General features: G+C 31.1%; 5 protein-coding genes across 9 annotated transcripts; 2 read left to right on the forward strand and 3 right to left on the reverse strand.

Annotated features, from left to right (window-relative positions):
- Window positions 1-9,178: 9,178 nt before the first annotated feature.
- On the reverse strand, window positions 9,179-18,751 carry LOC139491055 (uncharacterized). 2 transcript variants are annotated; one of them, XM_071278331.1, is made up of 5 exons: window positions 18,618-18,751; window positions 14,948-15,630; window positions 13,031-13,175; window positions 10,108-10,392; window positions 9,179-9,682 (listed from the first exon to the last, which is right to left on the reverse strand). In XM_071278331.1, exons 1-4 carry the CDS (start codon window positions 18,695-18,697, stop codon window positions 10,236-10,238), a joined length of 1,065 nt encoding a protein of 354 aa, XP_071134432.1. In that variant the 5' UTR covers window positions 18,698-18,751; the 3' UTR covers window positions 9,179-9,682; window positions 10,108-10,235. The 2 variants fall into 2 exon arrangements, with proteins under 2 accessions (XP_071134432.1, XP_071134433.1); XM_071278332.1 differs by lacking the exon at window positions 9,179-9,682 and adding an exon at window positions 11,523-11,553 and having other exon boundaries at window positions 10,252-10,392.
- A 7-nt stretch (window positions 18,752-18,758) lies between these two features.
- Window positions 18,759-31,501, forward strand: LOC139491056 (nuclear migration protein nudC-like). Its single transcript, XM_071278333.1, has 10 exons — window positions 18,759-18,991; window positions 21,206-21,283; window positions 22,103-22,318; window positions 22,806-22,880; window positions 25,403-25,513; window positions 25,894-25,962; window positions 27,015-27,140; window positions 28,057-28,140; window positions 29,189-29,307; window positions 30,279-31,501. The coding sequence occupies exons 1-10, from the start codon at window positions 18,920-18,922 to the stop codon at window positions 30,328-30,330; spliced, it is 1,002 nt and encodes a 333-aa protein (XP_071134434.1). The 5' UTR covers window positions 18,759-18,919; the 3' UTR covers window positions 30,331-31,501.
- Window positions 31,487-42,681, reverse strand: LOC139491059 (1-deoxypentalenic acid 11-beta-hydroxylase-like). The gene is made up of 9 exons (XM_071278334.1): window positions 42,347-42,681; window positions 38,834-38,996; window positions 37,834-37,891; window positions 35,071-35,134; window positions 34,237-34,392; window positions 33,783-33,841; window positions 33,271-33,376; window positions 32,643-32,702; window positions 31,487-32,183 (listed from the first exon to the last, which is right to left on the reverse strand). The coding sequence occupies exons 1-9, from the start codon at window positions 42,475-42,477 to the stop codon at window positions 32,036-32,038; spliced, it is 945 nt and encodes a 314-aa protein (XP_071134435.1). The 5' UTR covers window positions 42,478-42,681; the 3' UTR covers window positions 31,487-32,035.
- A 4,596-nt stretch (window positions 42,682-47,277) lies between these two features.
- On the reverse strand, window positions 47,278-58,451 carry LOC139491061 (dehydrodolichyl diphosphate synthase complex subunit DHDDS-like). Its single transcript, XM_071278340.1, has 8 exons — window positions 58,333-58,451; window positions 55,276-55,465; window positions 53,997-54,139; window positions 52,577-52,693; window positions 51,827-51,928; window positions 51,056-51,170; window positions 50,512-50,619; window positions 47,278-49,162 (listed from the first exon to the last, which is right to left on the reverse strand). Exons 2-8 carry the CDS (start codon window positions 55,456-55,458, stop codon window positions 48,932-48,934), a joined length of 999 nt encoding a protein of 332 aa, XP_071134441.1. The 5' UTR covers window positions 55,459-55,465; window positions 58,333-58,451; the 3' UTR covers window positions 47,278-48,931.
- Window positions 58,452-58,616: 165 nt separating this feature from the next.
- Window positions 58,617-106,629, forward strand: LOC139491060 (PH-interacting protein-like). Of its 4 annotated transcripts, XM_071278335.1 has the most exons (36): window positions 58,628-58,769; window positions 58,861-58,919; window positions 58,997-59,026; window positions 59,210-59,269; window positions 60,702-60,852; window positions 64,539-64,634; window positions 65,262-65,422; window positions 66,016-66,237; window positions 67,348-67,448; window positions 68,481-68,652; window positions 69,599-69,735; window positions 70,278-70,422; window positions 70,857-70,991; window positions 71,481-71,609; window positions 73,298-73,523; window positions 74,299-74,589; window positions 75,603-75,759; window positions 76,122-76,209; window positions 77,636-77,773; window positions 78,232-78,278; window positions 79,192-79,456; window positions 82,928-83,167; window positions 83,339-83,463; window positions 84,243-84,325; window positions 85,740-85,851; window positions 87,214-87,275; window positions 87,933-87,953; window positions 93,095-93,368; window positions 94,591-94,716; window positions 95,311-95,437; window positions 95,941-96,096; window positions 96,480-96,632; window positions 97,992-98,116; window positions 99,686-99,918; window positions 101,820-101,939; window positions 103,039-106,629. In XM_071278335.1, exons 1-36 carry the CDS (start codon window positions 58,715-58,717, stop codon window positions 103,662-103,664), a joined length of 5,448 nt encoding a protein of 1,815 aa, XP_071134436.1. In that variant the 5' UTR covers window positions 58,628-58,714; the 3' UTR covers window positions 103,665-106,629. The 4 variants fall into 4 exon arrangements, with proteins under 4 accessions (XP_071134438.1, XP_071134440.1, XP_071134436.1 ...); XM_071278337.1 differs by lacking the exon at window positions 58,861-58,919 and having other exon boundaries at window positions 58,617-58,769; XM_071278336.1 differs by lacking the exon at window positions 87,933-87,953.
- Window positions 106,630-128,323: the final 21,694 nt, after the last annotated feature.

Here is a 128,323-nt window from a genome sequence, read left to right on the forward strand (position 1 = left end):
TCTCTAAGTGCAGGAACATGGACAGGCAGTTTGAGATTGATACTGCCATTTTAACATTAATACCCAAACATGTATACATATTTAGAATCCTATTTCTTAGCAGATTCCAAATCACTCAAAAAAAAGTTAAAACTAAATCAAATAAGTTCAGTATCCATGGAAACATACAGTGTTAGTTTTCTTCTTTATTCTTCAAAAATGACCGTGAGACACCCCCAAACAGGCTTAAAAATATGTTTGAACTAAAATTTCAATGAACATCAGACATACATTGTTTCAACACTGATATATAGCCTTCCCAAAAAATGGAAACAAAAGTGGGTGTCTTTCATCTCATTTTTCCGCAAATTACCTTTCAAAAGTTCGTGCTAATTTCCCAACGTTGCAAAACAGTCAACAAATGCTGATATAATTTTAGAGTCACTACTAGAATGGACATGAATATGAACCCGAAATTTACACTTTCTAAGAACTAAAAAGGGTTCAATCTCTTCTCTGGAATCATACCTTTCCATTAAAACCACTTTCATAGCAACAGTTTTCATTATTCTTAATTTTTATATACTTTTAACTTGGGTTTGTCTTTTATAAAAAAAAATCCAGAGGGGCCAAAATGCGAAACTAACAATCCTAACTGTGTATTGCTACCTTAAGGTAGTACAATACAACGATTTTTTCACTCCCAATCAGACAACTTTAAACTGATGTAATTCATTTCATCCTTCTTTATATATATTTTAATATGAGGCAGGCATAACCTGTGAATGGGGACGAAGTCTGTATGTATTATTTTTTTAATTCAATCATGTTGATAAAAGAAACCGAAATACCGTACGTAACGTTCCCAATTTTGATTCTGTTGTTAGGGAATTAGCTGTGACGTTGTTATGACGTCATATTCGATGTAAACAAAAGAAACGCTTTCATCAGGTAACGTTTTTTCATATCAAACAATTATTAAAATTGAATTTGTTTTGAGATCCAATCTTATATTTTACTAGAATGATAAATATAAATTTTTTCAAAGTCTCATGCAAACAAGACAGATATCTGCGCAAAAGCGGAGAAAACCGGAACAGGAAGTAGATCTGAAAAAAAAAGTTAACGATTTTGAGTTCATTAGTAGAATGAAAAATTCGGGAAATTTTCCCGATTTATTTATTTTTTTTTTTTTTATTGATTTTTCTACCGTAATTGGGGACTTCGTCCCCATATAAATGAGGTACCAAAAGAAAGAAGAAAGATTGATCTTTCAAATTGTGACAATTTCATTATGACATAATTATTACGTAATTAATTATTATGTAATTATTTGCTATATTGTGATGTCCACACTTGAATTAATTTAGCGTCTTTGTTCTTCATAGCATCCCAAAATATTTTATAGATTCTTGTACAACACAGCTTGACCTCCAAAACTGTGTCTCAGATTTCCAAAAAACATCAATAGAACAAATTTCATACCCAATTGAATTTAGTGGTCTCTTATGAATTGATGTTTCAAACTTCATTGAAGATTTATGAGAGAATGAAATACAATAGGAAAAATCTGAGACACGGTTTTGGAGGACAAACTGTGTTATGCAAGATTCTATAAAATATTTTGGGATGCTATGAATAAGAAAGAAGCTAAATTCATTCAAGTATGGACATCACAATATGGCAACTAATTACATAACAATTAATTATGTAATAATTATGTTATAATGAAATTATCACAATTTGAAAGATTAATCCTTCTTCTTTCTTTTGGTACCTCATTTATAAAATTTAAAGAAAGATGAGTGGAATTACAACTGTTTAAAGATTTAAAGATGTCTGATTGGGGATGAAAAATCTTTGTATTGTGCTACCTTAAGAAAGGATATAGTTACTATACTGTTGTGAGGTCATTAAAGATTGCATATTGTGGCTTTAATATGGATTCACTAATAGGGTCTTTGCATCGGAATTAATGCAAGATATGATGAAGATATAATCTTTCAGTTAAATTGAAGTCTGGAGCTGGCATGTCAGTATCTGCTAGTAGTCTGTTGTTATTTATGTATTATTGTCATTTTGTTCATTTTCTTTTGTTTCATATTCTGACATCGAACTTCTCTTAAACTGAGTTTAACTGTGCGTATGTTTTTATACATTGGCCAGAGGTATAGGCGGAGTGCTGAAATCTCAAAAACATGTTTAACCCCGCCGCAATTTTGCGCCTGTCCCAAGTCAGGAGCCTCTGGCCTTTGTTGGTCTTGTATGATTTTTAATTTTAGTTTCATGTGTATAATTCGGAGTTTAGTATGACGCCCATTACCACTGAACTAGTATACATATCTGTTAAGGGACCAGCTGAAGGACGCCTCCGGATTCTCGCTACATTGATGACCCATTGGTGGCCTTCGGCTGTTGTCTGCTCTATAGTCGGGTTGTTGTCGCTTTGACACTTTCCCCATTTCCATTCTCAATTTTAATAATATGACGGGTTCACTACAAGAACCCCTAATCTTAATATCATCAGACTATAAAATCGAATTTACGGACACAGACTCTCATCTTACAATCAACCAATACACCTAATATAGTGGTCCTTTTGCTTAAAGACCTGAGAAATAGATCAGACCACAAAATCTTGATATTGACCAATGAATCATAAAAATATTAAAGTCAATGTTATATGAACCATGCCAGACAGATATGAACACCTTACAATCATCAGTACACAAATTTATAGTCGACGTATTTTTTACAGTATCTAAGAAACTGACAGTCCTGTACACCTTACAATCGTTCCATGCACCAAATATAATTAACCTATTGTCTTTAGTATATTAGAAATATATCATACAAGCAACAACTAGACAGTGTCCATTTAACCATAGAAATAAGGCCAAGGTCAGATGAAACCCATCAGTCTAACATGAAAACCTTACAAGCATTTCATTCATTAGATATAGAACCCCTCTTGCTTATAGTTCCCGAGAACAAAACCCATGCATTGTCAAATGAACCATACAAATGATAGCCAGACAAATAAGACTTATGTAAGACTTTATATTATTCAATACCCCAACTTTGGTGGCCCTATGGTTTATATCATCTTAGACCGGGACAATACCAGAAAAAAACTCAACCAATTAACCAGAACATTGAGCTCAAGGTCAGAATAAATCTGAGAGTTGACATGTACACCTTACAATTATTCCATACACCGCTTATAGTTGACCTATTGTCAGTGTATCTGACATACAGACATGACCATGTAACTTTAACCTTGATCAATAATCTATGAAATGAGATTGATGTCATGTAAAAACTACATGACAGACATGTACACATTACAAGGAACCCAATTACCAAATACAGTTATCATGCTTCTCATAAGTGAGTATTTCACTTAAGGAAGTTCGCTCGACATGTTTTGGAATTTTTGTTAGATTTTCGGAATCCTATGGTTTTATTCATTTGAATGCCTTAAAAAAATGTCCATTGACCCCCATTTTGCTTTTTATAAATCTTTTACATGTATAAGAAGCCATCTATAAAAGTTTTTTATAAAATCTTAATTATTCCTTAATAGTTTTTGAGAACTGTAAACTTGTCAATGATAAAGCTATGAAAAGTCAACAGAGAATATTTTCCCGCCAAAAATTCAACAAGTACATTAACCTATATATTTTTTTTTGCTCTGTTGATTCCTTTATTAATCCCCTTTCACTATAAACTAGTGTTTTGAAAAGTTATTTTTTTTTAAACTGATAAGCAAACTTCCTTAATAAAAAAAAATAAAAAAATTCAAGCAATCACTGAACCATGAAAATGAGGTCATGGACTGAGGATATATGATAGACCATAACTTCAAAAAACAATTTACTAACATGCAAGGTATAATGTATCCAGGTCTTCTACATCCTAAAATATAAAACTTTATACAAATAGATTAAACTGTTTCTGTGGATCTATTGTAATCCCTATGTTTGCATTATGGGACTTCATTGCTGGAGAGTCAAACATCTCATATAGCTCTGTGTGCAATTACGGTGCAAGGTTCAAAGAACAATGAAGGACAATTTTTGCTATAAATTCCTTCCACACATGAGAAGCATAATAACAAAAAATAATCAAATCTGACCAAATTTAGGTTTTGCACATTACCAATCATTGTGAAAATTTTTAATTATGTTGATTGAAAGTTCTTTATGCTAAGCTTAACACAAATAAGGTTACTAAAATTTGTTTTGGACAGAAGAAATTGAATGAAGGAGGAAGTGGACCTGTTACTTGATCTTGATTGACCTATAGAGATGTTGGTAAAAAGTTCTTAAGAAACCAACACATCAAAGTAAATTCGAACAGATCAATCTAACTTTCCTTTGGACTTATCTCTAAATGAATAATTAGTTTTCAAAGGTACCAGGCTTATAATTTAATACAGCAGCACATTTTGTCTTCTTAAGACTCATCAGTGATGCTCAAATCAAAATGGTCAGAAAGCCAAACAAGTACAAAGTTGAAGAGCATTGATGATCCAAAATTCCAAAAAGTTTGGCAAAATACGGCTAAGTTTATCTATGCCTGGGATAAGAAATCCTTAGTAATTCATACTTTTGCAAACAGTAAATTTATAAAAAAAATTAACATAATTGATCTTCATGTCAACATCGAAGTGCTGACTACTGAAATGGTGATACCCTCTGGGACGAACGTCCACCAGTAGTGGCATCGACCCCATGGTGTAAATATTTATCAAAGGTATCAGGCTTATAATTTAATATGCCAGACTCGTGTTTCGTCACATAAAACAACAGGACTAGGTGTCAGAATTGTTATCAGAATTCACAGGATTTGTTTTAATATATTTATTTTTTTTAGAAATCCTTGACTAATTAACCTTCTTAATATACTTTATCTTTTAAGCAATGAACAATACGCTGTAATATGAAAAGCTCTGTCTGACATATTGAAATAATCATATTTAAGGGATACAAAAATTGTGTTAAAATAAATAATACTCAACATATCTATATACATGATAATACTGGTTATATATATTCACTAAATGTTATGAACCATTATTTCAACCAAAAACACCATAAACAATGCAATCTTCAAATAAATCCTTTTTAAATGAAACCACACATTAACCATAAGACCAAGTATACTAAACAAATGTATGTCAGTTAACAAATTATTTAGATACAACAGTACTCATTATGCCATAAGCAAATCAGATTTATTTTCATTTCTTTCGATATATCATCCTGTCAATTTCTAAATAACAATTAACCAGATGCTCCGCAGGGCGTAGCTTTATACGACCGCAGAGGTTGAACCCTGAACGGTTGGGGCAAGTATGGACACAACATTCAAGCTGGATTCAGCTCTAAATTTGGATTGTGATTAAATAGTTGACACAGCATAGGTTTCTGACACAGAATGAATGTGTTCTAATGAACTTAAAATTTTTGTTTTCTCTTAGAGCAATTCACTATGCTGTTGAATATCAATCCTCTCGTGAAATTGGGGTAAAACTCTAATTTGGCATTAAAATTAGAAAGATCATATCATAGGGGACATGTGTACTAAGTTTGAAGTCGATTGGACTTAAACTTCATCAAAAACTACCTTGACCAAAAACTTTAAGTTAACCTGAAGCGGGACAGACGGACGGACGAACGGACGGACGAACTAACGGACAGACGGACGGACGCACAGACCAGAAAACATAATGCCCCTCTACTATCGTAGGTGGGGCATAAAAATGTTTGAAGAAATTTTCTTTTTTATTTATGAAATTTCAAATGAGAAAAATTGAACCCAATTTTTTTAATCACATCCCCCTTTCCCTTATTCCAAAACTAATCTCAATTAAAATTTCTAATGGAGTTTGCAACAATAACTTCTCATTTAAATACATCATAAAATATTAAGATGTAAAAAAAACTGCTTGTTATCACTGAATGTTATTTATTATAATTTATCAGTTGGTAGTAAAAAGTGAATATACATTGTATATTGTATATAACAAAGATTTAAGTTGATTCTGGACAAAGAAAGATAACTCCAATTAAAAAAAAATCTTGCTATTGCACAATATTTTGCAATTAGATATTTCTTGCTTACTATTCTGGACAAAGAAAGATAACTCTAATTAAAAAAAAATTTGCTATTTCACAATATTGTGCAATTAGATATTTCTTGCCATTGCGCAATACTGTGCAATTGAAAAGACTTGCTATTGCACAATACTTAATATAATAATTTTAGATCCTGATTTGGACCAACTTGAAAACTGGGCCCATAATAAAAAATCTAAGTACATTTTTGGATTCAGCATATCAAAGAACCCCAAGATTTCAATTTTTGTTGAAATCAGACTAAGTTTAATTTTGGACCCTTTGGACTTTAGTGTAGACCAATTTGAAAACAGGACCAAAAATGAAGAATCTACATACACAGTTAGATTTGATATATCAAAGAACCCCATTTATTCAATTTTTGATGAAATGTTTAATTTTGGACCCCGATTTGGACCAACTTGAAAACTGGGCCAATAATCAAGAATCTAAGTACATTTTTTGATTCAGCATATCAAAGAACCTAACTGATTCATTTTTTGTGACCCTTTGGACCTTAATGTAGACCAATTTGAAAACGGGACCAAAAGTTAAGAATCTACATACACAGTCATGACAGTTAGATTCGGCATATCAAAGAACCCCAATTATTCAATTTTGATGAAATCAAACAAAGTTTAATTTTGGACCCTTTGGGCCCCTTATTCTGTTGGGACCAAAACTCCCAAAATCAATACCAACCTTCCTTTTATGGTCATAAACCTTGTGTTTAAATTTCATAGATTTCTATTTACTTACATGTATACTAACGTTATGGTGCGAAAACCAAGAAAAATGCTTATTTGGGTCCCTTTTTGGCCCCTAATTCCTAAACTGTTGGGACCTAAACTCCCAAAATCAATACCAACCTTCCTTTTGTAGTCATTAACATTGTGTTTAAATTTCATTGATTTCTATTTACTTAAACTAAAGTTATTGTGCGAAAACCAAGAATAATGCTTATTTGGGCCCTTTTTTGGCCCCTAATTCCTAAACTGTTGAAACCTAAACTCCCAAAATCAATCCCAACCATTCTTTTGTGGTCATAAACCTTGTGTCAAAATTTCATAGATTTCTATTAACTTAAACTAAAGTTATAGTGCGAAAACCAAGAAAATGCTTATTTGGGCCCTTTTTGGCCCCTAATTCCTAAAATGTTGGGACCAAAACTCCCAAAATCAATACCAACCTTCCTTTTGTGGTCATAAACCTTGTGTTAAAATTTCATAGATTTCCATTCACTTTTACTAAAGTTAGAGTGCGAAAACTAAAAGTATTCGGACGCCGGACGACGACGACGACGACGACGCCAACGTGATAGCAATATACGACGAAAATTTTTTCAAATTTTGCGGTCGTATAAAAATGAAAAATAATACATCTTCATGTTTTAAAAATTATAAATGTGTCAAACATTATTATTATTTTCTGTTGTTGACTTTCTATAAAAATATTTTGACAATTTTTTAATGTTGATAGGTTCAATGTTTCAGTTAAGTCACATTACCATAATTAATTAAACTCATACATACAAACTTCATACAAAACTTATTACCTGGAAGAATAAAAAGTCACATGTTATATAATCATTATATTTGAAATTTGCATTCGTAAAAACATGCATAAATTTCTAACATTTTATCTTTCAACTTTTTCAGTAAAGTTGCAGCTGTTTATAGCAGTGACACTTTGATCATTTATCATACATCATATTGCATGGCAAGAAATATTAAATGACTATCAATCAGCTTTAAATTTAATGACCATGTTCATGATAATTTTTAATGAAGTGCATATAAAACAATCAACAATCTCTTATCCCTGAAATACTAACATCAGATATTCTAATAACAATAAAATTGAGAATGGAAATGGGGATTGTGTCAAAGCGACAACAACTTGACCATAGAGCAGAAAACAGCCAAAGGCATCCAATGGGTCTTCAATGTAGCGAAAAACTCCCGCACCCTGATGTTTGCATTGTGTCTAATAAAAAACAAAGAAAATAATATTTTTTTACAAACCATCTTTTGGTTGTCTTTTGTCTTTGGGTTGATCTCGCTGATTAAAACCAAACTCTTGTTTTATTCATAAAAATTTAACTATCATCAATCCATCATGTATGCATAATAGAAATAGTTTTCATCCATATCTTCTAGTTGAATATGTACTTTATCTCCATGGATTTTTAACCATACTCTTAGCTTAACTTATACAAAGGGCAGAGAGAAGAAAATTTATAAATGTTACAGCACTTGCTCTAAAATTTGAATGGTGAATTAATTGCAGAAATAGTAATAAACTAGAGGTTCTCAAGAGCCTGTGTCGCTCACCTTGGTCTATGAGCATATTAAACAAATGACACAGATAAATTCATGAAAAAATTGTGTTTTGGTGATCATGATGTGTTTGTAGATCTTACTTTACTGGACATTCTTCTTGCTACAATTATCTCTATCTATAATGAACTTGGCCCAGTAATTACAGTGGAAAATATATACTAAAAATTTATGAAAATTGTTAAAAAATGACTATAAAGGGCAATAACTCCTTAAGGGATAAACTGACGATTTTGGTCATGTTGACTTATTTGTAGATCTTACTTTGCTGAACATTATTGCTGTTAATAGTTTATCTCTATCTATAATAATAATCAAGATAATAAGCAAAAACTGCAAAATTTCTTTAAAATTACTAATTCAGGGGCAGCAACCTAACAACGGGTTGTCCAATTCATCTGAAAATTTCAGCGCATATAGATCTTGACCTGATAAACAATTTTACCCCATGTCAGATTTGCTCTAAATGCTTTGGTTTTTGAGTCATAAGCCAAAAACTGCATTTTACCCCTATGTTCTTTTTTTAGCCATGGCGGCCATCTTGGTTGGTTGGCTGGGTCACTGGACACATTTTTTAAACTAGATACCCCAATGATGATTGTGGCTAAGTTTGGTTTATTTGGCCCAGTAGTTTCAGAGGAGAAGATTTTTGTAAAAGCTAATGACGGACGACGACGGACGCAAAGTGATGGGAAAAGCTCACTTGGCCCTGTGGGCCAGGTGAGCTAAAAAAGTGACTGCAAAGAATGAAAAGGTTTCTACTGAGAAATTCAAATGTTAGGGAGACCTGCTTTTTTAACATTGGAAGTACTCTTGTGAATATATATAGGTGTTACAGAATAACGAAAAATAGTAGTTAATCTTTTGGATAAAATAACTTATAAAATAAAATTATTAAAATAACTAATAAATACATGTTTCATTTGTTGAATTAATTTAAATGATTACAAATGTACATTTCATATTACTTATGGAATAATTTTCACTGCAAGTAAATATCATACAAAGGTAAATTGGATTTCTCTAAACATTAAACATGAGCTAAGTCAATTAAATTTTAAAAAAGACTTCAAAAGTCTGATCTACTTTCTGTATGTATCAGTGATCCCTCATTGGTTGAGTTTAATGGCAACCCTGTTTATCCAAACATGAACATGTAAGTCCCTTAAACTTCTGCTGACTTTACAATGAGAAATTTAACATCTTTTACTATGTAAGATCTTATTTTGCTGAACATTATTGCTGCTCACAGTTTATCTCTATCTATAATAATATTTAAACTAAAAACCAAAAACGGCAAAATTTCCTTAAAATTACCAATTCAGGGGCAGCAACCCATCAACCAGTGTCCGATTCATCTGAAAATTTCAGGGCAGATAGATCTTCACTTGATAAACATTATTACTCATGTAAGATTTGCTCTAAATGCTTTGGTTTCAGAGTTATAAGCCAAAATCTACATTTTACCCCTATGTTCCATTTTTAGCCATGGCGGCCATCTTGGTTTGCTGACCGGGTCATCGGACACATTTTTTAAACTAGATACCCCAATGATGATTATGGCAAAGTTTGGTTAAATTTGGCCCAGTAGTTTTAGAGGAGAAGATTTTTGTAAAAACTAACAGATGACTAAGGATGCCAAGTGATGAGAAAAGCTCACTTGGCACAGGGCCAGGTGAGCTAATAAAAGATTCAAAGAATGCAATTACAATATTGTGTTTTCTCTACATCAAATCTCTGTGTCACTATACTAACTGTCATATATTTTCTATAAAAACTAATTTAAAATCATTATTCATACACAAATAGCCTCATAAGACTTTCTACACTCTGCTGATGATCTGTTTAAATCTTCTTTGTATTGTAGTAACTTGTCAAAATGTTTTTCACTTTTTATCATTTCTGTGTTTTTATGAGATTCGTAATGGAAATCTGGTCCCGTTGACTCATACCTACAAATAAAGAAATTCATGCACTTAAAATCATTGTAGTGTAAACATGCCCAAAAAGCGACTAAATGAATGTTTCTTTTAACTCATTTCACAGCACCCTTGGTTTTAGATACATGTAGGATTAATTCCTATGAGGTTTTTTTACTTGTTGGTGTTATCATTGTTTTATATTTTTTGCCATGGTGCTGTTTTGTTATCTTTGACTAATGAGTTCTTAATGTCCCCAGGGATGGTATCTTCCATCTTTTTTTGTCATTGGAAATTCTGTTCATCAGATACCATGATTAGACAAGGAACCTTTTTCTTGGAGTAATTGTTGCTAAATCTTGAATTTGTGTGTATTTTTATGTAGACTGTTGTTTGTTAATCTTTTTTAACAACAATGTTGTCTGTTTTCTTCTACTTGTGTTTTTTATTTCCAACATGGTATCTCTCCCAATTTTTTGTGTGAATGTCAACTTCAATTTGATAAAATCATAAATTCAGATTAACTTCTATCTATAATGTAAATACCAATTACAAAAAAAGTATATTCAACTACATACAAGCATGCTGAAGGACGCCTCCGGGTGCGGGAATTTCTCGCTACATTGAAGACCTGTTGGTGACCCTCTGCTGTTGTTTTTTATTTGGGCGGGTTGTTGTCTCTTTGACACATTCCCCATTTTCATTCTCAATTTTATACATAATATATATAAAAGAAATAGCATGCTACTTTATTTAACTATAAAATTAAATTATGCTTATTACAGGCTATTATTTCAACTTTCAACTTGGAATTATTTTAACTATGGAATTTGCATAATTTCTTGTGCTTGAAATTTTATAATAAATTCAATGTTTATTCTGTCTGTATTATAATAATTTGAAATGTGTATAACACTTTTTAGGTGGACTGTTAGATATACAACGTATTTTGTATAGATAGTGTTGTGCACAGCACAATACATTCTATTGAAAATGTGCTATCTTCTTTGTAATAAAAAGTGTTGTGCGCTGCACAGAGCATTATGATGGAATTTATAAAAAAAAAATTAGGAACAAGAAATTGTGCAAATTTCATAATTAAAAATTCCAAATTAAAATAATAGCCTGTTTTATATTGTTTTATACAATAACATGCTTTTTACCAGAATCAGCATATTCATTTTGTGTCAATTTCTGAAATACAAATAAATCAAAAGAAGTTTTGTTTTAAAAATTCTTGTCTGGTTTATTCACACTAATTATTAAGAAGGTAAAAGTGATGCCTATGTAATTGTACTAAATCTATGTTGTTTTAAAATGTGGATCATAACACTACAGGGAGATAGCTCTGTAAAATCAGCTGAAAGTTTTTATGACATTCTACCGTAGATACTCGCTTATAAGTCGGAAGTTTGGGAGTAAAATTCAGAATCCAGAGAGGGGTACCGACTTATAAGCGAGATCCAGCGACCAGAGGAAAAATCCAAGCTCGAGAAAAGTGGTCAGGAGTGAATATCCTGGTCAAAACAACAGGAATAAATACATCTTTATTATTAAACAGCTATATAAATTATCATAATCAACATCAACTAAATTCAAACCAAACAAACATTTATGCAGAAAATGAATATAATTCCTGGATTTGCATTGGTTTTACCGGCGTTCAGTAACTGTCAGCTGCAAACAAAAATGTCCAAATTTTGTCCGACTTATACGAGGGTCAAGACTAAATCCTCAGAATTTGGAGCTGAAAAGGGCATCCGACTTATAGTCGGATCGACTTATAGGCGAGTATCTACGGTATTGTTAAGAAAATACTAAGCTTCTTAATGATCAAAAGTAGTGTTTTTCAAACTGCTATATATTCAATGATTTTTTTTTATAAAGTGTGTGGTTCAAGTATTTTGAAATGTTTATATTTTTGTCAAAGGGTTAAAGTTTCTCAGTTACAAAAAACTTATGAAAAAACATTGTCAAAATCTGATAAAAATTAAACAAGCCAAATTAAATTCAATCAACGTGTTTGGTTTCACAATAAAACAGTATAACGTATTTTTTTGATGAATATTTCAACTACCAATGTTTTGACATCACCAATTAATTAATTATATTATGTACAATAGTGATTATTATACCAATTTTTTCTTTTTGGATTTTTTTTAACTTTTTATGCAAGTAGGGGCAAATATATGAATTTTTCATCATTAATATCCTAAATTATCCATTTAAAGGAACTACATGTACAATGTAGTTGTTTTTAAAATTGGTACCCAACTGACAAACTATAAGACTATCACCTTGGATATCATATGTTTCTTATATTCATAAAAACACTGACATACATGTACAAATGAAGAATTTCTGAATAATGCCTTGAATATACAAAATGTATAACCCCTAAAAATCTTATCTTTGTAACTTGGTTAGGGATCAAGATAGTGAGTGTTCAATTCAGAAAAATGAAATCAAAGTGTACTTTATTGGGAGAAACCATTTTATACCATGGTACACAATGTATCACCTTATTTTGCTCTTTAAGTTTTTACAAATCTCATTTTTAATCTGTACATTGATTGACTTTGGTGGCCTTTGACTGTTTTCTGCTTTGGTAGGGTTAATGTCTCTTTGAAACATTTCCCATTTACCATTTTAATTTTATTTAATTGCTTACCATTTTTTATGTGGTCCCCTCAGTCTCTCCAGCTCTTGTAATCTTTTCAGTTCTAAGTATCTATCTTCCTCAATGCGTAGTCTCTCCATTCTAAGTGATGCCAAGTCAGATACAAATGGAGATGTGTATAATGGTGATGACTTGCCTACAACATACATTTTGTAGTCATATACATGTAAAGTTTAATATTTCTATAAGAATAATTCTGCACTGTTTTGTTATTAAAACAAAATGGGCTAAAATTGTCATTTATCAGGAAAAGAAAGAATTATTTCGTAAATAGCTTCTGTTCACGAATTGCAATTATTTTTTTTTCTAAAATATAAGTTCTCATTTTATGGAGTGCATTTGAAGTTAGTAGACTGACTGGGTGGCTATTTCTATTGAAACAAATTTGTTAATAATGTATACATTTACATCCAAAGTTAGATGTACATGTAGATAAGGCCACACCAATTTAATTTCTTGTTCTACCGATTTTTGGACTCCAAAATTTGGGGCGAGCGAGCGATTTGAAAATTTTAATAAAAAAATATTTAATTTGAAAATTTTTGAGGCGAAGCTTGAAAAGTAAAGGCGAGCAATTATAATTTTTTTTTGTAAACATAAAATAGTAGGTTTTGACAATATTAAAACTTGATTTATCACTTGTACTTTGACATATCTTTAATTTCTGAAGTATTTTTGCCCTGTTCACCAAGAAATAATTAAATCTGGTCTATGTATGTGTAACTGACAATGAGACAATTCTCAATCCAAGTCATAATCAGTTTTGGGGCAACCCCTTAATGTTATAAATATCCCTTTTACCGTACATGTTTTATGAGGGATCAATATATAAAAATATAATATATTTGTTTGTACAAAAGGGCTCATATTTTCTCAAAGAACTATATATCTATCTGGTATTAAATGGTCAAAACATGTCCAAGAATTTTTGTAATATTCCTGGACTTTAACCATGTTAACACATTTACTTTAACAGTTTAATATTATTCAAAATAAGTGGACCCCTCTTTTAGAAAAAGTTGTTTAACATATGATGTACTAACTTTCCTCTTTTTGAGTACAAAATTCTAAGTTTTCAAAGGTTTTGTATAGAAGAACTATACAAATCCTTGGTATTTCTATTTTCTTTTCTACATCAGTAAAATGACACTTTGTTCTCAACCTGATAATAACAAACACAGGTCAAAGTACGGCCTTTTACACAGGGCTTTGATACAGACCAAACAGCAAGCTAAAAGGGAGTCAAAAATTATTAGCGTACACAATTCAAAAAACCAACGATCTAATTTATATATCCGAACCGGAAAATACCAATGAACCACATCAACAAATGATAACTGCTGAACGACAGGCCCCTGAATCAATCAGGACAGGTTGCATAAACATGCAGCGGCTATGGATAGTTTGTTTCGCCAGCATACAATATAATTGCAGTTGAAGGCAAATCCTTCAGAAGTTCTTTGTACTTTATTCTAACAACGAACATATTTTGATAGGGAATATTAGTAAGGGGGAAAGAAACCATTTTTTTGTTCTTGAAAGGTATTCCCGCTGTTATAAATTTACATCGGAGCACTCTCACTTTTGATAAATAGGTTTCATGCTAAAACAAATATTCTCACAGATATTTACACAGTGTGGTGGGGTGCTTTTATGTTTAAAATCGTTATATACAGGTTAGACTGTTATTTTAAAAACAAATGTTGATATCTTTTTATAATATTTACAAAAAAAAACGGTGCGGGGAATGGACATGATTACATTTCCGGATGCGGGAAGCGGGAATATAAAAAAAAAAAAAAATATTCTGTTTTGAAAAAAATAGGTGCGGGCGGGTCCGTCGAACAAGGAATCAAATTGGTGTGGCCTAAAAACAGACTAAAAGAAAGAAAGAAGATTAATTCTTACGTGTTGCAGGAGCCTCTGAACCCAATAGGTACATAGAATTGACACTATTTGGCTCATAGCTAGTCTTTACATATGATTTTGCTGTTCTAGGTCGTGGCTTGTTTTCAAGTTCTTCCAACTTCCTGTCTAAATCACTAAGTTCATAGGAGGCCTGTAATGTCACAGGAAAAAACTTCAATCCGTTTGAATCCCTATATTTCAATGAATAATTTCTTTCATCATCATTAAGCTGTCTTGTATCTTGAAGGGCTAGAGCAGCACCTAACGTTCCACTATTCTTTTGAGGTGACCTTGACCTTGAAGATGCTCCATATCGTGGCGATAATGAATATTCCTGACGGCTTAAGTGAACAGGTTTTGTATACCACAATTCCTTACCATCATCAACAGGAAGACCTCCAAAAGATTCAGTAAACAGCTTCCTGTCTCTAATTCTGTCATATTCTTCTTCTAAAGGAGTTTTGTGACTCAAACTGTAAGGCGAGTGATGACCAGAAAATGTCACACTTCTTCGCAATGTACTGTCTACATTTTTGCTAGTATTTTCCAAACTTTTGGCAAGATCTCCTAGTGACTCTGCATATTTTCTGTCGCGGTAATTATCCTCCTGATCTAATATGTGTTGACTTAATCGTGATGTTGTGTTTGTAATTCGAGAGTTCCTCAATCCTAAAGGCTTTTCACTGAAAGGACATATAAAAGAGAAAACTTTAATTATCAGGTGGCAGTTACATGTAATATTAGAGTGTATACTTTTACGTATTTTAAAAGTGATCAATAATATGGCCATTGATTGTTGTACTTGTGTTTTATTTGGCACGAAATTATGTTACATTTTATTGTCAAGAGTCCAATATCTTGGACATACACATTTCATGCATGGTGCAGCTTGTAACTTTAGTCAATAATAACAGCATTGTTTGACTCTTTCTTCGGCTTAGTAATCATCGCTGTCTTAGTCAATACCACTGTCCTTAAAGGGACGTCAATATATCACGATAATGACCAGTTTTTCAATAACTATTATGTAATGAAATGTGTGTTTTGACAATTGTTCTTTTCCACATGCTTTCTAAAGCTTATTTTTGATACATGAAGGATTTTTATACATGTACTACAAATATTTTTCAGTTTGAGCCAAACTTTATTTTATTTTTATAAAAATTTGACTTAAAATGAAACCAATTTTTTCTGATGATGTAATTATGTTATGTTTAAATGTAAAACGGCTAAATATGACCACATGGTTAATCATGAACTAAGTATCATCGACTTCTACATACATCTTTATATATATGTTAATGAAAGCAATCCTATCACAGTAGAATACATGTAGGTCAGATCCAAAATTTTTAGGAGGGGTTTGGGGGAATTCCAGGAACCAGTATAAAAGACTTTGAAGGATTCCTTGCTTAATTACATGTAAGGCACCAACACTTCGGTGCCATGATTTTCCCAGGACATCAAGAAATAATTTCCTAAGGTCAAGAACCGATTGATTTGTCAGGAAAAACTTGATTTTACAAGGTGTTACATACTACCTACCATAAAATGGTCGGATTATTCATATCCGACTAAACGGATTAAGACATCCATAAAAATAAGTCTCTACTCGTACTGTATACTACTTAAAATAATATTAAAAGTTTTAAGATAGCTGTGTTTAATCAATCAAAGTGCATTTAACTTCAGGCAATCGATTACCATGTCTTGTGGACGTAATTTTTCAAAAGGTAGACAACCTAATTTGTATACATTTTGTACAAGATATAAAATCAATTTTCTAACTTGTAATTTTATTGAGTATAAACGACCATATAGTATGTACATGTATATAACACCATGTCAAATCAAGTTTTCAGGTGAAAACAATCAGTCCTTGGAAATTTGATTAGTTCTTGCTATCCTATGAAAATCATGGTACATGTACCCCTACCGCCGGTACCTCGAATGACCGAATAACACTGTTAATATCAGAATAACACTTGTAATTCCCGAATAACACTTGTGATTTCAATATTAGCACATATTGGTGACTTTTAAACATTGATTATTAATTAATAGTATATTATCGATGTATTTTATAACTTATAAATGATTTACAGAAAGCAGATAAGTTCATAAAAAACTTTTAAAATTTAGTGTGTACATCGAATATGGCGACCACAGAAATCACAATGGCCGCCATGTTCGATGTACACACTAAATTTAAAATTTTCTTTATGAACTTATCTGCTTTTTGTAAATCATTTTTAAGTTATAAAATACATCGATGATACATTACTATTTAATAATTAATGTTCAAAAGTCACAAATATGTGATAATAATATGAGGCAGGCATAACCTGAGAATGGAGACGAAGTCCGTATGATTTTTTTTTTATGAATGTTAAAAAGAGAAACGAAAATACCGTAACGTTTCCGATTTTGGTTCTGTTGTTAAGGATTTAGTTGTGATGTTATAATGTCATATTCAATGTAAACAAAGAACGTTATGTTTCTGATTTTGGTTCTGTTGTTAGGGATTTTAGTTGTGACGTTATTAAAGTTATGACGTCATATTCAATGTAAACAAAGAAAAGCTATCATCATGTAACGTTTTTTTTTTTTTTTTTTTTATAACAAACAATTTTTAAAAATGAATCCTTTCTTCGACTGATAAATATACATTTTACAAAGTCTCATGCAAACAAGACCGGAAACGGAAGTAGATTTCTGTGCAGAACCGGAAATTCAAAAATTCGACAAAAAAAAATTGAACGATTTTGAGTTCATTAGTACAATTTCCTGATTTTTTTTTTTTTTTTTTTTTTTTTTTATTGAATTTTCTACTGTTATTGGGGTTCTGTTGTTAGGGATTTAGTTGTGACGTTATTTAAATTATGACGTCATATGCAATGTAAACAAAGAAACGCTATCATCAGGTAACGTTTTTTCATAACAAGGAATTATTAAAAATGAAATTAGTATTGCGCGTTCCTTCCTATTTTATACTAGACTGATAAATATATATTTTACTCAAAGTTTCATACAAACGAGACCAGAAAAAGGAAGTACATTGTACATTTCTGCGCAGGTCCGGGATTTCAAAACACGACAAAAAAAATTGAACGATTTGAGTTCATTAGTACATAGCTGCGAAAACGTAGCTCTTAAGGTCCTTTTGATGATTTTTGATATTTGCGGATACTAGATTCAACTGTTGTCAATATATATCAATTAAATTAATTTGCATTGAAGTCTATGGAAAATCTAGAGGATTCTTAGCCGCATCACCTCTCAACATTGTTTACATAACACAAATGCTAATCATTGATTGGTCAGTTACATGTTGTGATGTCACTGCAGATCTGAGATATTCTCATGATAATGATGTTTTGTACAGATTTATGACCCAAAAGAATTGGACAAAGGCATAAATCAAACATTGTCAATGATTCGGAATGGTTTATTTGAAGTTATGTCTACTTGGGATGTAGAAGTATCAAACCAAACCAGTATGACAATAACAGTAAAAGTCCTGTCAAGACTGGTAGCGATTGTTTTGATACTTGAATGTTTTGAGTTATCTCCACTTGTCAGGTGCTTGTTAACCCTTAATTTATTATGCATTAAAGAATATTGTCTACTACTGCTGAGAACGTATATTCAGTTTAATTTTTAAAAAGACCTGTATGAAGCTCTCTGTCCATGTAAAACAAAATCTTCATCGGGGTTAAGGAATTGTTGGCTTCTTGTAAATTCCCGCATGCTGAAATTCTTTTGTTTACGGAAGTAGATAGTTGGATACGACGCATGCGAAGAGCAAAGCAGTGCATCTGAATCTCTGAACCGCTCTAAGAAATTGATTTTTGAACGAACATACAAGTTTCAAGCGCACCTTGATCTCCGGTGTGGACATGCACATTTCCGTTCAACGATTTTGAAAGCGAAAGAAGACCTACGAAACACACTTACCAGACAAATAAAACAATGGCAGACCCCCAAAGATTTGATGGCATGTTGCTTGCTATGGCTCAGCAGTGTGATGGTGGAATACAGGAGGTACTTTAATTCATTTCACACAAATATTGGGTAACATGAAGAAAGTTGTGCTTGGAAGTAGAGATCCCAAATGGTCTAGAATGTTCTGCCTGGCTATCTATCACCCCCTCCCCTTTTCTCTCTCTCTTTCTCTTTAAACGACGTACATATATATATAGCCCCACAGGACGCAATTACGACTGGACACAATTACGAACGATTTCCAATGTTTGCCCTCTTAGATCATATTTATTTATATTTATCAATAAATGTTTTTATAAATAAAAACCCTATTAAAATTCCCTTGTTTTAATGATAATACAATTTATGTGCACTCGGTGAATGTTGATGACGATGACAAAATCATTCTGAAAATATTATAAGAACGGCAATCTGGCCTGCAAGTTATATAAAAAAAAATAAAGGTAAGTGCATATTGCCTTTTATTGTTAATATATTGAAAGAAAAATATCTCCTGATTCCGTTCATATGCGTGATGCCTTTTATCTTGCCCTAATAACCCCACAATTGACGTTTTTTAGACTCTTGTGACCAATTTTATGGTCTGACAAAAGAAAATATGTTAATTTTATTGAAAAGTGCAGAGAACTCCGAAAGAAATGTTGACCTATATAAAAAAGATTCATAGATGAATGATAAGTACACCACCAAAATGGATAAACTTGAATTTAGTGCTCCTTTAAAGGAGGAACTTACATAAAAACAAAAAAAATCAGAAATCTTTCCTTTACACATGACCGAAATTTCGTCTGCAACCACTGCTGAAGTATTTGAAGTTAAAAAACAAACTTGTGCATCTTATTTTCCTATGAAAATGTGTTTGAGATAAAGATTAATGTATGCTTTATCTATGTAGACTCTTGTCATTGATTTCTTCTGCAAGATATATCAATATAGTGCTGTTCGGAATTGGGTCCATATGTGGCTCACTGACCCGTAAAACGAGGTCACGCAAATCTTGCTAAAGTATCCTAACGTGAATAAAAATTTATGTGGAATATGATGCAAAATGGAAAGCCTTCATACAAAATTCTATGGTATAAACAATTCAAGAAAAGTAGTCTACATAAAAAAATATTAATCACAGTTCAAAAATCGTTCGTAATTGTGTCCGGTAAGGCTATAGATATTTACACATGTCTCAAAACCAGGGTACGAATTCTGCTGAGAAAATAATGCCTACACAAAATTGCAGACCTAACATAAAATTTGTTGGGTAAAATGACTTAGTATCAGTATTAATATCGGTTTTTATGACGATTGGCTGTCTTTCGAGGTCACCTTGATGGTTAATTGGGATCTCCTGTAGTTGGTGATCGCAATACTGGTATACACAATTATGTAGCTGTGAATCCGTAGCTCTTAGGTGCCCATGTTATTTTTGGACTATTTGCAGACCTTAGAGCTTCTGATTTTTCCTATTTCAAAATGTTCGGAATTGCGACCCAGGTTCATGTCTCACCTCCGGTATAATGTATTTCCCAAAAATTTATTGTTTATAATCCATGCAAAGCTTGTCCCTATATATAGTTCGTTTTGTTGAATATTTTTTTTTAAGATATGACGTACCTATTTAAGTTTGAATATTCATTTCCTTAAAACTATTATCTAATTATTCCCATTTGTATACATTCTCTGCCTTTTTTGTTCAGCCACATTGAATCTTGTGATGTCACGTGCAAGAAAAACAAGAAAATATAATATGACTAATGATATCTATTTTATGATAAAACTTGTTTTGATTTGCGATTAGAATTATGTGGTTAATCTATTGAGGACTTCCAATAGTTTTTCAGTTGGATGCTACCATTGAATAAATCTCTTAAAGTCTAGTAAAGTGTGAGATTTTATCAATTTTATACTGTAAAGCCTATCAGATTTGTTTCTCTTTAGATATACTGCTCCCAGGTTTTAGTACAAAAAAAAATGTATGTTATAAATCAAATTTGAGAATTTGAGAAAAATTGGTTAACATGAATTCGACAGTTAATGTCCATATAATAATGAGAATAACTCATAATGCATATTCACCTACCAAAATTACAAATGTCAAACTATTCAAACCAGATTTAGCTCAAACATGCAGTTGTCATAGTTTTCCAAAAACTATTCATGAAACATTGACTGTTTGAACAATATTGTTAAGTGTGTAATATTGTTCATGTAGATATGTGTATATATAATTATTCATATTGATTTTCTCATATTTTGCAGTTGATAAGTGCCTTCTTTAGTTTCTTATTAAGAAAGACAGACTTTTACACAGGAGGATTGAGAGGAGATGGAGAAAAGGTAAGACTAGATTTTTCATATAAATTATTTTTTCTAATTATAGAAAGGAATTAATTATGAAATTCTTCCCATGTATTTTTGCTGAAAGTTTTATTTGGGATTGATAAACAACATGAAAAAAATAGACAATAAATGCCATAGGTATATTTTAAAAACTCATAAGTAGAAAAACAAATTGACAATGCCATGACAAAAGAAAGAAAAGGACACAAAGACAAACAAGAGTAAACACAGCAGAGAAAATTAAATACCATGGGCAATTCAAAGGTGATCAAATTCTCACGAAATAATTTAAATGTGGATATGACAGTTTTCTGCTTCAAAATGTCAATTTTTGTTACTGGGACTCATTTTGTGAGCTTTTTACTCCTTGAAAATTGCCAAAAAAATTGCCTCAGTGGATGTCCTACATTAAACCAAGGTTTGCCTTCAGATCATATTACAATATAGATCTGACATTAATTAGGACAGCTTGTTTTAGTTAACACAAATGCTACAGTGAGTAAGAGTAGTTATTTGGGAAAGATTTCCCTTTGAACCCCCTTCTGTTGATAGAATAGGCATATACATTGTATATATGCAGGAGAATTCAAAAGGAAGTCTTACCATAATTGTGTTAGTATAATTAAATTTATGTCTTAATATAAATAAACCATTATAGGTCAATGTATGGTTTTCAACAGGGAGCCTTGGCTCACGCCGTTCTTATACATGATACAGTATGTAGCATAAGTTGTTTTACACAATTCTTTTTCTTGAAATATTTTTCTTAAAATGGAATACACATGCTTTCAGATTTAAGTCTTGACTTTTTTTCAGATGATTATGAATGCATTTAAACGTTACCAAGATATGGCAGAACAAAAAATGGCAGAGATAAAGAAGGAAAAAGATGAAGAGGAACAAAAGAGGAAAGATAGAATTGCCAAGAAAAAACAAAAGGAAGAAGAAGAGAGAAAGAAAATGGAAGAAGAGCCCAAAATTAAAGAAATTACAGACGAAGAAGCTGAAAAAATACAACAAGAAATAGAACAGGTGCTTAGTGTGGTCTTTGATAATGGTTTATTAAAGGGCTCAATGATGGTTCTGAGGATTCAATCTGTTTTCTTTGGTACCAGTTTTTTGTGGATCTAGAAATATATTTACATATGATTTTGTGGCTTTCCCAAAGTCTGCAAACTAGATCTAGAGTATAGAAAAAAATGGTATTTTGTTGAATATTTAAATGACTCCTTTACCATGTTTACCCTTTACAAACAAAATCCACAAAAATTGGTATCCTAAAAATAATAATAAATCCACAGTATTACATGTATACTGAAATTTTAATGGATTTTTCACACTAGAATTCAATCTTATGATTTTAATCTCTAGTTCACTGTTTTTTTTTTTTAATTTTTACTTCGCTTTAATATTCTTTGGCATATTCTTAAGTAAATATTTTATCTAAGACCTAATATATTAAACTCTTCAGTAAGATTTATAGCAAGCTCTTAATTTTATTTTTTCAATTGTTTAACAGAAAAAAGATGATAAAAAAGAAGAAAAACCTGTTGAGGAAGATAAGAAAGAAGAAACAAAAGAGGAAGAGAAAAAGGTTAGATTAAGACTCCTGCCATCTATTTTCAGGCGTGTTCATTATAGTGCTATAAATTAGATCATGTATGCAAAAAAAAGTTACAATATGATGCTTAATTTATACCAAACATAAAAGATGATATGACACCAGTAATACTGATGAAAAATAGAGGGAAGGTATTTGCCAACATTTTTTGGGATACGATTGCTTTCAAGCAATTTGTAGACTTATACCGGTGGCTCAGAGCAATTTCCCTCACGTCAATCGTTTTATTCTAAACATTAAGGAACATCTCAGATTCTTATGATTGTCTTGCTTTAAAAGGTAAAAACAAACAAAGGGATTGAACTTGAACAACTTTCCTATAATGTTCTTTTCATAATCTTCATGTTTGATAATTCCCTCGACTTCGATGCGTGTTTTAAACAACACGGAAAATCAGAATTTATATTTAGTATTGTTATAAATTTAGAAACACGTCAGAGGGAATTCCCAGTTTTGATAAAATGCGAGAGTTCTCTGAATGCTGATAAATCTATTTCTGTCATATAAGAACTGAAGTGGAGTTTTTCTTATATGTTACCGTTATGAAACTGATATTTGAGATTGTACTCCCATAAAGAAATTGAGAACCATCTAGGTCGTTTAATAAGCATTTAATATATCTTGCCCCAGGGTTTGATTTGGAAATTATGCGCATGCGTATAGTTTTCTTGACTTTAAGGTTTTTTTTAGATTGAATGGTTGCTCTGGATTCCCCACTCAATTAATTAATTTATAACTCATGGGATCTTTTCTATGTATGTCTTCTATTGAGGGTTATTGTTGTTGCATAATTTTAAATCATAAGCATCTTTTACATTAAAATAAATATATTCCACATCGTAGAACACCCCCTTCAGGCGAAATGGAGTCTTCCATATTATCGTTTCGAGTTGTCTCCCTTCCGGCAGTAAATTCCGTGAATTCTGAATATAAATAAGACGTCGAGTATTAGCTCGTTCTGTCAATAAACGTCGTATTATATTAAAAACGAATGCAATTTAAACCGATAAATGTGTACGGAAAGGAGCCATGATGACTGACCCAAAGGAAATTAAATAATTAAAGAGTTAGGAATGGGGTTCCTCCTAGAATTAACGTAGGAAAAAAGGTGATAAGATACGAATTGAAATCTACATCTACATCTACATCATACAACGATCCATCAGCACATTGATGACTATACGTCGGCGCATTGCTAACAGACACTTAATAAAATATAATAACCAATGAGTGAAATAAAATACCTTCTCTGACATCTCTCACTCTGAGTCGGTCAGTGACTGCTGTGGAAAGTAAACTTGGTATTGATAGAACCGTATTGATAGTACAAAAATAAAACACAATAGACCTAATTACATTGTTCATACACTTTTATCCGGGTTTGGCTATTTTGTAACTGTTTTACATGTCTGTTTGTCATTTGAATTAGTTTTGAAAATAATATTATCTAGCTACATGCATACATGTGTCAATGAAACAATGGCAATCGTATCCCTCTGAGCAATCTGCTCTTTGATTTTTTTTATTATTTGATCAGCAAAAAGGAAATAGCCAATTCCCTTTCTGGAGTTGTATCTTGTAATACCTTTACCTATATTTGGGGTAAGCGGCCACTTGTTTGTGCTTTTTGTCTATATTCGGGGTAAGCGGCCACTTGTTTGTGCTTTTTGTCAGTCATATTTCAACATTAGCAGTTGATCAAAAAAGTATCAATGTCAGTGATATTGTTTGGCTCAAATTACAGCCGAAATTCAGCCTTTTCCCCTAGAGAAAATTCCCAATTACTAAAAAAAATGGCTTAAAATTACTCCCAAAAAGTTTTACATTTTCCCCAAACAGTGATGGCATTGGTAGCAATGCTTGAAAATATCGTATTCATGTTATTATTTTGATATTAGAAAGCACTTTTGAGATCCGGTTTTCTGATCAGAATCATCATGGTGTTTGTACAACATGTAGTTTTCAATGCATTAAGTACCATCATTGCTTCTGTTTCTTTCAGATTGAAAATGTCTGACAACAAAAATATACATAAAAAAACAGTGCAAAAAAGACAGCAAAGCCATAAAAAATCAGTGATGTGTTTAGAATAAAATATACAAATTTCCCAATTTCAATAAAAAAATATGCATTTTTCCCAATAAAAAACGGAAGAGGTAGTTTTGAAAAAAGACAACAATATCACTGAATGTATAATACATAACTCTGAAAATGAAAAAAAAACACCAGGCAGATATATACCTGATAAGATACTGGCACTTCCCAAAATAAATTTGCGGGCGCAGTCAAGCAAATCCTGCCTCATTTTTATAGGGTAAAGGTTTATATGCTCTGTATCATATCTTAGCCAGTTTGCTTATGAATAAAAGTAGATAATGGTAATATGCAAATAAAACAGCACCACATCAATACAAAAAAACAAAATATATCTAATGGGCCAAGCTCAAAGAGAATGACAATGACTAGATTTTTTTTATCTATTGAATGAATTTTAGGAAGATGAAGATGAGGAAGACGAGAAGGACAAAGGAAAGTTAAAACCCAATGCAGGAAATGGCGCTGACTTAGAAAATTACTCATGGAGGCAAACACTAGATGAAATTGAGGTAAAGGATATCAGAAGCAGGCCTAGGGTATAAGAAAAGAAAAACTGTATTCAAATGTTCCTATCAGATCTATAACTGCAAGTGATTATATTGTTAAGCCCATAGAATAACATAATTGTTTTAACAATTGAGAACTGATTTTAAACATTGTTAAAATTTCTTGAATTCCTTGAATCAGGGGATGTCCTTTAATTCCAATATACATTGGTATCTTTTCTAACTAATTACAGGTAAGAGAATAGATGTGAATTATATAGTGCTCTCAGCTGTAATTTTTTAACAAAGCTTTAACATCTGACATTTATTATGTAACTTTAAAATATTTATAAGTGTTATCCATGTATACACTTTCTAATTGGTTATTTTTGGTTTCCTTTTAGATCAAAATACCGTTTAAAGTATCTTTTCCAGTAAAGCCTAAAGATGTTGTAGTTGATATTCAGAAAAAGGTTAGTATCTATATCATTATTGTTTAATATCAAAAGGAGGAACATACCTTTAGTACCTATACATTTTGACCCTCATTCCGAAGGCCAACTCTTTTACAAGGTCTGTTTTATCTTTTCCCTAGGATGACAATTTTTTTTACAGGTTTGACTGTATTTGTCAATTGGTCATAACATCAGAAGCTTACTATGGGAACAAGTGTTAAAAATTGTTATCACATTCAATAACTGAAATCAAATAATAAACTGTTAATTGAACATATTGTAAAAAAATCATGTGGATGGCTTTCAAATTAAATTTATCCAGTCTATAGTAAATATTGACTTCCTACAAATGTGCAATTTTTCCAGAAAAAAAAATTTTTTCAGACATAAACATTAACTGAGGATCGAAGGTCACCTACATATATACAGGGTTGAAAATTTGTATGCCCCATTTATGGTCATTATGTTTTCTGGTCTGTGCATCTGTTTGTTCGTCTGTCCCGCTTCAGGTTAAAGGTTTTGGTCGAGGTAGTTTTTGATTACGTTGAAGTCCAATCAACTTGAAACTTAGTAAACATGTTCCCTATGGTATGATCTTTCTAATTTTATTGTCAAATTAAGAGATTTTATCCCATTTTCAGGGTCCACTGAACATAGAAAATGATAGTGTTGATGGGTCATCTGTGTACTTTCTATAGATTAACTTGATATCTTGAGAAATTCAAGGCAGGTTAAATTGGTCACCTATAAATATTACATACATGGCATAGGTGGCCCAGCTTTACTAAGTTGTAAACTACTGTTTCACTAGCCTGTCAGCACTAAGGTTGTGAGTTCCAAATGCACACTTGGCAGGTCCTTTCAACTCATATCTTATTTGACAATGATAGTCAGTTTTCAAAGGTGACATTTTTCAAAGTGCATTATTGCTTCCTCCACCAATAGAAACTGGCTGCCTAGAAATAGCCAATAATGCTGAAAGTGTTGTTTAATGCCATTAATCATCCAGACAAATATTAGATGTAAATGGCAGAACATCTTATCTATACTTTTATTCTTGTTCTTTTCAGAAATTAAAGGCAGGATTAAAAGGTCATCCACCTATAATTGATGGGGAAACATATAACAGTATAAAAATTGAAGAATCTACATGGATTATTGAAGATAGAAAAAGTTTAGTTCTTACCATACAGAAGGTCAGTAGTTTAGATATTAAGGATGTACTAAGGTGAAATTAAAATAATCAAGAATCTATAATTGATACTTAAAGTCAAAAGATCATTAGTTAAATAACAAAATAACCTAAAAATATTGATTGGTTACTGAGCTTATTTTCGAAAAATGTTTGAGTTTTAAAATATAGCTTAAAAAAAGACTGACTATTTGGAATATTTGGGTCTCAAATTGCCAGAAAAAAAATTTAGAATCTGCTTAAATTTTGGTAAATGACCATTTATGAGCTATTGAAGTCTTATACGAAAAGAAAAACAGGTGTTATGGAGCAAAATATTTTACTCTATATCATAGAAAAATCTAAGGAGTCTTTAATAAGACATTTCAAGAGTTTATTTGTGTTTAAAAGAAGGCTAACTCATTTAAAAATAAAATCAGAATAAAGTCAAAAAGACTGTGAAGAATTTGCATAAACATTCATTGTAATGATATTTTATTGTGCCTTAAATTTTCTTTTATTTCTCATTGGAATTTCACAGATTTAATTCTAAAGTTCAGATTTATTCTGTTCATAGTAAAGTTTCACTTGTCATTTAAATAAAAGACTATAATCTTAAAAACTTATCTTTTATGGCACTTTTGCCATTTTGTTTCTGGTGTTATTTGTGAAAATCAACATTTGAAAATAAAAAAATTAAATCCATGAACTCAAGTATACTGTTAAAATAACAAAAATTAATGATAGAAAATCAGATTTATTGTTTTAAATTCACGAATGCTCTTTATCAACAAACTTTTAAAAAATGTAAGGGAGATCATCATGTTATTTTTTATGAAATATACTGAAGACTTCATCCGAGTAAAAAAAAAACCAACTGAAACATGATTTTCAAGTTGACTATAACTGCAGTTTATTCTTATGTTTTGTGTTTCCTTTAGGTGAACCAAATGGAATGGTGGAGTAGAGTAGTCACTACAGAACCAGAAATTAATACCAAAAAAGTCAATCCAGAAAATTCTAAGGTACACATTCAAAACATATATATAGTCCATCTGACTTTTGTTAGGTTAAAGTTTGTGATTATTTCTGTTTAACTGAGGAGAACCACTTTTGATAAATAAAGGCAACAGTAGTATACTGCTGTTTGAAATTCATAAATCATTTGAGAAAAAAACCAAATCCGGGTTACAAACTAAAACTGAGGGAAACACATCAAATATAAGAGAATATAAATCAATAATAATTGGTATGCAGTTGAATAAGCATTGACACATCTCACTTTACCATGAAGATTAGTTAGTCTTTACCCTAAGTAAAGGTCGATTGACTTTGAAACTTTGCATATGTTAAAATTTGTGATTAGGTCAGATTAAGGTAAACCACTTATGATGAAGTCAATGATGTAAGTTTAGCAGTTGTATCATCATATTTTTTTCCAATTGAAATTATTTGCCACTGTACCTCCAGCCATGGTTCATAAACTGAATATTTTGCATAGTTAACATGTTAAAATATCATGAGAATTGTTATTCTTAATTTCAACATTTTCGTTTTACGATCAAATTAAATATAGGTGAGATATATCTCTGTGTCAACATTTTTTTTATAAAAATTGTTTAAAAGTTCTTATATTTGCTGTAATGTCTAGTTTAATTATCTCCCCCCTTAATTAAACAAATTTGGACAAAATTATCTTCTACGATTCAAGATTAATGAATAAAAATATAATCTCGTGTAATTCTTAATTATATTGAGAATAAGAAAAGACATTTTAAACCATATTTTTCTATTTCAGCTATGCAAAATGTAAAAACATGTTTTAACATATAAAAGGTGCTATTATTTCAACCACTACTCAGTAATTTGACTACTCATGCATGTTAAAAAATGACCGTGTGAGATTGTTAGGTTGTAATGGTCCGTAAACAGTTACACCTTGTTATATTACTTATTGTCCCACCTTGGTGATTTGGATGAGATCTTTCTGATTGAAGTGTATAGTAAACAAATACAACTTTAAACAAAACGTTTTGTCAATTCTGAATAAATTTTTTTTCTATCATATAATAGCTTGGAGATTTGGATGGAGAAACGAGAGGTGTGGTGGAGAAAATGATGTATGACCAAAGACAGAGAGAAATGGGATTACCTACATCAGAAGATCAAAAGAAACAAGATGTTTTAGGAAAGTAAGTACCACACAGTACTAGTTGTCTCCCTTGATTAATTCAAGGGAGATAAGAGAATTATTTGTCATTTTGGCAGAGTTCACTTGAAACTCTCGAGTTGACTTTACTAACTCAGGTTTTATAAATCTGAGCTTACTTGAAACTCTCAGGTTAACCCCTCTTACTCCAGGTCAAACACTCACTTAGCCAGGGTTAAACTCACGAAACCCTTGAATGACATCAAACCAATCATATTTTTTCCATTTCTTTTGCTTAGTCAGGGCCTTACCCTTGAGTTACTTAGAGTTGTTCTGAATAGCAACTAGAGTTTGTTCACTTGATACTCTTGAAGTGGACTCTAAAGTTCCAAGTGAACTCGGTCATATTGTAGCTGACAGTCTTGGATAAATCTCTATCTTCAAAACACTATAAAGGAAAGGAGAAACATAGATTCAAGAACCTCTGAGTAGATAATTTTTACTTCATCTGTTACATTCTGGAAATGACAAATACACCTATGTTTATGTTTTAATAAGGAGTGTATTAGGAAACTGCATTTGTTCTTCCTCACTAAAATATCTATCAATACACATAAATTGACATATAAAAAAAGAAAAGAAGATGTGGTATACCGGTAATTGACAATGGCACAACTTTCCACAAGAGACCAAAATGACACAGAAATTAACAACTATGGGTCACCGTATGGCCTTCAACAATGAGCAAAGCCCATATTGCATAGTCAGCTATAAAAGCCCCCAAAATTACAATGGAAAACAATTCAAACGAGAAAACTAACGGCCTTATTTATATAAAAAAAATGAATAGATTGTTACATCCATGGATTTAGTGTAGTGAGGTCTGAAAAAAGTTTGACCATGTACAATGCCAGATTATATGTAGATTGTTAAGATAGGATGTAGGACAATGAGTTTACATAACTGTATAGCAATAATCATTGATAATGTTTTGTTTATTTCCTTTATTTTCAGATTTATGAAACAGCATCCAGAGATGGACTTTTCAAAGTGTAAATTCAACTAAACCATTTCATCCATTGTTCATGACATTTTGTACAATCAATCCAATATATAATTAATGTAATTGAATTGTGTATGCAAATTTTGTAAGAGTGTGGCATCAGATTATGTTCTTTGGGTTCATTTCTGTTATTTATAATTATACAAAATTCTTTTCATGTCATTGAATAGAACTTTTTAAGTCTTAGATATGGATGTAAATTACGGTATTGTTAAAGGATAAATTCACATTAAATCTCAAATTTTTAAGAACAATATTTTGCATAGCAATGTCAAATAGATTGGCAGTGTGTGTAGGATTTGGGAAAAGATTTGCACATTTACTCATTATGCATGAAATAATTGCCACTGGACATTATACATTATACAAACGACATATATCAATAATTCTAACCCAAACTTGGTTTGTTAGAAACATAACTTGACATGACTGTTATCAGAGGGGGATCTTCATTGAGCTACATATAAGTTTACTGGGGTAATGCATAGACTTTCTACAAGTTCCATTCCTGGCATTACCTTTGTAGTTATTAGGACTTTATGATTTTGTAAATTTTATTGAAACAAGATTGTCATTCAATTAAGTGAAGATTTTTTTTTCAAAGATTGTAGGTAAAGCTGGCAAATAAATAGTGAACAAGTTTCTTTAGAAAGTAAATGGTAACACTGCATAGAGAATAATATCAGTTTGACCTTACCCTCATTCACAGAACACAGAAAAATCTCTGCTTTATACTAAAACTGTATGGCCAGTTACATATCATTCTCAATATAAATGTTACATGTTATTGCATCATTTGTCATAGAATTATTGGTGGTAAACAATGTAGTGAGAAATAAGATTATAACTGGGGCCACAGTTTGTCACCTGGAAATATTTTGTTTGAACCAAAACAGTGTAGTTTATGTAGAATTTGTAATTGTTATTTGACAAACATGTATGAACTTCATGTCTTTTTTTTTTATATTGAGTTCATTTGTTTCTGCTATATGTTATGTTGTTAAAGGATAATTTTATAATATATAATAATACAGGCAATATTCATGTGCATGTATATATATATAAAAAAACTCAAATGCAAAAGAATGGGGTTTGCACATTACAGTAAAAAGGATCTTTTTGATCCTTGATTGTAAGATGTAAAATAATACACATTAAAGATGATTATTTTGAATTTTATTCCTGTTGTTTATATTATAATCATATATCACACACAAGCACTAATTACATTGCAGTAAAAAAATCATGTAAATGCAATGATATGGGGTAAATATACATCTATAGCTCACAATATGAACATTAGCATGAGTATTATCTCTCACAAAATAGACATCATGGGATGCCCAATAATGTGGAGTGCAAAATATTTTATTAACAAGAAAACACCACATTTGGAAATTTTGTCTGAAAAGATAGTCCTATCCTAGAATATGTTCAATTACTTTGTTGTTGTAAACTTATTAAACCCATTCTTCTAAGTATACCATTTGAAAAGTACTTCAGTCTATCAAAACCTTGAGTAAAACATTTTGTCAAACTGTTTTAAAGTTAAGATTTAAGTTAAAATGTAAAATAGTCAATTTCTTATTAATTTTTTAAATCACTTTTTTTATATTATTTCTGCATTCATTTTTAAATCTTTTTTTTCATCTGAGTTCTGCATTTTTTTTTTAAATTGTTTCTTTTTTAATCTGATTTCTGCACTATTTTAAATGCCCCAGGTCTTCTTCAATTTTTCTATTGTCACTTCTTCTTCGTCACTTTTATTGTCTTTGAATTGTAGACCAAATTTGACTTTAGATCCAAAATTATCACCCATGTATCTTTCATCTGCTTTTTCACTCACTCTTTGCCATCTGAAAAAGACAAGTATAATGATTGATATTCATTGTCTTGAAAACATAGAATTGACAGACAAATATAAAATACATTTAATAAAACACATCTTAAACATTTCTAATTTCATCTTGTCATGCCAAAAATTGGTACTGCTTCATTTTATCTATAAAAATGCAATTATATAGCTAGTCTTACAGAGAACTAGCTGTGGAACCCTAGCTCTTGGGTCCTTATGTTATTTTTTTTACTATTTGCATATGGTTCCGCAGCTAACAGAGAACCTACTGTCAGATTTTGTTTACATGACTTATGAAGTTCATTTTATGATGCATGTATCAATTAATATGAATCTTTAACAGCCAATTGAAATATGTAATTTTATCTACAGAAGTGGTATTTATCCATTATAGCCATTACCATCCTTTTCCATTTTTCATCAAAATAAAAACAGCTAAATAACATTTAATTTATAATACCTTGTATCACAACTGATTCTGAGCAAGTCTGTTAAGTTAGCTGTTGACATGTGTGCTGTCCTGAAAAGAAAAAAAGCAACAAATATAAATTTCAGGTATTATATCCTTTCTTGTATATATACAGTACATGGACTATTTCTTTTAATTAATAGCTATATATAGATCATTAAAATAAAAAAAAAATACACCTGTGTAGCATAGTTATTTGCTGCAAATTGGCCAGCTCAAACATGTATCATGTGAGGCTATTTTATATAAGTATAATGTAGCAGAACTCAGGAAAATATTATTGCTATTTCCCAAGAAAATGATAATAATGACAAGATGTCTTAAGATTTTTTGGTGTAACTGTCTACCTGTCTCATTGACACATACCTGACATCACTTGTAAAATTTAGTAATATCCAATTACTTAAAAACAGTAAATTGTCAGTATTTGAGCCAGAATTTTGAAAATTAGAGTCCTAAATGGGCACAACTTAAAGAATAGGGAAGTCAAAGAGTAGAAAAGTGTACTCGTAAACAAAACAAATCAACCATAAGGGTGATAGGCAACATTAGGCTCTTCTTAAACCTTCCCCTGATAATGGTAGTGAGTGTCAGAAGTATGAATGTTTTAATGTTTTACCCCATGGTAAAAATTAACACATCTCCTGCTTTGAAGTCTGATGTTTTCCATTGTCCTCCAAATTTCTCTGTGATTTCCCATGGATCAGTAGTAAACCATCCAGTTCCTACATTTAAAAGTATAAAAAGATAATTGCTCAATATCTATCTTATTCTTATATTCAATTTAGTCATATCTTGCTCTTATATAATATTTTAAGTTTGGTGTGTAAAAAAATGTTTGCAACTGAAAGAAAGAACAAAAAGTTAAACATTCTTTTCCACTAAACCAGTTATTTGTTATTAATAAGTAGAAAAAGATTCATCAAAGATTTTATTTGCAGTCCTGAATATACATGAAATATCTTCTACTTCATGTTACGCAAGTTAAATCCTAGAAGCTCATTTTCCATTTCAAATAATCCTTTTTTTAATAAAATGTATTAGATATGTGAAAAAGTAATGTGTATATATCTATAAATGCATCATAAATTAAGTAACATTTACAAAGTTTAACTTAGTTTTAAAACACACCTTTCAGTTTTGCAGCTTCAACATCTAAATGTCCATATGTTTTCTGGAAGTATTGAAAACTGGAAAATAATGCAAAAACAGTTTAGTTAAAGAAGAAAAGTTCTGTGAAAGACAGTTATAGTTTATATTTCATGTGGTGTATATCTTTAAATGTTTAGTGCAAGAAGGGGCTGCAGTCTACATTTTGTCCAAACAAAAATTTCAAAAAAGAATTAATTTGTAAGTGATGAAATTGGAGCTTCAGAAGGCAATGAAAATCTATTATAATACTGTTTAAACTCCAGTTCATATCTGTATTTTTTTAACTACTCTATACCTTATTTTTGCTATCTTTTCTTTTTTCTTTATATTTTAACACATTATTATTCTCTATTCTTGTTTTCCCCATTATTTCTATTCTATTAAACCCCATCCAGACCCTCATACATTTACTTGTTCTTTAATTAATCATTACCTTTCTAGAGAATTAGATCCTTCACATACAGCTAAACATCCCATATCAAGTGTTACATCCCCAAATGGTGTCCACATTGTGTAAAGATTAGGTGTTCCTCTGTTCATGTAAACACGGTCTACATGCACACCAGTGAATGCCTCTCTGTATATACCTCTGTTAGAAATATACAAAATAAAAATCAATTTAAAAGAGGGATGTGATAAAAAAAAAACTTAACGACACACAGTGCACATATATCAAAGACACAACCAAAGAAAGCTGAATTTTAAATCTGCATGTAATTGTCATTTACAGTAACGACTTTTGTGTTGACATGCATTATCATTGATAAAGTCACTGTTACAAAACTTAGAATTGTATTTGGTAAACCTTCAGAATAGTTGGACCTCATGCTACATATCTAAAAATGAATTTTATTGCACAATAACTTGCAAAACTACACTACTAACTGTGTATTGCTACCTTTAACTTTGTTCTTTATTAGGGGTTTATATTTTTTTGTTTGGAGCGTAATTTTGCAATCTAATTAAAATATTGATCTCTGATACATGTACTACATATGAGCTCATATGTAGTATAACTTAATCAGAGATCAATATTTTAATTAGATTGGTAATTTTGTACACAAAACGTGGGTTTGGCATATACAATTGTAAGCCTGGTATTTTTTATGAGTTTTTTTTTTCTATACATTAAAAGGTCTTAAAACAACACATATTATGTATAAATTACACTTGAAGTTCAAATTCAAACAACAGCTTAAACTCTTAACTTAAAATTCACAACTGTATATAGATCATTGGTGATTCTTACAGAAAACTTACTTCATACCTTAACCATTTAAAATCAAAAGTTCTTGGTTCCTCTCCCAGAAATCTTCTGAAGAATTCCTTTGCTGTAATTAAAAAAAATGGAATGGTAAACTGGTAAAAAGAGATATAATAACAGGTTTAAATAGCTTGAACATCGTAATTCTATAATTTGAAATACATTTGTAGTTATAGATTTTCACATCCTCCCTACACTCAACTTTTGAAAGTCAACATAAATATACATTATTAATTTTATGTCTAGCTATTTTTTTTCATTGTGACAGTTTTCAGAAATGTTCGAACAATTTATTTTTGCCTTGACAATTCATATATTTTTTAAAGAAGTAAGTCTGTTCGATTTCCCTGCCAAATGTGGAATTCAAATCTAAAAGTTATAGATCTATATAATTGTGTATTACACTGGGGTATATATATATATATGTTACAGTGAATTTGTATAATCAGTGATTATGTAGAATCCCTGAAATTTTCAGGAATTATGTAGAATCACTGGCTAGTTCAGAGATAATATATAATCACGAAAATTTTCAGGGATTATGTATAATCACTAGAAAAAACGTTAGGGATTATACATAATAACTGAATTGAAGAAATAGTTTTAATTTATAAAAAAAAATGAATAAAAGTCAAATAATTTATTCTACAAAATCATATTAAAACATCATTATAAACATAAAATTGTAAAATGTTAATCACAATTACGGAGCCCCTTAAGGGCCAAAGATGAAATTAAAAATATTTGTGCGCGCGACTTTAAATCTTGTGCGCACAACTTTTAATCTTGAGCACACAACTTTTAAATTTATGCGCACAACTTTAAATCTTGTTGTGCGCACAATATTAAAAGTTGTGTGCACAAGATTAAAAGTTAAGCGCACAAGATTAAAAGTTGTGCGCACAAGTTTAAAAGTCCCACGCACAAATATTATACATTTCATCTTTGGCACTTAACGGGGCTCCGTACACAATTAATCAAAATGATAACCCCATTTTTAAAACTGTTAGGCACAATATTTTAAAATGTTCGGCACAATATTTTAAAACGTTAAACACTATATATTAAAATAATAGGCTGTTTCTATCACAATATCCACATTTTATAAAACTTTTTCTTTCACATAACGAATCAAATTTTTCGACACACCTAAGAAAAATAAAGTGTTCAGTAAAACCATCTCAAGGTATCCCGAAAACTAGAGGCTCTAAAGAGCCTGTGTCGCTCACCTTGGTTTATGTGAATATTAAAGGAAGCAGATGGATTCATGACAAAATTGTGTTTTAGTGATTGTGATGTGTTTGTACATCTTACTTAATTTACTGAACATTCTTGCTGCTTAAAATTATCTCTATCTATAATGAACTTGGCCCATTAGTTTCAGTGAAAATTGTTAGTAAAAATTTACAAATTTTATGAAAATTGTTAAAAATTGACTATAAAGAACAATAACTCCTAAGGGGGTCAATTGACCATTTCGGTCATGTTGACGTATTTGTAAATCTTACTATGCTGAACATTATTGTTGTTTACAGTTTATCTCTATCAATAATAATATTCAAGATAATGACCAAAAACAGCAAAATTTCCTTAAAACTAACAATTCAGGGTCTGAGCAACCCAACAACGGGTTGTCCGATTCATCTAAAAATTTCAGAGCAGATAAATGTTGACCTGAAAAACAATTTTACCCCATGTCAGATTTGCTCTAAATAATGCTTTGGGTTTTGAGTTATAAGCCAAAAACTGCATTTTACCCCTATGTTCTATTTTTAGCCATGGCAGCCATCTTGGATGGTTGGCCGGGTCACCGGACACATTTTTAAAACTAAATACCCCAATGATGATTGTGGCCAAGTTTGGTTTAATTTGGCCCAGTAGTTTCAGAGGAGAAGATTTTTGTAAAAGTTAACGACGACGACGGACGACGACGGACGCCAAGTGATGAGAAAAGCTCACTTGGCCTTTTAGGCCAGGTGAGCTAAAAAGGAAATAAGCAACCTCAAATCTGTTCGAGCAAAATACCATGTTTATCATGTTTATAAGTGGCCAGGCAATATTCTTTTTCAGAATTTTTGTGAACAATTGCCAAATGGCAATGATTATGTTTTTTTGGGTTTCCCTTTCCTTTTTTCCCTGCGGATTTGCTATGAGAATATTACACCAAATGTCAGCTTCCTCTAAAAAAAATCTATTTGTCAATCCTTAGTTCTGCCTCTTTTATCATCATGACATTTAGATGCGTAAGTTCTCTCGGTTTGAATTTTCTTGTTCATTTGACCAACACATTCTTTGCCACAAATAACAAGTTCTTTGGATTTACAAATGGAACATGAATATCCATTTAACGCTGGCTTTTAAGCAACAAGTTATCGCTATAAAGGGAATGATGATTATAATTAATTTTGAAGTCTTCAACTTTAATTCGAAATCTGTGTTGGTTATATCTGTATGATTATCCTCTGTGTGTTTAAAGCAAAATTATTTCATCTGGCAAGGAATATGAAAGAAAAAATTATAATTTGTCTATATTATTTATTTTTTAACAAACAAAGGTTCCTTAAATTATTGATAATCCCTGGAATCATATTAGGGAATATGTAGAATAATTATTAAAAAGTTCAGTGATTATGTAAAATCACTGGTCATTTTCAGGGATTATATATAATTACTAATGATTTCAGTGATTCTACATATTCCCTGAAAAATCAGGTATTCTACATAATCCCTGATTATACAAATTCACTGTAACATATATAAACTTACGTCTAGGACCTTCCAAAACTTTTTGAATATTTTCTGAATGCGTTATTTTTCTGTCTCCCTGAAACATTACACATAAACAGCTTATTTTAAATATGTTTAGAAATTTCAAACAATGCTGACCAATAGATAGATTGTTTCACTAGTTCCATTAAACAGACAACTATACAAATGCGTCATTTCTTTAATTTTATATTTTTGAATACTGCTTGAATATAATAAGTTTTACTATAAAACTTACTATATAATACAAATCCTTGCTTGAACAGTGGGTTAATATTTTCTCGGATCAGTCGGTTGGCTGTTGTTATACTGCACGTCAAATGTTTTTGATAATTGTCCTGGTATAATATTTATGTAGTAAGTACTCATTTCATGACTATGGGGACGAACTGTTTTTTGTGTAATTTTTATATGTACCTGTTGGTTTTCTCTAAAAAAAAAAAATAAGGACACGATTTATTGCTTAAAGAAATCCTTTAAAAAATTGTAATGCATCTGCCTTAAGTCAGGAACCTCGTAAACTGATGTCCATAGTCATATTTCATTTGTTTTCTTTTAACAAATTTATGTTGATGCAAATCTTCGGAAGTCTCTAATCCAGAATCGGGGTGATTTATAGCTATCTATATGTTATAGACACTTGTCTTTTACTATAGAAACCGTTTGATTACTTATAAATGTGTTGCTGTGTTGTTTTGAAACAGACGTGAACTCTACATCTTCACTTGCGCTTGTGGTAAATTGGTTGTTCTCGGTCAAATTTAACCGGTTTATTAAAGTGGCACTGATTCATAAGAATAAGGAAGGTTTACAATCAAGAGCAGACATCAGTTAAGTTTTAGATCGGACAATTTGCTAGACCGTAACGGATATAACACTGATTGTGAAACACATCAGCTCCTTCTCTACAAAGCATACAGTTGAAAATAAACCAACAATACCACGACACCCCACTATCGCCCTTTGGTACACATTTATCATAATATAACACTATACTTACCTCCATAAATGGTATACAACCTTGACCACATCTAGCCTCCAATACTCCCTCAGGCCAAGGGTCAACTAATTTTCCATTGCCTTGTTCTTTGACGTATTCTAGTACTGTTTGTCGTGCATTAAGTACTTCTTGTCGGTCATGTAAACCCCGAATAAATAAGTATCTGTCAAGGAATTAAAAAAAGTCGATTTTTAAAACTTTTACAAAATCGGTTAAAATCCCATTAAAGCTTACGTTATGTCCTTGTTTGTCTACTATGCCAACTCAAAATAAAGCTTTTTTGTTATCTTTACCATCATTGTTTGTATGCACTGCGTGTTACATATTCCTTTTCTTTCGTCGAGAACGCCTTGTCTTGCGACATTGGCGAATGAGAACACATTTATTTTATGTATTTCAAATTATATTCGTGTGGAGTGCATGTTATCGTCTCTGTTGGTTATCCTTGCAGATGTTATACATGTATCTCGCTTCCATAATATACAACCAAGAAGAAATCATTATATTGAAACAGGAATTTGACAGTTGTCCATACGTTTGGTGTGTTTGAACTTTTGATTTTCACTGGGGTAAAGCTGATGACCGTAACTGCATTCACGGTCATCCCAAGATGTCGGATGAAAAATTAGGTCAGTATCTGTATTGTCTGTTAAAGTGTTTCTATATCATTTTCTTTACAAATCATACATTTCAACGATGTAAATTTATAAAAGATTCACTCGGAAATCACTAATTACTACCGAGAAATGTGCATGAAACAGGAATTTCGATTTGAAAAAATCGCTCAGATGACCGTAAATCACAATCGAGATGACCGTAACAGAATCAGCGATTCATAACAAGGCTGACCGTAATTGGTTTGAAGATGACCGTAATTTGTAAATGATGACCGTAACTTTTAAAGGATGACCGTCATTTCTAAGAAATATCTGTATTTATATAACTACCTTTTTGTATCCAATGAAGTTAATCGTGTTGGTATAAACGTATTAAGGTAGGTTGGTTGTCTAAATTATAATCCATAGAATTTTTTAATAATTTGCCAAAATGAAGTTTATAAGATGCTTTTTAAAAAAAAGCAATAAAAAGAATGGGTCACCGGGCTTATTTTCACGCTACACGGTGTTCAAAATTGACAAATTTTGTATAGATTATGCAGGGAAAACCCAATTTTCTGCAATAAAGCGTAATCAACACCATAGAATTTTGAGATAACATATGAGAAGATGGCTTTCATAGTACCTTAATCTGAATTATCTGCCCTTGAATTTGATTTGCCTCCCCTTATGTGGTAACGTTGGAAAAAAATTTATCAAACAAAAGTTTTCTGTTGTTTGTAAAATACAACCATAAATATGATAAAGCATGTCATTTTCTAAATCGAAGTGGAAGTTCTTACACGTGCATTACCTACTTCTCTAAAAAATTTGCACATTCTATTAAAGATCTAGACCTTGTTTTCTGGTATTTCCAAATCCAAGATGGAGGAAGACACCCTATCTACCTTAATACGAGAGTATTATCCTACAAGTAGAAGAAACTATGACTTGCTTCAAATGCATAGTTCACCATATGTATCTTTTTTTTTACAGTTGAGAGGGTTGAATTTTTAAAATGAATTTGCAACAAGACATGCACATGAACAAGTGGGAAACCATGCAACAAAAGCGCGATAAAATGACACCTTACAAGTATAATGAAAAAAAAATGCGGTGCACAGCCTCCAACTACAAGACAAAGATTTTTTTTAATTTCTGGGATTCCTTTTAATGACGTATAATAAATACACATTTTTAAAAATGCCAATGCATGTCACGACACCCATTGATATTATATCGTCTTCCATTTTGTCGTGCAAATAAAATAACAGAAAATATTTTGAAAATATCATACGACTAAACTAGTGATGGTGAGCTACAGCAAAGTAGATCCTTAAAATAGTCTTGTACGAATAGCAAGGGGGAACGTTGTCAATTTGTATATATACCGAAATGTTATTCATACAGTCAGGATTCTACTTCGTCACAATTATCTCCCCATTACGCCAGGCAGTTCATTTTCACAATCGTAGAAATGGAAGCCATTGTAGGGATGACGCGCTGTCAATTTTGCTCTTGAAAACCGATAAATTTACCCAAATAGCACCAGTACGATCCTTATATGTCAGTTGTATTTTAGAGGACAAATGTATCTACTAGCTAATGAGCATCAGTTAATGATCTTGTCTGCATTGATTCAACTTAAAACGTTTGTCTAATCGGATGTCAGGTGGAATTTTCGAAAGTTCTTAAACATATAAAAAAAAATCTGATTAAATATTTCGTGGAAGGGCAGACTAAAAATTTTCAGTGGTTGAAGATTATAAACCCTAGTTATCACACACAAAAAAAAATGTTTACGAGAAATATGCAATTTACTATCATTGTCATGAACCCAAAATACGGCCAATAGTTTAAAAAAAGAAATTTATGAAATATATTTATATCCGCTAACCGAGCCCCTATTGAGATCGACAAACTCAACAAAAAGTTTTGAATACAAGTACGTATATTTCTTAGAATTGACGGTCGTCCTTTATAAATAACAGTCAGCCTTTACAAATTACGGTCATCCTTTACAAGTTACGGTCATCTTTTTACCAATCACGGTCATCCTTGTTATATGTTACGGTCATCTTGAAAATATTTTGATTATGATTTACGGTCATCTTAACGATTTTTTCAAATCGAATTTCCCATTTCATGCACATTTCTCGGTAGTAATTTGTGATTTCCGAGCGATTCTTTTATAAATTTACGTCGTTTCAATGTATGATTTGTAAAGAAAATGATATAGAAACACTTTAACAGACAATACAGAAACTGACCTAATTTTTCATCCGACATCTTGGGATGACCGTGAATGCAGTTACGGTCATCAGCTTTACCCCAGTGATTTTGACATTTGATAAGAGACTTTCCGTTCTGAATTCTCCTCAGAGTTCAGTATTGTTTTGTGATTTTACTTTGTATTTTTTGCATAATTTACACTGTTTATCAGAACATCTTGACGTTCACAGTCTGTGATATATAGGAGAGTTTCATACTATGCATATACCACTCATATGCATGTATCCTGAAGTCCATACTAGTTCATATACTGATATTCTGCGTGAACTATTTAGTGGTATCTGTGATAAGTTTTTTCTAACCATTGTCCATTTCAGACCAGTTACAGTTTACCTGATTGTATAGCATACTCTCGTCCTGAAATCATGCAGTAATGTTTGCCACTGGACAAACTTGTGTTCGTGCTTGTGTTGCTATGAATTTATTTGCTAGTTGTCCTAATCATATATATATTTGATAACTATGAACTGGAGAAGCTGTAGTATGCAAAAATCTCAACTAGGCAAGAAAATATATAAGCTAAAATGTGTGTTTACACAGAGAATCATAGAGTGTGATACATGTGATAGTACTTATAAATATATGCATATACTATGTATATAAATAAAAACAAGAAAATCAATACCCTTTTGTTTGTATTTCCTTGTGTAACGCCTCTACATCAGATAACAAGTGATTGCAATCTTCAAGCTGCTGTAACCTATCTGATGGAAACTCCACCATTTGTGTACCAAGTTGTACTGTCCTTGTCGCCATTTCGTTATAAATAATAACGGACTATTTATCTAGTACATTTTCTTCTAAAAATAGAATGTTGTTTGTTTATCTCTCGTATTATCATTTCTGTCCTTAATCCATAATAAACATAATGAATATTCAAATCGATGAAATATTTGTATAGGGTTTTCAATGATTACCAATAACACTTACAGTATATGTACAACAGTTTACTGCATGAGGTGAAAAAATTACTAGATACATATTTGATGGGATTTGATATTTTAAAACCCAAACGATATATAAGAATTTAGACAGTTTTTAAATCCCAACTAGTTGTATGTTGAATAGAAATTTAATTTAAAAAAAATAGATAAATTACTAGTAAATCGAAAGTAATAACTGTATTACAGTGAGTTGACTGTTAGTGTTGCTCTCCACCAATGGCAACTCATTCAAAATTTTGATCAAATTGCAATTTGTTTTATGAAACCAAATTGTTCAACTGGTCAGAATATTGAACAAATTGTTCAGTCAAAATGTGAAAGTGCAAGGTGATATAATAAAATATACTTACAATCCTATAAGACTTTAACTCCACTTTAGTGATGTTGTGACAAAATTAGTTTATCAGTTTATATAGTTATATTATAGCCATTTCCATGCTGAAGAGGAACTGTTTATTTTGAATTGCTATAAAATTGTCCAAACTAAGCTTTCATATAGTTTTTCTTCCTAAAAGTATTCTATATTTATAAGAATCAGATATCATTTTAAATAAAACATCATATATTCAGTAAAATATGTGTGAAATAACAATATGCTATTGATAAGTTTTCAGGGGAGATAACCTAAAATATTATTCTTTTGAATTGTCCAAACTAAGCTTTCATATAGTTTTTCTTTCTAAAAGTATTCTATATTTATAAGAATCAGACATTATGTGAATTAAAACATTTCATATTCAGTAAAATATGTGTATGGCATGGAAATGAATATAATAATTTGAGTTTATAAAACAAATTGCAATTTGGTCAAAATTTTGAATGAATTGCAATTGGTGGAGAGCAACACTAACAGTCAACTCACTGTAAATCAATCCAAATTGTATTGCCAATTAGTATGTGAATTGGTAGATTAGTCAGTTATTATATAATGCTGAACTAATTCAAATTAGTTTAGTTCGCATTTGAAAGGTTTAACGTCCTAACGTCAATTCTAATTCGAATTGCAACGCGCGTCAAATCCGCTTTACTGCCCTTACGACAATAACTTTTAATTCGTATTAACAAATACGTTTTTCTAATGCGAATTGGATAATTCGAATGTGCCAATTCGAATTAAAAAAGAAGAGTGTGTGAACCCGATTAGCGAATTTGATTCTCATTCGATTCGAATTCAATTCGAATTAAATGTACGTGTGCACGTGGCATAATTAGAAATATGAATGAACAAATATAAACGTAGCTGAATTTGTATCTTATTACAAATCGAAATAGTATGCAGTTGTAATCAACTTTCAAATGTAACAAACATCGTTTCTACTTCAAACTATTGTAGAGAAGTAGAAGCCTGAGATCGGAACATGCTATCATTCTATATTAAGAAACCGCTTCAACCAAATCAACCAATCAAATATAATTAAATTCATTTCCGCCAATATAATTTTTGTCGTATCTCCAGGGAATCCAGTTATTCCTATCAATGATCTTAACAGTAATTTCATTCAGTGATCACTTCATAAATCTTAACAGTAATTTCATTCAGTGATCACTTTCATCAATCTTAACAGTAATTTCATTCAGTGATCACTTCAATCGTTCTTAACAGTAATTTCATTCAGTGATCACATTCATCAATAAACAATAATTTAAATTCAGAAATGACATTCATAAAGCTAAACGGTAATTCTATTCAATGATCACTTCCATTGATCTTAACAGTAATTTCATTCTGCGATCACTTCAATCGATCTTAACAGTAATTTCATTCGGCGATCACATCCAAAATCATCTTTGTAATCAGTAATTTCATTCAGTGATCACGTTCATCCATCTCAACAATAATTTCATTCAGTGATCCATTCACCAATCTCCACAGTGATTTCATTCCATGATTACAATCATCGATCAAAACAGTAATTTTAATCCATAATCACATTCATCGATCAAAACAGTAATTTCCTTCAATGATCACATTCATCGATCAAAATAGTAATTTCCTTCAATGATCACAGTCATCGATCAAAATAGTAATTTCCTACAATGATCACAGTCATCGATCAAAATAGTAATTTCCTTCAATGACCACATTCATCGATCAAAACAGTATTTTCTTTCAGTGATCACTTTCATCGATCTTAACAGTAATTTTATTTAGTGATCACATTCATTGATCTTAACAGTAATTTCATTCAGTAATCACATTTATCGATCTTAACTTACATTTTATTCAGTGATCACATTCATCGATCTTAACAGTAATTTCATTCAGTAATCACAAGTATCAATCTTAACAATAATTTCATTCAGTGATCACTTTCATCAATCTTAACAGTAATTTCATTAAGTAATCACATTTATCGATATCAACAGTTTTTGAATTCAGTAATACATCATATTTATCGATCAAAACAATAATTTCATTCTAACAGTGAAAACTTTCATTTATCTAAACAGTAATTCCATTCAATAATCACAATAATCGATCTTCATTTATCGATATCCACAGTAAATGCATTCAGTAATCAATCATATTTATCGATCAAAAGAATAATTTCATTCAGACAGTGACAACTTTCATCGATCTTAACAGTAATTACATTCAGTGATCACTTCAATCGACCTTAACAGTAATTTCCTTCAGTGATCCACTTCCACTGATATTAACAGCAATTTCATTAAGTAATCACATGTATCGATCTTTACAGTAATCTCCTTCAGAGATCACTTCCATCGACCTTAACAGTAATTTGATTTCGGTGATAACTCTCATCGATCTTTACAGTAATTTTATTCAGTGATCACTTCCATTGATCTTTACAGTAATATCAATTCATTCAGGGATCCACTTTGCCAATATAAACAGTAATTTTTTTCAGTGATCACATTTATCGATCTTAACAATAATTTCATTCAGTGATCACTTCCATTGATCTTTACAGTAATGTCAATTCATTCAGGGATCCACTTTGACAATATAAACAATAATTTCTTTCAGTGATAACTTCCATTAATCTTTTGATTTTGCCATTTGATTAGGGACTTTACATTAAAAATTTTCCTCAGAGTTCTGTATTTTTGTGATTTAACTTCAAAATGTAGACTATCACATTTTTATCATCTGTAAACTTTTTGAAGTAATTTAATGTGTTTTGATTACCCACAAGAATTCACAAGAGCAGAACCAAGTTTGGTTTTGTATTAATATTATTATATTCTGGCAAATTGGCTCAGATCCTTTATAAAACAGTACAGTCTATAGAATTGAGGACAGGGGACTTTAAGTCTTGAAATAATTACTTTTATTATGTATATTAATAATCTTGCTTATATTGTTGATTTTCATTCTGCTATGTTTAGTCATATGGTATATATATATATATATATATATAATTGAGAATGGAAATGGGGTATGTGTCAAAGAGGCAACAACCCTACCATAGAACAGACAACAGCAGAAGGTCACCAATAAGTCTTCAATGCAGCGAGAAACTCCCGCACCCAGATAAATATATGGTATAATGGCAATAGAGATATGAGTTGAATTGAACATAAACAATGTATTTTTGCAACTATCAGACAACTTCCCAGTGTAAGGCAAAATTATGCACAGGGCACATGCTACAAAAAAGTAAAAACCTTTTTTTTTTTTTTTATTAAAACAAGTAAAATCGATTTTTCATAATATATATTACTAGCTGTATGTAATTCTTAATAGTTTTGTAACGACTGGTTATAACAACAAAACAACTGCTTTCCAAGTATCAAATACTGTACTAAACTAATATTCTAGATCTTATACAAAATTAATGTAAAATGTTTTTTCTCCATATAAATATCTAATGTTTTTTTTATTAATGCTTCAATACTACACTACAGATGGGAAATTCTTTATCTGAACAAGCGTCAATACAAAACAGATATTCAGGCATAACACACTGTGGATTAATTTATCTTTGAAGGTACCAAATTTAGTATATGAGGAAAAATCATGTTTTGTGAATATCAAAATTTGATAGTGTGGTTATAAAAAATAAAGAAGCATTTAGAAAACATACAAATTCAAAGTTCACCTTTACTCATGAAAAAAAAGAGAATATCACTCAAGTAAAAAAAAATCTGTAGTATAAACTGGTTTTTTTTTATTATGACCTCATACATGCGTAGAAAGAGGCTTAACAATCAAAACGAAAGCTTTTTCATGCATACTTTCTGGCTATCTTTATTCCAAATAGGACTTTTAATCATTAATACTATAAATACTATGGGTGCCAACAGCAAACCTAACAATTTTAAATATAAAAAAGTCACTTAAATAAAAACTAGTGAAAATACTGACCTTCTTGCATTTCATCCAATACAACCCAAATCACCTTTTTTATATCATATGTCTTATTCATTGTTAAACTCAAGCTTGCTTTATAAAATAGAAAGCTTACATAAAAATTAACTGTAGCATAATAATGCATGACTAGCTCCTGGATATGAAGTAGAACTCCTTAATACCAAATCTTAAGTAGTATACTTTTATACTGACATTCATAAATGTTGGTTAAATATTCTATGGTATCTATAACATGTATAAATGAATGTTCTAATAAACAACCAATATATATTATTTTTCAAGTACATGCATCTTGTTTTCTGTTGACTTTCTTAACCCTTTCCTCCACGGAATTGTTTTTTACATACTTGATTTGCATAGGATTTTTTCAATAGAAAAAAATCATCAGGTTAAAAGTATTAATGCATTGTGAAAACGAATATTTCGTCAATGAAATTCCAGTCAGATGTTCTCATAAATATCCTTTTTACACTAGATACAAATTTTATTAAGTCTGATACAGATTTTTCGTAGGCAAGAAGATTCAACTGAGGCACAATAAAGGCGTCATTATGGAGTAAAGGGGTGACATCAAATGGCGTCATTATGGAGGAGAACTGATGGATTTAACCTCATGGTTAATACTTTGATATTGAGGAAATATTTAACATAATTTTATGTTTATGGTACATTAAGTATATCATATCTATCTGTGATCTTGAAACTGAAATCTTTTACAACATTAATTAAAGACAAATAGTTATATTCTCAAAATCTAGTAGTTCTTTTTGTGATCACAAGTTGATTTAATACACTTCACCCAACAAATACAAAGCATAGTTTAAATCAATAAAAATACCCTTACATAAAATCTTTCATCTCTCACCATTATTTAACAATATTGCAACAGTAATATAAACACATAAATTATATAATGAGATAGTAATAAATAAAAACATACAAATCAACAGACATTCTTGCTTGAAACATTTACACATAATACTACTGGTAGTATTCACTAAGTGATAAACCTGTAAATGGTACTTCTACAATTTTAAAATCTTTTTTCCATTTACTTCCACTAGGAAGTCATCAACAAAATTATTCTAACTTTATAATATAGACTTTTGAGTGTGCAAGCTTTTATTTTTCACAACATGTCATTTTTTTGCAAATAGAGTAAGATTGGTAGTCACAAAGTATCTAATTATAGTAAAATTAAATTGCAAATATTCCATTTATACTGAGATTGAGAACTAAAGTTACCTTTATTGTGTTTTTAATTGTGCAAAATATTTCAATATCTTGAGTATAGTTTCATACAATTATCATGTACTTGGTCAGTCCAAATTATCTTAATATTTTGTATATTCAAACAAATCTTATGAGAGAATATGCTGGACATATTTATGTTTGTGTGATCATTGAAGATAATTTGGCGTAAAGTTGCTTGGTTTGATTTCGTATCATTAGTCATAAGAGAGGAAATTGTGGTTTTACAAAATCTATTGCAACCAAGACAAAACTATTTGCCACAAGAGGTTGGCTGAGAAAAAGTATATTTCAGTAAAATTAAGAAATAAGAATGAAACTATTGGAAAGGTGAAAATTCACTTGAACAAACAATGCATGATTTAGTCTATCATTTTCTGTGTCCTTGTGTAGATTTAAAAAAAATACTGTAAATTCAGAATTTATTGCGTTGGTTTTTTTTATTGAAATAAAGGCGACAGAGTTATAATCGCAATAATTTAAACTCCTATTTGAATTTTCTTATTTGAATTAAATAGGATTTTTCTTAATATCATAAAAATTAAAATCACTTTTTAATCCAAAATAAAAAAATTGCAATAATAAATGCTCACAATAATTTCTTAATTTACGATATTGGATTTAGGAATGTGTATCTGGATTAGCACCTTTAGATTATTGATTAGACTATTCTACATCACGTCATACTTTTTTTGCTTTTTGCTGCTATATCATGGAAAAACTTATCACGTTTGTTATGAAGATATTGCACAAAATTATTGACCCTATTTTCTCTGTCATTTGCATATTGTTTAGCAACTGTATGTATAGATTCAGTTTCTGATTGGTCCATTTGTTGAGCTACAATTTCATAATCATTTTCTCTTTGTAATCGTATTTGGTCAGCTTCATTCTGTTCTTTGGCCTTCTGAAAATTGAAGAAAAATTATAAGCAATTAAACAAAAGAAGTTACAGGATAACAGAAAACATTCAAAGACATCAAATACAGACAATTAATATCCTAATTACAAATAAAGCCTAAATAACAGTTAAAATATAATGAATATCCTGATATAATTGAAAATGTCATATTGAAAAGCAGTTTTTAGAACAACAAAAAAAAAGCTAAAGAATATAAATTAATCCAAGATTTACAATATTGATGATTATGCAATGAGTGACCAAACAATACATTACTTCTTGAATGTTGTAACACATGAGTTCATTAGCAGTGTTGTTTAGTCACCCGGGCCCGGTTGTTCAAAAGGCTGGATAAAGTTATCTACTGGATAAAATCTGTATTCGGTTGTTTAAAAATTGTCCAGTGGATAAAATAGTTTAACCACGGACAAAATTTGTCCAGTGTCTGGGGGTTCGGATAAGTTCTTATCCAGAGGCTAAATATGGCTGTCCATTTGTTGTGCAATGTGTAGCAGATATATAAACCTAGCATTAATAATGAATTTCATGATGAACTATATTTAGAGTCTGAATTTCAGGCAAGGTTATGGGAGTTGTCCTTCGTATAGCATTTTGTCCAGTGGTTAGCTAGACCATCCTTAACCAGTTTTTGAACAACACAATTTAACAACTGGATAGCAATCCACTGGACAAACATTTATCCAGCATTTTGAACAACCCCGCCCAGTTATTTTTCAATATTATAATTCTTGGATAGTTATTTCTTTTTATAACATTAAGCATGGACATTTTAATGGAAATAAAATAGAAAAAGCAAGAACTATAACTTTCACAACCAATCTAATAAAAGAACAAACAGAGTTCCAATGCCCATAGAATTACACATATTTCACCTGTTAATGGCCCAAGGGTATAAACTTAAAATATTTTCCAGGTAATTAATGTTCCAGAGGGCATATCTCATTAAAAGATAATTTATCGGAACTGATTTTTCGAACTTGTCTGATCATACTTTGCTGATATGAAGCCATGATATATAAGACATAAATATATGAGAAGAATTGTTCATGTGATAGCACTAACAAGGAATGACGGATGCCTGGAATTTCTATGTCTCCCAACAATGTTTGTCGCAGGTGAAAATAAATTGTATGTTCATTAATTTTATCTTGTTTTTTTCTTGTTTTTAGAAATATTGTTTCCTCTACATTTCAACACCTAGTTTTTGGTGGATTTATTTTTAGGTTTGCATACTGAGCATCTGATGACTCGTCAAAAAAAAAGAAGGTGGGTTATATTTTCAGCCAAAAGTTTCAGGTCATCATAAATTACTTTTATATCTGAAAACTGATTACCTGAAGTTGCTTATAGTTTCTTTGGTAATGTAAAATACATCCATATAAATGCCACCTGCTGAATTCTGGCCATAAAACTTTTACAAAAGCTAAACAACTGTATGCAGTCTACAACGAAGAAAATTCCAATTATGAAAATTTGAAGCACAAAATGCAAACAGAAAAAAAATTAAAAAAAATATATATATACTGTAAATTCAGAAATTATTGCAATGTTTTTACTATTGGGAAAAGTGCATAAGACTTGTATTCTCAATAATTTAAACTCGCATTTCAATTTTTTTTATATGCATAAACAGAATTTTTCTGAATGTCGCAAAAATTCAAATCGCATTTTCGTCTAAAATGACAAAATAGCAATAATAAATGCACGCAATAATTTCTGAATTTACAGTAATCAGAAATCAATCTTAATAGAAATTTCAATTTCTGTGTAAAGTGGTTCTCAAATTAATTTATTTATATGAAAAATAAATTGATGTTAAGCTTGAAAATATAATGATATTCTTTGGGGTTTAAGTTGGGAAAATGTTCCCATGCTTACCTGCCAAAGTAAAAAATCACTAAGTCTAACTTCTCCTGATGTCCTTACAAGGAGATCTGGGTTGGGAGAGTTTCCTGTATACAGACTTTTCTCTAATAATTCTTCTGATACATCGCTAAAAATATATTGAAAAGTCAAGCTATGAACTGAAAAGTTGCAATAAAAGATTGAAAATTTGGTACTAAAAATTTAACAAGCTATCTTTCATGCTTCATTGGTACAGGAAAGCCATATATAAATTTCTTATTCATAAAGGCCTATCTAGACTAATCAACTAATACATTAGCAAGTCAGGTTATATTTATACAGTTACCTACCCTTCTTTCAGCACTTCTGAATTATCTTGAATTTAAAATTACAGTCATGAACATTTTAAAAAAGAATGAAGGGAACTTTGTTATTTGTATATATTTTGAATCAGATCCAAATTAAATTTTCATGATATGTCCACCTTGTATCCAGCGTGTCAAAAGCTTTAAAAATTTAGCATTGGTAAGTTTTTGAGAATATTTTTCAAAAGTATGAAGTAATCATTTGTCAAAAACTTCATACTTCAACTTCATGATGATTATCAAACATAATGAATTTCTGATATTTGAATTTAATATATGTTGTAATATAGACTTTGAATTTTTTATGGATTTTCAATATTGATAAAATTGAAGAAAAAACAATTGACTTAATCTCTATCAAGACAAAGCTTGTTAGCTGTGAAAAAGAATATTATTGTTATGAATTCTTCAAACTTATTTTTCAAAACTAAAACTGTACCTGTCTTTTATCAATCCAAGTGATACACCCTCTGCTATTTCTTTCATAGCTGTACACATCTCATCTCTAGAGGTATAGGCAAAACAAACATTCAATATGGCCCTGTAATTATACAAAATATATAAAAAATGGAATATTCATTAATTTTAACACTGAAAACATGTTAGATATCTTCATATGTTCAAAATTCTTAAAATGAACCATGTAAACAAAAAGCTCAAAAACTTCAAGAATTTCATCTTATGATTATTTAAACCACTTATTTGACAATAATTATCAAAACATACCGGTATACTGTTTTGTGTCAATATTTCCTATTTTCAAATACAGTGACAGACATGTTTGATGGCAGTTGTAAATGTGATCTGACATAACAACTCTGAAAAGATTTTAAAAATGTTCTGGGTTTTATTTTACCTTTGTCTTCTTTATAAGTTTCCTTGAAGATTGAAATCATAAAAGACTACTGGAGCTAACTTTGGTTTCTATCGGTCTTGTGGTTTTAAAGGAGTTGATCTTTGTATTAATTTACAAATGATGTCAGGGCTATTCCAGAAAAAATGTATGGGGGGGTTGGAAGGCATTTTTTGTCAGCATCCGCCACCCAGACAATTGGAATTGAGACTTATAGTGCATTATAGTGTGAAAAGTTGCTCTGATACCCATCACCCATGTATTATTAATATAATGTGCCTTCCAACCCCCCAACCCCCCCATACATTTTTTTCTGGAATAGCCCTCAGTACAAACCTGGTATTATCTTTAGAGTATGTGACAACCTCTGCTATAATTTCCTGTATATCATTGGGTAATAAACTAACATTCCCCAGCACACGCACACATACACCATACTCCTGTATCTTGTCTCTAAAAAATAAAAACACAATTTATTTAAATGATTTGCAAACATAATTTTTGGAAAGTTGAAAACATTCTTGGTTCTTAAACATAACACTGTGCTGACAAATATACTCTTTCAGGTTTTTCTTGAAATTCACTTCCAAAAAAACTGAATCAGATTTTAAATTACAGTATTAATGAGTTATTTCCCTTGTTTGGAAGTATACTGCTAAATACTGGATTTGTTATAACATGAGCAACACGACGGTTTCCACATGTGGAGCAGGATCTGCTTACCCTTCCTTAGCACATGAGATCACCCTGACTTTTTGGTGGGGTTTGTGTTGCTTATTCTTTAGTTTTTATGTTGTTTACTATTGTTTGTTTGTTTGTATTTTTCCTTTTTATCCATGGCGTTGTCAGCTTATTTTTGATTTCTGAGTTTGACCGTCCCTTTGGTATCTTTCGCCCCTCTCTTCTAAATATACTCCTATCAAATTTATACAAAAATTAGGTATTCAGTGGTTATCAAGGTAAGTTCAATTACACATTGGTTTCAATTAAGTGCACACAGTGATCCTTATGTATAGATAGGTTTTGATTGTCAAAATTTGGGCAAGAGTTGCTTCCCTTTGTCCCTATGTTTGACTTCTAATTTAAGCCTTCATAAATCAGCCAAATTCAAATTGTTATATCGTGCAAGACTTTTGAAAAAGCATTTTTTCTGAACAATTTTTATTTCTTTAAGACCTAGTTAATAATAAAATAACTACAATGTACAAACAAGTAAGGATATCTTGTCAGACTGTTGAAAGATTAAATCCTCTGCATTTGTTTGCACCTATCCTAAGTCAGGAACCTTTTGTACAGTGTGGTGAGTGGTTGCCGTTATGTAGAACTTTGGTCTTCTTGTTTGAATTCTTTTACACTATAAAATTGAGAATGGAAATGGGGAGTGTGCCAAAGAGACAACAACCCGACCATAGAAAAAAAAAAACAGCAGAAGGTCACCAACAGGTCTTCAATGTAGCGAAAAATTCCCGCACCCGGAGGTTTTCAGGCCTTTTATAGCTTGCTGTTAGGTGTGAGCCAAGGCTCCATGTTGATGGGCGTACTTTGATCTACATGTATAAATGAATACTTTTTACACATTGGGACTTGGACGGAGAGTTGTTTCATTGGCACTCATACCACATCTTCATATTTCTATTAAATGTAAGTATTACATGTTTTAATTTAATAATTCAAATAGGAAAACAAACTGTTCATTTCTCCAAAATGGTTGCCAAGGGAAATAACTATGGGATATCAATGTCAATTTAAATCTTACTTTTCTTCCATCAGTCTTTTAAACTTTTTCCTTGCAAGTTCCATGAGACAATCAACCTCCGCTTTAGATCTCTTAAAGTTCTCTATACTAAAGGCATAAACAGTAACTTCTGTGATTCCAATGTCCAAACACCATTCTAAAACCTGTAAAATTTCAAAACAGGTTGTCAGTTTGTGTCCTTATTTGGCCAAAAAAATATGTACAGTGTAACCTGTCCAATCAGACACCTGATTATTCCAACATACTGCCTCTTGTAACAGTGTAAACTGTCAGAGTGTACAATAAAATCTTGCTTAAACGGACACATTTTCATGGTCTCAAAATATGCCTATCCTTGCAGAAAAAACCTGAATATTCCGATACCCTGCTTAATCTGGACATCTTTTTCTGGTCTTCCAGTGTGTCAGATAATAAAGGTTGCACTGCAATTTGGTCTAACAAAATCATAGGAAAAATCAAATGTACAATGTATCTAATAAATTGTTGCTTCCAAATCTTTTGAATATTGTCATCTATCATGTCTATAAATATTCATCTCAATTAGTATTGATTTTAACATTTTTAAGGTCGAAAGATGGGATGAGATTAACAATAAACAAAATACTACTTTGCTTTAATACATTATTTTGAGAATGCGAAATATCAAACCACTTAAAATTCATAAGATAGATGTTGTTCACACACTTATAGTTAATTATTTTGTTTGTTTCTCAAATGTGCCTGGTACCTGTCAATCACTTTAAAATTGACCAATACATGTACATGTGTCTGTCTAAACATTTAAAAGTTGTCTTTCTTCTAGGATCTTTATAACAATTATTGTCATTTTTTACAGTACATATTTCTAAAAACCTTGTCCTTTCAAAATACCAATTGGAAAAAAAAAATTCCAATCTACATTCATCAAACATGTCAAATTGATAGATCTTCAATGTAATAGTGAATAGTTTTAGTCTATTGCTAGTGAAAGTTTGTTTGTATAAAGCAAGTAAGGTGTAATACAAATTTGACTTATCATCCACTTCGATTGATTGTCTTCAAATTTATTTTGTGAAATTACGTGACATTGGAACAATTTTGAAGACCTACATGTACTTATTATCATGATCAGGAACACAGCTTGCTAACAAAAACTTTGACTTGAATACAAAATTGATTGGTTTGTTGGTTTTATTTTCAGACTAGCAAAAAAGATAACTCTCCATTTATTCCTGATTTCAATTGTGAGTTTATAAAAACCCTTCGGAAGTTCAAATATAAAATACAATGAATATAATACCTCTGTAAGTTTGTCAAAACCTTTCAGATGACCCTCAGCTCGTTCCATACTATTTTTCACAGCGAATCTTCTATTGCCATCCATTATAACGGCTACATGTTTAGGAATTTGTCCAAACCCAAGGATCCTTAAACACATTCTGTGGTACCATGCCTTAGGCTGCTCAGGGAACCACGTTGACATATTGAAGCTGTTGAAATGAAATATTCATATTTTCAGAATCATTGAAAGAACAACTTTCAATCAATTAATGAAACATGACTATTTAAAAGCTACAGGAACATAATTATAAACATGGAAAAAATCAATAGAAGATTTCATTGAATCATCACAAGTAGTTTTCCTTGAAACTGATCTCATAACATGTATAAAACTATGCACAAGTTTTCAAGTCAATAGACCTTGACTGAGAGGACATGTACAGGCCAACTAATCTCCATGGGAAAAAAAGTAGGGGAAGAGATAAATAATTTATGACTAAGTATTGTGGTTGTCAAGTTCAAAAGATCCAATTCCTATTTGATGTCCAGTTTGTTGGCCCCCAAAACAGAATAATAGCTCCCCTCTGACTTTTCTGTTATGTTCAGGCCTAGCAGGATTCAATAATAGTCATACATGTTGTACATGTAGCATTATTACATGTATGTTTACTCGACACCAGTTTCTGGGTTGACAAAAAAAAAGTTAATTTACTAAGTAATACAGTTGCACTTTATATATCTGCCCAAATGATAGAGCAAATGTATCTATCTTATAATTTATATAACTATGCATTAAAACTAAAAATTAAAATAAAAACTATATTGATAAATTACATTAACATGATTAATGACATGAACAAACCCTATTGATTTTTAAAATTTTGCAAACAATACTTCAGGAAGGTTGTCTGCAAACATGTCAGAACCCAGCCAATTCTGTGTGAGCCAGTCCCCATTCAGGAGCCTGTAAGTCCCTGTTGTTTGTTGCTGTATATCATATTTCAATAATTGTTTTGTACAGAAGTTGGGCACACATCTTTTTGTCTGAATTGTTTGAAATTTTTTATTTCTTTAATTGCTTGCTATAAGGTAGGAGTTTTGCTCATTGTAGAAGGCCATATACATGTAGTGACCTATAGGCCTCAGAACACAATTATTCTTCCCCTTGGCTACAATGCATTTTTTAGTTAAAGTCAAATCGAATTAAAAAAATTGCACCGCCACAAACATGAAATAAATTTAAATGCTTATAGACCATTATTATTCTAATAAAATATGCTTGTCCCAGTACAATCCATCAGTGCTTTTTCTTTTGAGGGCCCTATTAGCATGCCAATGGTAGGATTTGAATCTTGAACAAATGACGAAGGCTGATTTCTACCCTACTTTCATTTTGGCCAAATCACTACTTTCACTTTCAACAATCATTTTTTTCCACATGTTTTACTTATTTAAATATATATGCAACTGATAGGACCACTCAAATAGTAAACATTTCAAAGAAAACAGTAGACAGATTACTTGGGAAGAAATACCCCATATAATAATTGGGAACTATATTCCTAGACCACGAACAAAGGGAATTAATTGTGATCTGAGGCCTATAATTGTTAACTTAGTTATAATTGTATAATTGTTACACCTAGTCCAAACCAGAAAAATTAAAATAGCCTTGCAAGACGTCAGAATTATTTGGACTAGCAGCCATAGAAAGGCGTCCCAGAAAAAAAATTAAAATAGGCTTGCAAGATGCTCGGGGGGGCCACTTCAAACTTTTTTTGGTAGGGGTGAGCAGCTGAGACATCAAGTACCCCACCCTTTTCATATATTTTGTTTATCAAAAATATATACCTTGTCATATATTAATGAACAAAAAACAGACCTATAGATATATTTGGATATTTTTTATCTTCTTGTACATTAGTATTTACAAAAAGTTTTGCGGTCCCGCTCATTTTACGTTCTTGTTTAGAAGCAACGCAGTCGCAATAATCACACCTTGTTTTTCCAATAAATTCTTCGCTCCTCTATTTGCCAGTGCTATTTGCCCCTTTTATATCTTTGATTATGATGAAATTTCAATTTCAAAAGACAATAACATATGTTTTGTCAGATAAATGTAGTAATACTTCAGATAGTATCACTTTTACTGAGTTTAACATTAATTAAAAACTGATTTGCCGTTCCCTCTTGAAGGACGCTGACACTATGCTATGGAATTTCTTTAAATGTTTCATGTATACAAACCTTTCAATGTTAATTAGGTGGAAATGTCAAAATGATTGGATTTATTGCATCTATAACTAACCTCAGTGGAAATACCACATTGAATAAATAGAGTTTAATTGGTTTGACAAATAGCTGATGCATTTACGACTGTGGTTTAACCGCATCAAAAATAAATACGAACATTTGATTAATTTCAGATACTTATGATATAATCCAGCAAGTGATAATATCAACCTATTGATATATTTAATCTGAATTTCTCACCCTTTTCATATATCATGAAGCATGAAATAGTGACCTATTCCAGCGGCTCATCCCTACCAGTCATTATATAGGAAGTGGCCCCCCCGAGGCAAGATGTCATAATCATTTGGATTAGCATACACCATTTTCTTATTTAAATATTTTTATATCTACACAAATTATATACAAGTATTGTTCCATAATACTGATATACGAGTATTATGGCCACTAAGTTCAATTGATCCTGAACTTCTATAGCCATTATATTATCTTGTTCTTAATTTATTTCACTGTTGAAGCTTGGAGTTCAGAACATCATGCACCTAGCTTTATAATCTTGTTTATAGCTATAATTTCAATTTTATCTTATAGTTCTTTACTAGAATACACAAAAGGGAATAAACTATAAAATGGTTAAATGATTGCACCATGAAAGGTACAAAACATGTATAACTTTGTCTACTTAATTTGAAAATATTTAACAACAAATGCTAAAATTTGTGTATGCACATCACAGTGGTCATGAAATCATGTGTAAATATGGTGTATATATGTCAGATGTACAAATTTATTTATAAAACAATAAATGTACAAAATACTTTACCACCAATATACGGTACAATTAACCACAGATTAAATGATGAAACACCAGCTGAGAACAAGTGAGGGAATCACGAAGCGAGGGCTATCCCCATATGTGTGACGTAGCACCGGGTTGTGAGTTGGCTAAATTTCAAACATTCACAATATAGTCCGGTATATTTATATTTTACGAGGTGAATTGTCGGCCTCTTTTGATAATGTAAAATAATTAGGATAAATTATACTTAAAATGAATACAGCAATGCTCATATTTACAAAACAAAATAGATTTAAAAATTTTAGAATATTATTCTTCCGCGTTTCGATCCATGGCAGTAAACAGAAAATGGCGTCGATATCGCTCATTGAATAACCCACACAGTTCATTGTTTAATTAAGTTTTAATGATGAAGCCGGGGCCAAGTAGAGAAAACAGAGAAATATCATCAATAGAAGCTGGTAAATTAATGCTTTTATTTTGAATTCATGTGTAGTTTATACGAATAAAACTTAATCCAATGTACTAGCAGTCTTTCTGTTTTCTTTTCAGAGTTATATTTCCTCATCGCCAGATTCTTGTCTTCTGGACCCTGTTCCGATGCCGCTCAGGTAAGTCTTTGGCATTATTATGTCTGTAAGGGCTCATTTGACTGACCTCACACTCAATTTACCCTTTTCTTTTCCAGGCACTTCGAAAAGAACTAGAAAAACACAAGGTAAGTGTGCGAAAATTTGACATGTTTTCAATCCAAATTACGCGCTTTTACGGTAGAAAACGGATAAAAAACGGCAATATAATGTTGAAATTTAATTAGATTTGTTACGGATTGTACTTGCTGTCATTGTAAACGGACAGTTCCACGGAACATTTGGAATAATGATTTTTTGGAATTTTGTAGCTTTTGCCAAAAAGAATTGACTGGGAAGGCAGGGAACACGAAAGAAGTTTTGAAAATTTGGTGAGTTTTCGAAAAACAAGAAATTGACATTTTTTACTTTTTCCATTTTTAGGAAGATTTTTTCGTCATTTTGTTTCTTGTGTTTTATCTGTTGAGTGTTATTTTAAGATGCACTTAATTTTCATCTTTTTAAGTCAATTTTATTAAAAAATCAATTGTTTTCATGATTTGCTTTGAAATTGTAATAATTTCTTTGAGGCCATTATCATATCTGATGCACAAGGTCATGTGTGATGTCATTGACCCCAAAGTTCAGATTTATAACCAATGAGAGAACAGCAAGCTATATTTAGAAAGTATCTTCTGATTTCTCTAGACTTATCATTGATGTGATTGATTAAGTGTATAAAAGTTTATATTCTTGTTTTCCTTTTTGAAATAAATAATTTTGTCAAATATTCAGTACAGATTTTAAATATGCTAACAGATCTCATTAAAATATTGAAGTCTTAAACATGAAAAATATTTATAAAAAATCTTGACAAAAATAAAAACTTCTCAATATAATTTTTAAAATTGTGTTATTTACAACACTGATTGTTAAAGAAATAGTTTTGAAGTACATTAATTTTGAATTTCAAGGTCACAGTCATCTTTAATTGTGCAACTTTTTAAAAGTTATAAGAAAAAGATTTTTTTTTTTATAATAGACAATATTTTATTGGCACAAATTCTGCCAATAAAATATTGTCTATTGACAAACACATTTACAATAAATGGTAATGACCGAATGGATAAACAATTTGCAATACATGGTAGTAAAATACAAACAATTATATTTATATGTGAATAAAAGATTGAACAATAATGAATTACATATTTATGAGGTAGAGTAATATTTAATATCTTTTAGTAAGACCAAGGATTTGTATAGTAAGATCTTACTATACAAATCCTTGGTTAGACATCAGATTTATTTTTTATTATTATCAGGGACTTTTATCTAAACTATTATGATAGTCAACACTTGTATTTGAAAGTGAAAATAAAAAAATATCTTCTTTTATTGAATTTTTCATAACCATGATGACTACAATGCTCTATTTTAGTATTTATTTTTATTGTATGTCTTTTGAAGTCGGTGGAGGATTTAGAGCCCTCCCCATTTTGTAAAAAAAAATTGGTTGATTGTTTTAGGAATCACTGAAGCATGACAGAAGCAGGTCTAAGGCAGTTAGTGTCCCCACTACCATCCCTTATAAAAAATTCTTGATCTGCCACTGGAAGTTTTCTTTTCTATTCATAAAAGTATAATTTCATGGACAATTCAAATCACATTTGTCTTATTTTCAAAATACCGACCACCCATCAAACACCTATAGCTATCAATCAATGAAATACTGAAAATGTTTGTCTAAATAAGCTTCTGTGGTTATCATAAAATTAGAAATTAATAAATAATGGAAATTTAATTTAATTATAATTTTTGCAGGTTGAACTATACCGTCATGTGACATCTAACCATTTATTACACATATGTCAGAGACTTGGACCTTTATTAGATAAAGATATCAAACCAAGTGTATGTGGTGTCCAGTCTTTACTTGGTTCTGGTAGCAATTCTTTATTGAGGACAAAAGACGGTAAGTTGTATATGTTTAACATGTTTTCCCATCTTTTTGGTGTAAATGGTTATGTACCTTGATCACTATTTTAAATTTCTCGATGTCATAGTTGTCAACACTTCAGATGTTGCTAAAACCCTCATTCTTTACATTTTTAATATATAAATCACTGTTTTTAACCAGTATTGATTGTTGTTTGCTTAACGTCCAGTGGCAAATATTTCATGCATGTTCAGACGAGCCAGTCTTCTAAGAGGTACATCAAAAATAAATCTTTCTTTACAGAGAAATATTGCAATATCTATTAACTTTTTTAGGATTTGTAAAGATAAAGTTGTTAAGCTTGTAAAAATTGACAAATTATTAAAAACTTTGATTGTGAATACAACATAAAATGGCCAAGTTACTGGATATATTATTTTAGCTTATATGAACATTATTGATTTAATTTTAAAAAAAAAATAGAAACAGAAGTTTGCTGAAAAACATAAAAACTGTTATACAGGGGCCGTGTCAATGAAAGTATCCTAGGACATGTCCTAAGATAGGTCTTAGGACATTATTTAGGATGGTCTTAGGACGTGTCTGAGACATGTCTTAGGATGTAAAACAAAGCTGTCTTAGGACAGTCCTAACTACGATGGTCCTAGGACCATCCTAACACATTTATTTTAAAAATAAAATGTATGTAGATATTTGTATGACATAGATTGAATTGTATTTTAGAACCTATATGTAAAGAGAGGGAGGATGACTCTTATATATATAGAAAACAATTAACGCAAAATAAAAGTAAAGTTTTTACGGAATACTAATAAGTACGTTATTAAATATGATAAAAGATATAAATGAATTTAATACGAAAACAAAAGTAAATGGTCACAAAACTTTGTGATATTCGTGCTGCAATTTTAGTACATAAACTAGTTTTGTCCTTAGGTCCACTCGATTTCATTATGTATCGAATCAGGATTAGGTAAAAAAGAAGTAAACTTTTCCCCATATTTGAATTATTTAAAATATGTTGCTTATGATGATAGTATTGTTTAGGCTTCAAAAAAGGCAGCACAAAATAATTTAATATATAACAATTAAATCTTTAACAAACATTAAACAATATTTTTTTTATTAATTTTATCTAATGATAGTTTAATATTGTATTAGTATTTTTAGTATTGAGTTTATGCCATACTTGTTGTTTTTATTACGTTTTATGACGATGTAACCTTTCGGACTATCCTAAGACACCTAATTGTATATCCTAACTTTAGGACCAAATTTAGGACATATCTTATTTTAGGAGACTTTCGTTAACCCGACTTAGGACTAAGACGTGTCCTAAGACCATCCTAAGACATGTCTTAGTCCTAGGACAGCTTCGTTGACACGGCCCCAGAATGTTTGTACATGTACAGTCTGATTGTCAGACTTCAAAAAATATATATTAAATTGTATATTAAAAAACTGGAAACACCACCTTGAAATGCACATGAAATAAATATAAATCATAAATATTATATACATGTACTAAAATTGTATAAATACGAAATTTTTTATTTAAGAAAGCTCAATTATGAACATAATCATTAATAGCATAGATACAACAAAGAATAACATTTAAACAATCTTAACTAAAATTAATACTACACAAGTATCAAAGTATATGTGTTCAAAGGGGAATAACTCGAGTGTAAAAATATAAGTAATTATTTTACATTATAGGCAGCAAACAAAAATTCACACTTTTATTCTAAGTAAAAAACACATATTTAGGTACTTAGCTATACTTTTGCATACATCAGTGTCTTCATTACTAAATCACCATAAAAACGGAGAATTGATATTTGTAGAATTAATAAAGTTTTTATTTAAACAGTTGTAGAGTAACTCCTTCCTTAAATGAGAAATTTTTTGACATTTTAATAAAAAAAATGTAACTCATCTTCAACCAAATTTATATTACAGTTCTTACAAATCCTGTTATCTATAGGAGTTTTTGGTATAGTTTATCTACCAATTTCAATATGAAGTTTATGACTGCTGGTTCTGAACCTTGTCATACTTACTCTATCATTATCATTACTTAAAGGGGCACTAGCTACGAGATATATAAAAAATCTAAAGTATGATTTTTGTTTGTTCAATCATTAATGAAAATGAAATAGTGAAATAATAATTCACTTTTAGCAGCTAAAATGGTTCAATTTTGTCAAATTAAGCTAATAAAAATTGACGACTTATTCACTTGCAAGTGAATAACTCGACCTTGTTAAACCTGTATTCATGTGAACTCCAATTTAACCCCGTAGAAAGAGATAGAATAACGCATGCATTGTCCGTGTACAGTTATTTAAAGGAAAATTATGTCAACATTGAAAGTGAAACAAAAGTAAATAATTTGATTGACTGATTCGCTCCACAAAAAACATTCTTATTTAGGAAAAAACGATGATAAACATAAATTTTTAATCTATAATACAAAATTTAGTAGACCTATAAAAATCTAACTGCACGAGTTTCTTAATCTATTTGTATCTATGTTTATGTTTACATTGCTTATATGGTCACAGAAGGTCAACTCGAAATTTAATTAGATGGTGTCATTGCTAAAATTCACACGAAACGAAGCTAAATCTTTTTGAGACCATGGCCTGTAAATTGCTTAATTTATACTTTTGATAGTTTGGAAAAATGTTTTACATTGTTATAAATAAAATATGAAAATTTGAGTCAAATTGGTGAACATGAATTTGACAGCTAGTGCCCCTTTAAACGGATAAATATTTTTCAAATTTAAAAATATTCTTAAATAATCTATATGTTCTCAATTTATCACTAGTTTGTAGTTGCTGAGACCGCTGTTTTTCAAATTTACACTTAAGGCACTTTCTTAATCATGTTAATACTAACAAAAAATATTTTTTTAATCAAATTATATTACATGTTTGGCCGATGTTTACTCCACAACTCAGAAAAAGAATCAAGAAAAGTGAAATGGACTGTTTAAAAAAAAAATGTCATGTGTTACTATCGCATTGTTGTATACAGGTATATCCAGCATTACTTTTCACAACCCTTCAAACACCTTTCAGTTTGAATTTCAGACACATATATATAGAACTTTGAATAAGCTGTGAACTTATAAACTTTAATAAATATTTGATGTCTAACATTTGTTTAGATTAAAATATACATATAATTTTTGTAACAATGTAACAGATGTTCATAAACATACATCATTTTTATTTGTCAATGATGTCTTTATTTTAAGTACTTCAATTGTAACATGTAAACAGATGGGAGATAAGTCTTATTGTAATTGATTTATACTTTTAGTTTATTAAGTTATTATATTAAAGAGGCACTAGCTACAATATCTACAAAAAATCATGATTTTTTTTATTGTTCAATCATTAAAGAAATTGTATAAGCAAATATGTTTTAACTGAAGTAAATCCCTTTAGATTATTGACTTGTACATGTAAAAAAACCCAGATATCACCATGTATAATTATGATCGTTATACCTAAAATTGTCTGGACTAAGGGGAATAACTCAATTTATCATATCGCACTAACAGTCAGAGCTCAGAGACAAAGATTCGGAAATGTCAAATTATGCATGTTTTATATTTGTACTTAATTGATTGACATTCTTAAAGTATGTGCTCAAATGTTCATATACTTCATATAAATATTTAACAGCAATATTAAATCCAAGATGGCCACCAGTTACTCATGTTGTGATGCATCATCAGAGACCACTTCTTCCTCCAAACAATCTTGTTATACCAAATGTTGGTAAGTGTATTATTATATCAAGTGTGATCAATTGCAACAGTTAAAAACTAATTCATGTTTATGAAGAGATTTATTGTAAAACAAATTTACTGATTAAATCTTTTCCCTTTGACATAATTTAACTAATTTAAGAAATCTGCATTAGTTAGCATTACTTATAAGTTTTGAAGAAAATTTTTGAAATTATTTTTTAACTACAATACATAATCATATTTCACATATTAATATATAAAGCCAGAATTAACATCTACCTCCAAACAACCGCAGGCCATTCATTAGGAGGCGGTACCCGGTACTTTTACCCTCCTATGCTATTGACAAGTACCACCTAAATGTAGAAATTTTTATATAAGATATTCATGGAATAAATTGAAAAGTACCACCTAGAAACGTGGAAAGTACCAGTCAAATTGAAAGATAATGAAACCCCTGACAACCTTAGTATCTCTCTTGTTTTAATATTTCAAAACGATGCCTGTGTATTTACTCAATAACCTTTCAACCAAAGCTTTTCAAATTTTAATTTGATACTGAAGATATTTAAAAAAAAAAAAAAAAAAAAATTTTGTTTATTATTAATTTTAATCTATGTTAGACATTTTATCATCATACTTTTATTTTGTACAGGTCATGTATTAAAAGGCAGAGAGATGTCTGGCCATTCAAGATTGGACCATACCTTTTCAAATCATATCTATGCCAAAGTGGCACTACATGCCAGAAAATTAGGCCACCTGGCAGCAGTTTATTGTGTAGCATTTGATAGAACAGGAAAATATATATTCACAGTAAGTAGTATTTAAAACTTAAAATCTTTGTGCATTTTATCTTTTGCATGGTATAACTGAAAATGTTTTGGTATTACAGTGAAAAATGACAATCTTTTATTTGAAAATGGTGTTTAATATTTATATCAAAATAAACAAGCCTTGTTGTATAATTAGAAAAAAAACTTTAATTATTACAAAGGTAATTTCAAATCTGATTATATACATATTTAGAGAAAATAGTTTTAAAACTTCAATACATATATATATATATATCAAAATGAACAAAAGATCAATGTCATATTTCTGGCTTAGTAGTTGCATTTTCAAGAAAACAATATTTGTAGATCCAAATGTTAAACATTGCTTAGATAAGAATTAATACATTGATTTTAAGTTATCCATAAGAAAAATTAATTAAGCATTGTATATATATACATATTAGATTCACAAACATTATAAACATTAGAAGCTGTGGTATGATTGCCAATGAGACATCTATCCATAAATAACAATGATGTAACCAACTGAAATTGTCAAATCAATTTATTGAAATATCACATGGAATTTTTTATGCCGATTGTTTTTGTCATTAACATTTTGAAATATTTCAGGGTGCTGATGATGCTTTAATAAAAATCTGGTATGCTGAAAACAGTAGACTATTAGCAACTTTAAGGGGACATAACTCTGAAATAACTGACATTGCTGTTAATTATGAAAACACTTTATTAGCGTCTGGTAGTTGTGATAAAATTATTCGTGTTTGGTGCTTACGAACTAAAACTCCTCTGGCTGTTTTAAGTGCTCACACAGGAATGATAACATCTTTACAGGTATTTATTGGCTTGATTTCTAAGACTTATGTTTTCCTCAAACAATTTATTTTTATTATTTACATATACATGTACAAAATTAGTTTTGCTTGATCTCAGTTTTTAGCTCACCTGGCCCTGAAATTTTTAGATGAATTTGAGAACCCGTTGTTGGGTTGCTGCCCCTAAATTGGTAATTTTAAGAAAATTTTGCAGCTTTTGGTTATTATCTTGGATATTATTATAGATTGAGATAAACTGTAAACAGCAATAATGTACAGCAAAGTTTGAGCTACAAATAAGTCAACATGACCAAAGTGGTCAATTGACCTCTTAAGGAGTTATTGTCTTTTTCAGTCAATTTTTAACAATCTTCATAAATTTTGTAAATTTTCATAAATTTTTTCAAAATATTTTCCACTGTCACTTCTGGGCCAAGTTCATTATAGATAGAGATAATTGTAACCAGCAGGATTGTTCAGTAAAGTAAGATCTACAAACACATCACCAACACCAAAACACAATTTTTTCATGAATCCATCCGTGTCCTTTTAATTTGTTTAATATGCACATAGACCAAGGTGAGCGACACAGGCTCTTTAGAGCCTTTAGTTTGTTGTTGCCAATTTTAAATTTAAAAACGCTTGGCAATTCATTTTGAATTTGAATAGTTAAATTACTACCACAAATAATGCAGTGTGAAGATCTAACTTTACAAAATGTTTTTTTATTAATAGAAAAAATTATGTTTCCAAATACATGTAACCTTCTCACAATATTTTCAAATAACCTCTCACATCAGAGGAGAGATAGTTTTTTTTTGTTTTTGAATCTTCACTATATATACACCAAGAAATGTTATAAATTTCTATTATATTAAGATATATCAATACTAGAAAAGGATAAACAGCTCGTACAGTGACTAAATGGCCAGTGATTGTCAAATATTTAAATATTTTGGCTATAAATTCTATTTTTTCACTTAATAAGTTAATAGATATAAACACTTATGGATTGATTCTATTAATAACTAAAAGCTACACAAACAGTTTTATTATTTAGTATGTTGATTTGTGTATATAATATTTAAGTACAGTTCACATCAAACAATATCTTTCTTTTCTGTTACAGTTTTGCCCTCAATCACATGGTGAGAATAGAATATTAATGTCCACTGGAGGTGATGGCTGTGTTTGTTTTTGGTTCTGGAATGTTACAACTAACAAATTTGAGTATGTATTAGATGCACATGAATCGTGCAGATGACTTCTATTTTGTTATATATTTTATTTATTTTTGGTGTTTTAAAGTCACTTTTAAGCACCACATTTAGGGTATTTCGTGGCCCCCAGTTTTTATTGGTGGAGGAAGCCGGAGTGCCCGCAGAAAACCACTGACCTTAAATAGGAAAACTGACAATCCTAGTCAATTAAGATTTGAGTCGAGTGCACCCGCACAAGCGGGGTATGAACTCACAACCTCAGTGTTGACTGGCTAGTGATTACAGTAGTAACTACTTAGTCCACTCCGCCATTGAGGCCCCACTTCTATTTTGTGCCTATATGCTTGCAAGAATAGTAAATATTTTAATAATTTTTAGTGATACATCTTCTTATCATTTCATTGGTCTTTGTGCTGTTTTCCAATGCTTATTATGACATTGAAGCTCATTTGATTGATTAACTTATTTTTGGAGAATATGAATACTTTCATGAGATGTAACTCTTAGTATACCAAATATTACAATGCAAGGTTATTCTCAATTGAACCAATTTAGCACTACTTTTGATTTCAATCATTTCTTACAATATAATAACATATATATATTTATATATTGTAAATGTTTTAGTATAAAAATATAATAAAAAGGCATGTAAATGCATATGTAGTGCAGTAGAGTTGATATGTTTGCTGTTTGAAGTCTACCAATCCATAAAACAATAATTAATAGAAATGACTTGACTTTAAGCATAGGTATATCACACTGGACCAATAGATGTAGTAGGATCTATCAATCCAAGCGGTCACATACTCAGATAGTATTTTACCTTGTAACTAGAAAGTATCTTTCCATCTTTTGATAGCATCTACATATAGTTATATCTCATCTAGATGGTTATACTTATAGCATATAACCTCTTTTGTAGGTTGAATTGATTTATACAGCAGTACATGTATAACTAAAAACATTTTAATTAATTTTGATCAAACATTCTTTAACTGCCACTTTTAAATAAATTCAATTGTCAATTATTTTTCTTCAGATCAAAACCAGGGAAGTTTATAGAGAAGTCACGAGCTGGAGCTCAAATGTTGTGTTCATCGTTTAGTCCTGGTGGTGTATTCCTGGCCACAGGGAGTTCTGATCATGTTGTTAGAGTTTATTTTGTTCATGGAAAAACTCCAGAGAAAATTTGTGAATTAGAGGCTCACACAGTTAGTATATTATATGTACATAACAGAAAAAAGGGTGTTAATTGATACTATGGCCATAATTATATTTCTGCCTTGTATTTATCTGTAATATATATAGCTTTTTTTTTATAGTAATTTCATGAACATTGAACAATGAATCAATATTTAAGATTGTATTTTGATGTACATGTATATGACTTCCCTTTTAGAGGAGTATATACTAGTTTACTTTAAGCAGACCTGTAAGAAACCAATAACAAATTTTATGTTACCATTCATTTCAGCTTTTTAACCGGATTTTCAACAGAAAAATTGGTTATTAATTTGGTGATGTACGGCAGGCAGTTGGGTGGGTGGTTTGGCGGGCAACAGCCAAATGTTGTACCTGCATTTACTCATGAACCATTTTACCAAAGCTTTTAACATTTTATATGTTATTACTGACAACAAAATGTAGGTCATGATTAATAATGACGATTTAGATTTTTACCCTTTAGTAGTAATGGTTCTTGAAATATTGAAAAAATGGCATTTCCAGTCGTGTCTATGCATTTACACATGAATCGCTCAACCAATGCTTATTAAATTTTAATTTGTTGCACATGTTTTCTAACAGCTCTTGTAATTGAGTTGGAAGTTAGAAGTTGAATTACAATATGAAATAGTAATTAGAGGGAATTTCAACTTTATGCATAGCTCACAGCAACGGTGAACAGATACTGCACCTTAGAAGGGATATAACTCGTTACAAAGTATAAAGTCATTAACAGTTCATTCATGAACTTATATCAGCAATAATCTCTCTTTTGTAGCTTAGAGAGCTTATTATTGAAATTGGAAGTTATTAATTTTCCTCTAGATAATGTTACAACTTTATAGGATTTTAAATGAAATATATTGCACTAGAAATTGGCAAGAAGAATATTGAATTTTGATTGTTAAATATAATGCATCATTGTTTCTGTAGGAGAGGGTAGATAGTATATGTTATAGTAATACAGAAGAGAGATTTGTCAGTGGGAGTTGTGATGGCACTGCCAGAATCTGGCGATATGATAGGCAGGAATGGAAGTCAATTATACTCCATATGGCAACTAAGTTTGAGTGAGTACATGTACTAACTACCATCCTTCAACATAATTTCATGCAATGCCTTGAATTACTTCATCATTTTGTTCAGGCTTATTCCTTTAAAATGAAATTGGGAGGACGAAATTTCATACAAGTAGGTCATGCATGAAATAGCTAATTTTTTGGAGGTTATGTAGAATAACTTGAAGAGATTGGAAAACAGACAAACAATAATTGGAGTACCGTATTGCATTGTTTAGACAGTTAAAATGGCATATATTTTTTTTACAAAATGAGAATACTTAAAGGATCTAGGATGAGAGATCTCTGTGAAAGAAGACAATAAGTGGTGATTTAAGATGATGTTACTTATTGATGTCTATGTTGTTTAAAATATGTATTGACTATACTAATAGGTGTGTTGAAATAAATCAACCACTTTCACCAGTATTCAATGTAAAAAATCTGGACTGATCTTCAGGAAATGATGACAATAGGCTCAAGATAACACTGATGTCAACTTTTTGAAATGTGTAATATTTTGTGACAATCTAGTAAGTGAATATATTTTTCAGACCTACATCAGAAGATGATAAAACAAAGTATGGTGTAACCATGGTAGCCTGGAATGCAGACGACAGATATGTTTTAACAGCTGTTACAGATTGTACATTAAAAGTTTGGGACTCTCGTTCAGGAAAATTGTTACACATACTCAAGGTAGATGTTGCATTCTTGTTCATTTGTTCTTACAATACAATGTAATTGATATTTTTTGTCAAAACTTTTTTTATATAAGAAATTGTTCTTGTTTCTATTGAGATAATTAATGTTATGCTATGTTATATGGTATAAAACCTATGTTTTTCTACCCCTGGGTAAACTTTTCAAGAAAATATGGGCTACCCTTTGTAAAATGACTTATAAAGGATATTTTACAGGGTTTATTTTCTAATTAAATAAACTTTTAAATTGGACAAACTTTATTGCAACATCATTAAGGTATGACACCCCAATTAAATGCTGTTATATGAGTACAATAGACTGAAACTTATATCAGAAAACTTCTGGTTTGAAATTTGAAGGTTAAAACATCATGAGAGTCTGTATATTTACAGTGATTTGTACTTAAGAATTTAATGTTATTGTTTCAGTACCATGAAGATGAAGTATTTGTATTAGAATGTAGTCCATGGGATCCTAGAGTTATACTTAGTGCTGGTCACGATGGTCATGTGATACTCTGGGATATTCAGAAAGGTGTTAAAATCAAAAGTTTCTTTAATATGGTATGTATTTGATATCCGTTTGAATATGAAAATTAAAAGACAAATTTGAAAATGTGGAGTATTTTTCAATGAAGATGCACCCTAATGGCACAAAAGACCAAAAGACCTCTAGATGTCAATGTATGATTTGCAAAAATAGACAAGTGTATGTACATTATGTTAAGCTGTTGCTCTCCTCAAGCTTAGTTATGAATGAATCTTGCAAAGACTATGATAATAGAAAAACAAAGGATATGGTGTGTCCATCCATCACATGAAATCAGTACATGCACAGCAAACAAATAGTTAAAAAAAAAACATAATTGTAAATTTATAAAGGATATTTTAAGTGATATATAAGATAAATTCTCCAACTTATAAATGAGAAGTGATATACATGATAAGGAGTATGTTTTTTTTGGGTATTTTTTACCAATTTAAAAAATCATTTATAGTTCTCTATATTAATAGCTTAATTTTACTACTGTTTGATATTTTTTTTTATTGTAGATTGAAGGCCAAGGACATGGCTCTATGTTTGACTGTAAGTTTAGTCCTGATGGTTTAAGCTTTGCTGCTACAGATTCTCATGGTCATTTTTTAAATTTTGGATTTGGTGGCAGTGAAATTCATAAAAAGGTAATGTATTAAACTTTGGATGGATTTATTCCATTGTTGTTGACATTACAAACAAAGATTAATTTATCATAGCACCACCATGGATTGATCAAAAAGCTGAGCTGAACTACAATTATTTGAAAACCATTTTTTTGGGGTATATCAGAATTTATCCTGTGTCTATGTTTCTTATTAGCCAAACCCTCTTTAACGGCTAGACTGATATTGCCGAAACTAAATACAGTCTTTGATCTGTGGATGGGACAAAGGAATAAAATTCCAGTCCAACATGCTAAGGGGGAGATAATCTAATTAAGTTAAATTCTAACAGTATTCTAGGGATGGAAAAGGGGTACCCTTTTGTGAATTCATTCACAGTTGAAGGTAATCCTGGTTACAGACCTGCCAACTATCCCGATTTTCGCGGTATCATCCCGATTTTCATCCCTCAACCCGAATCCCGATATCGGGATCGTAAAACAAGTCAAAAACCCGATTTTCACAAAATATACCCGAAAAAATTATTGGTTACCGATTTTGAAGTTTTTCTGATCAATTTTTAAAAATCTATAATTTTACCTGGGGACATATTATGACAAGTTTATATTAACCCTGTGCTAATCAACGGTCACAACAGGTGTCATAATTTGTTGTTGCAAGTAATCGGATTACCTGATGGGTCATAACAATCCTCAAAATTAGTTAATATTTGTAAACAGAAATTCAGTCAGACGGCCTTTGACTTTTAACCAATTTATCATATAAGCACAATTTGCAACGTTTACCGTAGTTCCATGACAAAATCATATTAACTAAAAGATGAGAACAGTGTAATGAACTCTTAAGAATACATCGTTTATCTTGAAATCCATTTAATTTTTGAAATCAGACATGTGTTGATTTAAAATCGATGCCATTTTGTATACACTTCTACTGTATATAAGCCTCCGCCGGTAAGAGCACCTCTGAACACAAAGAAAGATAACTCAAATTTTATCCATTTTCTCATTAATACTGGCAGACTTAATAAAAATCTGAATTTATTTTTCTAACTTTAGGACATATAGGTTCATGTCTTTTGAGTCGTGGTCTGAAGACAAGCAGGTCTTTGGAGGGGGGAAAGGGGGGTCTTCATTTTTTATTGTCATTTTTCTCTTTTCTTAAATTGTTTTGTCAATTTTAAAATACATGTAAGTACAAGAATCATGCAAATAAAAGAAATCAAGGCTTATAAGCTTATCAGTATACCAAAAGAAAAAAGAAGAGATATGAGACTATTTTAAGAGTAAAAAACAGTGCACGCAGAAATGCCGCAAAAACTGTAACCCTTAAAAATCTGGTCGCGCACTAAATCCCCCATGGGGATTTTCAAAAGTTGGCAGGTCTGTGGTTATGTATGAAAGGTGTGGTAAGAGTTTGAAAATAAATCAGCCATTTTACCATTATTAGGCAGTGTAAAAATTATTAATAGGTTAACATTATCCTTCCATCATGTCCATGAAAGTATAAAGAGGAAGTTGATTTTTGCTCATTTCCATTTTAAAATGTTTAAAGAATTTAATGAAATTAGAAATGTTAAAATAGAATATATATGAACTAAAATAAAAAATATATGAAGCAAAAAAATTATAGAAATATAATATATTAATAGAAAGTATTATTGCTATTTCAGGACAAATTAATGACTTTCATACCTTCTGTAATTTCAGATTCCTCAAGAATTATTTTTCCATACAGACTATAGACCCCTAATGCGAGATGCAAATAATTATGTTCTGGACGAACAGACACAACAGCCCCCACATCTGATGCCCCCTCCCTTCCTCGTTGATATTGATGGTAATCCTTACCCTCCCAGATTACAGAAACTAGTCCCTGGGAGGGAACACAACAGGGACGATCAGTTGATTCCCCAGATGGGAGTTAATGAAGAAGGTAAGAATATTAAATATTTTACATATTTGTATTTGTATAAGAGATTTGTATCTTATTGGCACATTGAATTAAGTTTTCTGTAATTTTCATGCTTTTTCCACATGTCTCAATCGTTTTCTGAAAAATATATAGAGAAAACGTTGTTATCATCAAATGATTGGTTGAAATTTCCATAATGACGTCAAATTTTATCTATATCTTCTAAATTCCTATTGTTAAAGTATGAAAAAAGACGACCATGCCTGATGACATCAGATGTTAAGACCACAACTTTCTGCAAATCTTTGGAGAGGAAGGATAAACATTGTTTAGATATTGTCTTAAAATCATTAGAGAAACAAATTCCACCTCTATATTTTGTTTATTATAATATTTCTCCACTCTTAAACATGATGCAAGTGGGAAATCTACATTTTCACTTTGTCTGTTATCTACATCATTACATCTTGGTTTAATTTGGGTTAGATTTGAGGTTGCACCCATTATTCATTTTATATTTCTACAGAAGTGTTATCTTTAAAGTTTGCTGAGGAATTTTGAAGTTGGAACAAAATCATGTTAATTTGATGGTGATTATCAAGTCATTTATTTAGATCTAAAGATTCCATAATACTTTGTTCTTGACTGTATGAATATTAAAATGTATTGTTGAATTTTATTTTGTATATAAAATCTTATTCTTAAAAGCATTCACAGTACAATTTTACAAAACTGAATTAAACAAGAAAAAAATAAGGTGTATTTGATTGAGTTTTGAAATTTATGTTTTATTCAGGTGAACAGGAAGTAATGGGAGATGTAGAACCATTGGTAGGAGGAGTAGGACCTTCAGGTCAAGCTCCCGGAGGACCACCAGGACAAGCTTCAGCTGGACTACAACTACCAGGGCATGTTCTGGGTGGAGCATCAGGGCTCGCTCCAGGTGGACCTGGACAGGCCAGTATAGATAGAATGATACAAGAATTACAGAGGCAGCAAGATAGTAGGATTATACGACAAGGAGGTGCTCCATTGGCTTCACCCCCTCCTCCAGGGGCACAACCTAGAGTTAATAGATCAAATTCTGGTAATTAGATTCAAGGTTTTTGGATACTGAGAATTCATTATTATATTTGTCAGAAACTAACTTTTGTGGATTTTGTGGTTACCTGGAAACTAAAAATCCAATGTACAAATTTTCAATAAGAATTAATGCAGCCTTTGGCAATACCCCAAAATAAAATATCTACAAAAATGCAAGTTTTCCTCAATCCACAGAAAATAAATGAATCTACAGTAATATGTTTGAGAAAATGATAAGGACATAGGTTAAGGGACTTTACTCTTAAAAATTCACTGGCCAAGAACATATTTCAAATTATCAAATTGTCAATTGATTTTTATTAAGCCCCATTTATGGGCATTATGTTTTCAATTCTGTGCGTCCGTCCGTTCGTTTGTCCATTCATCTGTTTGTCCTGCTTCAGGTTAAAGTTTTTGGTCGGTAGTTTTTGATGAAGTTGAAGTCCAATCAACTTGAAACTTGGTACACATGTTCCCTATGATATGATCTTTCTAATTTTAATGCCAAATTAGAGATTTCATCCCATTTTCACAGTCCACTGAACATAGAAAATGATAGTGCGGATGGGGCATCCCTGTACTTGGGACACACTCTTGTTATTTAAATATTTTTTTCTGAATTTATCTGGTCTAGCCACTATAGGTACATACATGTAAAATAGGAGTTTTTCAGTGACACATACACCATAAGAACAATATATTAAAGGATTAATTTGTAAAGCAACATTATAAAACTAATTCTACAAAACTCATATAGCCATATGTTCTCATTGTTTGTTAATTTTTTAGATGGAAAGGATAAGTTTTAACGAGGGGTTTGAGGGCGTAAACAGAATAGAGAATAAAAAGATATATTTTGTACCTAAATATAAAGATTAAAAAAAGGACCTGAAAAATTAAAAGAATACAGAAATGAAGGATCAGGCCCTTTTATTAGCTAGCATATAAACAATAGGATTCTTAAATGAAAGTGCCAATCATTGAAGAGATAAGAAAACATTTATTTGTTATTTGCAGTCGGGAACACTGGGCCAAGAGTTGGTATCAGAAGAAGTGGGGAAACTGAAGGTGTAAGACAATCACTTAGCAATATAGAACAGAGGGCTACACAGTCAGAAATAGCAGCATGGAGTCGAAGGATAGTTGTAAGGGAACTGGATCCTTCTTTGTTGTCGTAAGTATAAAGACAGGCTTTCTTTAATACTGTGCAGTATATAAATTGATTGTTTTTATTATCTTTATATAGGTTTTTATGTCATACTTATGTTAAATACATGCATATAATAGCTACAAATATAAGGTTGAAACAAGTTTTAAAGATTGATTGTACAGTACAGATTTCATTATTTCAAGCTGATACAAGATTGTTTTTATTTAAATGTGAGATTGGTTTAAATGATTAATTACTGCTAAAGTAAGATTTATTCCTAACACAGATTTTTCAACAATAAGTTGTACAGTGTATTGCATTATTAACTTAATAAGTAGTTTTATGCATATTAGCCTTGTAATGTAAAATATAAATTTGTGTTACAGGAAAAATGAAGAAGAAAGAAGAGCCCACTCAGAAGCAGAAATGAGAAAATTCTTAGAAGAAAGGAAGAAAAAACCTACGTTGCCTTATGTAATAAGATTTCATTTATTCTTTTATCAAATAAAAGTTTGATTTGTCATAGTGATTTAACAATCAGATATCATATATTAATATATCTTAGGCCACAGTTTTTTAATTCGTTGGTTTACGGATTTTCCCCATGAAAAAGTCGGGTCGGTCGGTCGGGAAAAAAAAATCAAAAAAAATCTTTCAAGACAGAAAAATATGCAAAATAAATATATATTTCACCTTTCTAACAATATGTTTGTTATGCTATTTTGTCATCATTTCTTAAATTTTAGTTCGATGAAATATTCTTGCTAAGCTGTAATAAATATCGCATGACATTGTCTAATAGTTTCCCGTTAAAAAGGGTGTGTGAATGGACAAAGACGAAATTAAATCGTCATTTCACAAACAAGAAAAACAAATTCGCGTAGCTCTTAATCAATTCCAGAAAACTTGTGAGTAATATCTTCAAGTACGCTGATAAAAGAAAAAATGTAAAAAACGTCATACGAAAATAAGTTTCAACACACGTGTCAAAAACGTAATAGACTCGTCCACTGGAAAAACGAGAATATAGGGTAATAATCTGGTGTCATGCATTCCCGTTTTTTTTATCCAAATGGACGATATTTTTTTTAATAATCTATGAAACAAGAAAATTCTAAATGATTTGTTGATATTCAGAACTTTTACTTGGTGCCTTCCATCCATGTCCACATTTTATAGACAAGTCTATGAGATTATGTATCTTACGGACTGATGACAAATAAGGGAAACGAACTTATTGTGTAATTGATTTAAACACAGATTTCGTTCCGCAAAATTATTTGCGCAAACGACATTTCAGGGTCAGTTATAATTGATTTGTCTATTTTTAGAAACGTAAACTGGAAGTTTTATTTTTCACAACAGAAATTGTTATCAATTTTGTAAGTGATGAATGCATTTCATTTCATAAAAAAAGAAGATTTTAATTATTTTTTAGGGATAATATATTTGTTAGGGTCGGCGTGAAAAGTTAATTTTATTTTTATTCTGGAAATCAGCAAAATCGGGTCGGCGGATCCGTAAACCAACAAATTAAAAAATCCCGGCCTTATATGTTGTAAAAAGAAAATTCTTATTAGAAATGCAAATGCAAGCAATAGGGAATTTCATCAAAAACTTCCAGTTACCATGATGATAATGAAAACTAAAAAAAAAGTTAAATATTAACTTGACATAATATCATGAGAGGTCAAGTTTTTGTAAAATTTCATTTAGTTTGGAATTTTTCATGTTTTTTCTGTTTTCATGGCAATGGTAGCCATTTTGAAAATTTAAGATTGCAATTGCCATTTTTACACATAAGAAATGGTAATGTTTACGCTATGAGAAATCATGTTTACAATATATTAAATGTGTTCCAAAATACCATTTTGATAAAAGTTATTTATTTAATTTTTAGCCCAGCACAGCCAGTACCCCAAAGAAAGGTAAAGGGAAAAAGAAAGTGACAGAAGAACCTGCTAGTCCAGCACAACAAGAGAATGAACAGACAGCTACCAATAGACTGGTTACCAGAGCTCTATATGACACTGAAGAGGTACCAGCTTAGTCTTTAAATCATTGTTTTGTTCATATAGCTATGCAATAAAATGAGATGGTGTGAAAAAGCCACTTTTTGCAAATCATTAATGAAAAAAATGGCTATGGTTACCTTGAGATAGCACAAGAACATTTCCGGTAAAGTAGATGTATTATTTTGATGATATGATGTTGTTAGGTTGCTGCCTCAATTACTTTCACAGTGCATCTTTTTATTTGTACAAAAGTAGTAACTAATCTCAGATAAACTTTTTATGTGTTGATACAAAGAAAAAAGAATAAATATCTTATATACCCATAATTTAGGAAGTTCATTTGATATTTCATGAATGAAATTACAAAATGTATCAGAAAAAAATGGTAGATAGGTCTTACTAATTAATCATCAACCAAAAAAAATCTTGCTGCTTCCTATCAGTAATTTACATGAATACAATCACATATTTTATTTATTAGGAAGAAGATGGATCAGGCTCAGATCCATGGAACAGCAGTAGTGATGGGTAAGATACTTATCTGGGACCAAATATGAAATTAAATTGTTTGTTGTATACATAATACCCACTAAAAAGCTTTAAAAAGCAGCCTCATAACAGATTTTATGACAAAAATCACTTCCAATGTTTAATCTTAGCTTTTTGTGTGCTCTTATGTAGATTTCTAGTTTGAAACATATAACTTATATGTTGTTGGACAAAATGAAAAAAAAAAAATCCCTACCTACCTACCTACCAACCTACCATAGAAGGCATAGATAGGAAACTTCAAACAAAGAATTTGTTATGGGGGCCTGGCTTTAATTGTGTTAAAATTACGTTAACTGCCAACAAGAGATTGATAGCTTTCTTTTCTCTTTAAATTACAAAATCAGAAATTTGAAGAATAAAAGAAAAAATATTTGAGTATTTGCCTTTTAATAGATAGTTTTATGAATCTATATAGGAGTCCTATAAAAAAAAAATTGTCACACACTTTTCAGGTACTTCAGAACATAATGACTTCATATTTGGTCAGAAGCATGATAATGATGAGTTGTAATGTATATAAAGCACTTTTAAGATGTGTCAGACACATGCACAATTAGGGCCTCGGTGGCTGAGTGGTCTAAGTAGTTACACTCAACAGTTCTGGTGCACTCAACTCTAATCTTGATTGACTAGGATTGTCAGTTTTCATATCATAGGTCAGTGGTTTCCCTGGGCCTTCCTGCTTTCTTCACAAATAAAACTGGCCGCCACAAAATAGCCCAAAAGCGGTGCTTAATAGTGGCTTTACAACACAGAAATAAAATCATCTGCACAATTTGGTTTAACATCAGATATTGATTACAATTGATGACTTATTTGAAAGTTGCTAATAATACATTGGTTTGGGTGTAGAGATGAGATGATTTTATGTTTAACAATTATATTACAGTGAATCTAGTGAATATTCTGATTGGATGGGAGACACAGGTAACAATTTGCAACCACCAAAGCGTACATCTCAGCGGAAACGTAAACAAAGAAAAGTCAGTTCTTCTGAGACAGAAGATATAGATAGCGATTACTTACATGATGTAGCTAAGGATGAAGTTAGGGACTCAAATAGGGACTCAACATTCCAGGCCAAAGTTCCTCGTCCTCAGCGAAAAAAACCTGCACCAAAGAAGAAAGAACCTAAGCCCACCAAGAAAACAATAGTATGTATTTTAGACAGAAAACCATTGCCATTTGTGATTTTTCAAAGGCAAGGCAAAATTAATGTCGTACATAAATGCCTTCTCTTCAGTTTTGTTTTTCAACTCTTATACTTTTTTTTTATTTTGCTTTTCAAAAAAGTATATAAAGCAATGTTACTGGTATAGACTATGTGTGTTTTAATTTAACAGGTGTCAAAGTCAATAAAATTTTAAATTGTTGTTTTTTGGTTTTTTTTATGGCCCCGCAATGAAGTTGTCAGTGCCATATAGTTTTACCCTTGTCCGAAATTCCGTAATTCCGAAATTCCGTAATTCCGTCATTCCGTCATTCCACAACAAACCATTATACAGAGTTTTTTCCTAAACGCCTTCAGATATTGGGCTGATTTTTGGTATGATAGTTTACCATGATGAGTTACAGATCAAGTTTAAGTTTCGTTCCACTTTGCTAATTTTTGCTGAAATTACGGGCTTTGGTCTTTGATAAATTGTTGAAAATCACTGTTATACAGACTTTTTTTCTAAAATCTTACAGATATTGGCTGATTTTTGGTATGTGAGAACCATGATGAGTTACAGATCAAGTTTAAGTTTTGTTCCGCTTGGCTAATTTTTGCCGAGACTATGGGCTATGGACCTTGATAAATTGTTGAAAATCACAGTGATACAGACTTTTTTTCTAAACTCTTTCAGATATTGGGATGATTTTTGGCATGTGAGTTAACCAAGATGAGTTACAGATCAAGTTTAAGTTTTTTTTCCGCTCAGCTAATTTTTGCAGAAATTACGGGATATGGACTATGATAAATTGTTGAAAATCACAGTAATACAGACTTTTTATATAAACACTTTTAGGCCAGGGTTTTTTAATTTGTTGGTTTACTGATTTTCCCCATGAAAAAGTCCATGGTAAAAAAGATAAAATCTTTTAAGGAAGAAAATTATGCAAAAAACAATATGTTTGATATGCTATTTTGTCATCATTTCTTAAAATTTTAGTTCCATGAAATAGAATTGCTCAGCTGTCATAATTATTGTATGACATCAATCTAATAATTTCCCATGAAAAAAGGGGGTTGTGTGACAGTGTTGAAATTAAATCTTCATTTCACAAGAAAAAAAGAAAAAAATCGATCCATGTAGCTCTTAATCAATTTCAGGAAACTTGATGAATAATGATCTTCAAGCACGACAACTGATAAAGAAAAATTGCAAAAAAGTCGTATGAAAATGAATTTCAACACACGTGTCAAAAACATAATAGATTCGTCGGCTGGAAAAACAAGGATATCAGGTTCATCAGTTGTCATGCATTCCCGTTTTATATATTCAAACGGACGATTTTTTTTCTATGATCCATGAAACCAGAAAATTCAAAATGATTTGTTTTTATTTAGTATGTCTACCACGTTTGGACAAGTCCATTTTCCATTTTTTTTTATGAGATGATGCATTTTACGGAATGATGACAAATACAGGAAATGAACTTATTGTGTAATGGGTTTTAAACACATGTTTTGTCCCGCAAATTTATATGCGGAAATGATATTTCAAGGTCAGTAATCATTGATTTGTCTATTTTTAGATACGTAAATTGGAAGTTTTATTTTTTCACAACAGAAAGTGTTATCAGTTCTGTTGATTTTAATGCATTTCATTTCATAAAAAAAGAGTATTTTATTTCTTTTTCAGGGACAATGTTTATGTTAGGGTCGGCGGGAATAAAAAAGCATGAAAAGTCAAATTTATTTTTATTCTGCAAATCGGCAAAATAGGGTCAGCAGATCCGTAAACCAACAAATTAAAAAATCCTAGATATTGGCCTGATTTTTATACGCCCGTCGTCTTTTAGACGGGACGTATTATGGTATACCGTTGTCCGTCCGTCCGTCCGTCTGTCCGTCCGTCGTCCACACTTCGGACAATAACTCAAAAACACTTTCACCAATTTCCATGAAACTTAAGTGAATTGTTTATATCTATTGACGTAAGCTCCCTTTCGTTTTTTTTTAATTTCAGATTTTAAGTTTTGGATTTATGGGGCTTTATTCATAAAAAAAGGGGGGATTTTCAACACTTCGGACAATAACTCAAAAAGGCTTTCACCAATGTCCATGAAACTTAAGTAAATTGTTTATATCTATTGATGTAAGCTTTCTTTTGTTTTTTTTTAATTTCAGATTTTAACTTTTGGATTTATGGGGCTTTATTCATAAAAAAAGGGGGATTTTCAACACTTCGGACAATAACTCAAAAAGGCTTTCACCAATGTCCATGAAACTTTGGTGAATTGTTAATATCTATTGATGTAAGCTCCCTTTCAATTTTTATAAATTTCAGATTTTAAGTTTTGGATTTATGGGGCTTTATTCATAAAAAAAGGGGGATTTTCAACACTTCGGACAATAACTCAAAAAGGCTTTCACCACTGTCCATGAAACTAAAGTGAATTGTTTATATCTATTGACGTAAGCTCCCTTTCGTTTTTTTTTAATTTCAGATTTTAAGTTTTGGATTTATGGGGCTTTATTCATAAAAAAAAGGGGGATTTTCAACACTTTGGACAATAACTCAAAAAGGCTTTCACCACTGTCCATGAAACTTTGTTGAATTGTTTATATCTATTGATATAAGCTCCCTTTCAATTTTTATAAATTTTAGATTTTAAGTTTTGGATTTATGGGGCTTTATTCATAAAAAAAAAGGGGGATTTTCAACACTTCGGACAATAACTCAAAAAGGCTTTCACCAATGTCCATGAAACTTTGGTGAATTGTTTATATCTATTGATGTAAGCTCCCTTTCAATTTTTATAAATTTCAGATTTTACATTTCCGTGTTATGAATTTTTATGCTTAAAAAATGGGGGATTTTCCAATTTTGGGACAATAACTAACACTTTCACAAAATTTTATGCAACTTTGATAAATTGTTTATATCTATTGACATAAGCTCCCTATCCATTTTTATAAATTTTAGATTTTACGTTTTCTTAAGTAATGAATTTTTATACTTAAAAAAGGGGGATTTTATGAAACTTTGGTGAATATATTAATGTAACATCCCTTTTGATTTGTATATATATTTCTAGTTGATCATATAAATTCATTTAAAGCATAAAAGACAAGTTAAAAGAGCAACGGGCGTATCATGCGCTAAAGCGCAGCCCTTTATTGGTATGTGAGTTACTCGATCATGATGAGTTACAGATCAAGTTAAAGTTTTGTTCAGCTCCGCTAATTTTTGCCAAAATTAAGGGTTTACAACTTTGAAAATTGTTGATAATCACAGTTATACAGACTTTATTTCTATACAGTATTTTCCTTAATTTTAGAATTAGTGACAGTATTCCTAAAAATAAACATTCTTTCTCCACATGTTATTTCGATTCCCTTATGAGGGTATGAGCATGTTACAGTTAAAAATTGAATATTCTATATTTTTAACAAATGTTTTGGTATTATTTTTCAGAGGAGGCAAAAAATCGTTAAAAAAATGGGAGGTATACAAGAACTGCCAGAGGAATTCCGTCCATCAGAATGGTTAACTGATACAAAGCCTCGTAAAACCCCTTATGTACCTCAGATGGGAGATGAAGTTATGTACTTTAGACAAGGTCATGACCTCTACCTTCAGGCAGTAGTAAGGAAAAATGCCTACAAGATAGATCCAAATAAAAACCTACCATGGCATAAAATGCCTAGTATTAGGGTAGGTATTTTATACTAATTGCTACGTAGAATTCAAGTTATAATTACATTTAAATTTTTAACTCGAAAGAAGCACAAATTGAACACTTAATTAACTTTTTGGTGCACAATTTTATCGTGAACAGCGACCTATCTTTCAAAATAGTTCAATATATTTCAAACTTTATTTTAGGAGCAAGAATTAATGAGAGTTGTTGGAATAAAATATGAAGTCCGTCCACCCAGAATGGTCTGTTTAAAGCTGGCATTTATTGATCCAGCAACAGGGAAACCAACCGGAGGCTCAATCTCAATCAAGTTAGTTCTTTGACATACAGGAAGTAAACCAATTTAAAAAAAGATTCCCTCATACTTTTATACTTATACTGCTGTAAATTCAGAAATTATTGCAAAAATGTGATGGGGTTAAACTCACAATAATTTGAACTCCCATTTTGAAATTATTTTATATGAATAAACAGTATGTTTCTAAATATCACAAATAATTAAATCACATTTTAGTCAAAAATGACATAATCGCAATAATAAATGCATGCAATAATTTCTGAAATTACACTAGTTTAACCCTGCCAAAAGGTCAATACTCTTTTGACCAATAATTTGAGACTGGACAATTTAGAGATTGACTTATTACAAAGACGATTGTCTATTGTTGAAGACTATATGTTGACTTCTATTTGTATTGTTGGTTTTTGTTTAATGAGATGTATAAATTGGTTAAAAAAAAAATTGAGATAGTACAATGAATATTATAGAATTGCCAGTATCAAACAATTTTTATATTATATTTCGTTCATATGCTATATAAAATAGGACAAGAAATAGAAACTACGGGGACAATCTAAAAGGACAAGTCATAGGATGACTCTCGACACCATGATCAAATTTTGTTTTTTAATTTGATTTAATAAACAACAAGGAATAAATCTACACAATATACTAAAGGTTGAGGGGGCACAATCACCACAAAATTATCAATTTTAAAAGTTGAAGTTTCAATCTTTTCAATTCAAACTGGTGAATTGTAACTTCCCTAAGATTATTTAGTATATTTATACATGTATATATTTTTACAGATACCATGATATGCCTGATGTGATAGATTTCCTAGTTCTCAGACAGAATTATGATATTGCCATGCAGAGAAAGTGGAAAACAGGTAATTCTCATTAATTATTCATGGACCTCATGCATCAGGCTAGTAGCTAAATGAACCACAAATTTATAGGCTTCATGAAGCACATTTTTTTTAGGGCTTAATTTCAAGCTTTGACAAATCAATGCAATCAAATATCCAGGAAAACAGTTTTTTTCCTGAATCAACAATGATGTAATACACGAAAAAGAAATGAAGCATCAGTACATGAGATAAGTTTTGTGGTCATACCGTAAAATTTTAAATATTATAAATATTGGGAAAACTTTTAAAAAATCTGAAAAAGAAAGGATATGCTATACAGGTATATGAAAGATTTTATAAACTTATCATTAGAGATGTATTAAATTTTAAGGTACTGTAAACCGGGAAATTTTCGCGGTAGTTTTATTTTCGCTATTTTCGCGGTAGCAGTTGGTACGCGAAAATAAAACTACCGCGAATATTTAACTGGAAAAGATGTGTTTCCTACCTATATCAAAGTATAGTCATGAACAAAATCTACACAAAGCAATAGCTTTAGAAACAACTAATGAATTTAGATTTTATTTTTATTTACAAATGAAAACTATTCACTCGTCCAAACAATTTATTGATTGATATCAGATTAAGTTACTACCGACATACAAGTATAATATAGTTCACTAATTAACGGTAAACAAACAAATGTGCAGTTTTAAAATTTAAAGATATTTTTTCGGGACATCGGAAAAACGCGAATTTAAAACGATGCGAATCTAGATTGACTTGGCAAATCGCGAAATAAAGACGGCGTGAAAATTTCCCGGTCTACAGTATAGACCTATAGAATAAAAAAATAAACAATTTATTTGTACAAAGCTTACAAATAGGTAGGTTCTGAAGCTTTTTCACCTTCTCTGTTCAGTTTTGAGCTGAGTACAAAATAAAATTTATGTTTTGAGACATTGTATGGGTCATATTCTGCAGTCATCTTTTCCATCCGTCAGTTCATTCTTCAGTAAGTTTCTTTACATACAGACACTGATTGATTTTAGTTTACAGCAAAATACCTTGAATGTGTAGGTAAAGGTAATTACTTGGGTTAGCTTGCTTGTTTGCTGAACCTTGAAATCGTTATAAGATTAACTATACTGCCCTCCTTTCTGAGTAATCTTAGTCCTACAGACAGATAGATTGGTTATCTGTCAGACTAGTCTATTCTTAAAGGAGGGTAGTTTACCTAATAACCTAATAATAACTTCACGGTTCAGCTAGCAAGCAAAGCTAACCAAAGATATTACCTTTAACTACACACTCAATGTATTTTGCTGTAAAAGTAGACATAGTACATGATTTATAACCCAATGTACATCCAATGATATAAAAGTAAGTCAAATTGCAGAGTATGATTTTGCAGTGCTTTGTAGTTTTATTTATATTTTTTATTTACAAACAGGTGACAGATTTAGGTCTATGATAGATGATGCCTGGTGGATGGGTTCTATAAAGGAACAATTTCCATTCCAAGAAGAACACCCAGACAGCATGTTCCAATGTTTTCTTGTTCAGTAAGTCCATACTGTGGATTCATTTATTTTTTGGGTTAGCACCAATTTTTATACCCCACGCAACGAAGTGTACTACTGCAACAGTTTGTCATCGCAACTCCTCTCAAACCACACAACAGAATTTCATGAAACCTTTTCAGATAATAAGGACATACTATGTAGATGTGCATATCGACAGGAAATTACGATTCAATTTTTTTTCTAGGAGTTATGCCCCTTTGAACTTATTTACTTTAATGTACTACTGCAACAGTTTGTCATCCTAACTCCTCTCAAACCACACAACAGAATTTCACGAAATCTTTTTATATGAAAAGGACATATTATGTAGTTGTGCATATCGACAGGAAATTTCGATTCAATTTTATTTCTAGGAGTTACGCCCCTTTGAACTTATTTGCTTCAATGTACTACTGCAACAGTTTGTCATCGCAACTCCTCTGAAACTACATAACAGAATTTCATGAAACCTTTTCAGATAATAAGGACATACTATGTAGATGTGCATATCGACAGGAAATCACGATTCAATTTTTTTTCTAGGAGTTACGCCTCTTTGAACTTATTTGCTTTAAGGTACTACTTCAACAGTTTGTCATCTCAACTCTTCTGAAACCACAGAACAGAATTTCATGAAACTTTGTAGATAATAAGGACATACTACGTAGATGTGCATATCAACAGGAAATTACGATTCAATTTTTTTTCTAGGAGTTATGCCCCTTTGAACTTATTTGCTTCAATGTACTTCTGCAACAGTTTGTCATCTCAACTCCTCTGAAAACACACAACAGAATTTCATGAAATTTTGTAGATAATAAGGACATACTATGTAGATGTGTATATTGACAGGAAATTATTATTCAGTATTTTTTCTTATACTTATTTAATTTCTCCAATGACTATGTGGGGATGTGGGGTGTGAGCGTGCTCACTAAGGTTCTTTAATTGTGGATGAAGGTAAACTGGCATTTTTGTGGTAATTTAATTTCGTGGTTTTGCCGAAATTCTTGATAAAGCATTTAGAAAATGTGTCATTCGTTGAACATTTAATTTAGTGGTCCACCTATAGATACCCACAAAATCCACAAAAATTGGTATCCAACGAATAATAAATTCACAGTGTACTGGTAAAGAGTTGTTACAATTGTCAAACCACTGTTTGATGGTTTAAAGAAAGTCTTATTATACACGTTTAACCTGTTTATCTTTTTGTAACATAGATATAGCCTATATCTTGTAATCTCATTCCTTTCAGATTTGAGTGAACTAGCAAACTTACAATTTTTTAGACATCATATTGTAGATAAGCTTTAAAGACCTGATTTGTTTCATGACTTAACATTAAAATTTAATTTTCAGTTGGGATAATGGAGAAACAGAAAAGATAAGCCCATGGGACATGGAACCAATAGCTGATTGCAGTAAGTATATATGATGATTTTCATATTGGTAAATGCCTTGGTCTTGACAAAATTACTATTAATTCAGAAATTATTGTGTGCATTATTTTTACGATTGTGTTACAAATGCCATAAATGCAAGTTTAATTATTGTGATGCATTAAATGCTGCATTCTATCAAAATTTTTAAAGCCAATGGTTTTTTTTATTGCAAATTTCATCTGTCACAGTTTTGAAAATAGTAAAAACTTTTCAAAAATGTCTGTATTATTAGTATAATTGATTGATATTTAATCTAACTTGTGCATTTATTAGGTTTTTTGATAACAGAAATGGAACATGAATGTCAAATCAGACAATTTTATGAATTTTTCAGTTTTTCAGATTTAAAGAATTTTTTATTCGTAGGTTTAATATATAAAGAACACCTCATGAACATTCTTGTACAGTTGTATTTTTAAAATCTGAATTTTATTGAAATTTTATTGAAGTCAAATAAAAATACCACACATTAACAAGAAGACCTGATTAGTATTTAGAAGATATTTGAGAATTAACCAAGGTTGCTAAATATTTGTAATAAAAGGGGTACATATACATTTTTTTTGGTCTTTTGATCAATTTTAAGTCAGCAAAATCCAACAAAAAATATAATAGAGATTTTCTTCCTTTATAAAGCTGGCAGACCTGGACATAGGGGTAAGATAGCATGCTTATCTCACTGTCTTGCTGGCAAGAATAGATGTAGTCTCAATCACTATAAAGAGAATACATTTTTTTTTTCAATTAAAAGAAATAAATTGTAAAAACCAATCAGTTTATATTTCATTTTGGTTTATTTCTACTTATTGATAAAAATAAATGATAATATTTTGTTATAAGGATAACCTAATTGGAACATTATTTTAGAACCAGTAAGCTTGCATTTTTAATAGACTTTGAGCTAAGTTTTTTTGCAAGAAAATTACATATTGCGAAATGTTGACAGTTACTTTATAGAATTAGCTAGTTACTTCTTGTTTTTATGCCCCATTTATGGGCATTATGTTTTCTGGTCTGTGCATCTGTTCGTCCGTCTGTCCCTCTTTAGGTTAAAGTTTTTGGTTGAGGTAGTATTTGATGAAGTTGAAGTCCAATCAACTTGAAACTTAGTAAACATGTTCCCTATGATATGATCTTATCTGTTCAAGGATTAACAAATTTTCAATAGGCCTTGTATACAAGATTGGAAAAACCACAAATTAAATATCCACGAATATGCAAGTTTTCAGCAATCCACGAAAATTGATACCCACAGTACTTCTGTAAGCCCATTTATATATGTTCTTCTAGCTGGATAAACTTTTCTAGAAATTATCTCAGCAAAAATTTTACTGTAGTACAGTAGAAGTGTAGGCAACTGTATTTTAAGTCCCCTGTCTTCATTATTCTATTTAAACATTGAATTGATTATAGTCTTCAGATAATTTCTAGAAAAGTTTATCCAGCTAGAAGAACATGTATTAATGGGCTTACAGAAGTACTGTGGGTATCAATTTTCGTGGATTGCTGAAAACTTGCATATTCGTGGATATTTAATTTGTGGTTTTTCCAATCTTGTATACAAGGCCTATTGAAAATTTGTTAATCCTTGAACAGATAAATTTGTGGTTCACCTGTTTCCATTTAAACATATTTATTTATAGTGGATCAGGAAACAAGTTTTGCAACTTATATTAATCCCTTTCCACTTTGTGGGTGCGAGTGCTGCCTTGTAACGGCATTAGCCTGCTCTTCTTCGTTCACCTGTACCAATGAGACCCATGGAAATTGGTATCCAAAGAATAATAATGAATCCACAGTATATTAATAAACCGACCGTGCGAGGGCTGTATAGCAAGTCAAGTTCGTTAAACACTTCCATCATCATCATATCAATAAAAAGATTTATTGGTTGATTGATATTTGGTGTTTGATGCCACTTTCAGTGTTCTTGTGCTGACAAGTTTTTATTGGTGTAGGTAGCCAGAGAGATGACCTTTGACAGTTATACTGACAAGCATTGTTGATAAATATTGGAGTTGAACCCACTGCTCCTGCAATCATAGAGTTAAATACAAAGAAATGAGGGGGTAGTCATCAATAAGACAGTTTCCAAATAACACTAAAAACTAAAAGACATCTAGAGAGTATATATGCATTGTACTTTGTACACTTTTGATTCAAATTTTCTGTTGAGTTGCTTTCACATTATTTATGATACTTTAAACTTTTTATACGACCGCAAAATTTGAAAAAATTTTCGTCGTATATTGCTATCACGTTGGCGTCGGCGTCGTCGTCGTCGTCGTCGTCGTCGTCGTCGTCGTCCTGCGTCCGAATACTTTTAGTTTTCGCACTCTAACTTTAGTAAAAGTGAATGGAAATCTATGAAATTTTAACACAAGGTTTATGACCACAAAAGGAAGGTTGGTATTGATTTTGGGAGTTTTGGTACCAACATTTTAGGAATTAGGGGCCAAAAAGGGCCCAAATAAGCATTTTCTTGGTTTTCGCACTATAACTTTAGTTTAAGTTAATAGAAATCTATGAAATTTTGACACAAGGTTTATGACCACAAAAGAACGGTTGGGATTGATTTTGGGAGTTTTGGTTTCAACAGTTTAGGAATTAGGGGCCAAAAAAGGGCCCAAATAAGCATTATTCTTGGTTTTCGCACAATAACTTTAGTTTAAGTTAATAGAAATCAATGAAATTTAAACACAATGTTAATGACTACAAAAGGAAGGTTGGTATTGATTTTGGGAGTTTAGGTCCCAACAGTTTAGGAATAAGGGGCCAAAAAGGGACTCAAATAAGCATTTTTCTTGGTTTTCGCACCATAACGTTAGTATAAGTAAATAGAAATCTATGAAATTTAAACACAAGGTTTATGACCATAAAAGGAAGGTTGGTATTGATTTTGGGAGTTTTGGTCCCAACAGAATAAGGGGCCCAAAGGGTCCAAAATTAAACTTTGTTTGATTTCTTCAAAATTGAATAATTGGGGTTCTTTGATATGCCGAATCTAACTGTCATGACTGTGTATGTAGATTCTTAACCTTTGGTCCCGTTTTCAAATTGGTCTACATTAAGGTCCAAAGGGTCCAAAATTAAACTTAGTTTGATTTTGACAAAAAATGAATCAGTTAGGTTCTTTGATATGCTGAATCTAAAAATGTACTTAGATTCTTGATTATTGGCCCAGTTTTCAAGTTGGTCCAAATCGGGGTCCAAAATTAAACTTTGTTTGATTTCATCAAAAATTGAATAAATGGGGTTCTTTGATATACCAAATCTAACTGTGTATGTAGATTCTTCATTTTTGGTCCTGTTTTCAAATTGGTCTACACTAAAGTCCAAAGGGTCCAAAATTAAACTTAGTCTGATTTTAACAAAAATTGAAATCTTGGGGTTCTTTGAAATGCTGAATCCAAAAATGTACTTAGATTTTTTATTATGGGCCCAGTTTTCAAGTTGGTCCAAATCAGGATCCAAAATTATTATATTAAGTATTGTGCAATAGCAAGTCTTTTCAATTGCACAGTATTGCGCAATGGCAAGAAATATCTAATTGCACAATATTGTGAAATAGCAAATTTTTTTTTAATTAGAGTTATCTTTCTTTGTCCAGAATAGTAAGCAAGAAATATCTAATTGCAAAATATTGTGCAATAGCAAGATTTTTTTTAATTGGAGTTATCTTTCTTTGTCCAGAATCAACTTAAATCTTTGTTATATACAATATACAATGTATATTCACTTTTTACTACCAACTGATAAATTAAAATAATCTTTACCATTCAGTGATAACAAGCAGTTTTTTTACATCTTAATATTTTATGATGTATTTAAATGAGTAGTTATTGTTGCAAACTCCATTAGAAATTTTAATTGAGATTAGTTTTGGAATAAGGGAAAGGGGAATGTGATTAAAAAAATTGGGTTCAATTTTTCTCATTTGAAATTTCATAAATAAAAAAGAAAATTTCTTCAAACATTTTTTTGAGAGGATTAATATTCAACAGCATAGTGAATTGCTCTAAGAGAAAACAAAAATTTTAAGTTCATTAGAACACATTCATTCTGTGTCAGAAACCTATGCTGTGTCAACTATTTAATCACAATCCAAATTTAGAGCTGAATCCAGCTTGAATGTTGTGTCCATACTTGCCCCAACTGTTCAGGGTTCAACCTCTGCGGTCGTATAAAGCTACGCCCTGCGGAGCATCTGGTTTTATTTGTTTATTTGGTTGCAACACATTGCTTTTTATAAATTTTGATATTACTTTATATAATTCATTGAATTAAGCAACTAAGTACATTGATTTGATAAATCATTGTCTCAAATTTAAGCCAGTTAAATTATGCACACAAAAAGTGAAAAACGGTAATTGTACCACATCCTTAAAATAACAAATATTAAGTAATTTTCAACTCTCAGTTGCAGTAAGACAAAATAATAAATTAATTGAAATATGGAAATTTATGAAATTATTAAGAGAAGCATAAAATATTTTTGATTTGTTATATATTCACACTAAAAAATAAAATCACTTTATATGAATTTTTTCTTGGATTGAGTTGCATGACATTATATTTATAGATTTTTGCTTGTATTTCTTTTTTTAAATGGTGTTACATTTATGAAAATGAGGTATTTTAAGTTTGTTTTTTTTCTTCACAACACATAGTTAAGATTTTTCAAAAGATGATCTAGTTAATTACTATGGGATCATAGCTTTGTATACCAATGATTGACTAGAAACTTTAAAGTTGTAACAATATATTTAAGTCATCAGCTTCATGCAGGTTTTATTACAAGAAAAGCATAATTTGCTTTTTTTTTTAATAAATTTTATAGGAGAATGTTGACAACACCCTTTCACACATTTTTGTGTTGTACAAGCTTATTTCATGTAGTCAGTTTGAATGCTACAGTAACATGTATATCTATTGCTTGCTGTTTGTCAGTAAAATGCATAATTGCAACTTTCATGCAAGTTTAATGCACAGTGCATTTAGAATAAAAAAATATTTATAAATATTTTCATTTAGAGAAAGAGATGGCTCAAATGAAATAAAAGAATGAAAAAAATGGCTGAATAAAATTACAGATTCTAATGATTAATCAATTATAACTTATAAAATATAAAAGTTAGGAATGAATAAGATTTAATTTTCAGTGAAACAGTTATTTACCTTACACTAAAGGACCATGATGAAAACATTTTTTTATTACAGTATGGCATTTAACAATGAGCAAAACCCATACCTTATACATGTTATAGTTAGCTCTAAAAGCCTGACATGTCAAAAAGTGAAAAAAATAAAATCAGTCTGATATACATTGTATATTGCAACAATAAAGGATAAAAAAATATAACAGACATGCACTAATGACACAACCACTGGATTGCAGATAAAATGTTTCTTGTACATCAGGAGCATTCATATATTGTTCAAAGAAATGGCGTGTAGCCTAAATACAACTTGAAAGAAAAGCTTTGAATATTAATCTATATAATCTAAACTTTTACATCCTAACAATTAAAACATTGATACCTCATCAACTACTAAACTTTGACACATACATCAAAAATTTGATACAAGAATTCAAAGTTTGATAGAAACAACATCCACACCACGAAGCAAACCGGAAATGTTTCGGAAGGAAATTTCAGATATTCACTAAAAATAAAAAGTTGATATGTCTACAGACTTGGAAGAAGTTTTCTGACGAAAGAATCTTGTTTTCCCTGTATGCTGGAAGACTAGACAGATGTCATTTCCATATTTCTATCATATTTTCTATTTTTCAGGTATGCCTGAGGACCCAGGTGGAGGAGTTCCTGTTACTCAGGATGAAATTATATCTCTAATGTACACACCCTCTGCCGGAGAATGGCCATCATGCAGTAGAGACCAGGAATGTGACAGAATTATAAGAGGAATGGAAATGATAATGGAACACTCCGTGGCAGAACCCTTCTTGACCCCTGTTGATCTCAATGTGTTCCCCATTTATGGAATAATTATTGAATATCCTATGGATTTAACTACAATCAAGTCTAGATTAGAAAATAGATTTTATAGGTAAGTTGCCTCCATGTTATCTACTATGAGTGTCATTTCTCAAAATGTTGGTGAGAGCCTTTCTAATAGTGACGAAGAACCTCAGTGGCCAAATGGTCTAAGTGGTTACTACTGTAATCACTAGCCAGTCAACACTGAGGTAACACACTCAGGTTGTAAGTTCAAACCCCCCTCGTGTGGGTGCACTAGACTCCAATCTTTATTGACTAGTATTGTCAGTTTTCCTATTGCAGTTTGGCGGTTTTCTCAGGGCGTTCTGGCTTCCTCCACCAATTAAAAGTGGTTGCAATGAAATAGCCCAAAAGTGGCGCTTAAAAGTGACGTTAAACACAGAAAATGAGAAATGTGATAGTGACTTGGGTTGTCTGTTTTATTATCTGTTTCCTGTTCAGTAGGTAGTATTTCTGTAACATGTGAAATATTATAATTACAATAAGTTAAAGTTGGAAATATTTGACATTTTATGTTCTGAGATAAAAAAAAAAAAAAAAGTAAAGTGGAAAAGATAATATGTAACGAATAGAAAGAATGAAAAGGGAAGAAGTGGAATTAATCTATCATATTCCTTACTACATTTTTTATGCCCCACCTACGATAGTAGAGGGGCATTATGTTTTCTGGTCTATGCCTCCGTTCGTCTGTGCGTCCGTCAGTCCGTTCAGGTTAAAGTTTTTGGTCAAGGTAGTTTTTGATGAAGCTGAAGTCCAATCAACTTGAAACTTAGTAGACTTGTTGCTTATGATATGATCTTTCTAATTTTAAAGCCAAATTAGACTTTTGACCCCAATTTCACGGTCCACTGAACATAGAAAATGAAAATGGGAGTTTCAGGTTAAAGTTTTTGGTCAAAGTAGTTTTTGGTGAAGCTGAAGTCCAATCAACTTGAAACTTAGTACCATGTTGCTTATGATATAATCTTTTTAATTTTGAAGCCAAATTAGACTTTTGACCCCAATTTCACAGTCCACTAAACATAGAAAATGAAAGTGGGAGTTTCAGGTTAAAGTTTTTGGTCAAGGTAGTTTTTGATAAAATTGAAGTCCAATCAACTTGAAACTTAGTACATATGTTCCCTATAGTATAATCTTTCTAATTAAGATTATTATCCAATTTCGCGGTCCATGGAACATGGAAAAGGATAGTGCGAGTGGGGCATTTTCCATACATGTTGATTCCCATTTTTGCAACACTTATGAATTGACAGTTCTTATTTCTGTTTCAGGAGAGTCAATGCCCTCCAGTTTGATGTGCGTTACATAGAGACTAATGCTGTTACGTTTAATGAAGCTGGTACTCCTATTGTTAAAAGTGCTAAAATTTTAACGGAAGCTTTACTTAGATTTATAAAGTAAGTACAATTAAATTGAATACAGTTGTTTGTGATGAATATTGTTTGTTGGTTGGTTCACATTTATTTTATGAGCTGTCTTATCAGTTTGTCCATATATTTCAAGATTTGGCAGAAAGTAAAAAGCCTTATTAAATCAAATTGTTCACTGAATTTGTAACTTTTTATGTTAAGATTCCAAAAGGAGAGGCCAAATATACTAGAGGGACATTTAAACTCATAAGTGGAAAATCATATAGAGCTGATCACAATAATTTTAAGTGCATTCTGTCCTTTAGATATTTTTTAACAAGCATGAGGGTAAACCAATGTACAGTTAAGGTCTTATTTGGTCCCCAATATCAAGGTAGTTATTTCTTGGTGAAAAAAGTTCTAACTGCTCCTCTCCATCTGTCATTTCATCATTATGTCTGTCTCTCTTATTATATAAATACTGTTGGTAGAAATCTTTCTTGTCTTGAATGAAAGGGAATGATCAGTTATGCTGAACAGTATATATGCTTCCCCAATCAATAGTATGCAGTGACACAGGTCCTGACACAGTACATGCATTGGTCTTGTATCTATAGTTCTCACATGTATATTCTATTTCAGTGATACTGATTGTTGTGATCCTATGTCAATAGTCAGTAACTTAACACATGGAATGGAATTTAACTGGGGTACATCTGATTCCGATTCCGACACTGAGGATACAGCTGATACCAGAAAAAGGAAGAGGGTTAGTACTTCATTCATAAAATTATGTAAGAGCTCAAACTTTTGACGGATAAAAACTGGAAGAATTTTGATCTTAAATTAGGTTAAATCGATGCAAAATGAAATTCAGACACTAGATGCAATCATTTGAGAGAGGCTGTTCTATAAAGTGAAATATTTTAATGGTAAAACTAACCATCTTTTAATAACAAGCATCATAACTGATTAGATTTCATCAGCTGCACACAAATATGGATTTTAATATTGGATTACTGACTTTGTGATCAGTGAATAAACACGTAAAAGGTGTGTTAATCTCACTGGATATTGATTGGATAGTATTTACATATTTTATTGTTCCGAAAGACAATTGGATCAGACACATGTTTTCGACTTATTAGCATTGTGTCCAAAAATTTGTTCTGATGCAAAAAGCAGATTTGTTACCTTTTCTGAGGTGGATTAGATATGACGATCTTTTTTTGCCAAAATAAAAAAAATTGCTACAATTTGTATGAATTTTAGTCTGATGATGAGTTGCCAGAAACTAAGAAAAGAAAGAAAACTGGAATCACTGATCCTAATGCATGGAAAGCTCAATGTCGTCAGTTACTGGAAACCATGTTACGATGTGAAGACTCAGAACCATTCAGGCGACCTGTAGGTCTTAATGAACTTCCAGTGAGTGCTTTATTTCTTATGTTTGTAGATTAAGGTCCTATTTTATGTCATACATCACAAGTTGAGGGGTCTTCATGTTAACCTGTATGTGCCATTATTATTTAGTATGTCTGTCTGTCCTGAATGAGTTTAAAGTTTTGTTTTACAGTGGTTTACTATGAAATTGTCATCTATTCCAAAGAAAATACCTGTGTACATAATGATGTAAACCTCTATAAAATATATGCAAGATTTTGGGTTCATGTAACAATTAAATGTGATAGTGCATGCTTCCAGATTTATCCCTAAACTCAAAAACCCCAAAAAAGCTTGCATTACAATTTCTTCATGCATCACCTGGTATTTATATATTGACTTATTATTGTTATTTTCTATTTTGTTAGGGTTACTTTGATATTGTTATGAATCCTATGGACTTAGTCTCAGTAAGACAGAGACTTCAGGACGATTATTATGACAACCCACAGGACTTGTGTAAAGACTGTCGCCAAGTGTTTACAAACTCAAAGATGTACAATACAAACAAAAGGGCAAGGGTAAGAGACTATTGTTAAAAAAACATTTACAAACTCAAAGATGTACAATACAAACAAAAGGGCAAGGGTAAGAGACTATTGTTAAAAAAACATTTACAATCTCAAAGATGTACAATACAAACAAAGGGGCAAGGGAAAGAGACTATTGTAAATGAAAAAAATATGACTGTTAACAATGTTACAATGTACAAGATTATTTATGCTTAGAAACTTTAAAAAAAACATTTCAGACATAAAATATAATTGATAGCAGGCTGTAGGACTTGTGGGTAAGAGTGAATACTGTGATAGTGACATGTGTATAAATTTCAACTGCTGTGGACTTATTTAATTTCATGGATTGAGGAACAATTGTATTTTCATGTATTCTTGATTTCATGGTTTTGCAAAGTCTGTATATAAGCCTATAACAAATTTGTATTTGTTGAAATTTAAAATATCTGTTTCCCATTTACCTACAAAATCCTTGAAAATTGGTATCCCACAAATAAATGAATCCACAGTAAACTTGATGTTGAAAAACTTTGGTTTAAAAAGTTCTTTCGGAACACTGTTACTGTTAGGAGATTTTCCTGGAAAACATGTACGAGAGGTTTGGACCCCAACTGCTATTTTTTTATGAGGTTATTTTAAGTTGAAGCTAATTCTCAAAATAACTGAAAATAGAAAGTTTGGTGTTACGGTGTGTTAACAATGTTGTCCTATATGTGTATACATGTAGATGTTCTGGGTAACTCATTTTGATTGAAATGTTTTTTTTCTCCAGCGAAATATGTATATAGTGTGTCTATAGTTATGTTTAGATGGAGATTCTTTTTAAAAAAGTCATAGAAGTTTTTGGAACCATAAAGAATTCAAAATATAGTACTCAGATCTTTGATATGAATGAATTAGTAATGAGAAAAGAGGAAGACATTTTGTTTGATCTGATTTACTTTGTTGCTAGATCTGTACAATGACCTTTGCAAGGACCTCTACAAACTGCTCTGAGTCGGAAAAGACCATAATTTGTGCTACTAGTAAGGTTGAGCACAGATTTTACTTGACTAGACTCGACATAATCTCACCAGTACTTAACTGTACTCGACTTTAGTCTCAGCTTTACTTAATAAATTGGATTCAGTGCTTTATAATCTTGGTGTCTGTAGTGGTCATGACAAAAGCTCTACCTGTCTTGACCTCGTCTTCACCTTCAAATTTAGTCTTGACAGCTTGAGATTGTCAGTTTTATCTGATTTACTTTGTTGCTAGATCTATACAATGACCTTGAGATTGTCAGTTTCATCTGGTTTACTTTGTTGCTAGATCTATACAATGACCTTGAGATTGTCAGTTTCATCTGGTTTACTTTGTTGCTAGATCTACACTATGACCTTGAGATTGTCAGCCATGTTTGAAGAACAGATCAGGGATATAATAAGTGGTTGGAAGACTGCTGTTAAGAGAAGTCAGAAATCTCCAGCACCCAGAGGTTTCTCGCCAAGGTATGTAATTATGATCTTTGTAGATATGAAATATTTCAGTCTTGTGTGCGAAGCTACCAATTTATTACTTTTAGTTCAGTAATATTTACATGGTTTTTGTCGAGCCTGCAACTTTTGTTGCAGAAAGCTCGACATAGGGATAGTGATCCGGCGGCGGCGGTGTTAACTCACTTCTTAAAAGCTTTATATTTCAGAAAGTGGAAGACCTGGATGCTTCATACTTTGTATATAGATGCTTCATGTTATGAAGTTTCCGTCAGTCACATGTCCAATGTCCTTGACCTCATTTTCATGGTTCAGTGACCACTTGAAAAAAAAGTTCAAATTTTTTGTAATGTTGAATTCTCTCTTATTATAAGTAATAGGATAACTATATTTGGTAAGTGCGTACCTTGCAAGGTCCTCATGTCTGTCAGACAGTTTTCACTTGACCTCGACCTCATTTCATGGATCATTGATCAAGGTTAAGTTTTGGTGGTCAAGTCCATATCTCAGATACTATAAGTAATAGGGCTAGTATATTCGGTGTATGGAAGGACTGTAAATTGTACATGTCCAACTGGCAGGTGTCATCTGACCTTGACCTCATTTTCATGGTTCAGTGGTTATAGTTAAATTTTTGTGTTTTGGTCTGTTTTTCTCATACTATATGCAATAGGTCTACTATATTTGTTGTATGGAATGATGGTAAGGTGTACATGTCTAGCGGGCAGATGTCATGTGATATTGACCTCATTTTCATGGTTCAGTGGTCAAAGTTAAGTTTTTGAGTTTTGGTCTTTTTATCTAATACTGTATGCCATAGGTCAACTATATTTGGTGTATGGAAATATTTTGTATGATCTTTATGTCAGTCGCGCAGGTTTTATTTGACGGTGACCTCATTTTCACGGTTCATTGCACAGTGTTAAGTTTTTGTGTTTTGGTCTATTTTTCTTAAACTATAAGTAATGGGTCAACTATATATGTTGTATAGAAGCATTGTTAGCTGTACATTTCTGCCTGGCATGGTTCATCTGACCTTGACCTCATTTTCAAGGTTCATTGGTCTTTGTTTAGTTATCTTGGTTAATGTTAAGTTTATGAGACAGTTGTAATAAAACTAAGCTTTATACTTAGGACTATCAGCATAATATCAATGATTAGTATAGAGGGCGAGACATTTCAGCGTGTGCACTCTTGTTTTATATGAGTGTTGAACAATAGAAGATAATGTGAGATAAATTATTGTGATTTCAGGAAATATTTTATAAAAAAAAAAAAGTCACTTGCACATTTGAGAATACAAGTTTTTATATTTCGAAACCGTCTGTTGCAAATTTCAATGAGAGGCATTGACCTGATACTTTTCATACTCAATTATTTAGACTAGATACTTTAAAAATGGCATTCAGAGAATAAAAAAATATGTTTTATACACATTCAAAAAGATAGATGTTCAAGTTAAACACTGTAATGACATGCATTGGTTTGCATTAGGTTTTCTTTTGCTTAAAATCGCCCATGGAAATTTTGGAAAGTTGGCAGGTATGCAATTTAGCCTTTCAAGATTTTTTGTTCTTGTTGCAGAATCAAACAATCTACCTCATACTCCACCAGAGCTGGTACATCACGAGATGCTAAAGTATCAGTACCTGGACCTTCAAGATCTACCTCATCAGCCCTTCGTAATGGCAGACGGGCACGATTTGTTAGTAGTAGTACTACTGAAGAGGATGTAGATGTCACAGGCCCAAGTACTTCTAGAGGTATAAGACTAGCAACTGTTGCTAGAGCAACAAGGGCAGCTCCTAGTCCTGCAAGTAAGTTAAAGATACAGATAAAGAAAGCTTTTTTTTTAAACCCGAGTTTTGGGTTAAAACCATATGAAATTTATCAATGAAATATTCACTCGGATATTCAAGTTACAAAATGATGTTTTATATACTTGTATACTGAATCAACTACAACCAATGTGTTAACAATGCAATATTTAAATTAACTTCTCACTGAAAAAATTAACCAATCTTTACCCTTCAGTGCTTACAAGCACTTTGACCTGTACCAAGTCAGGAATATGGCAGTTGTTTTAAAATAGTCCTTTTCAATGTATGTTGGTGTTGCAAATTTTTGTTGCAATTTAGTGTTTCCGTTTTTATGCCCCACCTACGATAGTAGAGGGGCATTATGTTTTCTGGTCTGTGCGTCCGTTCGTCCGTCTGTTCGTTCGTCCGTCTGTTCGTTCGTCCGTTCGTCCGTTCGTCCGTCTGTCCCGCTTCAGGTTAAAGTTTTTGGTCAAGGTAGTTTTTGATGAAGTTGAAGTCCAATCGACTTCAAACTTGGTACACATGTTCCCTATGATATGATCTTTCTAATTTTAATGCCAAATTAGAGATTTTACCCCAATTTTACGGTTCACTGATAGAAAATGATAGTGCAAATTTCAGGTTAAAGTTTTTGGCTTCAGGTTAAAGTTTTTGGTCAAGGTAGTTTTTGATGAAGTTGAAGTCCAATCAACTTGAAACTTAGTATACATGTGCCCTATGATATGATCTTTCTAATTTAAATGCCAAATTAGAGTTTTGACCCCAATTTTACGGTTCACTGAACATAGAAAATGATAGTGCAAATTTCAGGTTAAAGTTTTTGGCTTCAGGTTAAAGTTTTTGGTCAAGGTAGTTTTTGATGAAGTTGAAGTCCAATCAACTTGAAACTTAGTATACATGTGCCCTATGATATGATCTTTCTAATTTAAATGCCAAATTAGAGTTTTGACCCCAATTTTACGGTTCACTGAACATAGAAAATGATAGTGCAAATTTCAGGTTAAAGTTTTTGGTCAAGGTAGTTTTTGATGAAGTTGAAGTCCAATCAACTTGAAACTTAGTATCCATGTGCCCTATGATATGATCTTTCTAATTTAAATGCCAAATTAGAGTTTTGACCCCAATTTTACGGTTCACTGAACATAGAAAATGATAGTGCAAATTTCAGGTTAAAGTTTTTGGCTTCAGGTTAAAGTTTTTGGTCAAGGTAGTTTTTGATGAAGTTGAAGTCCAATCAACTTGAAACTTAGTATACATGTGCCCTATGATATGATCTTTCTAATTTAAATGCCAAATTAGAGTTTTGACCCCAATTTTACGGTTCACTGAACATAGAAAATGATAGTGCAAATTTCAGGTTAAAGTTTTTGGTCAAGGTAGTTTTTGATAAAGTAGAAGTCCAATCAACTTGAAACTTAGTATACATGTTCCCTTTGATAAGATCATTCTAATTTTAATGCCAAATTAGAGAATTTATTCCAATTTCACAGTCCTTTAAACATAGAAAATGATAGTGTGAGTGGGGCATCCGTGTACTGTGGACACATTCTTGTTTTCCTTTTAAAGTTGATGTGTTCCCCTCGGTTTTAGTTTGTGACCTGGATTTGTTTTCTCTTAATTGATTGATGACTTTTGAACAGATGTTTGGATCTGTTGACTTTATTCAGAACAAATCTTTGATTTTGACAAAAGCACAAAATTATTTTCAAGGAGAATATCCGAACATGCCTCTGTCATGGCAATGACAATATATCTATAAAAATGTATGAAAATATTTATCTAAATGATTGTGAAAGATTTCATATTTTATATATTGGAATAAAAAGACCAAAAAAATATTTGTGAAAATATTTAACAGGAGGAAATTTATAAAATTACGATCAAATTTTCTATTACAGAAAAGCCTGTTGTAGAATCTAATCATTATGATTCTGAAACAGAACTAGAGACCACAGATGAGGAGGAACAAGTTAAAACCAGCAAGAGACCACAGAGGACAGCAGCAAATAAATCTCCAGGTAAAATATTGATCAGAGTAGTGCTGTAGTCTATTAACTTCAGAGCAGTGCTATATATATAGATATGAGGAGATGTGGTATGAGTGCCAGTGAGACAATTCTCCATCACAATTTGTAAAAGTAAACCATTGTAGGTCAATGTACATTCTTCAACATGGAGCCTTGGCTTTACACCGACCAGTCTTATTTTCATCAAAGCAGTGCTAAACTATGTTATATTACTCCTAAAAGAAAAAAACTCTTAATTAACTGGCAATTAGGAGAAATGCTATTTCCGTCTTGTAAAACCTATTTTCTTTAAAATTTTACTTGTACGCAAATGTTTGACACACTGATTTATTTTTATGCCCCACCTACGATAGTAGAGGGGCATTATGTTTTCTGGTCTGTGCGTCCGTCCGTCCGTTCGTCTGTCTGTCTGTTCGTCTGTCTGTCCCGCTTCAGGTTAAAGTTTTTGGTCAAGGTAGTTGTTGATGAAGTTGAAGTCCAAGTGACTTCAAACTTGGTACACATGTTCCCTATGATATGATCTTTCTAATTTTAATGCCAAATTAGAGATTTTACCCGAATTTCACGGTCCACTGAACATAGAAAATGATAGTGCGAGTGGGGCATTCGTGTACTGTGGACACATTCTTGTTCTTTTTCTTTAAACAGTTATTATATAGTCAAATTAACTAATATTTCAAAACAGCAGAAATCAACAAAAGGGATATAAATGCATTGAATAAAAGAAACATTAACTGGGACCATTTTGACTTACTGTGGATTCATTATTATTTGTGGAATACCAGTTAATGTGGATTCTGTGGATTAAAGTAAACAACAAATTCTAATGTCCAGGCAATGATCATTTTTCTATATGCTTGTATGCAAACTTTGGCAAAACCACAAAATCAAATATCCACTAGAATACAATTTTCCTGGGTCCATTAAAATTGATATCCAGGAAGATATGATAAATTAATCAACAATATGCAAGTTTTTAACACAACCAAGTCATTGTAAGTACAATATGTTATTACAGGATTTGACTGTATTTAAATTTTGACTGAAAAAAATAATGCTATCTTTATTTGTGTCTATTTTCTAATTACAGTAAAGCCATCGCTTACAAATGGTGGCTCATCCAAATCATACACAACTCGTGCAGCAACAGGATCCATAAAACCTCGTAAATATTGTGCCGATGGATCATTTACAGACGAGGACAAAAATCAGGAAAATTCTCATTCATCATCAGACTCAGACTCAGAAACTAATTTGAATGAAAAGTCACGACCTCACTCATCATCATCTTCATCCAGCCGCCATTCTCATAATAACAGTTCAGGGTCTGACACTGAATCACTTAATAGTGATTACAAAACAGTGCAATCAGCTCCTACAGTCAGAGTGCCAAATCATAGAAGAAAACCGAGATTAAAAGCAAACATAGAAGGTGATGAAGGAGCAGGAACATCTGATAATAGGAGGCGACCTAAAAGAAGTACTAAGCAAATAGAAACATTTAATGGCAGTGAGGGACCTGTTCGTAGTACGAGAAATAAGGGTAAACGGACGATAAAATATACTCAGGAAAGTGATTTGGAGGAGGATCAATCAGAATCCGGATCCAACTCCGACACCGAAGAATCTGAACCTTCCACACCTGTTGTCACTGTCAGTAGTCGGGGACGATTACGGAAAATGACACCAAGAGCACGGGCCAATTTAGCTTCATAGTTGTTAGTTATTGTACTTTATTGTTAATATATAAAAAAAATATTTGCTCAATTTCTGAAATATCTGCAATGATTTTTAAATTACCATGGATATTTGTTTTGTCACATTAGAATTTCTTTACTAGAGTTCATTCAGCCTTCAAAATTGAGAAATATAAAATGGATAATGGAATTATAAAGATAATATATAGATATTGTTTGTGTCATTTAATTACAGTATTAAATACAGGCTTTTATAATGTTTTATAGTAAGATGGCAAATTTTCTATACATATCATGTGGAATTATTCTTATATCATTGGTCATTTTCAAAAGAGAATTTCCACTAGTAGGTAATAAGTTTTATTTCAGCATAAACTCGTGACATTTAAGTGTCTGTGGTAATTTAACTGTATACACATTGTATTTTGTATAATTCTTATACAACTTTTGATCTCACTAAAAAGTTTTTTCCCCAAGTGTGGGAAAAATAGATATGGACGATGAATTGAATACTATGTGAGAGACAAAACCTATATTGTTATTTTTCTTGTTATAACTTTTTGCTTTATCTTGATGAAATAAGTGCTATTGTGAGGTTTTGTTCCCCAGTCAAAATTTTGCTGGTCAAAAAGTTAAAAATGATGTTTACTGATTTTTAGATTGTTTTTGTATTTGGTTTATTTATTCTCAATATTCTTATTAAACAATGTAATTAAGTTCGTTCTGTATGATTTTGTTTGATTTCAGAATTATAGTAGGTTATTTGACAGGATATACAATTGATCTATGTAGATTTAATTATTCACCAACCAGTTAAATATTTGATAGGAAATGTCAGTGACCATGGAAAAGACAAGGTTTAATTTTGGTCAAATATAGCCTTTAATTGCAACTTTATCATTTTTTGAAAGAAGGCCATAAATTGGTTCTTAAATGGATCTATTCCAAAAACCTTAAATTTTAGGTGCAATTTTTGCCTTTTGTGAACCTACTCTTTTATGGTCTTTGATTGTGTAACTATTCTGCATTACACACAACAAACAAAAGTTTACAATGAAAATGAAACAAACATAAAGATTTACCAATATACAGTTAATTTCAATAAATGTTGTCTGCAATCGGTAGGGTTTAGTTTATCTTTATATTTTAATTAGGTTGTAGGCAAAACTTGTATTGTTTATTAAAATAAACTCTAGATTTTGAAGTTGTATAATGAAGACAAAACTAAGTATGCTGCTTACATCTACATCATTTAGACTGGTGGATAGTTGTCATTGGCAACCATACCACATCTCCTTATTTGATACATTTATTGTTTAACAGAATAAAAGCAAGTTTTTCATATATTTATTCATTTAGCGATGACAATAGTTGAAAAGACTTCTATCTAAAAATGTTTGAATGTTGTTTTTTTTTAAATAATTGTAAACATGTTTGGAGTAAACTAGTGAGAATAGTTTTTACCTTGCATACTGTAAACATGGTACATTCAGAAATTATTGCGATATTTTTATTAATACAAAAATATGGGACGGGTAATAATCGCAAAAATTTAAACTGGCATTTTGAAGTTTTTCATATGAATTAAACAGGAATTTTCTCAATATCGAAAAAATTAAAATTAAAATGACAAAATGACAATAATAAGTGCATGCAATAACTTCTGAATTTACAGTAGTTTCCATTATAATGACAAATAAACAATCCAATTGGGTGTCTACGAGGAGAAAGGACAAAATGGTGACCAATGATTCTGAACAATAGATTTGTAAACAGTCATCATGGTCATGTGCATGAGGAAAATCATTATATTACTTTTTTTTTTATATTTAAAACATTGTTGAAAATGAATTTTTACATGACAGATTTAATATATTTTTGTGTCAAGACATTATTTCACAGAAAGGACAAGTCAATATTGAAACAGACTTGCTTCAAAACAATTCAATTGATGTATTAAATATTAATAATATAATAATTATATTTCAACCTTTCTACCTGAAGGGAAGAACTTTATACAAATATTAATTTTTCCATGTTGTTCAAATACGAGGAAATATAGTGATTTGTATATATTATTTTTCACCGGTGAATATTTATTACCTCAATCTAGTCTGTATTGGTTGTATAATTTGATCTCTTGAATTGGTATTTTTCTTTCAACTTACTAGACCAAAATTAAGGGGAATAACTCTTTAAATCAGTAAGACGTTTGCAATAGTCAGTTTCATCAAAGCTTTTAAAGCATTCATGTGAAGCAGAATTCAAATTTGTTACTAAGACGTTTAGAATGTTATTATGAAAATGGTAGACACAAATTTAGAAGTGATTAATTAAGAGTTATTTCCCCTTAACCTAAGTATCCCTCCTTTAGCCATACACATGTACATGATGTATATCATATTGCCATTTATTGTGATTTATAAAAGTAAAGATTTAATTTAAGATGTATTTAATACTAGCGTTTGATTAATTATAGTGGTAAAAAAGTCATCATTATTTTATACATTATGGCTTTACTCAAAATTGATAGTTTACCAATTTGCATTGGTAAGGGGAAATGAAAATAACACTTGGTATCCTAAAAATCGGCAAATATATTCATCTACAAAACTTAAAACTCCAGTAGCTGAACGTTATGGATGTTTTTTTTTCTCTTAAAGGAATCATTAACCAAATAACATGTCATACAGTTTCATAATGAAAATAACACTTTATAAGGTTTATCTACTTTCCAGGATTAATTGTCATCAGGAACATTCATATAAAAAGAGTTGAAAGCCGAAGATGTTTTAATACATGTAAAAGTTAAAAGTGATATTGATCTTATTTGGAAAATTTCTAACTGTGTGGGAATTTCCTTATTGTCACTTATTTATCATGACAGATAATCATAGAAAATTTCAAATGTTCTGTAATGTATGACTTTATCACAAGATAACATCTATTTGTATTTTTTATATTAAAACATAAAATATACTGCACTTCAGATCTTAATTTTGTAATTGTTTTGGCAAGCTAATTGTTTATGCAATGTTGTGGTACATGGTTCGTGCAACACTTTAGAAAAGTTGCAAGTCCTATTTTTTCACTGGTAATTTTGAAGCCCTCAATAGCTTGCTGTTCTGTTGGAGACAAGGCTTTGTGTTGAAGGCCATACTTTGACTTATAATTGTTTACTTTATACACATTGTGACTTGGGTAAAGAGATTTCTCAGTGGCACTCATACCACATCTTATCTATACTTCAGGATTTTTGCAGCATAAAACTCCTTAATTGAATTTCGTACAACTATAGAAATCAGTTTATGTTAATAAGATCTAACTTCATAAAAATCCTAACATTTTAAAAGTAGTAATCCTGGGTTAGGGTGCTAACATAAAAGTCAACAAAACGACCCAACCAATTTACCACAGCCATTTTGAAATTCAACATATGCAAGCCAACTTTCTTAGATTTTTTTTAATTTGGCAGTTTCCATAGTAACGACAGCCATTTGGAAATTCAAATATCAAAGGTCAAGTTACATATGATAGGCAACATTTGTTTTAAGTATCATTGAATTTTGAGCATTTAGAGATTTTTGCTGTTTCCATGGTAACCGTGGCCTTTTAGAAAAAAATCAATTCTAACTGCTGCTGCATATTGTGCTCCCTATAATAATATACCATAATATACCATTTAAAGTCTCTAGACTTAATCTAACACTTATGTTGGAAGGTTTCACGAAAATTCATCCCATCAAATTTGGCCAAGGAGCTCCCAGACCAAAGTAAACAAATATTCCATGTTGAAGCGGACATGTGACTCTAAATATTCAAAGAAGTAATCATGATTCTATCTACTCTACATACGGCAGCTAATTTAAAATGTATTTTGTTTTTACCACACCTATCCAATTATGCCAAATGGACACTTGCAAATAATCTCAATTTCTTTCCCTAATTTCACCTAGAATGTCTAAAGTTCTGATTTTTTTTTTTCGTTTAACAGTTGTTAGGTATAAACTGGTGGATTCCTTGAAACATGTTCATTGTTTGTCTGGAGACAAGTGACCAGTGTAGACAGCTGGCTTCTGTGGATGAGTGGTCTTAAGTTTTTCGTCTTTTGTAACTCTAGCCTGACAACAGCTTCATGAGGAAAGAGTCACAAGTGAGACAAAGGATAAAATGACAGTTGATGAATCTATCAAGTTTGAGATTTTATTATATGACTGTATATATGTAGGACTCTAAAGTGCGATGGGGACGCTAAAGTACGATGGTAACGCTAAAGTGCGATGGTATACGCTAAAGTGCGATGCCTCCATACGCTAAAGTCCGATGGTCCGCGAAAGTATAGATTTCAGAAACGTAGTTGGATTATGACGTTAATTGATACAAACTAAAAATGAACATGCCGGAAGATGAATTACAAATATTGTTTAACAATGTCAATGACTAAATCAATTAAAACCTAACCTTGCTTTGTCATCCTTCAGTCGACCATTTTACTATTTAGATATAAAATAGCATTCGCATAAATATCCAATATCTTGCTATTATTGGAAGTGAACGAATTCATTAAAATCATTGTGTTTGTTGCAGTTTATTTTGCGGTCCCCGTTAAAATATTGTCGCTTTTATTGTAACGCCGGTAAAAATAAAGGTACATGCTTTAAAGGTGAAATATTATAAATTGTGGACCTTAATATCAGTTTGTGCATTGAGGGAAATTATAACATGTATTTGTACTCGCTACGAAAAAGGATAAATCAAGGCGAACACCGCCGTTTTCTCGCACTTAAGATTAAAGCTTGTACAAATAAATGTTTATACTTATTCCAACATTGGCCGAATTTTGTATTTGCAATGACGACTGTATGGGGAGGTTTTCCCATTATCAATAGACTGTTTGAACGGCAAGCTACACCAATTATACAATACGCCATACTTGTTAAAACTCATTTACAGGAAATATAGTATTTTGTGACAACTTCATTACCTTTATAGCAATTATAACGTGGTCAAACCTTTAAATTTAGATACAATTAAACCGTAAATCATAAAGCCTATCACATCGTATGTTATACCTTAGCATAGGCCTACTAGTTTTTGCAAAACGACTTGTGTTTAAACATCCATGTACTTTAATGTTTTAGACTTTAAACATTACCCTAGTGTTCCATCGTACTTTAGCGTGTTTGACCATCGTACTTTAGCAAACAAACAACCATCGCACTTTAGCGTGACACACCATCGTACTTTAGCGTAGACCATCGCATTTTAGCGTGACCATCGCACTTTAGAGTACCATCGCACTTTAGAGTCCTACATATATTAGATGGAATATTTATAAATAACTGTGTTGGCGGTCTATATCAGTATTTTAACATGAATGCTGAATATTCAATAAATATAGGATAATACATTCTACACTTCAAGAGGAATAACCATTTGCAGTGGTTCATCTGAAAAAGGTGGACGTTACAAAATAGGTAACTGTGATTGTGAGTTTAAACCTGAGACTACTGTGTTATAGTAGTCTCAGTTTAAACTCAGCAGTTAACATACGAATCTAAACTAAATTGGCTAGACTTGTCAGTTATCTTGCCTACGGTAGGTGGTTCTCTCTTGGGACTACAGCTCCATTCACCAATAAAACTTCAACTCAATATAGCGAATAGTGCTGAAAGTGGAGGTAAACATCAGTAGTCAATCTGTCAATGTAGGAAGGCTTGTAGTCAATCTGTCAATGTAGGAAGGCTTGCAGTCAATGTTGTCAATGTAGGAAGGCTTGCAGTCAATGTTGTCAAATGTTTCGGATTGTGTTGAAGTAGGGACTTGTTATGTTATTACTAGCTATATATAGGAAAGGATGAGACTAATTTTGTAATCAAATTTTTGACTCTTAATATTTCCCTTTTTTATCCCCCCCCCCCTTTTGAAACATTTAAAAAACTTTAAAGTGGCACATGTTTTCGTATACTTGAGTCTATGTTTTTATTCATATGATGTCAAATGTGAATTTGACTTATAACATTTCATGCAACTAACGTACCCGATTAGGGTTCAAATTTGGATGCACTCTATTTAGGGTCATTTCCACTGGGTCGATGCCACTGCTGGTGGAGAGATTTATTTCCCCGAGGGTATCACAAGCCCAGTAGTCATGAATTGTCATTGATATGGTTATATTTATAAATTTACTGTTTACAAAATTTTGGATTTGTTTGAAATACTAAGGCTTTTCTACCTCGGGCATAGATTACCTTAGCTGTATTTGGCAAAACTTTTAGGAATTTTGTTTCTCAATGCTCTTCAACTTCGTACTTTATTTGGCGTTTTTAACTTTTTTGGATTCGAGCGTCACTGATGAGTCTTTTGTAGACGAAACGCGCGTCTGGCGTATATACTAAATTTAGTTCTGGTATCTATGATGAGTTTATTTTCAATTTCACACAATAATGGGACTGACATTTAAAAATGAACAAATTACAAATAATAAACAATGTGTCTGTCTTTCAGGTCTGATTTGCAACATAAATGTCATTGCTAAAATAGCTGAAGTGTTAATAAAGCAGAGGTATAAAGTCATAGTTGACCCTTTTTCCTTTTAATTTACGTAAGTGCTGATATCATTGTTTTTTTCAAAGAAAAACAGAATAAGTTGGCAAAAAATGTTTTCCATTAATTGAACCAAACAGTTTTAAGATTTGAAGAATAGATATTTACGATTTGACAAAAGTTCGATAATTCAAGAATCTACAGGCTTTGCAGTACCTTGAATTTAAAGATGGGACAAAATTGGTGATACAATTACTTAATTATCTCATCAAATTACATTTTCGTTAGATTTTGCGTTCATCAACACTGACATATTGTAATAATATAAGATACGGTTCATTGAACATGTTGTTCTGTTGTGTCCGCCTTATATTTAGTGAATTTAAAACGAATTTGAACATACATTATATTCATACGAAGATCATAGCATATATTTTAAGATCATAGAATTTATTTTAAGATCATAGAATTTATTTTCAGACCATTTTTAATTGAATTTGTTATCACGTTTATAATATATACAGTGGCATTTATCTTGTAGACAAATCAGAAGTCAAACGAGAAATATCCGTTGCATAAGATTAAAATCGTTCTTGTCTCGCGTTTATGGAGTCAAATTCACATAAAACATTCAAAGAATAAAGTGGGGAAAAAATTAATAAAACGACAGAAGGACCCTTCAAACTTGTTTAATTTAAATGAAATGGGTTCAAAAAGTGTTTTCTAACAGGACATTAGCTACGAGAGAAAAAAAACTTTAATTTTATTGGTTCAATCATTAAGTGAAAAAGCGAATTAATTATTCACTATTTACCGCAAGTTTGATTCAATTTTGTCAAAATAAGCTAAGAAACACAGCTGATGAATAATTCACTTTTTAGTGAATAAAACATCGCTGATAATGTTTTTACTTCCAAGTGAATAAAACATCACTGATGAATTATTCATTTGCAATTAGACCTCATTGAATCCGTATTCATGTGATCTTTAATTTTAATATGTGAGCTAATGCCTCTTAAACACGTGAAGGTCTTTTGTGAAAGGAAAGACCTTAATAAGAAGATGTGGTATGAGTGCCATTGAGACAACTTTTCATCCAAGTCACAATTTATAAAAGTAAACCATCGGCTCACACCAAACAGCAACTATAAAGGGCCCAAAAATGACTGGTGTAAAACCACTCAAACAGGAAAATCATAAGTTTAATTTATGTAAAAAAAAAACGAGAAAAAATTATGAACCACATCAAAATACGACAACCACTGTCAGGTTCAGATACAAACAAATGCAGCAATTTTTAACGTTATAATAGGTACCACATTCATCCTTACACAAACAAATGCAGCAATTTTTAACGTTATAATAGGTACCACCTTCATCCTTACACAAACAATAATGTAATAATACAACTTAGAAAGACGCACTATAAAATATAAGTCAAAATGGCTTAACCATTAACTCAATCAATATTAAAACAAACAAGTGGACACACACTGAACGAATAAATTTGATTTGAGACATAATGTAAATACAAAATCAATAAAATAAGGGGTGAAATGTTACACGATATCAGAAAGACAGCCATAACCTTGGACAGTATGCCGCCAAATAAAATAATGTACACAGGTAAATGAAAATAATTTTGTTGTAAGGTGTAAAGTAATGGAATAAGAACATGTTTTTTATAAGATTAATAATTTTGTTGCTCGATGTTAGTACGAAACATGCCAATTATAATTGTCTTTCGTGAATGTGTATGAAAACAGACCGCCATTAAATAGATAAACAAACTTATATCAACGCTATAATAGGCAGTTGAAAGCCAAGATACTTAGTAATTATTAAATTTATTTATATATAATAAAACATATATGCAGCAATTAAAAAAAAACTGATAGAATAACAAAAAGAGTATTTCAGCATATACTACATGTATATATTTTCCCTTTTTTAAAACTTTCTTCCTGTATGTTCTACTTGATAAAAACAGACGGTAGTATTCTTCTCTGCGTTTTATCTTCTTTCTACAGAGTGTTTGCCATTTGTGAAACTCAGGCATGTAGAACATAGAGGATTTGAGTTGATATATTGATACTTTCATCTGTAATCTGTGTTGAATATTCGAATATCAGTTCCAACTATTTGGTTTATTTTCACTTAAACCAATTACTCATGCTTCGTTGTATTTTTCAAACAATTCTAGAACTCGTGTTAATGAGTTGCCATTTGCATAATCAAGAGCACATTTTCCATATATATCTGTAAGATGAAGATCTGCTCCTCGATCTAAAAGAAACTTGGCAAAGTCAACAATGTCATCGTTCTCCTGACTTCTGATTGTTGTTCTGCATATCATTATCAAAGGTGTAGTATCAGAATAATCTATCAAGTTTACATTCATTTTCCCATCTATCAATATTTTAGCCATTTTAAAATTGCCTTGATTAATGGAGGCAAACAATAACTCTTCCTCGTCATCGATTTGGTATTTAGAGGCCGAAGACAAATTCTTTAAACAGTTAAATTTTTCCTTACATATTGTTAAGAAAGACATGTCTGGTTGATATTGAGGAACAATAATGAAAATTAACTTAATGACTTCTTATTTATATACTTTGCCTATCCTTGATGACCACAAAAACAAAAAAATGGATTAAATACAAAATAAATTAAACATCAAACCAATCATATTTATTTTGTATTATATTGAAATGTCAGTCTTCTAAGGATTTAGAATGAGGTAGACAAAAAATCATTACAATAACCTTAGTTTAAGGTAAATACCAACTACACAAATAGTAATGTTTTCGTCATTATGTATATCATGTTGATATACTCTTAATATCATAGAATGTCCTTCAAATAATGTATTGAACTGTCTGTTACAACAAACTGTTAAATTAGTGTTTGTTTGATATTGAAAAAAAAGCCATCGAATATACACTTGATTATAAAATGCAAGATAATATTTTTGATGTAAAATGATATAAAACCGATCGAGGGTTGGATATATATATCAAAGATACCAGGCTTATAATTTTGATATACCAGACGCTTGTTTCGACTACATAAGACTCATCAGTGACGCTCAGACCAAAATAGTTTAAAATAACCCTTTGCAACCGTAAATGATATCAATTTCATCACGGTCGACTGATACAACCCGATTGGCATTTATATATTTTATATATTTTTATACATACAATTATTTGTATTACCTTTAAGCCTTCATTTGAATAATGATTTCTTTCATATTTTGTATTGGAATCGCAATGAGGTATTATTTTTAAGATGACACAAGACTCATATTTAGGACATAGAAATTTTAATAACTCTTTACGCTTAGTAAGAAATCTGATATTACATTACCCACGATTTATTTCTTTTAAATCATCTCTATTTCAATAATTAAAAAGAACTCCTTTTTCTTTTAATATTTTTTAAGCAATCAAATATGTATTAATGTTAGTACACTTAGATAGTGGATAACATTAATTTACTGGACATCATTACCAACATCAATACTATGCATGTGTTAACGTCGAGGGACCTTGTCGACCTATTTTATCGCTGGCCTAAAAACACTGATGTCTTGAGTTCGATTCCTGCAAGTGACTGCTGTTTAATAAACAAGGATTGTCAGTTTTCCTACCGTATGTCAGTAGTTCTCGTCGGGCGGTTCCCCCCACCAATAAAAACTGAGGCGCCCTTGCTGCAAATCGCACTAAACACAAACTAATCAATCAAATTATAATGTGTTAACATTAAGATTAAAACTAAACAAACACATTAGTAAGGAATTCAACAGCTGACCTTTGTCCGGCCGGCGATGTTGACACTTCTTTCGGCTCTAAAGTTTAAAGTATATATTTCACATCTGTGTCTTGCATTTGTGTTATGTTCCCCCTAATGCCATCTCAATTCATCATTAGAATATACAGAATCTGATCTATATGCTGATGATACGACTTTACATTTGTCATCTAAATCTATTGTAAATTTAAATATGTGTTTGAATAAAGACTTAGACAATGTTATTAAATGGTGTAAAGAAAATGATATGACGTTAAATAGCAAGAAATCAAAATGTATGCTTGTTGGATCAGACAGAAAACTGGTAAACTGTAATGATTGTTTATGTGTTTTATCACAAGATAATATCGCTTTAGATAATGTTGAAGTTGAAAAACTTCTCGGAATTCATATTGATAAAAACCTATCATGGTCAATTCAAATTGATAAAATATGCGAAACTATTTCAACCAGAATATACTTGTTAAAAAGGTTGAAACGTTATTTACCATTAAAGGGTCTTATTCTTTTTTTACAATAGCTATATATTACCCATTATTGACTACTGTTGTACAGTATGGGGTCTCACCACACACATTAATCTGGAGATGATACATAAGCTCCAAAAACGTGCTGCAAGATTATTTTTATCTGTTCCTTTTGGTTTTCCATCAACAGTAATGTTTAAAAAAACTTGCATGGATGACTATATTTACGAGGATACACTATTTTCAAGCTGTGTTAATGTTTAAGTGTATGAATGGTCTAGCACCTGATTATCTATCTATTAAATTTACTGCTTGTGCTGATCTTTATAATTATTGTCTGAGGTCGACAACATCAGGACTTCTCCATGTACCAAGACCTAATTCTGCTTTTTTAAAAAGAACATTTAAATATTCTGGTCTTATTACCTGGAATAATTTACCAAATAATATTAAAGAAATAGATAATTTAGATACATTTCAGACCAACTGTTCAAACTATTTTCTAACTGAACAGAATAAAGATGCACGAAACTAATGTATATTTTTTCTTCTTCTACTGAATGCATATATGTGCTTATTCAATATTTAAGCTGCTATATTTAACTGTATTATGTGTTTTATTTTGTATGTATTTTTTTCTGTTTTCTATTTGTATTAATAGATTTTGAAGGCCTCATGGAAGATTAACATGTAATTGTTAAATGTGTTACCTTCGTTAAATAAAGAATTTTATTATTATTATTTATTAACAACCAATCTGGTTTGCAAAGATCACATCCATACTTATAATGTTTATTTTTGTTAAGTTCTTGTTTCGTTTACAACTTTCGTTAGTAGTCATGCTACAGCTACATTTTAATATTTTGAATAGTTTTGGTGTAACAATTGTTATGTTTCATAAAGAGTAAAATAACAAAATTACAGAAATCTCAGAAACATTCGGAAAGTCTCTTAGCAAATGTCAAAATCAAAAGCTCAACACATCAAACGAATGGATAGTATTACACTGACAGTTTTAAAGTTTAAGTTCGATTCAATGTCAATAATAATTCAACATGTTTACAACAACATTTTTGAAAAAACACCAGTTCGTGATTGGTCAAAAAGCAACCGTTTTCAATCTGAAAAAAAAATATATGTTATTGGTCGTCAACGACTGGCCTGAATGCCAAAGTTCTGCAACAAACACTAAAGACTTTCTGCTTCAATAATTCTCTTATTATGCCATTGTTAGATTATAAGTGTGACTGATAACACTCATTGATTCATGTATGTGTTATAGTGTGTAATATTGTATGACTATATTTAATTAATTTCAATAAGTATTTTTAGGGAAAAGGTGTTTGCTCATTGTGGAAGGCCGTATGGTGACATATAGTTGTTAATTTCTGTAATAGTTGATATCTTTTGAATAGCTGACTTGGGACAGGTACATGATTGATCAGCCCTTCTCAATCCTGGGACAGTAGTGTTAAAACACAGCATATGAACAAACATGAAAAATCAGAGGCATGTGATTTAAATCAAAAGATTGTTACGAGGTACTAAAACACATAACATCTTAACAAAAGAAGCAACGAAACAACAGTATTCACAGCAACGGTAATTCTGTTCAAATCAATAAGCTAATAGAGAAATGTTGGTCTCCCAGATTATCAAACAGTGCACATCTATTCAACTTTTTGCAATTTGTTTATTTCTGTAGATTTTCATTTACTCTTATATAAAAACAAACGGCTCTTTCAAACATTTTTGTAAATGATACCAACACCGCACATAAAGTAACATTGTTTACTTTTTATAAGATCAAAGTTTGTTCCCAAAAAAAACTATATGTGTCGTGTAACATATTATTTGTAGATTTTAAGTCGTTGTCATTTTTGTTACGAGGAAGATGAAACTGAAAACCAGAACTCCAAATGCCAATTATAACTAGTGCATAATCTAAATAATTAATGTTTATTCAATATGCTTTTCGTGACCAACAGTGAAACTGCATGATACTAAAATGAGGCGTCCATAAGGCCTTTGCATGTTATGTAAATTCAAAACCACGACTATCTAAAACTTGGATGCCTAAATTTACGCCTTAATCCAACCTTCCCTAATTTTCCAGTCGAAATTATTACCCTTCTATCTTGATACACCAAGTTTGCCCGACCTCCCTATTTAAATGTATATCACCCCCCCCCCCCCCCCCCCCCAACCACCACCACCACCAACAACTAAAATAAGCGTGAAATATTTTCACTGAAGGTTAATCAAACACCAATCAAACTTTCTATCACAACACTACAAATAACTCAAAAATTAATGTTGAATTGCTTTTTATATTAATATTCTATTATTTCGGCATACACGAAAAGAATATTTTAACTTTAACATAGAGTAACAAGTCTGTTGTCGAAATATATGTCGTATCCGCTGCATGGACAATTAATGTCTTTTAACATGCACATACTAATCATAAACTTCTTTCAAAATTTGTATATGTTAGAAGTAGCGTTTTAGATTTGAATTAGCGCAATGTAATATTTAATTCTTTAACAACATGTTTTACAATATATATAGGTATAATAAAGGTATAATAAATATATACTTAATATAAATTACAATAATAGACGATCATGACAAATAGAATAAAGCTACAAAATATGAAAATGCGTATGTGATATGCACACTTCGCAAAATATAAAAATGTATGTTTGATATACACATGTGAGAAAATTTTAAAAAAAGATTGAGAATGGAAATGGTGTGTCAAACTGACAACAACCATACCAAACAGTAAAGAGTAAAATAAAAAAAATAACACATCACAGCAAGAAAATCCCCAAAACGGAGGCGGACTTCAGTTTGATACCCACATTTATAAATTGTGAAAATATTTGTTTGTAAATATTATGTTGGTACGTCAACTTCCGTCTTGGGTAAGAAGTAGCTTTGTCCTATAAACTTCTTCAAGGACTTTTCAAGGTCGACATTTCTTTTTGGATATTCCAAAGATGGCTGCGATATATTGTCTGTAATGGGTAAATAAAGTGAGTACAAATAAACTAATTCATTTAAGAGAAAACAATATAATTATGGTGTTGGTCATTTTTTTCTTTGTATAACTTATAAAACGTTTTATGTGGCTTTCTTAACTTTCGGTTAAAAGCGTATCTTTTGAACTTAATCTGGACGGCAATTATATCATTTTTAAACAAATAGGTTGTTCCCAATGATTTTGCATTGTAGACGCCTGAACGTACTACAGTACATTATAATATCATATTTCGTATTTTGTAATTATAACCTAATTAAGAAATTTTAGATTTTGAGGGTTTTATAATTAAAAATCTTAGTCTATTTTAAAAACGTGTAAAGGAACTGGCGACTTATAAATTTCTGTGATTTTTCTTTTATTCCGTGTAATAAATGAATGTAAATTTACTATGAGGAACTGTTTTAACAGTTTTTAATTAAGTGGTATATTTTTCATAACCTTTTTCTTTCTTTTCTTTAATCTGTTGAAAAGAAAACCTATCGTTTAGACCTACTAACAATGTCTGAAGGTAATGTCGGTAGAATTTATTTTGATAAACCTACCTTTTATAAATTACAATTACGTGATATTCCGTGATGATTTTAAAGATGGTTTAAACAATGAAAGATTAGAATTCGATACTGCAAAAAAAAAAAAAACCAACAACATTACTTCTTTTTTAAATGAATTTAATTAGTCATGTTAAAAAAGAGATTAATAATATAAGTATGGCTGAGGCAACGTACAATTGAGCGAGCGAAAGACCGGGCAATTTTTTTCTTTAGACGAGACCAATTTCCGATTACAATTTTATTTAATAGTAACTGTATACCCAAATGACAATAACTTATGTGTTGTCAGTTTCAAATTATTTATCTTTCGTTTAATCCCTACATCTTCTATTTCCTCGAAAAAAGTTATGTTTTTTGCAGTATCGAATTTGAATCTCTCATATGTTTAAACCTTCTGAATAATTATGAATATCACGTAATTGTTTAATTTATAAAAGTTAGGGTTCATCAAAATAAACCCTCTTTAATTCTATGGAAATTAATCCTTTTCCGAACCCATTGTATAAAAACATTTAATCAACGTGTGGCTGCCAGTGATATCAGAAAATTATTGTTGTCTCGATATTGAGTTCAAATACCAGCTACAAATGTACGGCTTCCGCATGTTTGTAGATTTAACGTTGTTGTGATAATATCTGTATTTGGTGATAAAGGTAGAAATACGTATAAATCAAAGTTTTATACATCGATTATGAGAAGTCGACTGCATTTTCCATAAATGAATAGATATTTGTAAACACAAGCTTTAAATGTTAAATATAAGCAGACTGCAACATCTTAGTATACTTTTGAATACAGTCAATTTTGTATTTTACAGCTGCTAGTGTAATAGTTGAAATAGATGCTACAGATGACCATCAGTAGTCATCATGCTGCAGAAATATTTTAATATGTAAGTTAGTTTGAGTGTAAAAATGTTAAATAAAAAGTAAAATAGCAAACATACCGAACTCCAAGAAATTTTCTAAACGTAGAGTCCTTAAGCAAATGGCAAAATCAAAAACTCATACATATCAATCCAATGCAGAACATTACACTAACATTTTAAAAGTATAATTTCAATGCCACGTGTAGTTAATGATAATACATAATATTTACAATAACATTTTTGAGAAAAAATATCAATTCTAAAAAGCAACAGTTTTCAATTTAAAAAAATATATATTATTAGTCGCCTTTATCTGTCCTGAATGCCAAATTTCTGCAGCAAACAAAACAGACGGCCTTTTAAGATAATTATCTCGTTATGCTACTGTTTGACCTCGAGTGTGAACGACAACGGCCTTTTTTGTAATTTTTAGTTAAAAACAATTCTACTTTCCATTAAGGAATAGATATGTGTAAATAAAGGCAACAGTAGTATACCGCTGTTCAAAACTCATAAATCCATGGACAAAAAACAAAAACGGGATAACAAACTAAAACCGAGGGAAACGCATTAAATATAAGAGGAGAACAACGACATAACACTAAAATGTAACACATATAGACAAAATCCCACGAGAATAACAAATATAACATCAAAACCAAATACATGAATTTGGGATAGACAAGTACCGTGACACGTCTTATCGCAATGTGAATTTACACTCAAAAATAAGAGAAAACAAACGACACAACGTTATAATGTAATACACACAGAAACGAACTATAATATAACAATGACCATATTCCTGACTTGGTACAGGGCATTTTTAAAGGAAAAAATGGTGGGTTGAACCTGGTTTTGTGGCATGCCAAACCTCGCACTTTTATGGCCATGTGAAATATAACATCAAAATGACAACACAGGACTACAATATAAATAAATTGGAGAACACAATTGACAAAGAATCACACGAACAACAGCCAACAAAAGGCAACAAGTTCAAAATTTTAATACGCCAGAAGTGTATATAGTCCACACAAGACCTATGTGTGACGCACAGATACAAAAGTTTGAAAGCCGAAACGAGTACAAAGTTGAACAGCATCGAGGACCAAAAGATCAAAAAGGTTGTGCCAAAAACGGCAAGGGTTTTCCGTTAACTTACCAGAAAATCCCTATAATTTAGAGTAATTTATACTTTTGCAAACAGTAAATTTAATAAAATGAATATTCAAAAGATGTACATGATAAAGCTGAAGTATTAACTAATTACAGGAAACAACTGAAATACATTTACATAACCAGACATTTGAAACACAAAAGTAGACACATCCGAATACGTTTAAACCTCTACGCCAGTGACGTCCTAAACATAGCTTTTAATGTTAGATATAAGTTGACTTCGTCTGAATATACTTTTGAATACCATCAATTATCTTTCTTCTCTGCTTCTGTTATAATAGTTGACCTAGATGCTACAGATAACCATCTAAACAAAAGTGATTTAAACAAATGTGTCAGTAGTCATGCTGCAGATACATTTTTAATACATTAGATAGCTTTGGTATGAAAATTGTTATGTTACATAGAAGGTAAAATAACAAAGATACCGAACTCCAAGGAACATTCTAAATGGAGAGTCCCTCCTAAACAAATGGCAAAATAAAAAGCTCAAACACTTCAAACAAAGGGATAATATAACACTAACCGTTTTAAAGCCTAATTTCTATACAACAATAATAATAATTCAAATATTTACAACAACATTTGAAAAAGCACAAATTCGTGATTGGTCCTTAAAGCAACGGTCTTCAATCTGAAAAAAAAATGTTATTGGTCGTCCATTTTGCCAAAGTTCTGCAACAAGCAATACATGAAGACGTTTAAAATAATTATCTTATTATGTCATTGTTAGACTATAAGTTTGACCGAGAACGCTCATTTATTTATCTGTATCAACGTGTGTAAAATGACTATATATTTTAAAATGAACTCTAATAACTATCATTTAGGAAAAGGTCGTTGTTCATTATGGAAGACCGTACAGTGACCTATAGTTGTTAATTTCTGTAATATTTGGTCTCTTATGGAGAGATGTATCATTGTCAATCATACAACATGTTTGTCTAACTTTATTCGCAAGACCAACGCGAGAAAACATAAAAAGTCAAGGCTTATTTTCCTACAAAAAAGTACTTAATACCATAGTACGTAGCAAAAACGAAATGCAACTCAGTTTTTATAATATCTATATTTTGTTTACTTAGCACATAAAGGTTAAAAAAACGTATAAATCAAAGTTTTATATGTCGCTTATACACTGGTGGTAAGCGGATGGTCGTAACTAAAAGTTACGACCATCCGGAGATGGGAGACAACTCTAGGGATAAGTTTTTCTTTTCATATTTTCGTGCAGTAAAAGGTTCATTTGAGCCAAACCGCCGGTCTCATATACACTTATCGTGAGTGCGTTGATATTGAAACCAAATTTGATAGACAAAATCATTCCAATTTTCGTAAAATAGTCATTCAAAATATGGAGCATGATGGTCGTAACTTTAAATGTGTGATGGTCGTAAATTCAACTATAATATTTTGGATGATGGTCGTAACTTTGAAAGATGACCGTAACTCGAGTATTTAGACAAACTTTTATTAATGTATTTTAAAAGTAAAAGTAATAAACTCAGATGTCATACATGATTTGTTACAAACAATATTTTTTGTTACCATGATGATGGTATGCAGAAATTGAGCTAGAGAATTATTAAACACACACAGTTCTGATGTATTCAAAACGCTCATCATTTAGGAGGAACAGTGAAAACTGTCAACTCGCATTAAGCCAAAAAGTATGTTTGGGTTGAGTATTAATATTTTTTTTTACTGTACGTTAAGGCATAAAATTATCAAATACACGTGTGTTCCCTCATATTTTTTTTTTTATTTTCGACTTTTTTTCTGCAATCATGTCGGCAGATGAAATTATTAAACGTACAATTCTGAACAATCATCGTTAACTTTTAATCAGCTATTGCAGTTCTTATAAACTATAGGCCTTCAAATATTCGGCTTTTGGTGGTTCATGCGGAAATTAAATCCACAAATACACTTCGGAGTCCTGGGTTGAGTTCAATATCGTAGCAGCTAGGTATAGTGCTACGTAGATTTTGACTATTGAACGTGTAGCTATAGACTAGTTGCTACATAGATATTGATAGCAGCTACGTAGCAGCTACGATATTGAACTCAACCCAGGATTTTTTAACGTGCTGTCTATTGTTTATCGATTACATAACGATTATATATAGCGGTATATCATTGATATTAGTTCTAAGTATTGGTACGGAATGAAAACTGAATCCATTGTGTCGCAATGAAAATTGTATTAATCTCTCGAAAGTAGGAATATTGTTGATATATATATTTTACACTTCTACACGCGCTGACTTTAAGAGTAAAATAAAATACTAGTTTGAAGCCAGGCTTAAGCTTGTAACCAGGATAATATGTCAGAGACTTAGGTAGAACTAAATGTACTGCGGCAACTATCACATACAAACCCCACGGTATGCAGATTGAACATTATGTGTATGTTAAATGTTTATATTGTATGAATGGCTACACACTACTCATGGACTTCGTAATGGACATAACTGTCCACCTTATTATCAGCTTGATTTCACCAAATAACAATATGACTTCTAAAAATCCAGGCTAAAAATAAAGCGTATGTTCTTTAACTCATGTACGGACCTGCGAATTCGCGGGAATGGTCTAGTCTAGATAACGACCTTCATAACCTATCAATATCAACTTTTAGATTATTTTGACTCCTTACTAATGCTCTTTCGACTTAATGTATCAATCTTAAATTGTAGATTTTAAAAAAAAATCAACTAGTAGGTACATCCTCAAAAAGTTTTTACAATGTTTATCTTTAACAAAGATGCAAAATCTAAAGAAGAAAAAAAACCAGGATACTGTTATTTCATGTGATGTCCATTTTACTAAAAATGCCTTTCCTTAAAATCGTTTATTTTGTAATTAAAAATGATTTGATACATTTTGTGCTTTTTATTTCTAACTAAGAATTATCATAACCAAGGCTGTGTTTCTTGTTTTAAAATGAATTCTCCACTTTTGAGAAATTTACATTGTTAATGAATTTAATTGCTTATACATTTATTCAACTATTTGCCTCTGGTTAGTTTTATACATTATATTTTCAGTATATATGACTGTCATTTCATTTTGTATTGTTTCGTTCGATTCGTTCCAATTTTCTTCCGTTTCGCACTTTACAGGTACCCCTTTCTTCACCACCTTTGGATTTTATCATTGGTGAAAACAACTTCACAATATATAATATAATATATCCATATAATAAGAGACACGTTTAAAACTCTTGACTTGCTTTGTTCGGTCCAAAACATTTTAAAAATTTGGAATTTTAAACCAATTTGAAACTTTAATCAAAATTCCCCCAAACTAATATTTGAAAACTTTTTTTTTAATTTTAATTGATAGGTGTTACACGGATTGAAATTGCTTTATTTTACGTTGTATGTAAAAATTTTAAAAAATCTTCAGAAATACAACATATAATATATGCATACAATAAAAGACACGTTTAAAACTCTTGACTTGCCTTATTCGGTCTTATTTAAAACAGAGTTACGACCATCACAAATTTTCGTTACGACCATCCTCAACATTTTTGTTTTTTTAGTTACGACCATCATGCTCGAATTTTTGAATGACTATTTCACGAAAATTGGAATGTTTTAATGCATCAAATTTGGTTTCAATATCTCCGAACCACCGAATAGTATGTATGAGACAAGCGGTTTGACTCAAATGAACATTTTACTGCACGAAAATTGGAAAAGAAAAACTTATCCCTAGAGTTGTCTCCCATCTCCGGATGGTCGTAACTTTTAGTTACGACCATCCGCTTACCACCAGTGTTATAAGCCTTAAATAATAATCCTTTGATAATTTTTTAGTCAATAACACATTCCATTAATGAAAAGGTAGGTGTAATCCTAAGCTTTATATGTAAGATACTAGCAGACTTAAACATCTTCATATAATTTTGAACACCATCCATTTAGTATCTTGCCTTCTATTAGTATAATAGTTGTAATAGATGCTTCAGATATCAAGCTTCTCATAAACAAATAGAAAATGAGTCAGTAGTCATGCTGGAGATACATTTTAATATGTTAAATAGTTTTGGTGTAAAAAATAGTTATGTTACATAATAAGTAAAATAACAAAATTCCCGAACTCCAAGAAATATATAAACGGAGAGTCCTTAGGCAAATGATAAAATCAAAAGCTCAAACACATATAACCTATTGATAACATTAAACTGACAGTTTTAAAGTATAATTTCAAGACAACGTGTAGTAAACGATAATTAAAAATATTTACAATAACATTTTTGAATAAAACATCAGTTCCTAACATAAAAAGTTTTCAATATGAAAAAAATATGTTATTGGTCTTCCTTAGATGTCCTGAATGCTAGAGTTCTGCAACGAACAATACATTGTTAGACTTTAAGTATGACCGATAACGGCCATTATTGATGTCTGTAACAAAGTGAGTAAAATGACTTTATTGTTGAAGATCGTACGGTGACCTAAAGCTGTTAATTTCTGTAATATTTGGTCTCCCGTGGAGAGTTGTATCATTTGCAATCGTATTATTTTATTCGCGCAAAACATTCGCGAGTAAACATAAAAAATCAAGGCTTATTCCCCTACAAAAAAGTTCTTAATACCATATTTGTTAGTAGAAAAAACAAACTGCAATTCAGTTTTGATTTTTAACATTTTACGAACCAAATCTTTATGATTTAAAAGTAAATAGTTATCAAAGGTTGGTATATATTAATCAACATATTGGCTGATTCTGCTGTTAACTCTCGTTGAGTGGAATACACCGAACCCAGAAATATGATTCTTACTATTCGTGCTGAATTACACATATTTATTCATTAGTCAGGTACCCATTCTTACGTCTTTGATGTTGTGTTTTGTGAACTATTGAGTGTGAATTTGAGCATCCTTGTTGTATCATACGCCTATCTTGTTTAACTTCTGCATTTTGATTATTTTGTACTTAGAATATATAATACACTTCATTTTTCAGAAAAGAAAGCGACTCGAATTTTATGAAAGTTTTTTTTGTTGTAATTTTTAGTTAAAACCAATTATTTAGTATACAATATTTCACGCATTGCTTACGTTTAATCTTGATGGATAGGGCTCACGAATCCGTTTTTGTTTTTAACTTAATGGTGCTTTTGATTGTTCCTGTTCGACTCTTAAAACAGCAATCATGTAGGCGGTTTACTAAAACAAAAGATTGCAAAATAATTTAAAGCTTAGTCGGAATTAAATAGGTTCAATGTAGCATTCGACTCTTGCTTGCAGTTTCAACTCCAGCAATTTTCTGTTCCAAATGATGGGTATCACATACGTTAGTACAACCGGTCGTACGTCAAAGTATTTGTCATAATTTCGGCTCTTTACTTTTTTTTCTTAAAAACGTTACATCATAGCTTGTTTTTTAGTTTTGCACCTGCTGTACTATTCTATTCAAAATAAGCGACTCATAAATTGACCATCTGCTAACTAAATGTACGCAACTAAAATTTAGTGGACATATTTTATAATCGAAATTGAGCGTTCTAGATACATGCAGCTGTGAACGTATTTTTTTCTTCAAATATACGTGTAATTTGTTCACTCGTATAAAGTCTTCGTTGACACATTTCCAAATAATCAAGAAACTAAGAATGCCACTCTTAAGTAAAAGTTTATCTGGGACAAGTTTTGATTGTATTGCCTTTTTTTGGTAATAAAGCAAAAAATGTTTCTAAGCTTTTACAAATCCCTGACTTCAAATGTGTAGAACTTCGCGTTCTTGCTAGATAGCAACCCGGAAAAGTGCGTTGGACGCACAAAATCCATAAAGTTATATTTTCATTTACAATCACGGAATTCTGATTTTTGATACCAAATTTTACCTGATTAAAAACATACATTGCTATGAGTTATAAAAAGATTGTGCATATCTCTTCTACTATGATCCCTCTGGTATCTGTCGCCCCCCTTTTTTAACATGCAATGCTCATCTATCAAAATCTTGTTACATAAATTTCATTGTACGTTTTCAAAGCAAACAAGTATTAATTTCATCTACTATTTCGAAAGAAGTGGTTTAACAGTTTTATTTCATTAAATGTGTTTAAGAAGTTAAAGGAACGTGAATCGACCCCGATAAAACCTTGATAACGCAATTAAATAAAACTGTTACAATGGAGGAGATGTTTTTTGTTAGAGTCGAGTAGAACAAATATTTTTACGATGTCCTTAAGAGATTGAGATTGTTAGAAGTCAAATATACATTTAAAAATGAAATTAAAAAGTGCCTTGCATAAAAAAAAAAAACAAAACAAAACAAAACAACCACTTGCAATACAACAACATTGAGATCAACAATTTAAGGACAACATTTATAACAAAAACTAAATATTCATACCAGAAAATTTAGTAAAGTCAAATATATACCATTAATTTATCATATAGGACTTTTAATATGGGGTCTGTTTAGCTAAAAATATATAGGAAACATACAATCTGTGGAGTTAAATATTCTTTAAAATTGAAAGGTACAAAGCCAAATAACCTCATTGGAAACGAGGAGTGCCTATGCTTATAAACCTGAATACCAAGTACCATGAATAAACATCAGTGGTTCGCTTCAAACTCACCATAACAGTTTCAAAGTAAACGAACCTTAATGAAGGGACGGGGCTATAGAATCACCATGATATGACACTTGCAAATGCTTATACAACTGCATACTTAAAATCAATGACTTAATATATTAAGTGGTACATTTTAAACTGATCTTATCATATAATTTAACATGTAGAGTAAAAAAAAGTGCTTAAGTCAATAGACTGAGAGAGCGGAGTAAAATGATATCCATGGAATTGAGATCTGTCAATGTTAAAACATCTGCATACCAAATATCATTGACTTGGAAATTCCTTAACTGGTTCTCCTTAAACTGGTATAATCACAAACTAATACATTGATGTGAAAACAGTGTGCCTAAGTCTCGGATTTAAACTATTTTGATCTGGCGTACTAAATTATAATCCTGGTAGCTTTGATAATTGTTAAAGAAAACAATTAACGAAGAATAAAACGACAACGATAAGACAATAAACAATCTCTCAATAAAAATAGTTTTTGTTTAAGCTCAAGAAAGCAACAAAGTTCTATATGTATCAGGACACAGATTGGTCGAGTATCATTTTGGTGATCGATACTCGGTACTACCGAGCGATACTCGAGTACTCATTGTCATCCTTCAGTACTTCTTTGTTGTTGCTGTATCTATACTTTTAAAATAAAATAGCTGACAGTATTCTCTGTGGATGATCTCCTTATTTCAGAGTTGTCGCCCCTACTGCCATTCAGGTATTTTGACCAAAATGATTTCAATGTATGTACTTATATTTTCAATCATTTTATGTGTTGAAAATTCGGATATCTTAGTTCCAAGTAAATTTGTTTGTACTCACTTAAAATTATTAACTATACCGGCTCGTTGTTTTTTTTAAGCAATTCTATAAATCGTTTTAATATGTTGCTATTCGTATAAGGAACTTTTCCCATATATATATATCACTGAGATGAAGATCTGCCCCTCTATATAAAAAAAACTTGACAAATTCAAAAATGTCATTGTTCCGTTATCAAAGATGAAGAATCAGAATGATCTCGCCAGTGGACATTCATTTTCCCGTCGAACAATATGTTTGCCATTTTAAGGTTGCATTGATTAATATGTAAACTAACTCTTCGTCATCGTCTATTTTGTATTTAGAGGCCGGAGACAAATTCTTTAAACAGTTTAAATGTGTCCTTACACTTTGTTAAGAAAGACATGTTTGATTAGTATCCCGGTTTAACAATTTTATCAATTCATTTCTTATCTATTTATGTATATACTTTGGATATAATTGATGACAACAAAAACAAATAATAGTTGTAATACAAAACTAGATTTGCCATTGCAAGTAATAGCGGGTGGCACCATTCCCACATGGCCACTAAACTGTAGACACTTTGAAAATTAAAAAAACAGCCAAAGCACATAAATACATTACCACAAAATGTTGAGGAAGTTTGGAACATTTTAAAATATTTCACATTTTTGCAGTTTGAATAGCAACGTCGGCCATTTTTGAAATTCCAAAGTCTAAAGTCTCATCTCCAATTACCAGTTACCATTTATAATGAGTTTCACTAAGTTAGGAGCATTTTGAAATTTTTGGACCTTTTTGCTGTTTCC

The sequence above is a fragment of the Mytilus edulis genome, chromosome 10 (assembly GCF_963676685.1).
Source record: "Mytilus edulis chromosome 10, xbMytEdul2.2, whole genome shotgun sequence".
Classification (NCBI taxonomy): Eukaryota; Metazoa; Mollusca; class Bivalvia; order Mytilida; family Mytilidae; genus Mytilus; species Mytilus edulis.

What these genes read in the sequence shown, in the direction of transcription:
- LOC139491055 (XM_071278331.1), bottom strand. Translation starts at nt 18,697, where the DNA reads ATGCGGGAATTTACAAGAAGCCAACAATTCCTTAACCCCGATGAAGAT. An exon ending in TTCAGAGGCTCCTGCAACAC is followed by an intron (nt 13,176 to 14,947) that starts GTAAGAATTAAT and finishes TGTATGTTGTAG; the next exon opens with GCAAGTCATCACCATTATAC. An exon ending in AGGGGACCACATAAAAAATG is followed by an intron (nt 10,393 to 13,030) that starts GTAAGCAATTAA and finishes CTTTATTTGTAG; the next exon opens with GTATGAGTCAACGGGACCAG.
- LOC139491056 (XM_071278333.1), top strand. Translation starts at nt 18,920, where the DNA reads ATGGCAGACCCCCAAAGATTTGATGGCATGTTGCTTGCTATGGCTCAG. An exon ending in TCAATCCAGAAAATTCTAAG is followed by an intron (nt 28,141 to 29,188) that starts GTACACATTCAA and finishes ATCATATAATAG; the next exon opens with CTTGGAGATTTGGATGGAGA. An exon ending in AAACAAGATGTTTTAGGAAA is followed by an intron (nt 29,308 to 30,278) that starts GTAAGTACCACA and finishes CTTTATTTTCAG; the next exon opens with ATTTATGAAACAGCATCCAG.
- LOC139491059 (XM_071278334.1), bottom strand. Translation starts at nt 42,477, where the DNA reads ATGGCGACAAGGACAGTACAACTTGGTACACAAATGGTGGAGTTTCCA. An exon ending in TTTGATTTTAAATGGTTAAG is followed by an intron (nt 34,393 to 35,070) that starts GTATGAAGTAAG and finishes TATTTCTAACAG; the next exon opens with AGGTATATACAGAGAGGCAT. An exon ending in GTGTTAATTTTTACCATGGG is followed by an intron (nt 32,703 to 33,270) that starts GTAAAACATTAA and finishes TTTTCTTTTCAG; the next exon opens with GACAGCACACATGTCAACAG.
- LOC139491061 (XM_071278340.1), bottom strand. Translation starts at nt 55,458, where the DNA reads ATGTCAACGTGGTTCCCTGAGCAGCCTAAGGCATGGTACCACAGAATG. An exon ending in CTTGGATTGATAAAAGACAG is followed by an intron (nt 51,171 to 51,826) that starts GTACAGTTTTAG and finishes ATATATTTTTAG; the next exon opens with CGATGTATCAGAAGAATTAT. An exon ending in GTGATTTTTTACTTTGGCAG is followed by an intron (nt 50,620 to 51,055) that starts GTAAGCATGGGA and finishes TCTTCGTTGTAG; the next exon opens with ACTGCATACAGTTGTTTAGC.
- LOC139491060 (XM_071278335.1), top strand. Translation starts at nt 58,715, where the DNA reads ATGATGAAGCCGGGGCCAAGTAGAGAAAACAGAGAAATATCATCAATA. An exon ending in GTGAATTAGAGGCTCACACA is followed by an intron (nt 68,653 to 69,598) that starts GTTAGTATATTA and finishes TTGTTTCTGTAG; the next exon opens with GAGAGGGTAGATAGTATATG. An exon ending in AAAAACCTACGTTGCCTTAT is followed by an intron (nt 76,210 to 77,635) that starts GTAATAAGATTT and finishes TTTAATTTTTAG; the next exon opens with CCCAGCACAGCCAGTACCCC.